Consider the following 144179-nt stretch of genomic DNA (forward strand, 5'->3'; position numbering starts at 1 on the left):
TTTCTTCCACTTATGTATCAAGGTTGGTTTTCTCATTCAGAGAAGGCAGTAAAATAAATAAAATGAAGTTACCAACGTTTTTATGAAATAGGCATTTCCTCTCTTTTCACACACAATTATAGGAAGTTCATTTAGTAACGCTGGTTAAATTTTTGATTCCTGGAGAATTTCTAAGATGACATATATTGTGAATGTGAGGTGAGAACAGGTGAATGGTTTTAGCATGGCAAATTCGATCATATTGCTTATTATTTATAAGATACACTCAATCTTAAAGGATACTTCAAGGTTTTAAAATAGTAAGAGTATCAGTAGTACATTTTGTAAGATAAAGAGATATTAGAACATTTGAACAATAGTTGAAATCTATTTGTTCAAGTTTCTTCACTCCTTGAAATTGAGATAATATACTTTGGAAGTCAGATTTCAGAAATTTATATTTTGCATGTAAATAGTATACAAAATACTTTTTTAGTATAAGAGGAAAGACAAGTAATGATAGGGAAAATTTTCAAGGATTTACTTAGTATTTCACAAGCATGTACAGCATCAAAATCAGCTGATGAAATGTCTCAGCTCAAAGGCATCTTACAAAGACATTTTAAAGATGTCAAAAGAGAAAGATGTTATAAAGGGCAAATAAATTAAGAAGTAAATTAGCATTAATAACAAATTATAAGGAAATTAGAATATTTCCATATTGACCAAAAATCCCAAAATTATTTAACAATTTTAAAGGAAACAAAATAATTCATGGCGGGGTCTTCCCTGGTGGCGCAGTAGTTGAGAGTCCGCCTGCGATGCAGGGGACACGGGTTCGTGCCCTGGTCCGGGAAGATCCCACATGCCGCAGAGCGCCTGGGCCCGTGAGGCATGGCTGCTGGGCCTGCGCGTCCGGAGCCTGTGCTCCGCAACGGGAGAGGCCACAACAGTGAGAGGCCCACATACCGCAAAAAAATAAAAATAAAAAAAATAATAATTCATGGTGGAAAAAATAGTCAAATGATGTTTAGAGGGAAAAGGAGGACTACAATGTATTAATAATCTGAAGTTTATTGAAACCATAACTTTGTTTTTAATAGGAAGGTTTAGGAGAAATTTAGAGGTAGAACTAGGTAATTCATAAAATAACTATGGTTTCTTTAAATTTATCAGTCAATTTAAGACAGTTTAGAATAATTCAAAATATATTCTACTGAAATTATCCCATAACACAGCCTATTAGGTAATTTGACAAATGTGTCATGATGGAAGTTAGTAGGATATAATTTAATAAACTACTTCTTGCTGGAAAGAATTAATGCAGTTTAATAGAAAATGGTGATTCATCTTTTTGTTCATAAGTACTTAAATCTTACATTGATTTTACTTACAAAAATGATCATAAATATAAAAATATTGACAATTCAGGCAAACAAATAAATATTTAACAATTCATAATCTAGAAAGCAGAGACTTGCTTATTGTTTTATTATGCAGGGTAATAATGTGAATCCACTTAAAACTAGTTAATATCCTGTTAGTATATGCCTTTTTCCACTAGAAAATCTAACAAGACCAATTTTTGAGCTGCAAATACATTTCCTCATTTAATGGTCAGTAATAGCTATAATTAGTTCTGGAACCATAATTCAAGCAAACATTATACGATTATATGATTATAATTAAATATACAAATATATACACAAAGATATTTGTAAATCTGGCAATAGTAAATAAAGTTATCTTTTTTGAATATCATTACTACCTTTGACTGTAGGTAAAAATACAACTTTCAATCAGTAGTCTTTGTCACTCTTAGATTAGGTTGGAACATAAGTGGCAATTTGGCATAGCATATCCTAATGTGAAAGTTTGCTCAAAGACTTTTTTAAAGATAGGTGCACAGAACTAACATAAGTTAATATTAAATTTCAACAAGTGGGTTTGTTTAGTTTTTAGAGATATTAAATACAATATATTTATTGAAAGATGGGGAAGGAAAGGTAAGCATGAGAAAGGGAAAAGAGCCAAAGAGGAGTGGTAGATAGACAAATAGGCAGAAGAAAGAGTGGCAGTGGTGGAGTGGGGCAGGGCAGAGAAGCAGAAGGATAGTCATTGCAAAGATGAGAACGACAGAGAGGGATTTGAGGGGAATTCTCATTTTCTTAGTAGAGTATCATATAATCAGAAAGCCATACATGCATATATGCATGCCTTTTAATTTCAGTTTATATTTATTAGCAATTTTGGTTAGAATTGAGTTTTAATTGTGATTATTAGACATGAATCAATTGTGAATGAAATGTATATACAGATTTAATTGCACTTACCATTCAATATATCATTCACATTGCCTCAGTTTCATGGTTTAATTTTAAAGGACGTAGATTTAAATAATTAAAAATTAGTTACATACAGTTTCAGCCAGTTGAAAGAAACCTGTTGACATGACACCTGGTGGCAGTCATCTGTAACATGTAATTGGAGAGATGTTTATTTAGGTTCCACTAATTTCCACATGCTAGTTAACATGGTAGAAAAATTATTAAAATATCGAGTGATTATATTAGGCCTTTTTTGTTCTGTGTTCAATGTTAATTAAATACTACAGTGTACAAGACACTTTGCTAGGTATGTAATGGGTTTTATTACTGGTTTTGGGTAAATATCTGGGAGTGGAATTGCTGTCATAGGGTAAGCATGTAGTAGACATTCCTACTGTCAACCAAAATAAAATAATGCAGGAGGCTGCAGATAAGAAAAGAGTTTATTTGGGGTCTTAATGAAACCATATACAACTCCCTATGTCCCCATCTTTTGAAGTAAAAGGCTTTTGGTTTAGTCTCTCAGGTTTTCCCCGAGTCTCAAAAGCTGGTTCAAGAGTTAATGATCAGGAAATGTGAAGATGCAGAAACAAAGAATAGCTGTTGAGCTGGGAAACAGGTAACAATTTAGACGATAAATCAGCCACATAGCAGAGTCACCGAACTCCCAGTTCCCTCAAAGATATAAAGGTCTGACACACATTCCAAAGTTGTTTTTATATGAACTAGACCCCTACCAGATGAAAATTGCTGACCAAAAGCATGTAGACCCTAGACCAGTTGAAAGCAGAAGATTGATGATGCTGGAAACTTCACCTTGATGTCAACCAATACTGGAATTGAGCACAAGCTAATCAGGCACCCGCAGCCCTCTCCCTCACACTGCCTTTGAGAACCCTTCCCCAGAAGCCACTGGGGAGTTCGGGTCTTTTGAGCATGAGCTGCGCATTTTCCTTGCTTGGTGCCCTGCAAATAAACACTACTTTCCTTCACCACAACCCAGTGTCAGTATATTGGCTTTGCTGCGCTTAAGACCCAAGTCCAGATTCAGTAACATTAAGAACTGCGGTTCGGGAGACACAGATTCTGGTAACCCTGAAGGAGGGAAACTGGTGCAGTCACTATACTCAGTAATGACAATTACAATGACAATGACTCTGATCTCTGCTCTGGAAGCTTCATGGTTGCTTTCGGGATAACAATGAAGAAATAGAGTAAAAATGTATCAATTTTGCTGACAAAGATGGGTTCCTGTTTGAAACATGGTTTGCTGAGAGAGACGGAGGAGATCCTCACAGGCTGGCAGGATCTGAGAGAAGTCCACAGAAATCAGTAGCAGACATGTTGAAAGGACTGAGACATTTGCTGGCTGAGGACTGTGAGGTAGGATTGGAACGGGCAGTCTAAATGGTGCTTCTGGTTTTTGCTTTCTATTCCAGGCAAGGGAAGAAAGGGTCCAGGCATTCCCGAAATTGGGCTGTGGGTGGCAGAGAATGTTAGAAGCCTCTGTTGCTCTCTCCTCTATGCTAGATGAGAAAGAGCAGGAATTCCCAAAGGTAAGAAACAATAGAGAGAAAGCATTAATTAGATCCCCAAACTGAAGCAAGTCTTTGGGCTTTGCAGCTGTTGAGCTCTTTGAACCTGAAAGGAGATATAGCTCACTTATGCATGCACAAACACTTTATCTGCTTCCCCCAGTGGCCCACTCCCCTTCTACCTTGATCTTGGCTGACTTAAGTTTAGGGGTAGTGCTCAGGGCTTCTTGTCACCAGCAGATGGGGGTAGCTCTACACACCCACCTCTTTATTCCAGGGAACTTCAGGAGGGGAGGGATTTAAATGTTAATAATCTGTTGGACACAGGTGTCTATGTGCCTAGTTCTGGGGCAGGAAGGGGTGTGGGACTCAGAGATGGACAATAAAGGAACCAAGAATGTAAAATGTGAAGCCATGGTTCTATGTGAGAGGACATAAAGAAACAGTCCAGCCACAGCCCAGGTGCTGGGAAGTGCACAGGCATGGAGTCAAAGAAAAAAAGAAGGGAAGAACCTCTCCGCTTATCCCCCTCACTACACTGTCACTGCAGCCACTTGTCCCAGTAGGGAGATAATAGCTTACCCTGGCATCTGTGACTGTAATCTTTGAAATGCTAAGTTAACTCTTAGGGCTTTGAGCAAAACTTGAAGAAAGGAAAAACAAGTTTAATAAAAAGACTGTATATTTTATTTTTACATATGCATGGGCACCTTCACAGGAAAATGAAGACCCAAAGAAGCAATCAGAGCTGGATGCTTATGTTCTGGGTTGGACAAAGTATAGGAAACATTGAGGATGTGACAAGGCAAAGAGGTTTGGGCTAGGACAGTGAATTGTGGAAAAGTGACTAGAAAGATGAGGGTTAGTTTAACAAGTTCTTTTGTACAGATTTCTCTCAGCTTTGACCTCCCATCTCTGGTGATAAGAATGTCTTCTTTCCTCCTGATACAGAGAGGGCACCTTTCACTTGGGATTTTTATCTCCTCCTTTCAGGAAGAAAAAGGAAGGTCAAGGTGTCCTGATTGATCTGCTATTTTTAAGGTGCCTTTAACTCACTCAAAATAACCAATATTCCAAGGGGGCATATTTTGGGATGACACGCTCTGAACCCCTGCATTTTGTTGCTGTTAAGTCTGAATGTGTAGTAGAAATTATGTGGTGTTATATGCTTATAATTCCCTACCTTCTTGATGCTAGAGACAGTTGATTATTCCAATCAGGGAAACCTTAAAATAGAGAAATGTTAGTGGGACATGTATTAGAGACAGAATGAGTCTCCATGACTGATGAGTTATGCTATCACTTTTGTTGAAAAGGAGCCTCTGGAAGTTCTGGTGATGGTGATATAAGAAGATACAGTTTCAGATTATTAAGTAAAATCAAGGTTTTACTTTTTTAACCTTTGTTATGAAAATATTCTTTCTCACAGTTGTTTAGAATTTAGATGTTCAGTCGAAAGTAATCCCCAGTCATTCACAACTCTTAAGGCTGAAGAAACTTTAATTATTAAAGTATTGTTTCCAGAGCATTAATATGTCATATTGGGCTTCCCTGGTGGCGCAGTGGTTAAGAATCCGCCTGCCAGTGCAGGGGACACGGGTTCGAGCCCTGGTCCGGGAAGATCCCACATGCTGTGGAGCAACTAAGCCCATGTGCCACAGCTACTGAGCCTGCATTCTAGAGCCTGCAAGCCACAACTACTGAGCCCATGCGTCTAGAGCCCGTGCTCTACAACAAGAGAAGGCACCGCAGTGAGAAGCCCGCCCACTGCAACAGAGTAGCCCCTGCTTGCCGCAACTAGAGAAAGCCCGCGCCCAGCAACGAAGACCCAACGCAGCCAAAAATAAATAAATTTATAAAAAAATGTCATATTAAAAATTGTTTTTGGATATTTATTCTGAAAGATAAATTTTACTTTTATTTGATTCATTAGATAAGATGCCCTCCATTTATAATTAACAGCTAAAGAATTTCTGCAAAGAATGAATACACATTTTTAATGAGCGTATGTTATTTTCTTGGACCTTTTAAGTTGGTGGGATTGATTTTATCCAAAACTGCAAAACCCAATTGACAAAGAATATTATAGGATTGTAGTACATTTGAGAGGAAGGAAATTTCAAATCATAGATATGAAATGGAAAGTTAAGTAAATATGTTCAAGTCTACCTAACTCCCACGGACAACATTTTCATGTCGTGTGTTTTATAATGTCATATCTAATCAATGAATCAATGGACTTCACAGAGATGCTACGACCAATAAAATACTTAAGAAAAACTTACCTTTAAAGAAACAGATTTCTTTCTTTGCCAGTTTGGAGAGCTTCGTAATAAGATACCCAAGGATGTGGGATATAGTCCATTTGGCTTCATAATTCTGTGAAGACACAGAGGTTTATTTGCTATTTATATTTTTCCCTTCTATGGCTTGCTACAAAAATTATTCACAATTTAATCCCCATTTCTCCTTTCTGGAAACTCTCATTTATACTGTATTCTGTTACATTCAAAGTAGTGTTAGAATAATTATGTTGTACTCTGTTAGGTAATAAAGATAAAATTTGCTATCAGAATTGTATGATTTTTGCTTGGTTTTTGCTGTTAACACTCTGTTCCTATAACTATACATTACTCAAGTTAGTTTTTTCTAATGCTAGAAATTTCTTCATTTCACAACAATGCTATTATTATGAGGAATGGTATTAGGGATGATTAGTTCTATTTTTCAACAGTGAAATTCCTATACAACCGTGGAAAGTGGAAACCCAAGCAAATGTAGCTGAACATATGAATATTTGTGATTATCTTACCTATTCATGCAAAAAATAAATATATATTGAACACTGACTAGGAGCCAGGCATTGTTTTACATACTGGCAATACAGATGTAGATAGAGCAGATATAAAACTATTTTTGTTAAGAAGCTTACACTCTAGTGGGAAGAGCCAGAGAATAAATAAAATATGTAAGTAAAATATGAAATATATTAAAGGGTGATAAGTCTATGGAGAAAGATCAAGTAGGGGAAGAGAGTGGAGAAGAGGAGGGTGTTTGGTTATTTGACTAATGGCTGTGTCTCCCAGGAGCATGCAGACTACCTGAAAACAGGGACTCTGTCTCATGTTGCTAGTCACCATATCACAGCGTTTATCATATGTGGCACTTACCAAGTGCTGAACAAATGGATGGGTAAACTTGGTGTTGAATGAGTCCTCCCCTTATCCTGATCTACTCTTTCTTTTCCACACTACTTTATATAGTATATAATTTATTTATTTATGTTTATTACTTATTGTTTGCATCACTTGGCTAGAATGTCACCTGCACAAGGAATAAGAATTTTAATAAGAATTTTTATTTTGTTCACTGATGGATTTCAAGCACCGAGAACATTGCCTGCCAAGCAGGCAGTAGGATTTAACAAACATTTGTAGAACGAATGAATTTTAATAAGTAATTTCGCTAAGAGGAAACAATGAAATTACTAACTTCTGACACAAGAATTTTGTTTGCTGCTTCTGGCAAGCCAGTTTATTCCTGCCAACAACTCACATTCTGATGGCTACTGACAAATTCACAGTGTATGTACTCAAGAATCCCAGGAATAAAATGCTTAAGAAGCTAATCCTGCTGCCAAATTCATGTACCTTGGAATATCAAATGTTACAATGTATTAACTATCTACTCATTCAGCTATCAAAGGGACAGTTTCTCCTGTATTCTTAAGATTCTTAAAAGGGAAAAGTGAGGGAAAAGTGTGTAAATACAGATGAAACAAGACTTGACAGCCATGGTGTGGATGTTTTTCACTGATTGAAAGGTACCACAGTTTTGTTTGTTTTGTCGTTTGAATAAAATGATTTAGATTCTTTCCCATCCAAGACACATAAGTCACATCCACAATTTATTTTCTGACAAAGCTAGGGGGATACTTATATTTCATTCCAGGGGTTTCCTTTGGTGTCCTAATAAAAGGATCAGAGGTTTTAAAGTAGTGCTATTTACACTTGAAAAAGCCACGGGCAACTCTCAGGTTGCAAAAGAAATGCAACCTGAGAATCACAGTTCAGGAAAATGAACTGTGAATAAAGGCCCCACGTGAACATAGTTTTAATGGTTAAGGCATAAAAGTCAAGTGCAGAGTATTTTCCTCCCTGGACATCTTGAAACACCTAGTGATTTGTTGACAGCATTTTGGAAACATTTCTGTTCATTATTTATATATGACTATTGTATTAGATTTTAGTTTCTTAAGGGCAAGACACAGACTTCTCCTAAATCGCCTACCCAGAGTCATGGTGGGGAGGGCAGGTACTCTCCTAAAAATAGTAAATAACGTCCTTGAAGTCATTTCCAGGTAGAAAACTGTGGGCTAATTTATTTTCATTGAGAAAGTTATGGTCATTTACAGAGAATTTAAAATCACACCTTATTACATAATATCTACTGCCCTCAAATGTGAGTTAATTTTCATGATCCTAATTTGCCTCTTTTCTCCTTTTTGTTTTGCTAGGGATTTCTAGAAGATTCTATGTTTACACTAAAAATTTCTGAGGTCTGTTCCATGCTTTGCCTAGTCCTGTGTAAATGCTATAGACAAGGGTTTTATGGTGAAATAAATTAGAAAACACTATATAAAAATTTCCTTCTGTTAGAGATTTACAAGGCAAGCTAAGATTTTAAAAACTGTAAGAAAGTCTGCATAAATTGAACCCTTTAACCTTGTTTAACTCCACATATCCTGAACTCATTTTTCCTCAGAACTCTTTTTTAATGTAATAATAACTATCTTTTGAATTATAAGATACTATCTATTTTATGACACCTCATTAATTTATGTGCCACTAAGAGAGGAAAACACTGACAGTATGCCTTTGATTTTTAAGACCCATTTAAATATACAGTTGACAAAAAACAAACTCAGGAAATAGTACTTAATCCTATATAATGAAACGGAGATATATATTCTAGAACTGAAATATTAAAATTTTTAAATATTAAATTATTTTTGTCCATTTTAGTAATTTTGGTAACAGTCTATCAATTCTTTTATAGATTTCCATGAACTGTGAGAAGCTATCCTCTGAATTCTGATATAAATGTATTTAATAGTATGCTGCCATACTGCCACGTACATTTCTTTTATCACAATTGTAACTTCACATATCACAGTTCTAGCCCTCTGTGATTTTTTGAGTGCAAACTATGAGATTTACAGGTAATATTAGGAGAGGGCACCTTAAAGAAAACTCCAGGGCCCATGGGAACCACATCAACCTGTCCTCACTGATCACCCATGATAAACTTCATTACAGATCACGTTCCTTTAATCCTCCTCATGGCATTCGCATGCGTGAGTTTCAAATTTGATTTTTAACAACGCCAGATAGGACCCATATATTCATTTCTCTGTATCTCCCCACCAAGTCCACTTTGTATAAGAGTAGGGTCATTACAAATCTTATTTATTAACAAGAGAACACTTTTCTCCATGCAGTGGCCAAGTGGAAATATCTCTTATTTGCAAAATCCATATTATATTACTATGGTTGTTAGCAAATCATACCTTCATTTGCCTATTTGCCTATTTGTAAAGATTTGTTAAAATGAATAATATAATTCTATATAGATGTTAAATCAGAAAAGCCACACAATCTGCTGGTGCTATAAAATATGTCATTTTAATAATTAAGATACATAAATAAAGTGTTTATGACAGAAACAATAAAGTTGTCTCTCAATTCTGTACAAACGCTGAATTTCCAAGTAATTGGTGAGGAATATATTCATCTTATTACATTCAAAATAATGGTTGAACAATGATGATTATCATTTTTTTCTTTTTATATTCTATAAATTCACACACTAATAATTTATAGTATTACAGTGCTTGATAATCTTGATAATATGAAATAAAATTCTTCTAATGGTATGTAGAAAATAAAATAATTAAAAGTTATTTGTATAACTATTTATGAAAACAAAATAATTAATATTTTTTCTGTAAAAATAAATTATGTACTTTATTCTGAAACATCATTCTATTAAAGTGTTTAGAAAATAGTTACATTCACGTTTTGGCAGTGTGCTCAAACTTTCTTATTTGCCATTCCCTTATGCATGATAAAGTGAGGTGCAAGCTGTTCACATGTGAGAAAAACAGCTTATTTTCACAGGAAAGGAAATGATATATGAAATAGAATTAATTAAAAAAACCCAAGTGTCCTATGATAGACATACAAAAATTCTCTAAGAAAAAAATGTTCTTCAAGGCCTTTGAGGTGATGCAACCTTTGACTACACTTCATCAAAGGTGGTTTTTAATCATGCTGCTCTGTAACTTCCATCAAAGTAGCATGTCCATCAATTGCAGGTTACAGTCCAATGTTATAATTTAAAGCATAGTGTTTGGTCAATTGACTGAAGCACAACAGCTGGACTCGTCACTGACCACCTTTTATAAACGAGCAAGAGAAACAAACATCTCCTTTCTGCTCTAAGCATGGCTTCCAAGAGTAGCACCTTTGGCACTGAGCACAAGCTTTCCAGGTGGCAGAAGTCTCTGGAGTAGCACAACACGAAAACAGCGAGGCTGATGGCAGGAATCCTACTGAGCCAAAAACATGCTGGTTCACCTAGAAAACTGGTGAAAGACTAAGTACTGATTTAAGTTTAACCAGACAGGAAAAAATTTGTACCTATCCACGAGGAACACCCAATCGGCAATTTGTAAACGAACCCACTTTCTGCTGTTTCTTCTTTGTCTTACTTTTCTTCTGCTTCTTCTCAGTCTTATTTTTGCGTAACTTCTGCTTCTTGTTTTCCTCTTTATACCATGGTCCCCAGACTCCTCCATTGAGCCGAGGGTTACTTCTGGGGTCTTTGGGGGGGTATCTGACAGGCACCGCGGTCTTGTTGAACTGTGAGAGCCTCCGGAGGAGCTGCTTCACAACTCCGGGATACCTGTTAGAAAGGTCCACTCTCTCGTAGGGGTCGGCTGTGATGTTGAACAGCCATACACTTTTGCCAGTTGACAACGTAATCCGTTCGTTGTGCCACCGGTTCGGCCCTAGGTTGCTGAACGACTGAGGTGGCACCCAGTCACTGTACCCGGGGTTCCCTGTGAGCAGTTTCCAGTGCTGCACTCTGATGGCCGACTGGATGGCAGTGTTCCAGATCCCATAGCCTGCCGCCCAGGAGCCATTTTTTGCCTTGGTATAAATGGGGTCGATGTTGTGCAAAATATCTATTCGGGGAGAACGAAGGCCTTCACTTATGGTCTCCCAGATGTCATAGCCATCCAGTTGAATGTCCTCATCAATTTGTCCTTCAGCCAGTGAAATCAGAGTGGGGTACCAGTCAGTGATGTGCACAAGCTCCTTACACACCGTTCCCTTGTTTTTCAGAAGTGGACTGTGCACGAAGCCAACAGCCCGGATCCCCCCTTCCCAGTAGGTTCCTTTGCTACCTCTGAGGGGCCAGTTACTTCCTCCTGCTGTGGGCTGGCCGCCGTTATCTGAAGAGTATATGATAATGCTGTTGTTATAGAAACCATATGTCTTTAGAGCCAGGGTCACATTGTTGATTGCTTCGTCTAAGCAGGAAAGCATGGCAGCATACCTGCGCCTATTTATGTTGATAATGGACCTGTAGTGTTCAAAATACCTGCCAGGGGCTTGCAGTGGAGAGTGCACAGCTTGGTAGGCAATATATAAAAATAGAGGCTTTCTGGGGTCACGAGAAGCTAAGATTTGCTGCACTCTCTGAGTGTACATCTGTGTGGAGTATATGCCATTGTCGTAGTCCCAGGCAGCATTGTCATTTTCGTACAAGTCATAGCCACACATCCCGGGACTGTCACATTTGTAGTGTGTATAGTAATCGCCACTTCCCAAGAGGGAACCAAAAAAGGTATCAAATCCTCTCTTGGTGGGCATACATTCTTTTCTATAAAAACCCAAATGCCATTTTCCAACCATATGTGTTGAATATCCAACCTCTTTCAGCTTCTGAGGTAGGGTTGCATTGTCCAGAGGTAAGCAGTTGGGCTGTGTAGGTCTTATGATAGAATGTTGAAGTCCGGTATGTATCTGATACCTTGACAAAAGAGTAAAAATTGTGTCAGTGCAGGATAAAAGATAGATTCCACACAAAACAATGATTCTTAAATTAAACAATGTTTCTATGAAGAGAAATGTTACCCCAAATAAAATATGACCAATTCAGTATTCTACTGTTGCTCAAAAGTCCCTCCCTAATTAGCTACATGTTTAACATTTGAAATGCATTTAAATCAGTACTTTTAAAACTAAGGTTTCACTACCTATCTCAAAATCTTTTTAAAGCTCTTATAACAGAATTAATCTGAATAAACTTTAACCTTTTAATTAATTACATGACATAACAAACTACCATGAGAAAGGAAAGTATATAAATTTCAGAGTGTTTGTAACCGAGCAGGATCCTGTGGAGCCTTCTCAGGATAGACCCCACCTCCCAGCCCCCTCCCACCATGCCATGTCCTCTGCCTGCTTCTTGTTCTCAGAAAAACTTTAGCCTCCTAGGCCTTCCCCAAGTTCCAAAGAATAAATTTAATCAGAGAAGTGAGAAAATGTAGAAACAAAGGAAAACAGTCAAGCAAGACAAAATAGTAATAGTTTAGCCATTAAACAAAGTCAAGGACCTTTAGTTCCTCCTCAAGGGCTAGAGATAATATTCTGAGCCATATCTTTGAACTATTTTGTCAATTCTGAAACCCCACCAGGTGGGAGAAGTTAACTGAATGCTGCCCACAAGCACATAGACTCCAGGCTGGTTGGAACCAGAAGGTTGAAGATGTTGACTCCTGGTTACCTCACCACCAACCAATCAGAAGAATGTCTATGAGCTGATCACACACCCCATAACCGTCTCCCTCACTGTGTCTTTAAAAACCTTTCCCTGAAAGCCATTTCAGGGTCTTTTGAGGACTAGCTGCCTAGACTCCTTGCTTGGGGACTGCAATAAATGCTGCACTTTCCTTCACCACAACCCGGTGGCAGTAGACTGGCTTTACTGGGCACTGCGCACAGGTGAGTGGACTCAAGTTTGCTTTGGTAACATGCTGTTGTTATTGTTGTTGTTGTTTTTGGTCTAAGGACCTCACATTAGTTCCTAAATCATTTTCTGAAATAATTTCCAGCTGAGTAGGAAGAACTAAACATTCATGCAAAAATTATACAAAAATCTCCTGTTTGATTGTCAAAACCTGTTAAATCTCTGTAACGAGAAAGAAAATATTTCTGACTCACAATACACTATTGTTGAAAAGCCATTTTAGGTAAATCTTTTAGCTAATGCTACAGAAGAATTACATTTTTCCAAAAACAGCAGGAAATGAATCCTTTCATATGTTTCCCACAGTGTCTCCTTTTTAAGAAAATTATATTCACTTACAATGTAGTCTAAGAAAACAAGGTAACTCTTTCTATACATTAAAATTAAGCAGTTGTTAATTTCTGGTATTGTTCTCTTCCCAAGGATATTTTGCCAAGGGACTTTTTTCCAGAGAATGGTATGAATTTTCAATTGGGTCAAGATGTACCCATTAGTTCATGCCATTTTAAAAGTGATTAATATCTATAGTTATTACATAAGTTTAAAAAGACTTTTTAAATAGGAACTATAGAGATTCTGAGAAAATGAAGTTTTTAGAGAGTGTTAGTGTAAAAGTAAAAGTATTCTTGGAATCAAATTACAAAGAGTAATATTGAGATCAAAAAGAATTTTTTTTTCCAAATCGATTGAACCTGAAAGGTCAACGTATCACACATGTCTTTGGTGAATAGTTCAATTTATTTTCAAATGTTCAAATGATGGTATAATGCAACTGTGACCTCTTTCAAAGTGTCAACAGCAGTAACAGTCTGATGGTTTCATAGAAGTTGTAGGGATGTCCGGTCACTAACACAAGGCAGCATTCATATGGGTCCTGTCTACACAGCTGATCATTTAGCTGTCAAAGTTCACAATTAACACACTTGTGGTAATTTAAGTAATAAATTGCCAAAGAAATAAGCTTTTCATATGTATTATTTAGCACTAAATTCATAAAGTGTTATTGCTCTTGATAATTATTGATTCAGTTCAGGATCATTCACTTCTGAAACCACTAATTTTTGTATAAGCACATGACAAATTGGTAACACCTATCAATATAAACATTGAGGATATTTAAAAAGGAGAAATCTGTATGATGTAAGAATTTGAGGGAGGATTTGTGGGCATGGGTTACTAACTAATTACCTTATGCAGAAAATGTACTTGGCCAGAAATCTATTCAAGTAATTGAACAGGTAACCAACTAAAGTCTTTCTAATTAAGTTGGGCATTTTTGCACCTAGTACTAAAGGCAAAGGGAATTGAGGGTTTTGAAACTGTAAAATAGAGAAAGTGTTCGTACAAAAAGAGTACGAAAGAAGAGGGCTGCTGCTTTCAGAAGATGGTACAGTGTTAGCAGATAAATAAGAGAGTTCAGCGCTATTAATCAACTATGTGGTTTCTGTCTTCTCCAGAATAGAATGGTTTTCATATTGCAAAGTTTAGAATCAACAATATAAAGGTTGGCAGCAGTTCCTAACAGAAGAGAGCTTTTCAGGGCAGCTCCTGCTTAAATGAGTTCAACCCTGTAGGGCCAAATAGGAGGGAGCATGAGGTAAAATTGGAGGCAAGGGTTAAGAGTATAGGTTTTGGGGCCAGACATAACTGGGTTTGAATTTGCTCGACTGCGAATTAGCTGTGTGACTTTGGGCAGTACTTATCCCCTCTGATCCTCAGCTTCCTCATTTGTAAAATAGGGATAATAATACATATTGGGTTGTTGTAGCATCAAAGAGAGCACAGAGTCTGGTAAGGAGAGTACATTCAGTAAATGATAGCTTTTATTATTATTATCCCAGAGTTCTGAATCATATGTTACTAACACATTTCTTTAAAGTTTTATCATTTATAGGCCTTATTTCACATGCATTATTGCATTTAGTCCTCATTACAACAGTGAGAAGTAGGATTCTTTACGTTCATTTTATAGATGGAAGATAGAGACATAGAGATGTCCCCCAAATCCCCAACCTGCCCCAGGCTGTGAAACATGTTCCTGAACAACAAGGGCTAAGCCTGATGCTTTCTCTAGTCTCTTTAAGAGTTAATTCCACTACTTCTTGAAAAATCAAGGAGCAGAGGAAAGATGCCACGTCAGTCTTGAGAAGTGAATCTGTTCTAACTTTCTAATTAAAGATAGGAAGAATTTATAAACCAAATAGTGAGGCTTATGCTGATCTCCCCAAATTTTGAGAACTTTTTAAGTAGATAATTTGTGAGCATTAAACAAACAAACACACAAATTAGGTAGGATCAAAAGAAAAGTCCTGCCAAGTTAGCTTCATTTTCTTTTTTAAAAAAGGATCAGAATTAGGAAAATAGCTTAGGAAAATGATAGGCATTTGAAAAGGCTGCCCATGATTCTTTTCTTATAAAATAACAGAAAAGCAACTGTATGACAGTACTATATATTTGTGATAAGAATGATAATCTTACACTTTCATACCAGTTAATTGCATACAGAAACTTTTCATTTACATGATATTCTCTGGCTTCTACAACAGTGAGGAGCAGGCAGGCGGGCTCCATTTATTAGTTCCATCTAACAACAACAATAACAACAATAAAAGGACACTGAAACTCAGAGTAATTTAGTGGCTTTCCCAAGTTTTACAGCTGTAAGTCTTGGGTCTATACTGGAATCCAGATTTTTGGCTTTGGAGACTCACATTATACACTCACAGCTAACTGAACAGTTAGACCCATGTAAAGTCTGGGTTAATTTATTTGCATTAATCTTCAGTATTTATTCATTTCCGTAGTTAAGTTATATTACTGCGTTTATAACATGTGCTAAGAATTAAGTTTTTGTTTTGTTCTGTTTCTCCCCCTGCCCCCAGAGCTGTTATATTACAAAGTGGGTTGTAAGTAAAGATCCTACTGGCAATGAGGGTGACATGAAGCTAAGAGTTCTCTGAACCCTGGGATCAGATGGAGATGGTGCTGTCAGTCATGAAGAGCAGCATGCTAAAAATGCTAAGAAAATTTTTTCTTTCAGGAAGGAGATGGTTGGGCTCTAGGGAAGATCTTGATAGAGTTTTTGGCTTGTCAGTGACATTGACTTGGCAGCAGCAACTAGCTGGAAGACTAATCAGATAATTCTTCAAAATAAACTAAAAAATAGTATATTAATTAATATTAACTGATTAACTGGTTGAGAATCCCCGATCTGGAAAGAAGTTTCTGGAGCAGCACAACTGGGCCCTTTCTTTGGCTTCAACTCATTGATTATTATTATCCACAACTTGAATAAAGAAATAGAAGACATGCTTATTATGTAAGAGGAATAGTTAAAAGCGGCATAATGAAGATTCAAAGTAATCTAAATGACCCGAAATGTTGTTGAAACAGATGATAAAATGTCCATAGAAAGTTAAAGAAGGGCTTAAAGACTGAAAGGGAATATGTCAAAAAGACGTAGAAACCTGAATTAAGGGGCTCTTAACTGGCCAAATCTGGGACAAGGCAAGCATCAAAATAAACAGTAATAAATTACACCCGCTGAATAAAATAGGAGACCCTGAGTCCATACTAATATAAGTAAATAAGTAAATGGGAAAAGTTTGGTATGCAATGGGATATTGATAGAGTCTCAAAGTACCTCCCCACAAAACACTTATTAATTATATATATGGAAAAGAGTAACCACACACTGGAAGTGCTTGATAAACACCATATTAATCAAGTGATCAAAGTTAACATCATCAGTAATCAGGATAAATCGATATCATGTGCCACCAGATAGGATGCAATGAGAATATAGCATTGTTTCTACAGTGTTCCACCCTAAGGTACACAATCTGAACCTAATTCTCAGTAAATATCAGGCAAAACTAAACTGAGGGACATTCTACAAAATAACTGGTTATATATCAAGGTTATATAAGTCAAAGAAGGACTGAGGAACTCTTCCAATTTGAAAGAGACTAAGGAGACATGAATAAATGTAATAACGCGATTCTGAATTGGAATGGTTACAATAAAGGACATACTTTGAGGACTAAATAGGAAAAATAATGTTCTCCTGTTTTTGATAGTTCTTTTGTGGCTAATGTAGGAAAATATCTTTGTAGGACATACACACTAAAGTATTGGAGATGATGGGGCATCAGGTTGGCAACTAACTCTCAAATGGTTCAGGAAAAAATGTTATTTGTGTTGTACTTGAATTTTTTCTGTAGGTATAAGATAGTTTCAAAAATTTAAAAAAATGTGTAAGAAAATCTAAATGGGTTAAACGAAAGGCACTACATGTTATTTAAAAAAATCAACTGTTTACATGTTAGTTATATAAGACTATGTAAATAGCTGTGGGAAGTTGGATCTATCAGACTATGAATTTAATAAAAAGCAAAAAAGAAAAATAAGAGCTAAAATATATACACTGTACTAATTTATAAACATTATAGAAACTTATACAAAAATAGAAATTAAGACAGATGAGATAAATATAAATAGAACTTCTGGTATTTCTTCTTGCATTCTAATGAATCATCTTGTGTTGTCCTAGGGTGTCAGGACTAAAATTTGTAGATCGTTGGTATAGGAAGGAGATTGTAGGGAGATGAAAATCGAAGCACAGAGGTTTTTTTTTTAAGGCTATTAAAGTAGTTTGGGTCAAAGATGATGGTGGCTTGGACTACCATCTAGTGGCAGTAAAAATGGAAGTAAGTGGATGGATCAAATATATACTTTGGACTTAGAACAGATAGGACAATTTCAATGAGGGGAGGGAGGATAATGAGAGAGGAAAGGGAAGAAAATAATGACTTCTAGATTTGTGGCTTTCATCATTCGGTGAATAGCAGATGGACCAGCTGGTCTCTGTTTTATTCCAAAGTATATAATTGGGACTAATGGGTAACATTACAAGGAGGCAGATTTCAATTCAATGCAAAAAAAAAAAAAAAAAAAATTCTAAAAAAGAAAACAAACAAAGACCACAAAAAAATAGGTTAGATGATCATCTACCAAAGATTCTGTAAAAGACATACCTGAATTGGAAAAGAAGTACTAAATGACCTCTAAGGTTCCGTCTATAAAAATTCATGTGTCAAGGACTATAGCTTGGTGTTTCCATAAAGAACTCCATACGACCTCAGAGCAGCTTTACAAAACCAAGTTTATAATATTTATGTACAAGTATTTGATAAACAGGTTTCCACAATGCATCAACATATATTTAACTTCTTTCTTTGATAATGTAAAGTTAGATTAAAAAATAGTTTTTCACATAATGCATTCTGAATACATACTGTAATCATGTTTGCTAAAAAATAAACTAATTTTGAAATTAGGTGGATTTTTTTGGTCTCCATCTGGCTACCATGTGAAGAAAATTCCATATGAACAACAGTAAAACTAGAGTTGATGCCAAATCTGCTTAAAACAATAGCTATCATTCTCACTTTCCGGCCAACTTACAAGAAAAAAGCTAAGTGAGCCTTTCAGCTTGGCATTAGAACATGTGAAGAGTTTTGTAATCTTTTAAAATATTAATTTATACTACTGAGTGCTGGCAGTGGCGGTAGTTTTTGAATTCTCCTTTTTCTAATAATATCTAATACAATATTATTATTTTAATCCAATTACATATTTAATGTATCCCTGTAAGTACAAACACTTACAAGGATAAAAAATGAATCCTAATAGTTTCATTCAGGCTCTAAAATCCAGGATGGTTAGAGGGTACAAAAGCAGCCAATAGTGCAGTAGAAACTGATAGTTTGAAGGGAAGGAAACAGGTATAACTGACTATAGTTTACGAATCAAATGTCATACAGATATTTATAAGTTAGAAATATATAACTTACTTTCCATATGCTGAAAGGAGTTCCTTTATTACTTTCTTCCAAAGACTTTTTTTTATCTCAAAGACTATAATTCTATTTGTAGGCCTTAATTTCATTATTTAGTACTTATATATGCTGGTGGGAGGTGGAGGTTGTGGAGGGTTGTCATACCAAGTCTATGCCAAGTTTTTCATCTCATGAACAAATATCCACTCATTTATGAGGTGCAAACTAGGCATAGTTTAGAATGAATTACTTATTTAACACTCTTTCATCCACCACGAGTCAGACACTGCTAGCTTTGGGGGGTCACAAAGTTGAATAAGATGGGTTCTGCTCTCAAGGAACTCAGTCTATGTGAGATGCAGACGACAATCAGAGGATTATCACGACAGGAGTAAATGCTACAGCAAAGACAACCACAGCCTTCTCTGAGTGCTCATAGCAGGATCAGGAAATGCTCTCAGAAGGGACCATGTTAGATGTGAATGCATTCACAGGAGTATCTGGGTGAATCTGGGAAAAGGACAGACATTTCAAACACTTGCAACAACATGGACAAAAGCAAAGTCACAGGGGAACACGAATCAGAGATGATTCTTGAGGGAGGAGGAGCCATCCAGGTAAAGGGCTGAAAGGAAGGCAAAGAGCATTTCAGTAAGGAGTGGAATGTTCAAATACAGAAAGGGAGAGAGAGTTTGGCCCTCTGTGGATCAACAGTTCAGAACACAGATTCAGACATATCTTGACGAGAGATGAGAGTATATAGACAAGTAGGTGCCAAATTACAGAGAGCTGTATTACAGCCTACAGCTGTACTAAAGTTTTTGTACTTAATGTAGAGCTCATAGGAAGCCACAGAAATGCTTTTGAAAAAAGAATAACATAATAAATTTTGCATTAGAGAAAGCACTCTGGCTGTAGTGTGAAGAATGCATTGGAGTGGAACAGGACTTAGGCAAGGGGATTTGCCCTAATCTAAGAGATAAATGTTGATAGTCAAAACTGAGATGGGTGACAGTAAGGATGAGAGAAGGGGATTAGAGATTATAAAGAGGGGCATTTAATAGGGTTACAGACTGTAGGTGAAGAGCATGGGACAGAGAAATGTTGAGAATGAGGCCAGAATGTCTGGTCTGGGTGGCTGAGTAAAAGGAGGCTTCTTGCACTAAGAAATTCAGGAAGAGGAAAAGGGATGAGTGGGAAGACAATGAATCCTGCTCTGCATTAAGCTGGAGGCACCTGTGAGATACCCATCAGGAGGTGTACAGGATGACATAACATAAAGATCTGAGACTACTTAGCATATAGGTGGTATGTGAATTCACGGGAGCACATGACACTATCTACAGACAGAATGGAGACTGAGGGCCAAGGAAATAATACCATCATCTAGAAGAAAAGCAAGGAGCACCAGCGAAAGAGTCTGAGATGAAACAGCTATTGTGTGAACTAGAGCAGTGGAGGGGAGTTATACAGAGTGGCCTGTATCCCATACTGTGAAGGAGCCAAAGAAGGTGAGAACTGAACAGTGTCAACTGGATTTCACAACAAGCACATGGGAACTGATAAACAATATTTTAGTAGAACAGTGTGGGAAGAAGCCCAGACTTTTGTAAGTTGAGACATGATTGGAAAGTGAAAATGTATAGATGGTGAGCATAGACTACTTCAAGACTATAAATGGAAAAAGAAAATAAAAAAGGAGTATAGTGGGGCTCTAAGCGCTGATGTGGAAAAGTGCTTATGATGTATTGCTGACTGGAAGGACATCTGGCTATGGCAGAATATATTATTTATTATTAGCTCTTTATAATAAAAAATGTAAAGTTCCATAAGGGCAGGGACTAGTCACTGCTGTATCCACACCACCTAAAACAATATTTGGCTCATTATAGGACATCAATAAATATTTTTTAAATGAATGAACGAATAAATGTGAGTGTGCATGTATTCGCTGAGAAAGAGAAAGAAAAAAATGTAAAGATATACACCAAACCCTTGGACATGATTCTTTTCAGGGGAATAACAATTGTGGGAGAAGAGGAAGCTTTCACTTTCTGTTATATAAATTTATATATAGATGAAATTCAGATGAATGGGTTTCAAAATAACTAGCTTATTCTACTCAGACTAATTGTTAATATGGGATTAATTTTACCAAGGCAATTTGTTAGCAGTTTAAAATAAAAAAACAAATCTAAATGCCAACTGAATGAAAAAACTCATTCATCTTATCAAGGAACGTTCTTTCTAGTAAGGACGTCTACTCGGAAGATTACGTTTAGACCAGAAGAAAGGGGATGGAATGTGCTAAATTAATTCTGTAATTATCCCCTAAAAGCCAGAGAAAATGTCTCCTTTCACTAAATAAACAAAAGCATAGATAACTTGTCACATAATTTTAAAAATTCCTACCTTTGAATGGTCTTTGCTGGTCATCGGAGGCTGCTGTTTATCCTTGCAATTGCCTTTGTCATCCACAAAGATTTTGCTACACTGATTACAGTTTTCCTGGTCTCATAAGAAACATGGCTGCAAATCGCACGGTAAGTGGTTTCTTTCTGAAAACATTCTTTTTACTCTCATCTATAGTGTGTGTAAATTCCTGGTAGTTTCCATCAAAAAATAAGTTTAGTCCCTAACCAGAGGGACTTTGCCATGACCCCCTTTTTCCATGTTATCTTTTGGAAGTATTCCTTTTAAAGACCCGGACTTTCTACACTCCATTATTTAAACAAAATAAAGTTTAATACATAAATTAAAGACTACCAAACATCTATCTAAATGAACATTCACTTATATAGTTAACTGATTCCTCATCTATAAAATTATTTACAGAGTAAAATTTAAGAGGGAACTCCAGAGGTGCATTTAAAATGATTTAACTTAGACTTTTTCAAGGACACATGTATTCCAAAAAGCAAAGTGTACCCATACTGCCAAAATAAAATTTCTACTTTTCTTGCTATTTTTACTACTACCACAGAGTATTATTAAATCAATTTAGAAAAATTTTGATTTATCTCTTCTATTCTAAACAGAAAATGTGCTTTGAGGTGTAGAACAGAGAGCAGCTTAAATATTAAACCACATTTCACATTACCAACTTTGCCCTGAGACAGGATGTGTTACGAAAAATATTCTTAGCTAATATTCTATTGATATTAGTTAAAATTATCAATGTAAAGTGCAGATTCCTTAGGAAAAAATTCTTTAAATTTTTTTGAAAATACGATCTATTCATTTTCCTCTGTATGCATCAGTCCATCATTTATTTAATTCCCCTAGAAATAGGACTGCCATATTTTCAAATGGTGGAAAAGTCCAATGTTTTCTTTGTAGTTCTGACTTTGAAGAAAAAAAAATTATGAAGAGCTTGACGTTCACCAGGTGTCTTCTCTAGAAATTAGCCCAACAAAAAAGTGGTAACATTCTTGCATTCTTGAGCAGGATTATCTCCTCCTACCTGTCCTTAGGAATTCTCTTTCAAATAACTGAGTATCTTTGCACCTGAAATTAGCCACACATAAGTGAAAGTACTTTATGTCAAACTCATGTGGAAGGCATCAGTGTCTTAGCTGCAAGCTATGTGAAAAGAAACTGAAACTCAACGGCTTAGTAGGGAAAATGATGGCAGTCTCCAGAAAAATTTACAAATTCAATTTAATAAAAATTACATTTATTAAGAACCTACAATATTCCAGGCACTGTACTGGGTGGGGAACACAAAAGATAGTAAGAATTTATGATAAATAAATCTATGGGGCATATTGTGATATACTAAGTATCAAAAGTAGAGAATAATTTTTATGTTTTAGGGAAAGTTGCAAAAAGAATATACTTGCTTATTCCTCAAGGCAGATGGCTATTACACTTTCAGTTAATTAGCATTACTTGTAAAGGAACTTTATAATTCTATGCTATAAAGCAATTTCAATTAAAGATAATTATTGTGTAAAACTGTATTAATTGGTATGACTAAATTCTCAAGGCTAGAGCCATGCCTTTTCATGTAGGCATCATTAGAAATAGAACATAGGCACCAATTGACATGTATTAAATAATTTCTTTCCCAAAAGATAAATTCATGGCCTTCTAATCTATCTGTGACTTTGCCCTTCTATTGGTATCTTTTCTAAATTCTAATAGCGATGACAATTGATTCTGTCCTAAATACAGATATTGAACTATTTTAAATAGCTTAGAACTTATTATTAAAATGACAGTATTAATAAGCAACTAATGCTGGCAGATAAGAATGTGGAATTGATATTTTATATTCTGAGCTGTTGAACTATATAAGTAGTTAAATGAAAGAAATTTAAACGGATCCTTGTCCAAATCATTATCATAGATCATCTTTCTTCTACCCCATGTACAATAGCATAGTTACAACTGCCTTAATTTTTTTTTGCGGTAGGTACGCGGGCCTCTCACTGTTGTGGCCTCTCCCGTTGCGGAGCACAGGCTCTGGCCGTGCAGGCTCAGCGACCATGGCTCACGGGCCCAGCCGCTCCACGGCATGTGGGATCTTCCCGGACCGGGGCACGAACCTGTGTCCCCTGCATTGGCAGGTGGACTCTCAACCACTGCGCCACCAGGGAAGCTCACAACTGCCTTAATTTTACATAATAATTCTTTTCATTCAACTTTCTCCTTTATGTAGAAAAATACCCAGAGTATTTGTTAAATTATTCTTAAGAAGCTTTCGTATGTTTGAAATATTTCACAGTGATAATAATAATTTAAAAAATTGGAAATAAAAAGAGAACTAAATATGCCCTGAAGATCCCTCCACAGGACTTTTTTTTTCTTTTTTAGTTGGGGTTATATGAAATAAAATACAGAAGACATATTGTAAATTGTAAAATTCTACACAAATGCTAGTTTTAACTATTTATTACTACATCTTCTCTCTTCTGTGCCCTTCCCATCCATCACCTCTTTAACTCCATGTCTTTCTCCTACTGCTCTGTTGTGTGCAAGTGATGAAACCAAAACCAAAGCGAAACAAAACATAATGCCATCACTTGGGACTAGTGAATTAGTGTCTTGCCCATTGTCTTTCTTCCTGGCAGTCAGATTGGAATTTCCAGTTGTCAAACTGAAGCTTATGCCATGCAATTGCTTTTTTCCCCTTTTACGTGTCAGTTTACTTAAATGTCTATGGAGGAATGCAAAGAAATAACACATTGATCTATAGGGAGACCCATGCCAAGTACTCAGCTTTATTTAAAACAAATAAATGTTCTGAATGAAGACGGTTTGTAAAAAGAAGGATAGGCATTGAATCTATACGAATATTTATGGTATGCTGAGCTGTAATGACATATTAGCAGAACCCACCTGATCTCTTTGTTGCCTGAGTCATACTTTCCAGTATTAATATATGGATCTTGTTATATTTCAGACATGGAAATAAACTTGTTCCCCAAAACTTTCTTTGGAGTGCTTTAATATTATTAAGTGATGCTTATTTTGTCTACCAGAGGGAAGATTTGACAAATAAATCTCAGCTGTGCTATTCCATCCAATTTTTTCTTATTCTTTACTCATACCATAACAGGTAGGTTTCCAAAATATCACACAGATACTGCACCTATGACCCTGGGAAAGCATACTCACTGCTGATCATAGGTTTCTCAGCTGAATGTATCCTGGAAAGCTCCCAGAAAGTACCATTAAAAATTCATGGCAGTAAAATTTGTTCTTGAAGCTGCTGCTTCTCTTACTGCCCATTGCCCACTTTCCTGTACCATCAGAAGGAATCATGTGTCCTATTAAGCTATACCTGCCAACTCCTCTAAAAATTTGTGTTGCAACAGCCAAAACTGTCACTCCCATGTTCTTGAATTTCTGTAATCCTGAAAAGCTGTTAAGTGTTGTTTTAGCTGTATTTCTACTAGGATCCAAAATACAGATTCTCAAAATTAGTTTAATGGTATTTTTATAGTAACATAAGGGAAAGTGCATGCAAACATGTATCGATTTGCTAAAAATTATATTCAGAAGCTGAATTAATGTGGTTCTTAGAAGTCATATTCAGAAAAAATTATATTAGAAACAAGTTAAACATAGATCATTAATGACAATATAACTGGAGGCATACTAAGGGAATAATAAGTGATTTTGGCCTACTAACGGAGGACTGTGTGATCTCCCTTGGTAATTTACCAATTTATTATTAGAATGTTCAATATGTCATTGGATTATCAATAACTTTGCAATTCTATTACTTGTCCATGTTATTAGGGTTATTTTACTTTGAATTTACTATCTTGTAAAACAACAGAGCTGAAAACTAAAATGGCAAATTCACTTCAGAGAATCTCTGTGCATCAGTTTCCTCATTTCCATTTTTATGCCTCAGTTTACTCAGTTGCTTCAGTAACCTCAAAATGAAGTTAATATTAGCACCTTTCTCACTGAGTTATTATGAGGGTTAAATGAGCTAATATATGCGAAGTGCTTAGAACAGTGTCCAGAACATAGAAACACAATAGAAAAAATTACAGAGTTCAATGGGGTTACTAGAGTTTTGGCAGACAACACATTTTCCAACCTTTGGTTGTTGTCTGGCCTCACCTAACAATGAGTAAGAATCTCTAAATAACTACCACTTGACAACTTTTGGTATAGTAATCAAGAAGAGTATCACATGTATCTGAAAACACGACTCAAACACATCTCCCTTTTCCAGCTATATACCTTTATGAAGCTAAGTTTTCTTCACATACTTCAAACATAACAACAATGAAAATCCAATTATCTTCTATTAAGCTAGCCATTAAAGAGATAGTGAAATTAAAAATAATGCTAACCTTCTCACTATTTTTTAAAAAGAATATCGTTATAGTCATAAAAAGATCTTATTTATGTTAACATGTAATTTGTTTGTCATTTTTAAATAAATATTTTAAGAAATTCTCAAGTTTTAATGTCTATTATGGTAAAAACCAATAGTATTAACTCATATAAGCAAAAGTGCTTTGGAGTCCTCAGTGATTTTTAAGAGTGCAAAAGGGCCCTGAGGCCAAAATGTTTGAGAACCACTGATGTCTTAATATTCTCTGAATTACTCTATGATTAAAATTTTCTGAATAGATATATAAATAATTACCAAACCTAAATAACAAATACTTCTATGAAATAGTATTTTGTGGTAAAAAGAATATGAGATTAGGAGTAAAAATTCCAATACTGAATCCATTGTTAACTCTCCAGCAAAATGAAAAAATTATTTTTTAAAGTCAAAATAGTATGCCAATTCTGGCAAAATTCATGTCAGTGGTGAGAAATTTCTGTATTGCTTTCTTCAACTTCTGGAGTAGCCAGCTTTGGTTTTTACAAGAAGTAAAATAAATAAATAAAAGACTATTTTTCATATCTGGGTTGCACTGAAGCTGAAAGGTATATTGTCCTAGGGAAAGGTGAGATTTAGCTGAGAGCAAGGGCTCAGCTGTAGGAAGAGATGACCATGAGACTAGTAATTAACAGAAATCCTTGGGAAACTATGGGACTTGCCACAAAGAGATGAAATCAATTTTAGGTAAATGAAATCTCAAAGGAAAGGGTAAAGTCGAGCATTAACAAACAGGCATTGCCTAAGGTAAGTCAATTCTCTATGTAACCATATATGCTTCTTCAAAATGGAACAATAATACTTACCTCACAGCATTATTAAAGACATTAAAATGAGTTAACGTAAGTAAAATGTCTATGTAAATTGTAAAGTGCTAAACAAACGGTTAATGTTGGTATTTTTAAAGTAACAAGTGGAGCCCTGGATCTGTCATCAGAACACATGGCTTTCAGGTCATGTTCTATCATTTGGATCCATCACTAACCCTTCCTAAACCTAACTTTCCCCTCCTGTATGAGGGGCAGGGACATGTTTGATTCTTGTGGGTTTGGGGAAGGGGTAGTTAGTGAGGGCGAGAGCCAGAGAGATGGTAGAAACCCGTTGCTATGCAACATGACCCCACGTTTTCAGAAAAGTCAGTAATGCCTCAGAAAATTATTGGGAATCTTGTGGCAAAAGGAGGGGGCAGAGGTTCATAGCTCAGTGTGACTAGAGGAGGAAGCTGAAGGATGGGCAGATGCAGGAATGCAGCCCGGAAAGCCAAAGAAATGATGGGAATGGCCTTGGCCAGCCCTGACTATGGAAGAGGGCTGTGAATCATGGTTAACTAAATCACTGTTCCAAATGATATCCGACTTTCACTTAATATGGTCAGAATTGTAACACATGCCTTTCTCTTCAGGTTGCTGTGAAAGTTCAATGAGATAATATGTATAGAGGCCCTTTAATACAAGTTTAGTAATCATTATTAAGTAAGATAAGAGCAAAACAGAGTCCTGTAGATCCCGCTCATAGATACAATCTGGGTGTTGAAATAGTTTTGTATCTAACAGGATTCATGCTCTGTAAAGTGAATATTGTGATGCTTTACTAAAGATTTCTAGTAGGAACTAGAAACATACTGTTCTATGGAAAGGAAGCACTTCCTTCTGTGTACTGAACACTTTGTTCCACACCCCTTTGAATTTTAAAAAAGAGGAAGTAACTTGATATTCCCTTGTATAAAAGCCAACAGCTAGTTTCTGAGAGTTAGAAAAAAATGATACCACTATTCTGCCAAAGATCATAATTATTCTCTAGCTCTCATAACAGGGCAGTTTCAGTATGAACGAAAAGACTCCCATAGAATGTTCATGTTTACCTGAATGTCCAAATCTCATAAAACATTCTCTAGAAAAGTGTTCAGTAGCCATTAGGTACAGGTGAACAGACTTAAAGTACACATTTATAAAACAAGGCAGCAAGAATAAAAATTATCCAGGATCACTTCACAAAACCTCTGTACACTGTAGACTACTGATACATTTGCAGAAATGGGTTAGAATAACAATTGGTGATACACTTTAAGAACTATACTAGCCAACATCAGGAAAACCCTTCCACAAAACTGTAAAACTTCTTATATGAAATAAGGAGTCTAGAATTACGAAGTCTCCAGGGCCTTTCTGTTCTAGCAGTCTATGAATCAGTAACTTTTACTAGTAGTTAGAAGCTGGAAGATGAACTGAATTCTCCTAAAATGAAAACTTTAAGGAGAAAAATCATAAAGTATCTAGAGGTCTCTATGTCTCTTCAGAGGCACAGACTTAGGATCAAAGTCCACATCAAATGTAAGTCCATGTGGGACATGAGTTATGACGATGGCCTGTTTTTTTTTTTTTGTTTGTTTGTTTTTGCGGTATGCGGGCCTCTCACTGCTGTGGCCTCTCCCGTTGCGGAGCACAGGCTCCGGACGCGCAGGCTCAGTGGCCATGGCTCACGGGCCTAGCCGCTCCGCGGCATGTGGGATCTTCCCGGACCGGGGCACGAACCCGTGTCCCCTGCATCAGCAGGCGGACTCTCAACCACTGCACCACCAGGGAAGCCCCAATGGCCTGTTTTGAATGCCTATTATGAGAAAGTCAATCTGTACTTAATGTACCTTAATCACCTTTCAGAATAAGAATGAAGTTAAACATTTTTTGAATAGTCCTGAGGTCCAGGATAACCACAAATGTCACATTCTCATTCTTGAACAATTTAATCTGGGCCACTGACAAGCTTAAGAAGGTATTCGATAAAAAGCAATGGCACCAATAATGACATCCTAGAGCATTAAACCTAGGGTTACTGCATGAAATGGGACGACTGGACTGTGTGGGCATTGTATGGAGTTGAATTCGACTCATCAAACAAAGAGAAAGAGCAGAATATTGTTTAAAATTCTCTGAAATAGGGACTTCCCTGGCAGTCCAGCAGTTAACACTCAGTGATCCCAATGCAGGGGGCACAGGTTTGATCCCTGGTCCGGGAACTAAGATCTCACATGCTGCATGGTGCAGCCAAAAAAAAATGATCTGAAATAGATGTACAGATACACACTTTTAAAGATCATAACTGTGAAACCACTGGGAAACCTGAGCGTAGAAAGAAAAATTATAAGCTTTAAACTTTGAGTTATCTTTGGTTAAAATGAAAAGAAACTATAGAAAACCACGGTATTTGATGACAAGCCTTGAGAGAAAAGAATCTTGTTGACACAATTGCTTTGCAACTTCCATAAATGGTGCTGAGTATTACTCATTCCAGTAACAGAAGGAAGAGCACAAAGAACCAGGCTGTTAGGAGACTGGGGGTTGGGACGTGTGTGCAAAGGATTTAAGAAAGATTCTTTTAGTTTATAACACACTCTTCTTCTTCTTATCTTGAATGACAGTTCCTGTGTTTAATTTTTTTGTTTGTTTTAATTTATTTATTTATCTTTGGCTGTGTTGCTTCCCAGGCTTCCTCTAGTAGCGGAAAGCAGGGGCTGCTCTTCGTTGCAGAGCGCCGCCTTCTCATTGCTGTGGCTTCTCTTGTTGCAGGGCACAGGCTCTAGGCATGTGGGTTTCAGTAGTTGTGGCTTACCGGCTCTAGAGCGCAGGCTCAGTAGTTGTGGTTTAGTTGCTTAGTTGCTCTGTGGAATGTGGGATCTTCCCGGACCAGGGCTTGAACCTGTGTCCCCTGCATTGGCAGGCGGATTCTCAACCACTGCACCACCAGGGGAGCCCTCCCGTGCTTAATGTTTATTGAGGGGGGCAAAGGTTCTCAGAGTTATTCACTTGAAGCTACAAAATCTGTTTAATCTACCAGAAATGTAACTTCTAACCCAGAGGCGAGGTCAACCACAAAGCTTATTAAAAAGGCTTGCTCTGGGCTTCCCTGTTGGCGCAGGGGTTGAGAGTCCGCCTGCCGATGCAGGGGACACGGGTTCGTGCCCCAGTCCGGGAGGATCCCACATGCTGCGGAGCAGCTAGACCCGTGAGCCATGGCCGCAGGGCCTGCGCGTCTGGAGCCTTTGCTCCGCAACGGGAGAGGCCACAGCAGTGAGAGGCCCGCGTACCGCAGAAAGAAAAAAAAAAAAAAAAAAAGGCTTGCTCATCTAGGCTGTAAACAAAGCCACCAGCTAAGTGATTATTAACCCATCATTCTAGGAATAATCTCACCAGCCTTGTGTTAATTAAACTCACCACATGGCATAGCTTCTCTTCGTAGTCAGAAAGCTACAGTCACTTTGAGTTCAGCTTTCCATTTCGCAAATCACTAAAATAAAGGCTGCCTCCAGCCACTTTTAATCCAAATGCAACATAAAATTTCATCTTCACAATAGCCACATGCAGATAGCCTGGTGGACAACAACCAAAAATGAGGTACCTTGGTGAAAAATTCAGGTGGACAACGAGTCTAAATATCAATGAATTCTCGGGCTTCCCTGGTGGCGCAGTGGTTGAGAGTCCGCCTGCCGATGCAGGGGACGCGGGTTTGTGTCCCGCTCTGGGAGGATTCCCGCATGCCGTGGAGCGGCTGGGCCCGTGGGCCATGGCTGCTGAGCCTGTGCGTCCGGAGCCTGTGCTCCGCAACAGGAGAGTCCACAACAGTGGGAGGCCCGCGTACCGCAAGAAAAAAAAAAATCAATGAATTCTCATATAGTTCTAAGAAAAAACCAAATAACAATCACTATGCTGTACAACGTGAACAGGGCAGATGTTTTCTTCCCTGTGATCCATGTTCCTCATTCAAATATGAAAGAGAGCAATGTAAAATTATAGTTTGTGAAGGAAGTAATGTCTACTACAGGGAAGAACACTTAAAAATGCAGGAAATATCTCTGTGTCTACTTCTCTTCCCAAGGCAGCCCTTTGCTTAAGTAAAATCTCATGACTTAGTCAAAGATGCTATGTTAGGAGAGTACTGAGCTGAAATCCTTGGTATGAAATTAAAAACCAGACCAAATCAAGTATTGTTATTCGTTTTAAATAGTTCCAATTACTAAGAGTTTGTAATCAATGAAGAAATGTAATTTAACACTTATTTTCATATTTGAAATGTAAATAGAAGGATTATTAACAAGTATTTTAATTATTCTTTTAGGATTAGCTATTGGTCCATGTTTAATTACGGCATGTGTTACATAGTATCATCCCATTAGCTCTATCGTTATGCTTTTTTTTCAAATATATTAGATATGTTCTATAGTTGTGTGATGGAAGTAATGGTAGATTCAACTCCCCTCAATCACTGTGATATTTTCACTATGGGAAAATGATAATATTAGAGCAGTCTTCATACTTTTACTCAGATACTCTAGAAAACAAGAAAGTAGTATTGATAATAATTAGATAGCATCAAAGAATTTTAGAATACTCTGAAACAAGTAACATTAAATTAGAATGCTTTATCTGATGATTTATTAAACATGTTAGTTTTGTTTGATTTTATGAAAGCAATTCAATTTAGTACTGGTTAAATTCCTTTCCAGTGTACTCCATAGAATGATGTAATTTGTTGAACTGCGTACAAAAATGTTACGTGAACTATGTGATGATTAATTTTTGTGTCAACTTGACTAGGCCGTGCTACCCTGATATTTGGTCAAACATTTTAAATATTTCTGTGAAAATATTTTTAGATGAGATTAACATTTAAATCACCAGACTGAGTGAAGCAGATTATCCTCCATAGTGGGTGGCATATTCCAATCAGTTGAAGGCCTTAATAGAAGAAGACTGACATCCTCTGAAGAAAGGGGAATTCTCCCAGTATACTGCCTTCAGACTTGAACTGGAGGGTCTATAGCCTGCTGGCTTATCCTGCAGATTTTTGGACTTGCCAATATCCACAATCATATGAGCCCATTCCTTAAAATAAATCTCTGTCTCTGCAATTATTTATATTAAAAGTAATTAAGTTAAACTAAATAAAAATTCACTTTCTCATTTATATTAGCCACATTTCAAGTTTTCAATAGTCACACATGGCTAGTGGCCACTATACTGGATAGCACAGATATAGAAAATTTCTATCATTGAATAAAAGTTCCATTGGACCACATTTCTCCAGAGTAAGGCTGTCTAGATTCAAATTTTACTTCCAGGGCTTATTACCAATGTGATAAGCCCTGCACAAACTAAACTTTGTGCATTTAGTTTCCTCATATGTAATATAATAGTAGTAGAATTTACCACCTAGGGTTGTTTTGAGAATTAAGTATTATAACTTATGTAAAGTACTTGGTTTTTTGTAAGTATTCAATAATTGTTAGATTTTACTGTTAGTAATAGTACCATAGTCCCCAATTCTAATAAAATGTACATTTTTCATAACTTAATTAAAAAATTGTTTAGTATTATATAATTAACTTACATATTTAATATGATTTTATTTAATATATTGGATTCTCTACTATAATGTCATCTTATAATCAATAAAATATGAAATATATTCCCAGAGCAATGTATATATTTGAAATTTGCATATCAAAGTGATATAAAATTCTAAAAGCACCATAAGATATAAATTAGGCAGGAACACTGAGATGAATAGCTTGGAAGAAAGATAAATTGTTTTTATTTTATGTCATAACTATAAAACTTCAAATTTATGTCCCTATCCTTCATATTATGAAAGATTTCCAGCAAATATTTACTTGTCTGTTTAAAGATGGAAGACCCAGAGCTCTTTAGGTTTCTTCAGTTCTATAATTAACTTTCTCCTTCTCTCCCCTCTCCTTCCTCCCTTCCCTCCCTCCCTTCCATCCCAAACAGTGTGCTGCTAAACAAAGGTGAACAAGATGTAGTGGCTTATCTCAAGGAGTTTACAGCCAAATAATAAAGGATAAGGTAAAGATCTAGGTAGTTTCAATTCAGCGTGTTAAGTGCTTATATAGGAGTGATGACAGTGTGATATGGAAACTCAAAGATTGGCATTTCAAGAAAGTTCAAAGAAATATTCCCTGGGGAAATATTTAAGCTGAGTTTCGAATATAGAATAGAAAGGTGAAGAGGGTAGGAAAAAAACCTTTCTAGCAGAGGCTAAGTGATGTAAACAGGCACAATGGTGGAATTTTAAGTAGCTCAACATAGCAGGCAAGAGCCAGGGTTGAGGATGTTGGGAAGGGTTTTGTGTGGTTAAAGGATAGCTAAAACTAGCTAACTGGAATGTCACCTGATAGGACTTTGCCAGTAGAACTCTATAGTTTTCAAGATATTCTAGCTCTCAAGTTATAGCAAGAGAAAGTTCCTCTACTAAGGAATGCAGAACCATAAAGTTTCAAAATATTGAATGTGGGAGAGACAGGCAGAGAACCCAGGTGCTGTCCACAAAGGTCAGGACTAGGCAATGAGGGCACTGTACAATGGGGAAATGAAGCCCAGCTATAAGAGAGGGAAGTCCTGAAATAAAAGGTAAGAATGGCTTCCATTCAACAGGAGAATGAATGCAGTGGTTATGCCAACACAATAACATTCTATACCATATGAAAATTTGTATTTTAGGATAATAAATAATTTACTTGGTCTATGTACTTATGATGCCAGCTACTAAGTATATATTTCTTTTCTTTTTTTTTCTTTGCAGTACGCGGGCCTCTCACTGTTGTGGCCTCTCCCGTTGCAGAGCACAGGCTCCGGACGCGCAGGCTCAGCGGCCATGGCTCACGGGCCTAGCCGCTCCGCGGCATGTGGGATCCTCCCGGACCGGGGCACGAACCCGTGTCCCCTGCATCGGCAGGCAGACTCTCAACCACTGCGCCACCAGGGAAGCCCCTAAGTATATATTCCTAAGAAAAAGATCCATTTTCAATGCAGTGGCTGAAAACTCAAATACCACACTCTGAATCATGAAAACTTAAAAGTTAAATATCACCCAATTAAGTACCAACAATTAAATACTGCTCTTTAATGTAATTTTTCAACATGGTCCACACATGTTTCTGAATCTACTAACTGTAGGCAGTAGAAGTATAAATAAATATGCATAAAAATAAAGACTGTCAATGGCTCAGCTTCCTTTGCTTTGGCCCAAATTCAATATATTTTGAGCAAGAGGAAAAATAATGAGTGAATTTTTCCTATTCATTAACAACTTTACTCTCCTCTTGGACCTAGCATGATCCAAGATTAAATGAAAAGAGGAGGCAAAAGCAATTAATGAGATAACCAAAGCAAAGAAGGGTAGAGAAGAAGGAGGCCAATTGAGCTATAAATGGAGTAGCCACTTGTTCCTCGTGCTCAGAAGAGAAGAAAGCCACCTGAAAGAAAGAATAGTTGTATTCTCCCCTATTCCATTCCTCATTTTATTTTGTTACTGAAATTAATTTAAAGTAAATGTATCCAATCAACTATTTTTCCCTGGTCATGATTAAAAATAATTTTTGGATTATTTTGGAATGGAAGAAGTTAAATATCTTTCTCCTTTGAGGAAGCTTTACATGTAAGCAAGAACTCATGTGAAGGGGTTCAGAATACCTGCAAGAAAAAAGTAATAACTGTAAGAACAAATAAACAAATAAAAATTAGAATTGAATTGAAAAGCAGGAAACATCTTGATCCAGGAGAAATTAAAATACAGTTTAATTGCTGAATCAAAATACACTGAAATGTAAACATAGGGGCAATGAGATTATTAATCTCAATCAGGAAAGAATGATGAGAATTAATAACAAACCAACAAACAAACCAAGACTGGAACTAAACAACACAGCCTCAAAAGCGGCAATGAGGAGAATCCACTTGAAGGTCAGAAGAAAAGGAAAGGATGCAAGAAATGAGAGAAAAAGAAAATAGCTCAGAGACGTCAACAATTTGCTATTACTTAGATAGCTGGCAATTATCTAATTTTCATTTTTAAGCAGGGGATTTAAGAGTGTAAATGTATCTTTAAATAATTAAAGCTGATGCATGGACCAGAAAATTGGTTCACTCAGCATACTAAGTCCCTGTCATAACCATGATAAAGCTAAATATTATTAGTGAAGCTTAGACTCTGGGCAACTGAAGGGAAATATGGGGAAAAGGATGTTATTAATAAATCATATTATGTGAAAGTCCAGATTTTCCCCAAGAAGTTAATGACCAAACATATATGAATTCCTGGAACCACCGTATCAGCCTAGATCTGGCAAAACCTATAAAAATCATTCCCTAAACAATTTTTTTCTTTTATAAGCTAAGAATTAGCTTAGGCTAAATTTCTACAGAATATCATCAACTTATAAACGGCCCAAAGCAGAATTTTCTAGCAAAAGTTAAGACTCTACTCTTACTCACATTCTACCTTTCCACTCATGAACATCAAAACTACAGTCTTATTTGTCAAACACACTTGCTTTCCGATAGCATATTCTCAGCTCTGCAGACCATCGGCAAGACCCTCCCCCATAACACGGACAGGTTCCCACCACACTCTGGATCAGCCCCCATCCCATTTGGTCTTTTATTCCTATTTAAGTCACACCCCAGGTGAAACCTGGGTTTCCTCAAATCTGTGTCTCCAGTTGCACAAAGGCTCTGTATATTCATTCCTCCTTTTGCTCCCCCATCTCCAACTCCTCCCTAACACACTGTGTCCTCTTGGAGCAGTTAGAAGAGAAGTTAATTCACTCTTCAATCTCTTCTTGAACGTGATCTTTATCTTCTTGTTGCCACTGAAAACTGGCTTTCTTCTGACAACACTCCATCCCCCGTAGCTCTCTCAAGAGGTGGCTCTTCTTTCTTCCACACCTCCCATAATGCTGGGCCTGGAAGTGGGCTAAATACCCTACTTGCACTTCATAACTACTTCCAAACTTGCACTACATAACTACTTCCAATTCTCTTTCTCCTCCGTGTAAACCTGAACTTTGAATCCCATGTTATCAGACTACAGAAGATACTGCATCTCATTTTTTCATACCACTCTTCTTCAGTTTTTGAAGATTTTGGCTCTTAGTTTACTGTAAAACACTCTTCAACTCAACTTCAATATCCAGATGAATGATTCTCCAATGCCTTGAACTCAGTTCCTTGACATCCTCTCCTCCCATGATCTTGTCTCCCCAGCTACCAACTCCTGTGATCACATCCTAGAAGATCTTATCATTACCATTTATGGAAACCCCACTCTAATCACAATTTTAAGCACCTCATTCTCTAGTCACCGACTCTCCTTTATTCCCTGCTCATTCCTTCAAGTACCTAATTAAAAAAAAAAATCTGTGCCCACTGAGACTAGCAATCAATTTATTCTTTTCACTATCCTTATACCCATTGCCTAATTTAAATCCCATGTGCATTCTTTGTAATTACTTCCTTGTATATGTATGCAACTCTCTTTCCTTCCCTCTAACTTTATCACATTCTTTTGGTAAAAGTTTAATTTTGCCTAAATCCAACTCTCTGCCTAAGCCATTCCATGAAAAAAGAAAAACCTAAAATGACGTGTACTAGTCTCACTTTAAAATCACGATCATGAATCGCAAGTGGGCCCTTAGTGCTGGCCATCAATCCTACTTTATTTTCCTTGTTCCTAGACAAACTTTTCATACCATACTCCTCTCCTCAACTCTCTAACAGCTCCACTGTCATCCTCACTCTCAGCACATAAAGTTACTTCTTAATTCACAAAGGAAACAGAATGACTCAGATTCTAACTTCCACAAAGGACCCACCCCAATCTACCACTTCCTTGCCTCTGTGCTTATACGCTGTGCCTTCCTTCTTAATTCATGGATAAGGCCAATCCTCCACCTTACACATTAGAGTTCATCCTCTGTTGTCTACTCTGGAACATCTTTCCAGATATTCTGCCACTCTAACTTCAGCATCAGCAAATTCTTCCTTTCTACTGAACCAATCCCATCAGCTTAATAATGCTGTTGCTGTTATTTACTCCATCTTATGAACTACCTTTTCTTGACCCTACTTCCCTTTCCAGGTACTGCCCCATTTTTTTAACTTCATTTTTACATCAAAACCCCTTGAAATATTTGTTGACACTTGTCTCCACCTAGCTTTCTCCCATTCTCTCTCTCTTTTTTTTTTTTTTCAGTACGCGGGGCTCTCACTGTTGTGGCCTCTCCCGTTGCGGAGCACAGGCTCCGGACGCGCAGGCTCAGCGGCCATGGCTCACGGGCCTAGCCGCTCCGCGGCATGTGGGATCTTCCCGGACCAGGGCATGAACCCGTGTCCCATGCATCGGCAGGTGGACTCTCAACCACTGCGCCACGAGGGAAGCCCTCCCATTCCCTTTTGAACATATTTCTAATAGGTTTCTCTACCCACAACTCCACTAAAAGATCACCATTGACCTCCATGTTGTTAAATCCAATGGCCAATATTCAGTCTTCCTCCCACTTGGTCCATGAGTAGCTTCTGGCAACTTGATCATTTGATTCTCCTTTACACACTTTCTTCGCCTGGCTTCCAGAACACTCTCTTGGTTTTCCTCCTACTTCGCTGGCTGCTTCTTTTTAAATAGTACCTTTTTGATTCCCTTAATCTAATAGACATCTTAACTCTGGAGTGCCCAGGTTCAACTTTGGATCCCATATAATCTCATGGCTCTCAATGTCTTTCACTTATACCTTCAGATATATAATCTCTCTTCCAAATCCCAGTTTCTTGTATTTAATTGCTTTCCTGAAAACTCCATTTTAATCTCTAATATGTGCCTCATACTTACCGAATCAAACTTTTTATTTACCTCCCTCCTCAAAAGACATAACTGATTTAAAACAATAAACAATTTAAATAAAGCTGCAGTGAACATTGTGGTGCATGACTCTTTTTGAATTATGGTTTTCTCAGGATATATGCCCAGTAGTGGGATTGCTGGGTCGTATGGTAGTTCTACTTTTAGTTTTTTAAGGAACCTCCATGCTGTTCTCCATAGTGGTTGTATCAATTTACATTCCCACCAACAGTGCAAGAGGGTCCCCTTTTATCCAAACCCTCTCCAGCATTTATTGTTTGTAGATTTTTTGATGATGGCCATTCTGACTGGTGTGAGGTGATACCTCATTGTAGTTTTGATTTGCATTTCTCTAATAATTAGTGATGTTGAGCATCCTTTCATGTGTTTGTTGGCAATCTGTAAATCTTCTTTGGAGAAATGTCTATTTACAATAGCCAGGACACGGAAGCAACCTAAGTGTCCATCGACAGATGAATGAATAAAGAAGATGTGGCACATATATACAATGGAATATTACTCAACCATAAAAAGAAACGAAATTGAGTTATTTGTAGTGAGATGGATGGACCTAGAGACTGTCATACAGAGTGAAGTAAGTCAGAAAGAGAAAAACAAATACCGTATGCTAACACATATATATGGAATCTTAAAAAAAAAAAAAAGGTTCTGAAGAACCTAAGGGCAGGACAGGAATAAAGATGCAGATGTAGAGAATGGACTTGAGGACACAGAGGGGGGAAGGGTAAGCTGGGACAAAGTGAGAGAGTGGCATGGACATATATACACTACCAAATGTAAAATAGATAGCTAGTGGGAAGCAGCCACATAGCACAGGGAGATCAGCTTGGTGCTTTGTGACCATCTAGAGGGGTGGGATAGGGAGGGTGGGAGGGAGATGCAAGAGGGAGAATATATGGGGATATATGTATATGTATAGCTGATTCACTCTGTTATAAAGCAGAAACTAATACACCATTGTAAAGCAATTATACTCCAATAAAGATGTTAAAAAATAAAAACAAAACAATTTAAAATTGTGTATTCTAAACCTTGGAGTTTATCTTTTATTAAACCAGAATATGAATTGATCCAAGGAAGTAAGAGCAAACAAAACCAGTTTTCTGGTGCAAACTCAATTCAGGGATTCTCTATGTCCTTGTTTTGAGTGCATGCTCAACCCTTTTTCTGCCTTCCCATTTATCCTAAGTATATAACATGATTCTCAAACTTCCCCTAAAATAGCAATTAATAGTGTCTGGGTTTCATATTACTTTTCTTCTGAAAGTCAGTACCTCTGAAAACTTAAAATGAATTTTAAACATTCTTTCTAACCTTATGTAATTAATTAAGGATACCAACCGAGGGAATTAAATGTCAGATAAAACCAAATAATTAGGGAACGTGCTGCCCATTATATCCTCACCATAATTCACAATGTAAATAAATGCAAAATATGATGCTTTAACCTAGAAAACACATACTGATCATACAGGTAACAACTCTGACTTAGTCTGACCTTTTTCTCATTCATGTAATAAACAGGTACTGAGCAATTTCTGTGGATAAGGCACAACTTCTGATGTCATGAATAATGCCAAAATATATAAGAAATAAAGAGCTAAGTAAGGAGGACAAGACATATATAGAAATAAATGCAAGACAAAAAATTCTTTGTGTGCTCTAAAGAGGAGGAAATTAATTCTGGCTGGATAGACAGAAAGAATGTCACATGGTTTACAATTTACTGGAGGGTAGAGTCTGAGTACTGGTTTTCTACTTCATACAAGAACACTGAAATAAAGGTTTTACTTTACAGGTTATTGAATGAATGAGTGAATGAATAAATGAATGAATTTTGTGTACTTGAATCAGATTGACATTCAAAAGAAAGAGAATGTATCTGCTACCTTCTGAAAAAGAGGACATTTGCATGTAGAGGTAGATAACAGTGGGCAGATGTATTCCAAAGGGCAATCTGGTTTGGTCAGCAAAAAAAAATTTGAAGAACATTCAGAAAACACACCTACAACTTTCATTAGGTAGCTGCTTTTCACACTTCACACTTCACACACAGGCACCTGAGTTCGTAATTTCTGGTGCACATAATAGCTACTTAAGAACTAAATAGGGCTTCCCTGGCGGCGCAGTGGTTGAGAATCTGCCTGCCAATGCAGGGGACACGGGTTCGAGCCCTGGTCTGGGAAGATCCCACATGCCGCGGAGCAGCTAAGCCCATGAGCCACAACTACTGAGCCTGCGCATCTGGAGCCTGTGCTCCGCAACAAGAGAGGCCGCGATAGTGAGAGGCCCACGCACCACGATGAAGAGTGGCCCCTGCTTGCCGCAACTAGAGAAAGCCCTCGCACAGAAACGAAGACCCAACACAGACAAAAAAAAAAAAAAAAAAAAAAAAGAACTAAATATATTGAATGAATACATGCATGAGTGAAGGCTGAATGTTAAATAGTATTCTCTATCAAGTCAACCTGTATATTTTCTATGTAGCATAATCTGAAGTTATCTTACTCATTGGGTTATTTGTTCCCTATATACTGCACACTGGAACTAGAATATAAGTTCTATGCAGGTGAGGGCCTTTTCTGACTTCTTCACCATTGTATTTTTGGTGCACTACAAAGTGCCAGATACATAATATGACTGAAATTGTACAGCATGGGTGTTTTAGCATAGGGGTGTGGCAGAGTGAAGAAGGCAATAAAGTTAACTATTACAAATGAGGAAAGTTGACTTGAAAAATGGACACATAGCTAACAACTGATACTTTTTGAATATTCACAACTTGTGTGACATTGGGCAGGATGCTATATGGGATTTATACACTAAAAATCAAGCAAGGAATATAAAAATTTATAGTGTCTTTACCCTCTGTTCATAAAATGAAGACAGTAATATGATCTTACCCACTATAACCCATAAACACAGAAAAATATATTTTTCATTAGACATAGAGAATTGTTCAGAGAATGTTACTACATAAAGAAGAGAAAATTTTAATAGCTAGAATTAAAAATAATGTTCTAATTAAAAAAATAATTTGGTTTCTACTTTTTATACTATGCTGAAATAATCTAACCACAAAAAAAACTAGTACATATTCTTTCAGAATTAGAATCAGATTCACTGTAGGCTTTAACCTAAAAATAATTAGAAGGGCACTTTCATTAATCATAGAAGTGAAGATATTTTATTAGAGCTCAAATACCAAAACATTTTTGTTTTGCAGCTCATAAAAGCAGAATAATAATGAAACAAAATAAATTTTAAAAATACCTCTAAGGGGCTTCCCTGGTGGCGCAGTGGTTGGGAATCTGCCTGCCAATGCAGGGGACATGGGTTCGAGCCCTGATCTGGGAAGATCCCACATGCCGCGGAGCAACTAGGCCCGTGAGCCACAACTACTGAGCCTGCGCGTCTGGAGCTTGTGCTCCGCAACGGGAGAGGCCACAACAGTGAGAGGCCCGCGCACCGCGATGAAGAGTGGCTTCCGCTCACCGCAACTGGAGAAAGCCCTCGCACAGAAACGAAGACCCAACACAGCCAAAAATAAATAAATAAATTTATATATATTAAAAAAAATATCTCTAAGAATGCAATAAGTATTTGGTTGTTTCAAATGAAATATTAATGTGTCTTTAATATCTTCTGTTCATATGTTCACATCCCCACTTTTAGTTATATCGCATCAAAGTCTGTGAACACAAGAATATTAAGGCATCTAAAGGACACGGAAAACTTAGTGAGAATTAGGTCCTGCTGGGTTAAGCAACAGAGTAATACTGAATGCCTAGAAAGCAGGGGTAAAGAAAGAGAACTCAGAGAAGGAGGTGTAGTTAACAAAGATGGATTTTATCCACTTTAAAACTTGGCCTAGAATTGGTTCTAAGAAAAAGTTACATTAAAGAGTAAATTCAAAATGGATTACAAATTTAAAATAAGAGAAAAAATTTTTTCATGTTTTCAAATATTTTGACAGGCTGTATACATACTTCTTGAATTTAAGTATATATGTTTAAAGCAGACTATTCTTGGGGTAAGGTTCTTAGGGACCCCTTACACAATTGATTTTCTTTTCCAGTTTCTACAAGGCCGTCCTGAAGTAAACCTCCAGGTTTCAGAGAAAAAGGAGATAGCCTTCCACTAAGTAGCCTTTGAAGGTTTATTAATAGATAAACAGATCTTTCCGTTTGGTTCTACATCTGAATTTCTTTGCTCTTCACAGAGTTGGGAACACTGTAGAGGCTCATAAATATTTCTAGAAAGAATGAATGCCATCTTTCCAGATGTAAATGTGATGTACACAGCAACATGAGAACACCCTCTATATTCTGAAAATAAGATGCACTAATCAGAGTTTCTAAGGACTTTGAAAGCTGTAAAACAAAAAAGCCACTTTTCAGTTACATAAATAAGCAAGTCAACGTGTAGTTCTTTGGCATCTCAGAGAATTTAAAATGACACAAGCGTCGCTTCTTCTGTGTTCATGTTTTGGTTCATCAAGTATTTATTTAGTTCCTACCATTTGGAAGAAAACCTAGGACTTTAAAAGATGGGAAGACATGGCCTATCTGCCCTCAAATGATTTACAATGAAATAAAGTATCTGATATTTGTGTGTTCCCCAGAAGCCCCCAAATAATCACAATTCAAAACAGATGTGCTGTTAAAAGTTATAAATTGTCACTTAATTCAAGTTAAAAACATGAATTAAATACCTAATATATAAGGCAGTACATGAAACTCTATGGTGGAAACAAAAATAATATACAATTTATACTTTAAATTATAATCTAGATGAAGCAATAACTCATATACATGAATTACTGAAAGCAAGACAAAATGTTAAATTAATATTGCCAAGTTAAACCTGCAATTCAAAAACAAGAACACTCAAAATATTACCATTCATTATCGACTGTAGCACAATTCTGAGATAGACATTATTATTATAATTACAGATTATAAATTAGAGGTTTACAGAGGTAAGAAATGTATGAAAGGTCATGTTTCCAGAACATGGATTTGCAGGGATGATGGTGGGAGCAGGATAGAGAAAGTGTCAGGGACCTGACTTCCCTGAAATACGATTAAACTGTTGAGATGCTAAAGGAGGAAGACGGGATACCAGTTACAAGGAATCTTGTTAGGTAAATGTGGGATGAGTAGTGAGTAATAAAGGCAAAGAAAGATTAGATCCTGGGGAGACTTGAAGACCTAGTAAAATGATGGTAACAGCCTCTGAATTCATGCTTCCACCCCTTCTTCTCACTTTCCATATTGTTCTACTCAGACTAATTTATTAAGCAGCTTCAGGATCAATATTTTACAAAATAAAGCCCAATGACATAATCCTGCTGTTAAAAAAAACCCAGTTACCTACAAAGTACACATAGTATAGACACTGCAGAATATAAGCCCACTTTGTCACTGTTTGAAATAAACCCCAAACAACATCACTCCTGTGACTTTATTCAAAATGAATCATTGTTCTGGAACCACTTCCATATTTAAAGGCCCATTTCAAATACCACCTCTGCCATGGAGTTTCCCTCTCTACTTCAAACACAAAGTAGAATACAATCAACAATGACTAGGGAATGTTCTTAGATTTGTCAAGGAGTGGATATGAGTGATCTTTTTACAGTATTTTTATTTTTGTGAGTGATCTTTTTAGATCTTTAAGTTGATATATACACAATGGGCAGTTCTGCTAGAACTTGAGTTTTTTCTTAAAATGGAAAAGTCATAAAACTATGAAAAAAATATTTACTACATGTTTATTTAAATAGCACCCAAGATATATGTTCCATCATAGCCTAGAATAGGTAACTTTTGGGTACAGCTAATATATATATGATATGTGAAGAAAATATTTGGCCTAGTCAACATCACCAATTAACAAATAAGAAATTTCAGGTAGTGATAACTGTTATGGAAAAAACCCAAAAATGGTAGAAGAGAATGTTTCCTTCCCTACAGAAGTAATATGCTTGTGAGTTATTTATGACTTCATTCTAAAATACTATCTTATCTATAAGAGCCTGAATAGGAAATTACTTGTTGAGATTTATATTCATTCATAACTATAAATCAGCAAATCCAAATGGTTTATAATCACCAAGAAATTTGAACCAGGAAAAAATTAAAAATTATTACTTTTTACTTTGGAATCTTCTTTACAATTAACATTGTAGATTTGAACATTCCCTGGAACCCTAAAGCTATACAAAATGTCATATTTTATAATGTCTAGGCAGCTTTACTTATTTTAAAACCAACCACTTAAAACTTTCTATGCCCTGATAATAGTTGCAAGCATGCTGTATTCTAGGATTTTTTCCAAGCATATCATTAGTGCTAACCTTATAGCCTTGAATTTTATTGTGCTTCACTGATATATATATTCCAGGAAACATAACAATTACATTACTGCAGGAGCACAAAGGGAGGAGTGCAGCCCAGTGCTGTTCCACATCCTCTTCCAGGCTTTTTGGATAATATCTGTCTTTGTTCTTAGAATTTTCTGTATCTCTTCATTTGGCTTTGCTCTTATAATTTTTTTGTATTTCTTCACTGCAACAGATGTTCAACAAGTTTCTTAAAGTCCACCTTTAAGAAATGTGTGATCTCATCTATGACACCATTTTTTTTCTGGCTAGAAGTGAAGATACAGTGAATACCAGAGACCATCTCTTTCCTTTATGCTTGACTTTCATCAGAGGAGGGAAAAAAGGCATATGGACAAAAGATGAGGAAGCACACGCTAGAATCTGCCATTTCTCAACAAAGTTCATGATCTGCACACAGTGAACTAGGACTGGTATTCAATGACCCACTGTCATTCCACAGATACTCACTGATGGCCCCTTCAATGTCCAACTTAGACAGGAATGATGTACAGCCGAGTGTTAGTGAGGTTTGACTCTAGGCCTGTCCCTGTGCTAAGGGCTTTACCACCTTCTTCCTATGTATTTCTCATAATGACCCCATGGATTAGGTATGTTACTGTCATTTTAAATATGAAGAAATGAAGGCATAAAGAGATGAAGCAGATGTTCTCATCACTAATAAAGCACTTTTGAAATGTATAGAGTTACCCTACTCTATACATATCATATTAGTTCCTTATGCCTCCCAACAAGCCTGCAGAGCAGATGAAGATCATTGTTATTATGGCTCAAAGCCTCTCCTCCACTTCATATTTAAAGGCTCTTTGGAGGAAAAAAAAGTATGGAGGGATTTTCTTTCCTAGGTTTTTCCTACTTTTAACCTGGGAATGTCTGGGAATCAGACATTGTAAATGCCAAGACACTAGGGGTCCACAGAAATGCGTGCTACACAGATGCAAACTACATGGTTTCTCAGGAAATAAAAAGAAGTTCTAATAAAACGTACTGAAAAGTGATTACACAGGAATAATAATATGGGGCTGTCTGAAAGGAGAAACCTGCTTCTGAAAGAACAGCTTCTCTATTTCCCTCCCTTTGAAGGGATTTCAGCTGTCCAGAGCTGTCCTGAAGGAAATCCATCACAGAGAGGAAAGGACATTTCTATTCTACATCCTCCCCATTCTTTTTATGCTCCCCCTAAACCTGCCTCCTCTTGCACCCTCATGGTTGCTTTGCTGCCAGCTGGTGAAGGGAAAGCTATTCCTAGTACAGCAGATGTAGGAAGCACCAGCCAGATGAGCCCTGGACCTGGCAGTCGGTTTGGTTTGGTAATAAGGAAACAGCTTATTCCTAAGAGAAACATAGGAACGGGACACTGAATCATTCTGAGAAACGTTATGCAACAGCTGTGAGATAAATCTTGAAAGAAAGAGGGGGAAAAAAGGTAGGAAGGGAAGAAAAGAAAGAGAAAGAGAGAGAGAGGTTGGTTTTGTTTCAAAAGGCCTACAAATTCTGGAGTTATGTAAATTCTATTTGGTTCTGTAATATGAATATCAAAATGCTGCTCACCAGCTCCTTAGGCTTCGGTGAAAGTGATTGTGTTCTCTTTATTTTTTTTTATTTTTTGTTGTTGCAGTACGCAGGCCTCTCACCGCTGTGGCCTCTCCCGTTGCAGAGCACAGGCTCCGGATGCGCAGGCTCAGCGGCCATGGCTCATGGGCCCAGCCGCTCCGCGGCATGTGGGATCTTCGCGGACCGGGGCACGAATCCGTGTCCCCTGCATCGGCAGGCGGACTCTCAACCACTGCGCCACCAGGGAAGCCCTGTTCTCTTTATTTTTATAGTCACTGATTATAAAGGCTTGCGTATTAAGAGGCTATGCTTTTCTGATTATCCATAACTAGGCATAGGAATAAGAATTATTTTTTTCTGGAGTCTGTTCTGGGATGGCATCCTATTCTTAAAGAAATCTGCATACAGTTGAGCACTGGCATACTGGTTTGGCCAGGATACTATGTAATTCTGTTTATGGCACTCTCTTGTCCAACTCTGCACAAGTCTGGGGGAAGGAATCGAGGAATAAAAGAAAATAAATGAAGGTTTCCATGTTTGAAGAAACAAATGTAAAAAAGGGAAAGGAACCAGAATCACAGAAGTTAAAGATATATGAGAAAGGCATTAAAAGCCCAAACGGTAAAGCTGTAAAGAGCCAGACAGCTCATTTTATTTCTGAAGAGTTTGCTAATAGAAGGTTCTTATTTGGATTGATCTAGGCTCTACTTGTCTGGAGTCTTAATAAATGCAGACTCTCTTCTACATTATAGTTCTTCAAATATGTGAAGACAGTTACCATGTTTCTGAGTTGTCTCAGCTATTTCAGCCAATCCTCACGCTCTGCGGTTGTCAGAGCTCCCCTTGGCCCGCAATCCAGTTTGTTGGTGTCCTTCTGAAAAGCTGGCATGTGAATTGAACCTAATACTCCAGATGTAGTCTGAACAGTGCAAAGTTCAAGTGGGACTATTACCTTCCTTGATGTGCGATCCACACTTTGTGAGGATTCACATCAGTTTATTTGGAAGTTCACGTGGGTGGCATATGATGAGTTCACAGGCAGCTAAAACCCTAAGTTATTTTTTTTCATGTATAATTGTCTTAAGCCAGGTTTCCTGCATTTTGCAGAAGAACAGTTTAATTGGTGAATCTACACAGAGAATTTCCCATTTCCTGATTTTTTTTCTCATTCTTCCTGCCATTTAATGACCCAGAAGATACTTGATTTTGTCATCCAGTATGTTAGCTATTCCTCCTCTGTTAATTTTGGTAAATATGTCTTCACTTGAATCATGTGTTAAAGACTTTGAGCGGACAGCACTAACTCAGAGCAAAGTCTTATAAAATGTTACTGGAGACCTGCCCTCAGATTAACTTTGATTTATCACTCAATTCACTTTGAATGGCTCATTCAACTTTTTACTTACCATTAAGTCTATTTTTTTTTTTTACTTAAAAGGATTGACTTTTCTATAAACTTTGTTGAAACTGAGCTATTGTATACCTATAACTTCCCCTGATGTTGGCATGCCAAAAGAAAATTAAGTGATATTTGGGGGGCATGATTTCTTCTCCATGAATCTGAGGTAGATTCTAATGATCACTGATTACTAACTTAATAATAATCAATTGCCTAGTCAAGTAGAATTTTTATTCAGGGCACCATAATCAATTAAACAGTCTTGTTCCTAAAATCCAGACTTTTCTCTTTTTGACATTGGGATACTACACATCTTCAATATTCTGATACATTTACTTTTCAGGAGTCTTCAATAGATGCTTTTCAATTTTTTCACACACGTATTAATGTTCAAAATATGGCAGGTAATTTAATCCACTGTGGATTTTCAATTCAGCTAACTGTTCTTAAAATCTCTTAACCCCCTGGATGAGGTAGTGCTGAAAGCAGTCACTAGAGGGCAATAGAGGGCTGAGAAATAGGTACCAGACTGAGTGACAGCTGGTAGGGCCAAGACACCTGTAGGCTAGAGAAGACCAGCACTTGGTAGGAGAGGCATATCTTTTAGGCTTATCCAAAAATTCCAGTTTAGATACATGGTTCACATAAAAACTGGGACATGATCAAGATGGATCTGCCAGTCAGCACTCAGATGGAGAATACAGCAATGACACACATTTTTAGAAGTTTGATATCAATGTCAGAAAATATCCTTGACAACAGGAATCTTGGTGTCATGGTTGAAGTCTGTATTCAAAGCTAAGATCAAAATAGCACAGACTCAGCCATAACAGCTACAATTTATTGAGTGTCTACCCATATATCTAGCAATAAACCAACAATATCTCTCATTCTTGGAACAGCCTTTGGAAAGTAATAGCATCCTCATTTCATAAAAAGGAAAGTGGGGTTTAAGAAATTTAAGTGGAAGAACTGGAATCTGGATGGAGGTCTGTTGAGCTCCAAAGCATGTGTTCTCTATGCTGAAAGATTGTAGAGTATCCTGATTCAATAATTAGAACTCTGGGAAGAGAGTATGGCAAAAACTTATGACAATCTGCTTCAAAGACCTGCCCTTCTCTCTTAGAACTTGTGGAGAGTGGACACATCTTCTCATTTATCTTGGGCTTCTATTTGCCAGTAATTGTAATCATATTTCATCAATCTTTTACAGTTTGAAGTTCATTCTGCTTTCCAAGGAGACTGTAAACAAAATACATTCTATTTTCTTTAAAGTCTTGAGGCATATGTATACTTTGTAAACATAATATACCATTTTTTTTAGTTCTATGGATTTAATACAAACTTAATGCAATATTCTCAGTAATAGTTTGAATTTCAAATAGGACCTGTACCTTTTGGCCCCAAATATTATCCACATAAATGCAGCACCAGATGGACCTAGTGAAAATGCATACTAATTAATTAAGGGAGGAAATATTTAAAGAGGTAAAAAAGTATTTCCAATTTTAGTATCTGTAAAAAAAATTATTAATGATAGCATAAGAAATGATTTTAAAACTGCTGAATGTTAAATAACTTAGATGGAAGTGAAGATTAAGTGCTCTGGGGAGAAAATAAGATTCAAAAAGTAGCAGAAGTGATGATAAGGTCACTGATGTCAAAGATGCGGGACATGTTTAAATAAAATAAAATTGTTTCAAGAAATGTGAGATTCAAAAAGGCAATGTTTTTAAATATATTGAAAGCATTCTACAACAAGCTTTAGGACTAAGTAAATGAGTATGGTTCTTTATAACTTTACTGTTCTGGGTTTCTAATGGCTTTCTCAGCAAAGAAGTAATTAAAATAATATATTAAAACCAAAATCTATTTTAGACTTTCTGAAAGGATGTCCTCTGGTTTCCTAGAGTCACTGACATCTCATTAGATAGCTGAACATATCCATTACATATCTGAATATACAGAAATCTATTAACAGTGGTCTCCCTTCTCTTTGCCTCCCTCCTTCCCAGCAAATAAAAAATATTCCTTGCAATCAATACAGATTTTTCCTTGAAATTAATATATAAGTTTTCCACAGTAGCTTTCTCTGATCTTAAAAAGTATAATCTGAAAGGAGTATGAAATAGAACAAAATTTCAAGCTTATGTAAATAAACCCATATTTCATATTATTTGCTTGTTTTCATCCTTAATGAGGATATAGATTTCAAATACTTATAAAAGAAAATAAATAAAATGTTTATTTCAAATTCTGCCTCAAACAAAATACTTAGGAAGCTCTATGTTTCAAAAAACCAAAATATCTTCATTCACTTAAAATTCAACATAGATTATACTTTAGAAGCCCACATCTATCTCTTTTATCTCTCACTGCACTAACTGTCCCAAGGACAAAGATTTCCATAGTTACAGGCATTTTTTGATGTACAGGTATTACCAATAGGTGGGAATTTATCTCACAGTAGCGAGAGAGATGAAGCCAGTTCATACTGGCCAGCAATCCACCAATGGCCCACTTACTGAAAATAGAGCCATGCCTTTTAAATTTGTGCTGTTTCTGAAAGGTCCATGGACATTCAACACCTACACCCCAGGAGCCAGATGTCCGGAAGCTCTTAAAAATAATTTCCAATTTGTTCTAATGCAGTAATGCTTCCTCTTTATTATTCTCTGTGCACTTATCTGTCTTATGTTATTTCTGGTCTCCTTCTTTTCCCCTACAAACAGAGCTATGTTCTTTTTTATCCCCCCTCTCAGTTTCTTGACTGTTTTCTTTAGCATATCTGAGCACACAGCATCTGTTTCTGAGTCTATGCCAGATGGATGCAATTAATTATTGGATAAATCTGAGGAAAGGGAGATCAAGGTACTTTTAACATAGGCAGGGGATAATGGAAGGGTAGAACAGGAACTGAAAAACGGAGACACTCATTATCAGGAACACACTAAAGCCACTTCTCAGAGTTTTGTCAGATCCAGTGGCACTTATGTCTAGTTTGAGAAAGTCCTTGAGCAGTTATGGCAGATGTATTACACTTACCTCCCCCTCCCCTCCCCCAAATTCTCATTAAAATCTATTAAAATAAGTGGACACACTGGTTATTAGTTACATGTTAACTCAACCGATTAACCAACTTCTTTTAGGTCCTAAATCTACGTGGACTCATGGTAATCTAAGTGATTATGTAATTAAAAAGAAAATTTGGAAAAAAGAATCAACAGAAATACTCAGAAGCCCAGGTTCCACGCCATCTTGCAGGGGCTGTGCCAGAGTTTTTATTATAAGAGAAACTACTAGGCTGCAATCTGTTTGGTTTTTCCAAGCACCAAATTCATATGACTAGACCTCAGTAAATACCATGAAAATAATAATGACATGTGCAGAGTGCTTTCCAGTCTACATATTGCTTTATTTAAACTTCATAATTGTTATAATCCTCATTTATGGTTAAGGGAACTGAATCTTAGGGAGGTAAAATGAATTAGTTAGGATCACATAGTGAAAGACAGTGTTTTAAACCACAACTTTCAAAGTCCAAAATGAGACTTTCTGATCCCAAATCTTGTGTTATTTCTACAATGTCGTGCTGCCTTTCTTCAAAATCCTTTAACAGATTCTACATTGTAGGAACAATAATGTTGCTATTTTTTAATATTTTTTAATGTGATTTTTAAAGAAAATGTTGCCTTTTAGTATCTTCCAGCAACAGGGGCTATGGTTTAACATTTTATGAAGATAATGTTTCTAAGCCATTTGTAGTATGGTAACTGAGTCTTTTTAAACCAAAAGTTTAGAAATGTTATTGAAATCTACTTAAACATGCTTACTCGGTTCCACTTTATTTTATTTGGTCAGAATTTTTTTTTCTGTGTATTGAAACTTGCAGTTTCTGTAGACTGTAGCCTTAGCAAACCTAAAACCTCACCCAGGGATCCTCATGGTTACTGACAAGTACTTACCTAAATGTGCCAACAACTCATGAATAATGTAATGCCTCAGGATAAAGAGCACTGATTTAACCAAAATGTGTTAAGAAAATAAAGTTTCAAAGCACACTAATTTTGATTACCTTTGATTAAAGTGCTGTTACAATTATACAGGTTTCTGAACTAAAGATAAAGGACATATATTCATTGAGATGAGGGAAAAATAGATAACCATGTCTTTAATTAGACAATATAATCTCTAAGTTAATGTGTTTTCACATTAAGCATGTTTGAGCTCACACTTTTTATAAAAAGGCCTGAAATATCTCTATAGCTGAAATATTCAAAAAAAAGTTAAAGGCAATTGCTCAAATTTTAAAGCAAGTATGTTCACTCTGCTTGGGGCAAAACATAAAAATATTTAGCTGAATAGGGAATAGTTTATGAAGTTCTGAGCAGCTAAAACAAGAGTGTTTTTTATAAAAACATTGCAAATGACAATTTTGTAATTTTAATAGAAACAAAGAATACCATGAACAAGTCTCTTTCTTAGAGATTTTGATCTTGTCCAGAGGCCAAAATAAATGGACTCTTTGATCCTCACTGATCCTCTGATAGTACTGTACAGTTGCTTCAGTGAAAGGACTGGAAATGACCTGTGAGCTGCCTATTTATGATGCTGCCCTAACTCCACCAAACTCTTCCACTAGTGGCCTGGGATGAAGGACAAGGCCCTACACTTGCCAGATGGCCAGCATTAGATAAATAAGCTATGGAGGCTCCTGGAAACTACAGTGAGGTGTGGTGGTGTTCCCTGCTTCTGAACACTTGGGTAGGGTTTGGGGTAGGAGTGGGGAAGCTTGCCTTGGAAGCCTGGGGAGTCAGGCTACATTTGTGCAGGTGGGAGAGCGCATATTTTGTAGTAGAGGCTTGTTTGTGGATGAACGTTTACTTCTGTGGACCAGCTTCTCTTGACTTAGCCCAGTATTCAAGTGGCTATGAGAAGAGAAAGCAAATTCCACCCTATCCTGGGAGACACACTAACCTTATTTTGTGAATTTGGAGTCCTCTGCCTCATACAGTCCGGCTGAGGTACTGAAAGCAAGAAAAACCATTTTGAAATATAAATTAGATCATGGCACATCTGCTCAAAACCTTTTCTGTGGCATCTCATCACTCGGGTTAAGGACCATACATGGTCTGGTCCCTGATTTTGCCTCTGTTCTCATTTCTTACCATGTTCTGCTCATTCACTCCACACCAGCGTCCTGACCATTTCTCAACAACACCAAGCCGGCTCCAATCCCAGGCCCTTTGTCCCTGTTGTTCCCTCAGCCTGGACCAACTGTGGGCTTACCTTATTCCTCATTTCATTCAAATTGCAAATGTTTCCTCTTCACAGACACCTACACTGTGTGCCCTATAGAAATAGGGCAATTCCTCTCACTCACTTTTTCCTTAAGTTGCTTTATTTTTTTAATAGTATTTACGACTTCTTAACATTGTATCATCTTTTTATTAATATACCTATTAGGTATAAAGTGCCATTTTTATAGGTTAAAAAGTCCCAATATCAGAAACTTAAATGATACTGCCTAGTAGATATACATGCAACCTGTTTATCTTCATTGATGTATTTTTTTATGTGAAAAAATTTCATGTAAATTAACTTCTATTAGGAAGAATGCAAGTTGGTTGGATTATTCTATTCTATTTTATCTAGTCTATATTATTTTATAAGTTTTGTTTATTTTGTAAGGAAATTAGCTATTGTCACAAAATGTTCTTTTTGAATCACATACATTTATTATATATAAATTAGAGTATATCTATATAAACCATTATATAGTTTATGAAAACTAAGTGCTTTGCTAACATTTACTTCACATTGAGTTCTTATTACATGTGTAACCCAATCATGATGAAACAGAAAAACACTCCACAAAACAAAAGCTCAAGGAAATAAGGCTAAGGAATGAATTAAGGTATTTATAAGTTATGAAAATGATAGCTTATGGTAAGTATTCTAATCCCACTGAATATAAGTAAGGACAGAAGAAGCTTAACTGGAATTTAAAATTGGTAAGGAAGGGGAACTTTCTTGCTTATGCGGTTGAAAATAACCATCATTTTTTTAAATCAGAGAAGTATTTGGATTTTCTTCTCTGGATTTTTTTTTTTAATGAAAATTACCTTTTGGAAATTGTTTAGCTATCATGTAACTCCAACTTAAGCAAACTGACTATGTCCAAAGCTGCTACAGAAAGAAACAAAACTCATTCCCAAGTTGTTCTGGGATAATAACACATCATCTTACTTATGAGAAGACAAATTACATAATTCAGCCTCTCCCTATTGTATCTTGATTTTAATCAGAAAATTAATATATTAAGAAATGTAAAAAATAAAAAATCTTTTCACTTATAATAAGTAAAATTAAATTATTCAGTAAGGATAAAACAGTCTTGTAACTTTAAAAGTTTTGATTTGAAATTTATAGTAGAGATATAAGATAACTGTTTATCCACAGGATATACTGATATTAGTGATAAAATACAAGTGGATATAAAATATCTGGAAAATGCACGATATATATTTATGCTTCTTTGCCAGTTATATCCAAATGGTAGCTCTTTGGATTATAGTCTGATGATAATTTCTCTTTTTCCCTTTCTCTTTTCGTTGTCTTTATATTTCCAACTGACTTAGGCCTCTCTCTAATTATCTGGAACAAGATATAATTTAAATTATAACCAAGTATTCATTGAACCCCATCTCTTAAACAAGACTAAATGGGTAGATGAGACAAGTTAACGAAACAGACTTGAATTGAAATATAATAATTTTTCAAGTCAACACTGGAGAAGTTGAATATTCATTGAGCTATATGCCCAAGCTTAAAAAAAATTAAAATATCTTTTAAAATTTCTTTGTCTAAAAATATGAGAATAATATTGGGGAGGATAGTGATTTTGCAAGAAAGTGAGATAAAGCCGACTCCATAAAAAAAAACACTTAGAATAAAAAAAAATTAGGATCCAAATTATTCATAATAATAAAGGAGCCTCCTTTTTTTTACAGGGTGTTGTTAATATATTGTTCCCTTAGAACATAAAGAGTTAAGAAAAAAAGAGGATCTAAGCTATGAAAAGCAAAAATATTAAGAAATATTACAAATATACTAGAAACAATTAAGACACATATTCACTTGATAAATAGTGACAGTTTACTATATGCCATGTAATGTCAGATACAAGGCAAATTAAAAATTTTAAGACAAGGCCTGTGCCTTTGAAGATCTGTAGTACTGGTAAGTGTCAATAAAATGTGTGAATAAAAAAGGAGAAACCCGTCTGCAGGAATAAACAAAGGAAGTAAAATTTGACTTGAGTTTTGAAGGATAAATCACAGGATGAGAAAGGGGTAAAAGGCATTACAAAAGGAACAGCATGAAAAGGCATAAAAGTATGAAAAAGAGATAAGTTCATGAAATGGTGACACGATCAGATGTAAGTAGGTACTTGGGTACTTGGAGGAGTGATGAGAAAGGAGTCTTGGAGGAGTGATGAGAAAGGAGTCTGGGAGGATAGCAAGAGGCTGGTTTGTGAGGGGTCTTTTGTGCCAAGCAAGACGTAGGTGCCCCATTGTCGAGAGTACCATCCAATATGCAATTTAGTAAGGTAATTTCAGTGGCTTAATGAAAAAAAATGGCAGAACGAAGAGAATGGTGGCCATGGACCATTTCATAAGCTGTTGCAACTGTACAGGTAAGACGAACCTACATAATTATGTATTTTGTCGTACATAGAGAATACATTTTACTTTAGAATAATTAGTGTTTTAAATAACTGTGGGCTGCTCATAATTATGAAATGTTTTTAGGCAAGGCTAGGTTTATGGAGGCAGCCTGAGGAGGACTCATTACATAGCAAGTTAATAGCATTAAGGCTTCAATGTGATGTCTGATGCTTTGGGATGATGACAGTTCTTTTATATTCAGCTCTGCCTAAGGTATTTTTTAATTTACATAGCTTTTATTTACATATCTTATTTCCATCTTCTTTATGTATCTTTATTACCATCTCTAAACATCTTCTTTTTTAAAAAATTAATTTCAGAAACCTCTCCTGAGAAAAGTGAATACAAAAATAAATCCTGTATGACTGCAAAGCTAATAAGCAATACATTTTATTGGAAAATAAAATGTAAAATTAAGTCAGCTAGCCATTTATTTGAGAATGGCAATGGGTCTTTAAAGTTCTTCTGCAACAAATGTGCCTTTTAATTCCATCGAGTAGGAAAATTTTAAATCCATCTTTCCAGTATACAACATTGAAAAACAAAACCTAACAACTCCAAGTTCTCTCTCTATTGTTGAGCACAAAACCATACGCACAAATGCACAACATATGTTCTCATAGTTCATGCCCACTGATTTGTCTGTATATTGAACACAATGGTTTTCTTCTTTTACGTTTCTTTAAAAAAAAAAAAAAGTAACATTAACTTGCAAGAAAGACTCCAAATTGCCTATGTGAGGAAAAACCTTAAAAGTCAGACAGAATTTCATCTACATGGCTTAAATACATCTTTTAATCTCATGATGTAATGGCAGTTGTAAAACTTTTATGCATAAATAACAAATCGGTCAAGCACACAGACCTTCTAAGACATCCTCTCTGGACAACATCCCCTAAGTTAGGAGTCAGTGATTACCATTCTATGTTCCATGCTAAGGTGCTCAAGAAAACAGCTTTGTATTGTGTGACATATACAAGTGCAGCAAATATTTTTAAATTTTCATGTTGTTTTGGGAACCTTTTTAAAAGAAACTGTAAGCCAGCATACGGAAAATTATAAACATGGCCCAAGTCTGCCTGGAATCTAATTAGGGATGCCTTCCAGCTGTTGCCAATGCCTGGAGCCTCTATTTCATCTTACTCTCTCCTTCCAAACTACCATGGAAAAGAAAGTTGAACAGCAGTTCTACTGATGCAACTTGAACTGAATGAGGCGGCCCAGTAAAAAAGGAGATGAAAAATCAGCCACCTTACTTAGTGTTCCTGTACATAAAGCACTGCACTATGAAAATCCAGTCTAACTGGGGAGAGTTACAGAAGCAAAATTAGTCCTAAATAAAAAATTATATGCTTAACCAGTAGCCAAGAACAGTGTTATCAAGGTTATGATTAAAGACAGAATTCAGTCTCATGTTTCCCCATGTGTAGAGAGGTTAAGGAATCCATTAATTATTTTCCTATTTGTACTACATTCCCCAAACCAGACACCTATGATAATTAAAGAAGGTCTGTAAACCATTAGCTTTGATAAATGTCAGGTCTCTGCATCACAGATTTGCTCTTTTTTCCCTCAATATATTAACCTGAATATTTTGTCTTTAGCTGTTATATATATATATATATATATATACACACACATATATATATACTAATGTATATATAACAGGGCTTAAGGCATAGCATATTTGGAAAACACTGATCTGGATCTTTAAGGATAAATAAGATTTCAAATAGGCTAAGAAGAGGGCAACTGTGGCACGATTTTACCTCTCTCTTTTGTTTAATCACTTACTTTCCGCTAAATTCCCCTCTATTTTCTGCTATGCCTTCACCCACCTCTTCAAGTGTTTGTCTGTATCTTGAAAATACGCTGTCTTTGAACCTGCTACTTTTTAAATTACCACACTATTTCTCTCCTGCTTTTCTTTCAAGACCAAAGCCGTCACACAGGTTGCACACACTCTTTTTATTTTTATACTCCACTTACTCTTTTAATAATTTCTGCAGAATCAAAACTATTTGAGTTTTGGGAGGGGGATAAAATGATGACTTTCTTCTTAAAATAATGACTTTAAAGCACTATAAAAATTGTAATAATAACTAGAACTGTCTGAAAAGAATGTTTCCTTGCAGGCAAATGTTGTTAAATTAAGTAATCTGCCTCAAATTGCTGCAGACATATTTTTGAATGGCTCACCCAGAACATATACCTCATAAACCAATAGCATACTGTGGGGTTGGGGTGATGGAGAAATGATTTCTGTTTACCCTCAGTGCAGTGTTCCGTCCCATTAACAGCTTTACCTCTAAATATGCATGACATTTCCTTCAAAAAAAATCTTCTGTTTAATGTTTCAAATGCACAGACCAGTCCTGACCTAGTGAATTAATTCCCTAATATTGAATCATTCTGGCCAAACATGAGTCAGAGTAATAAAGTTCCCCAAGACACTTAGCTGTTAGAACATCAGGGACATATGTGAACTTGTGAACAATTTCACAGTCTCAAGGGAGACAGAATATTTAACTTTTATGAAAGGCCAGGGTAAGAGAGAAACAGCATTTCATTTGTTTCTTATCTTTTTTAAAAAATTGAAGTATAGTTGATGTTATATATGTTATAATACAATATTATATATGTTACAGATGTACAATATAGTGATTCACAATTTTTATGTTTCATGTTTTATCTTTTATGAATTTCAACATTTATTAGAGGAACCTCAGTTTGCTATCTTTTTTTATTTATATAGGTACAACGATCAGGTATAGCATTTAAACACAAATTTTACAGACACTCGCTAATGTTTCACTTTCTATTTATTTAGCTTAATTTTTTTTAGACCATTTGGCAACTACAATCAACATAGGATTAACTATTTCATCAGAATGTTGTATATGGTTGCATAGTACCAAATAGTATTTTGTTTCTGAAAAATGGAGTACAAATATGAAGCCAAATAGCGTGGCTTAAAGTCAGAATATTCTCCACTTTGAATTTTGATTAATGCCTATTTTGGTTAATGTTACTATGATCTACCAATCACCTGAATAGAACTTTTCTGAAAACCATCTAGTTTCTCCTCTACTTCAAGCTATGTTCATTCAGGTATTAAGTAATGTCCATTCTATCACTAACTGTCTCTTAAATTTTTGTTCTCTTTTCCTCTCTTACTATTTGACTTATCAACTTCTCATTTCTCATCTGAACAACTGATTCTCCTGCTGTAGAATTAGAGAAATAATAATGAGTCATTTGAAGTATAGTAGGCATTTTATAAAGTCTACAAAGGAGAACAAATTCTAAATGTTAGTTCCCAATAACTGTTCTACAACATGTTAACTACAACTTAGTTATTGAATAGCAATTTCCTCCTACTCTTTTCTCTCTACTGGGATATTGAAATGGTATTTGATGACAAGAGAAAATCTTGAAAGTCTGACACCTGAAAAGCCTTTTCCGCTGTATAGGCATTGTGGTTTCATTATTATTTTCCACGTACCTCCATGTCCCCTCCTTTGGGTGTTAAAGTCTTGCATGCCCCCTCCACTGTAGTATTATAATACCTCAAGATTATTACTGAATTGCCTCATCTTTAAAAGCTATTATCGATTCTTTAAAAGCATCAAAATGAACATCATAATTTGTAAAAAAAAATATATGCTGTAATCAAAGCATTTTCTTTAAGAAATGTGTTTAAGAGATTGGTGGCTTTTTGTTGCTGCTCCTTCTGTGTCATTATTTTTACATTTTATACACTGATGCCTGTATTCTATATTCTTGAGAGAGATTATTGAAAAGGTACTCATTTGTAGCATTCAGTCAGTAATTCATCTTCCTTGACATGTTGGAAAATTACTCCCAGAGTAGATTAAATAGGCCTGAGTATCTCAAACAATGACCCAGGAGCCCTGGAGACTGGGCAGAGGGGCCCTGAGTCTACCTTAGAAGGAAGGGGTTGAGGGTGGGAACCCCTGCCAGCAGCTCTGCTTTATATGTTTTGTATACTGGGCTATTCCATCAAAGAAATTCACTTGAATAAAAAGTTCCACAGTTAAAAAAAAAAAAAATGGAGTTTGTAAATCACAGAACAAGTTTTAAGTCCAACAAGGAAATAAACAAATTTACCTATGGCAGGCAAACATGTGTGAACTGGCCAGCTCCTTGAGATCAAAAATAAGTAATGGAGAAAGAGACAGCAGTGTGGTTCCTGTGTAGACAGCCAGGGATGTGATACTAAAATCCTGCTTCAGAGACCAGGGGAAGGCCTTCAGCACTTGGGAAGTGAAATAACACTTATGTGACAAGAGAATGTGGCTTGACTACAGTTTCACACAAAGATTTAAAACTAAGAGACTTACAGGAGGGATCTGAAATTGCAAAAGGTTCTTTTAGATTCAGCATTCTTTAAGAAATAAATCATTGAAAAATATCTTTTGCATCAGTAAGAGATTTTTTGCAGTGCTTGTCCTTAAAATCCAAGAAAAGGAAAATGTGGGTTTGCCGTTACATCAGACAAGGTTGGACCTTTTGATCTCAATAGGAGGGTAACTAAGGTGAATGAATGGAAGCAAACATTCCTCTCAATAAACCTTTTCTCAGGGTCTGCACAGCTGTTGACTGACTCTTTGGTCCAGAAAACAACAGCAGTAATACAACTTATTCAGGGCGGTTCATAAGCTATTTAGGAAGTGCTTTACTAACTTGAAGAACAAAAAGAAGAGATCACCAAAGGGGGACGTTTTATTAAAAAATGCCTGTTTTTCTAAAAATAAAAGCAGATATTCTATTTTTAGTCATTTTAAACTGAGAAAAAAAATGGGTGTGCCTTAAATTAAAAACAATGTAATATAAGAAGTAAAGCATTAATATCATAACTCTAAAATTACAGGTGCAGGGCCAACCACAAAGCACTGTCCAGACTCTTTGGCACTGACATTAATCCAAGAGAAAGGGAGATATGTGTAGGTGTGTGCATGTTTGTTTGCAGACACTTGGTATTTGATCTGTCTGAAGGAGCAGCATTTTCAGCATGGTGGAAATAGAGGGAAATGTTGAGTTCATACTTCGGCTCTTCTTGTTGGTTTCTTTTTTCATCAACCATCTAAGAAACTCTGGATGTGCAGAGTTTGTGCCTGTAAATCCAATCCGGTAAAGTGATGGGAATGGTGAATTCACCCAGTCAATGCCATCCTGGGACAGCCTTGGGGCCCATGGACAGCCATCCTTGCCCTAAAAAGCCTCTTCCTCCACAATTACCTGTGCTGCTTTGTCTTTGTTTTTAAATATTAGTAAGTGGCTGAGCCAGAATCAAATGCTCAAATGCAGATCTTCTGACCCCCATCTACTACTCTTTCCCCAAACTATACTGTGAAATGAAATATATATATATTATATATATAATGAAAAAAAATATTACTGCAATCCTTCAAACCTCAGGGAGTCAGGCAAAGGAGAATGGAGAAGCAAAGGCTAGTTTTCATTGATGGGCTTTGAAGTGTACAATGTAATTGTCAAAGAAGTTCCTAGAATTTGTGATCAGTAGTAACTTTACCTGTTTGAGTGAGCACTTTTATTTTATTTTTTTTGATTTGTTTTTTTTTGCTTATAGCAGAATGAATGACCTTGAAGTTGTACTTGATTCCTCTTTTTCTTTCCAACCATCCAACCCATTTGTAGTCCATCCAAAAATTCTGTCTGCTCTACCTGTGGAATGTACTTAGAATTGACCCCTCTCCATCACTCCTCTCCACACCCCATCACTTCTCACACAGGTTAGTGCGATGGTCTCTTTACTAGGTCTCCCTGCTGCAAACCTTACCTCCAGGATCTATCCTCAATAATCTGCCAAAGCAATTCTGTTAACACCAAAGTTGGGTCATGTCACCCCTCCGCTCCAAGCCTTCCAATGGCTCCCATTTCACTCAGAGTGGAAGTCAAGATTCCCTGCCTTGGCCTTCATTGCACTACAGGATCTGGCTCCCTTAACCGCCTTGACCTCACCTCCTCCTACTCTCCCCTACCCCCTCTCTGATCCAGCCTAGCTGGACTGGCCTCTTGATGGTACTTGAGCACACCAGGGGTGCCCCTGTCACAGGGCCTGTGTGGTTACTGTCTGCCTGGAGCAGCAACATACGAGACTCCCTCCTTCACCTCCTTTCTTAGTGAAGCCTTCCCTGACCTCCATGATATTGCTCTCTTCACCCTTAACTCTTAACCTCTTAATTCCCATCCTGTTTCCTGCTATGTTTTCCTTCTCAGGGCATATTGCCCTCTAGCACACTATATATTTTATTTATTTGTGTCTCCTTGCACTAGAATAAATCCCACGAGAACAGGGATTTTTGGAGGTTGTGTCAACTGATATGTTTCCCAGTGCCTAGAACAGTTTCTGGCAGAGTAGGTGCTCAGTATTGAATGAATGAATGAATACTGAATGAATTTCAAGGAAACAAAAACAAGAAGCCCAATTAAATCAAGGGTCATTACCTCATGAACCATCAAATGGTAATGGGAAGCTTCATGAAGGCTTACACTGAGTTTGACAAATTAGTCAATGCATAGTTTTCTTCCCTATAGAATATCTAAGGATATGCATTTAACTTTGGGAATCTCCTTTACAAGAATGAGAAATAGTAACATTCACCTACCTCACAGATTTGTGGTGAGGATTAAGTGACAATATAAACATTTGCCTCAACAAAACTCTAAGTTACTTATGTTTTTTGTTTTGTTATTTTGACATCTGAGATCATTCAGAGCCGTATCAGAAAACAGAACTGAAAAGTTCTATTGTTGGAACCAAATCACTAAATTATTCTAGCAATTCTCAGACTACTGATCCAAATGGCCCAATTTTCTTTTAAAGGCAAACAATTACAATGAATTCCTCAGCTAATTCAGACTATGTACAACACTATAGAAAATTAGGATATACATGTATTCATCAGGAGACTGATGCAAATTAGATCAAATCCATAGTTTAATTTAAACAAGACCCTGAAATAAATGTCCACTTTCTTCAAGTTGTCATTGTAGTAGAAAAGTTCTAAAAGAAAAGAGTAGTGTGCCAAAATGTCTATCTCCTAGCATCTTTAATTTTAGGATTTAGTCCTTAGAAATTCAGTTGCTTTTTGCTCTTGAGTCAACTGCTTTGCCCAAAATAGGAATCTTTTTATCATTCATTCTATGGGAGAGCAGAAACACATTAATAGAGAAGGTGTCTCTTCAAAAGTTAGACCTTTGAGACCTGAAACAAGCTTTCAATTGTAGAACATAGGAGGAAAAATGCACTTGCAGCTTGGATAGTACTTAATTAAATAGTCATATGCACAGAGTAGGTTTTAAATAAATGGTGAAAAAAAGAGAGATAAAGATGGTAATAAATAGTCTTGGAACATTAAAGGCTAAAAGTATATTGCAGTGTTAATCAGTATGGTTTCTGACGAGCAACTTCACTATCACCAAGCAGCCTGTTAGTGATCTGGCATCTCAGGCCTCACCCTAGACCTTCTGAAACAAATTTCTGGGGAAGAGCCCAGAGGAATAAATGCTCTAACAAATTCTCCAGGTGGTTGATAATTTTATTAATAATTTAAGTATTCTTACAAATTCTAAAAGGTAAACTAATAACATTATCCTTAATTTATATGTGAAACAAATGAACAGCAAGAACAGATTCCAGTTTTCCCAAATTGAATGGGAAAGCCAGTTTGAAATGAGTTTCTGGTTCTTAGAATAACTATATTTAGGTTTTTGTTGTTTTACTTAAATAAGATATTCATTTATTTCTACTCTAAAGATAAGCTATGCAGCTATACCTAACCCCTCCTGTCAACCATCTGAATAATGTAGTGGAAAATCATAATTTTGGGGGTTGGAATTCTAGTCTCATTACTTACTATGGGATTTTGGCCAAGACACTTTACTTCTGTGAGCTTGATTTCTTCTTATGTAAAATGTGGATATTAATAATTATCCCCAAGTTATGAGGCTTAGAGAATATATTGAGATATATATATATAATACATATATAGATAAATAGATTAGATAAAATATATTAGAGAATAGTATACGTATACAAAATATATTCCTTAAGTGTCACATAAATGGTACATCTCCACTCCCAATATTTTATCTTCAACTAAATGCTTTAGCTAGAAAATGTACAATTAAATTAATTTTATAGCATTACAAAGACAACCAAACAAGGATCAAAGAAAAAACTGATTTCAAGTATTTGAGCTTATATTTTTAAGTGTGTTAAAAAATCTAAACTAAATTAAACTTTAATTTGATGAGTATGAATTACTCAGTTTACATACATTTATTATACATTTATTATGGCCTTATCTATGCAAGAACCTGATGTGTTCAAAGGATATAACACTGTCTTTAACCTCATGATGTTCAATCTCAAAGATAATTTTTAAGTCTAATAAAACAATTAAAAAATTCTTGAGCTCTTCAGATTCAAGAATATGGCACAATCTTTTTATAAATTTGTAATAAATTACAGATTTATTAAAAATCTTAAAATTAATGATCATTTATGGTATACATTTATAGTATAATATACTATATTATAATATAGTATATGTTTAGTATATTATAATATAGTATAATATATGTTTAGTATACATTATGGCATACATAATACAATTAATATAGCATCATATTATACTATCAAAATTACACTATAGATTGATAATTATAGTATAGACTAATATAGTATAAATTAATAATTAGAGCGGAGCTCGCAAGTACAGATAACTCATGAATTTTTGCTAGATAGGAGAGCAGAGAAATTGGGTCAATTAACTTTTTTGCTTTGCTTTTGTTTGTAGACAGAAGGAACTTAAATTCATTTACATGCTGATGGAAATGATTTTGTAGAGACATAAAAATTAATAACGAAGGAGAGAAATGGTAAAACTGTAGGACTCAGGTGCGTGAGGAGGGGAGAAGGAGCTCTGGGAGCCACGTGTCTTTGACGGGTTCGAACACTTCAATGCCCTACTGGAGGAAGGAAGGCAGAGACATGGCTGTCGATGCCCGTAGGTCAGGAAATGTTACACTGGTGATAGGAAAGAGATAATTCACTATTGCTTCTTTCCTCTCAGTGGAATTGTGAAGAAAAGTAATGAGCTGATGAGGGGATATTGGCAATCTGAGGAGATGAGAAATCTTGAAATAGTAGTTCTGAAGAATTGGACATATACTAGAGGAAGGTTAGAGGATCACTGGGGCATTTATGCGTGCCTATTTCCGATTTGTGGTCATGAATTTAATTTAATCGAGTATTGGTTGCCACTCAGGTTCCTGCTACTGTGTCCACCTATTGGTTGGACCTTCTCAGACTCTGAACGTTGCCAAACCATGCTTATCCAGCTTGTATGGACACTGTGCATGGAATAACCCAGTACTCTCACAGGGTCCTGTTAGTTTCCCCAGCCTTTTTCTCATCCAGATCTGGTTCCCTTACTCTCTCCAGCAAGCTGGAGAACGACCAAGTATTGAGAAAGCGTATCAATGTATCTCCTCAGCAAGGGTACAATGACCTAGCAATTATTTTCTGGCTTTTCTCCTGCCAGGTGTAGGTGGTTAGTAGACTGGTGTTGGTGATATGATGGATACATGACACTGATTCTGTCTGGTCAGTGGAGAGAAGAGTCCCATTTATTGCTTTAAAATGATCAATAATGTTCTTTGTTGGAAAAAATCATGTGCAACATGCCTTTGAATTCTAAGAATTCTATCACTTTTTTGGCTGCCACATTTTATTATACCCAAGAAAATGTGTATAAAGGTGTAAAATGATCAGGGAAGTACTGAAGGGGAGATGAGGGACATAGAAGGTCTGCAAGGATGCAATGGTGTTTCCCAGAGGAGAATGAAGAACATTCTAGCAAAGGGAATTCTGCTTAGAAGGGAACAGGGGGGTTAAGGAGCATAGCCCTTGTGGGAAAGTATAAGTACCCTGGCAGTGATAATCCACAAAGGGTATAAATGGAAAAGTGTTGGGAGATTGTACCCGAATCTTGTCAGAGGGCAGATTTTGAAGGTCCTTATATGGAATGCTTAGGAACTGGGCTTTAGTCTACAGGTAATGGCAGTTTCTAAAAGATTTTAAAGCAGGGAGTGGCATGATTTTGACTGTGCTGCAGAGATTTCACTCAGGTCTTAGGGTGGAGTGTGGATTCAAATGCTGCAGGCAATATAATCATTTAGGAAGTTAATGAAATAGTGATCATAAAGTACGTGAAATTTCAATCACCATGAAGCCTAGAACAATGTCTTATTTTAAAACTCTTTATTGCACACCTACTGAGTGGTAGTCCCTGGGGTGAGCAGCATTCAAAGCTGAATAAGATGTAGTAATGATATTCAAGAAAATGTTTTAAAATGATTGTTGATTGAAGGAATTTGAAGTAATTAATCACTGGCCTTTCCATTACCCAATTTTTAATTCTTCTCATTTAGTGTGGTACTCTTAATGTCACTGTTTAAACATACATCTACTTTTGCTTGTCACAGCCTTAGCAGGCTTCCAGCAGATTTGGCCAAGCATGACGACAGCAGAATGCCAAGTGTGACAACCAGCAACAACACACACAATCTCCAAGTGTAGAAACTTAAAAAATATACCCCTAATCACCTTCCTGGACATTTCAGAACAAAAATATACGAGAAATCCTGGTGGGTAAAATATATTAAAATTGAAACATGGAATTTAACTTTTTGTGCTTACAGATTGAAACTGGAAAAGAGATATGAGTATACCCACAGCTTTTATAAAGAACAAGTAGTCAGTTCTTTTAAAGTTAGTATGTGATTAAACATTATGGAGCTATAGCTCTAAATGTAGAAGAATGTTTACTTAAAAACTATGTAATACTTAAACGTTTTCAAACTATTTTCATATATGTTATCTCAAGTGCTATAACCTTTGAGATTATCATTATTCCTATCCTACAGATGAAAACATAGAGTCTCCGAAAGATTAAATTACTCATTCAAGGGTCATAGAAATTTGCTGAATCAGTACTGTAATTCGGATTTCCTCACTACATATTTTATGTCTTTTCTGCTCTGTCACATTGCCTGCCAGACGGAAATATTTAAATGATTGTTTGTTCATTTTTTCATTCATTCATTCGTTCCTTACATTTATTCTTTGTGCCTATTAGTACAAAGCACTAGATTGGCTGCTGCGTGATTTATGGAGGTAATAAATCAGTCTTGCTACTCAGGGGGCCAGTGTGTGAACCAGGTGGAAAATCATGCCTAATATGACAGTAATAGAAATAATTATGTAAGGTCATCATTGGAATAAGTATTTCTGGCTAAGGAATCATGGAAACCTGTATAGGGAAGGTGGTATTTTAGCTGAGTCTTAATGACTTAATGAGTGGCTGGCATTTGGGCCAAGTGAGATAGGGTGTGAATTCCAAGGAGTGGAAACGGTATGTGCAGAAGGAGGGAGAAAGTCAAGTATAAGCCGTGCTCGAGAAACAGTGAATCATTCTTTTCTCTGGAGTAGAGAGTTTGAAGACAGAAAAAGATAAGGCTAAAAATTTTTTTGAAGACAGGACTAAGGTACTTACAAATTTCATGGCAGATGGAATGGGGTGATGAAAACAACAAGGGTTTTGTTGAAGCCACACGAGTTTAGGTTCCAATATAGGTTCTGCTGCTGTATGACCACCCACAACTTGTATAACTTGTATAATTTCTCTAAAACATTCATATATCATCCATAAAATGAGGATATTTGTTAAATATGTGATACATATTTTTTGAAATAATAAAAATATTTTACCTTCAGGGTGGATGTGAAGATCAAATATCAGGATGTTTGAAAAGCAACTAGCACAAGAAGGCCCTCAGTTAAAATCACTTTCTTTCCCCATTCTGTGGTAGTCAGTGGGAACTAGGAATTCCCTAGTTTGCCGAGGGTGGTGATGTAGTGATAGTCATGTTTGAGTAAAGCCAATGTGTTGGGTGAATTAGAAGACAGAGGGAATAAGGGAAAAGACACAAAAAGTGTTTTTTGCAATACAGCACACAGGGAAATGAATGTCTCAATGAAGTTACACTCCTGGGAATATTTAATATCTGGAATGAGAAAAGAACATTGCAACACACTCTAATTATATCAAAGTAAAGTACGGAAAAAGATTACATAAAAACTAATTCCATAATATTGCTATAGGAAAAAGTCCAAATGAAACTAAATTTGAAATATAAGACGTTTTCATGCTGAGCTCCTATTAGAAGCAGGGGCTCCAAGCCTTTTTGGTCCTCCCTTCTTTGATCTCTGGGAGAGGCCATACGGATGAAACAAAATGATCCGAAACCTCGGCACCTGGATATATTTCCACCTTTCAGGACAGCTATTCAGGAAACTCACCAGAATTACCTGAATAGGGATTCACTTCAAAGGGTGTCTTTTTAAAAAGACTCATTTAAAAGTAGGGATTTTGATCATAAGGGTGTGCCAATAGCTTACTTGACCATGATTCTACTGTCAGAAAAATCCATATGTTCAAATAGGAAAAGGCAGCTATTTGTTGAATGGTGGTGTATTTTGAGCCACTCTCTTTGAAATGGATATGTGAAGTTTTAAAGCCACCCTCCCCATTTGCTCTTACATTCATTTTCTAAAGCCGAAGTGAGGCTTGGGAAAAACTCCTGTTTCTTCCAAACTTCTAACCATAAACATTTTTCTAAATATTTATGTATTAACTAAATATTTATGAATGTAATAAGTGAACTCTTAGTAACTGATCTTTATTGTGTACTCTTAAGTGGTAGAACACTACTTAAAACTAGGTCTTGGATAACAGAAGTGGATGGAAGAGGAAGCATGCATGACCCTTGATGTTTATGATCTAAGTGGGGGTGGGGGGGTAATATTTCTGAATGTACCACATGCCTATGAATTGGAATGATCAAACCCTACTCCCCTTTGCTTTCTTGAATCCTTCTCCTGTGAAAGTGACTGAAAGAATTCAATTACTTTTTCAGGGTTTTCAACACTAGGGTAATTGTTAATTGATAATTTCATATCTAAAAAGAATACTTTATAAACTACTGGGAGACACATTCCTTTGCTTCTATAGCCCACTGCAGTCCATAGAGGAGGTCTACATAGACCTTGCCTTCCTGGACCAAACCCCCAGACTTCCTGACTATGTGCCTGACTGTACACAGTGTGGCTGCAGTGGTTGGCTATGGACAAGCAGGAGGCCCAGCTCAATCAATCTCTAGAAAGAAGCTATAATTAAAACTTGACACTTAACATTTCCCAAGAGATCATCTGGAAAAAATCCCACCATACTTTTCAGGACTTTTTATTTGAATCTTCATCCTAACTCCAATCTTTCCAATGTATCTGCTTTCATTCATATTCTAATCTCTATATATCTCTGTACATTCTCTGCTCTAATTAAATCCTTCTCCCCTTCTAACTCCCTAACTCCTTCCAAGGAGCCTTCTGTTACTGAAAGTCTGTAATTAGCAAAATCCTCTATGATCTCATTTCTTTCCTGGACATTTCTTCCACCTTCTTGCTCTAGCTGATTGCTGGCTATCCTCTCAACTTAGCGCTGGTCTTCTACCCATACCCCAATTATCGAAGAGTCTGAAGCAGGGACTGGGTATCTTCTTAGTTCCTCACTGGCACTTCTACACAGTTTGGCTCCTGTTTCTTTCTTTTTTTTTGCATTATGCGGGCCTCTCACTGTTGTGGCCTCTCCCGTTGCGGAGCACAGGCTCCGGATGCGCAGGCTCAGCGGCCATGGCTCACGGGCCCAGCCGCTCCGCGCCATGCGGGATCTTCCGGGACTGGGGCACGAACCCCTGTCCCCTGCATCGGCAGGCGGACTCTCAACCACTGCGCCACCAGGGTAGCCCTCCTGTTTCTTTTTAAAGGTGCAACTTTTTTGAAAAGTCAGGCAACAGATTAGAGACTCACTATCTTTCCTGTTAGAGTCCTTTATCCAATTCCAGGCCCTGCCCTCCCACCGCTCAGTCATAGATGATTCCAGCAACTGGCTCACTCTATGCTCTTTAATACAATTTCTCCCATTATTCTTAATGGTCTAAATATCCACCCAAGTGATCCATCCAACTTCCTGCCCTTCCAATACCTTGCCTTCCTCACTTCCAAAGATGTTTTCCTCCAACTCACTTTAGCACCATTCCCCTATCATTTCTAAAAACTGCACTACTTATGAAATTTTGATTCCAAGCATGCACTTCTCCAACTACCATTATCTATCTTTTCAGCTTTCCAAGTATACTGTGGTATCCTCACTTCAACCCTAGTCAGACAGTCAATCCATTGACCCTGGCACTTTTTTAGAGAACATAAACCCCTTATAGTTTTCCCCTTTTTCTTGCCAAGTTTAGAGTCCACAATCCCACTCTATTCATTTGGCAAAGGTCCAAATCTAGTTAAATCCACCTTTTCAACAGCGCTTCTTCTGCACACAAGTACCTGAACATGGCGCAAGAAAAACAAGCGATGACTCGTCTCTGTTTAAATTTATGACCACAAATCTCAGATGGGCTCTCATTGCTGCCCAATATTTTTACAGTACTGCCCTACTTAATTCACTTTCTCCCTTTCCTAGAATATTTTCTATCTCTGTCTTTAAACCTTAAGATCCTCATTCTCATCTAATGACCTCATTTGTTATTTCACTTAGAAAGTAGAATAATTCAGAAGAGAACTACCTCATATTCTCCAAAACCAAATCTTTCAATCTCTTTGAATCTGTACATCCATACCCTCCCTTCTTTCATATTAAAGTGAGTGAACTGGTAAAGAATAGCTAAAGCATTTTGGAAGAAGAAAAAGTAAAAGGACTTACATTCCAGATATCAATATTTATTATAGAGCTATAGTAGTTAAGAGAATGTAGGATTGGCACAAGAAGAGACAAAGAGACTAATGGTGCAGAATACAGTCCAGAAACAGACCCAAACATGTATATTTATCTGATTTATGAAAAAGATGACACTGTAGTGAGGTAGAGAAAGTATGACATTGTTAATAAATAGTGTGGATCAAATGGATTTACATATGGAAAAAATATGCTTGAATCCTAACTTATACCATATTAGAAATTAATTCCAGATGAATTATAGATGTAAATAGAAAAATAAAGCTATAAAACTTAAAAAAAGGCCACTGTCATGATCATGATTTCATCAAAGATATCTCAAATAGGACATAAAGAAAAAGATTATAAATAAGCCTACAATAAAGTTAAAACCCTCTGTTCATCAAAAAACTTAATTAAGAGAGCGACGAAGCAAGCCGCAGAATGGGAGAAGTCATTTGCAATACAAATATCTGACAAAGGAATAGAATATAAAAATAACTGCCACAAATCAATAAGGAAAAGCCAGCATCTGATGAAAAAACAGGCAAAAAAATTGAATAGATACAATGAGATATCCAAACAGTCCACAAAAATATGAAAAGATGCTCAATTTCTTTAGTAACCAAGGAAACACAAATCAAACCATTATGGTATACCAGTGCATAACAACCAGAATGACTAAAATGAAGAAGACAATGCCAAATGTCAGCAATGATGTGAAGCAAATAGAACTTTCCATACATTGCTAATGAGAGTGTATAATGCTGGAACCACTTTGGGTAACTGCTGGACAGTATCTACAAAAACTGAACATACACATCCTGATAATCCAGTAATCCCACTTTTTGATAGATACCCAAGAGAAACGTACCCCTGTATTCACCAAAAAACATTTGCAAATATGTTTACGGCAGCACTATTAATAATGGTCCAACACTGGAAACAACCCATGTCTTTCAACAGAATGGATGAATAAATTACAGTATATTTATATAAAAGAACACTATTCAGTAATTGGAATAAATGAATTATATCTACAGGCAACAACATGGATAAATTTTACAAACATAGGGTTAAGAGAAAGAAGCCAGACGTGAAAAAATACCTTCTTTACAATTCCATTTATATGATGTTTGAAAACAGGCAAAATTAATCTAAGGTGTTAGAAATTGGGAGTGTGATTACCCTTGGCAAGGGTCAGGGGTTGTTTGTAAAAAGAAATTGATTTATCAAATATTCTATTACAAATACACATTATTTGAGTTACCTTTGCATTTGTTAAAAATGATCATCATGGTATTTCAAGTGGGAAAAATGAATAACAAAATAGTAAAAACACAAAATTATTGCCCAAGATATGAATTCAGCTCAGACTGCCAATCTTTCCAACTCTAAAGTCTGCATAAAACACATCTAAATTTTGCAAAACTCATAATTCTCTTTCTGAGGCCTTCACTATATTCTCTTTTAAGAAGAAATGATGTCATGTCTACATGTCTTTATTTGAAAAACTATTTTTAAAAAAAGGTGAAAAAATTACTTTGAAATAAACCAAATGTAGGCAGCTGCTTTCTCAATCAACCTTTATATTACCAGTCTAACTTTGAACACCTACACTGTTGTTTCTCAAAGTCCAGTGTACAGAACTTCTGCATCACTACCTCTCTTGGAATCTACTGCCACAACTATTTAAAACGGGGTAACAATAGTTACTACCTCATAGAATGGTTATAAAGATTAAATGAGATAAAAATGCATTATCTTGGAACACAGTAACTGCTCAGTAGATGCTAGCATTTAATACTAACACTCAATTTATATTAGTACCATTATTAGAATAACCTGGTATGTTTGTTAAATTACTATTAATTTCTGAGCTCACCCCCAGACCACTGAAGCTGAGTCATTGGTTGGGCCTGGAAATCTGCACTTTAGCTACTACCATTTGGCTAATTCCTTCTGTGCAAATTTGAGAATCACTGTCCAGAGATTAGGGCTTACTTATTTGTTCCTCACAGTTCCAATACAGGGATCTGCACACAATGAATGCTTATTGACAGGCTGGCTTATGTTCAATATTGCCAGACTGATATGACATAAATTATTAAAGAATCTGGAATTTATTAAGATTTGTGCAGTATAAGGGAATAGATTTTTACATTTTTGACTCCAGCAAAATATAAAGGGAGGATTGTTTTGTTAATAGTATCAAAAGTAGCTCCAGCTTCAATCACTTAAAACTCTTTCTTTATAAATGTGAAGATATTTGAATTCTATCATATTCCACATAACTTATTCTTTCCCTTAATATAACTCAGTCCATTTACATTTTTATTGCTTTTTTTAACTTTAGAGGATCCAGAAATCATAGATATGTACTCATGGAGAGGACAAATGACCACATTCTCTGGGCTTGCATTATGAATATTAGACCCAGAACTAGGCTTCTATAACCACTTTCTTTCTTACATCTGTGTTCATTTAAGGAAGGTTCCAGCAATTTGTCTAAAAGGAGAACTGAAAGTGCAAATGTCTTCAACTGTTTAATTCAAACAGAAATTTAAGTCAAATCACAGTAGTTATTTGAAATTTTTGTCTATAAGACAGTTATACAACTTATTACACTGAACAGAAAATTTTAATAAGGAGAATAAATCTTCTCATGAGATGTTTGCATTGAAAAGACAGGAGAGTCAACCTTTGACAGCAAAGAAAATGGAGGATTTATTTCCACCCTCATGTCTGCTTCATGTATTAACATAAAGATTAAAGGATAAAACCTAGATATTTTATCAGTGCAAGATAATGTTTAGGAACTAAAGAAGAACTTCTTTAGTGAAAAGTCTTAAACGAATGTTCTATTGTGAAAGATAAATTCATACAATTTAGTTACACGTTTTTCAATTACTCTTGGTTATCTGAATAAATCTAAATTCTATAAATTTAGTTTAAGAGGTTCAGGGAGACTTTATGACTCATTTATTTCATAAACCAAATATAAGAGTGTTTGGATTAGACATGAAGAACTTGACCCACAGGCCATCAAATGGACTTGTTATTTTCCAGCCAACAATCTTCTCCTTTATAAATACCAAATGCCCTTGACTTTCTGATGCCACAGTTAACCTTTAAAATGACTCTGAAGTACAGTGAGTCTTCTTTACTCTCCCACTAAAGAGAGGAAAGGACTGTTTTTTTTCTTTTCTGGCAGTGACGCTAACTTGTGACAGTTTGCTAAGCAGTAGAAATCGTATATTAAGCAAAAGTCTCTGCAAGACAGAGATTACTACAAAATAGTCTTTATTTTTCCAATGGATACTGGCTACTCTTATAGGATCCAATTCCAAGAACAACTTCACTGAAGCAAGGGTCCCCTGGAACTGAAATCACAAGACTCATACACTGAAACCACTAAGGCTTTTCTTCCACCTCTGTCCAGTGGCAGCTGGACCTCTGCGTCTCCTAGTTTATCTCAGTTCCACAGGCTGAATTTGGACATGCAAATCAGTTATAGTAACCTACATTCTGACAGGATAGAGTAAAAATATGAAAATGAGTGAACACCCTAAGTAGAATATTTAGCTGTTTAGCAAAGCAATGATAATACTAAAAACACTTACTTAAGCATCCTAATAATCTGCTTTTTCTTAGAGTTAATCAGAAAATTCCCAGATGTGTGAGGAGCAGCAGAAAACTTCAGATGACGTTTAACTCATGCTGAGCATTTACAACTGTTATCTTCTCCCATTTTGAGAACTACCCTGGTAATTACACATTGCCTTCCTTAGTGATCCTGTCAGAGAAAATTACTTATCAAAGACCCAAATAGAGTCACATGTACACTGGTCAGATTTTACACTGCCTTCCATACGTTTCTTTGGCCCCTCTTCTCTCTGTGATTACCTGTGGCTTTGATTATTCAGTCCCAGATTTAGGAATAAACCAAGAGGGACTTCCCTGGTGGCACAGTGGTTAAGAATCCGCCTGCCAACGCAGGGGACACAGGTTTGAGCCCTGGCCCGGGAAGATCCACATGCCACGGAGCAACTAAGCCCATGCGCCACAACTACTGAGCCTGCGCTCTACAGCCTACAAGCCACAACTACTGAAGCTCATGTGCCACAACTAATGAAGCTCACGCGCTTAGAGCCCATGCTCTGCAACAAGAGAAGCCACCCCAATGAGAAGCCCGCGCACTGCAACCAAGAGTAGCCCCTGCTCACTGCAACTAGAGAAAGCCCATGCACAGCAACAAAGACCCAACGCAGCCAAAAATAAATAAATTTATTAAAAAAAAAAAAAAAAGAAGAAATCAAGAGTCCAGAAAAAATTTGGTCTGTTTTTCTTATCAATGATGGTGACTGTGAATTCTATTGTGACACCTGAAACAAAATCTGAACATGCTCAAAAGCCAAAATAGATTTAGAAAAGGAGAACACTTCTGGAGACCTCTGGTTGGTAGGTGGGAGTTTACAAGTTCTGATCTCATTTTAAAACTCTGAAGGCCCTTCACAGCAGGCTCTGAGAGTAAGAAAAATGAGACTAAACTAGTGATGAGACTTTCAAGATCATCAACAGGACATCCATTTTAATTCCCACCACAACTAAATGCATTTGATCCATTCATTCATTCACTCATTCATACATTTAGTTCTCCATATCTTCTGCAACTCCAGTAAGTTAGGAGCTGGATCATAATTAAGTGCTTAATATATCTCCGAGGAATAAATATATGAAGCAGTAACACTTACTTTCCAGTAATAAACTGACTCCTGGACGGTGTGCAAATAGGCTGGACATAGTAGTTCTCCAGTTTAACTCCTTCGGCAGCAAGCTTGTCAAGAGTGGGAGTCTTTATCTCCGATCCGTGGTAACCCACATCTCTAAATCCCTGATCATCCGCTAGGATGAAAATGAGATGGGGCTGGGAGATGGTAGTTATGCTGGGCTCTGGTCTCTCTCCAGTTTGAGGTCGCATAGCCCCTTCCTCTTCCTCCTCCAAGCCCTGGCCCCAGGACAGGTAACCGTAGGTGAGGAGGCTGAGGACCCAGAAGCCTGCCAGCACCCCCATGGCTAGCATCTTTCCGGGCCAGACCCAGGCCTGCGGAGGAAGTGGCGGCGGCGGAGGTCCCGCGCAGCCCCTGGGGGCCATTCACTCTGGTCCCGGCTGAAACTCCAAGGCAGAACAACGCACCGCGCGCCGCCGCTGGCGCACACATGCACGCAGGAGGGGTAGAACCAACAGGCGGTGGAGGTGGAGGGGTCTCCGCCTGGAAAGAAGTCCGTGCTCCTCTCAGCTGTCAACACGTCCAACAACTTTAATCTTCTACACGTGGTGGCTTAGGGGATGGGACGTGTCAGAGACCAAGGAGTCGCTTTTCTCCATCAGATCGCACTTTTTCCTCCTCCTCCTCGCTCCCCAAAGTAGCTTCTACACAAAAAGTTAATGCCTCCACCCAAAAGTTCTCAAGAGAAAAAAAAAAAAATCAAGTAAGGAATTGATAATCACCTTGGGCAGGAACTTTTCGTAGCCATAACTTTTCGCCCTCGAGGTGGAGGAGTGAGGTTCTCCCGGGGGCGCGCGCACCGTTGGTTGCGGGGTCGACCGTAGGTCCGGCAGTCCGGTCACCTGGAAAGTACTGGGAAGTGGAACCGCCGAAAAAGAGCTCTTACCCATGCAGATAACAAGCAGCATGCAGTGAACCGGCCTCCGGATCACTCTCTCCACTTTTCCAGAGCTATTTCTCTCGGTCTTCTCCGAGGCGTTTGCCAATCTCCCCGACACTCACCAGGCGGCGAAATGACAAAAACAGCCCGCTTTACTGATCTCCCTCCACCGCTGACCACCTCTTCTCCGCAGGAACTTCGAGCAGCGGTTCCTTCTCTCCGCTGCTGGAGCGCACGGGGACCGAAGTGGGTCCCTGACCCCGTGCACGCTCCACGCCAAGCCCACTTGGTCTCCGCGGGGTTGGTGGCCCGGCGGAGGCGCCGCAAGCTGCGTGCGTTTTGTCAGAGAACTTACTTAGTTTTGGCACTCGGAGTTCTCTGCTGCCTCCACCCTCTTTTCTCTCCAGTGAATCACAGAACTGTACTCTCTGCTTTAGCTCCCCCAGGAAGAGGGGGAGGGGTAAAGCCGGTTTAGAGGTTTGATCTTTTTCCTTTTCGGGAGGAGGAGGGAGGAGGGAGGGGAGGTTTTGCCGGAGAGAGAGCTGCCCGCTGCTTGAGCCCTGCTGGATCCAGGGGGATCCGCCTGGGCTACCGCTTCCCTGGGTCTCGAGGACTGCCCTCCATCCTCCGGAGAGGGGGAAAACGGCGGCGGGAACGGGGAAGGGTGAAGTGGGCGCTTCTCCTCACGGGTCTGCAAATCAAGAGACCGCTCTCCCATTCCGAATGCTGTGCATGCAAACTTTTTCTAGCTTCTGGAGGGAGTGAGAGAGGAAGAGCAGGAGAAACAACAAATTGCGTAGATAACACTCCTTCCTTCCTCTTCTGGTTTTCCTTTTCTAGTCTCTCTCCTCCCCCCAATTTTTCCTACTTCTTTTATTCCCGCCTCCTTTTTTTTTTAACAGTCCCGACTACAAGTTAAGTTGAATTCCCTTTCCCTATTGCTGGCCTTTACAGCCTGACTTCCTCATTAGCGTCTCTCTACCCGAAGATACTGAAATCGCCTTCTCCTTACATTTCCACAAACTGACCCTTAGCGTGTCTCAGCCAAGAACATGGGGAGGAAGAGGAGTTACACATCTCCCCCTCAGGAACCACGAGGCCGGTCTGCACTCCTGCAGTACAGAAACCACCATTTCCCATCTAGAAATTCGGGAAACTTTGTCCCCCCCGCGTTTTTTTATAACTATGTGTAGTAAAGCAAAAGCTTGTCCTGATTATGAAGATATGCCTGCTTTTACTAGAGTCCTGTTTTTAAATCCCTGCTCAAAGACAGGAATGGGATTTATAGTATCTGTAGGGGGAGGCAATTAATGCCAAGAGCCACTGAGACATGCTTTCTCCCCTCCCCAAATTCATTCAGTAGTTATTTATTGAGCACCTACTATATGCTGGCACATAAAATGTCAGATTCTCCCAATTGCCTAGGTATAAATCTAAGTTTCATTTAGCCATTTACTTATTTTTATTTATCTACTTATTTTATTGAAGTATAGTCGATTTACAATGTTATATTCTGTCCTGCTGCTAAAGTTCCTGTTAAGTTTCTAAGCAAAACATTAGTCAAATGGAAATTTAACACCGTTGAAACTTGTAGTGTGCACTATGCAGTTATTTTTGCTAACATGTGTAGCCTTCTACTAGTCTGTTCTCTTCCCTGAGGCCATTCTGGTTAGTCTGTGGAGAGATGGGCAGTTTTAGAAGACCAGCTTGGAAATGTGATCTTGTCAATTCTGTGAGTTAAATCACCAAATGTGTAATGAGTGAACTGAGTATTGGGAGATTGAAAGCACTGTGAGGTAATGCTCCCTGCTCTGTGGGTCTAGCCAGGTGCTTGAGTAGAAAAGATGAAAATAAACATTCAGCTCAATCCAGGTACTTTTAGTTGGGGAGGGTCAATGACATAATACAAGAAGTGTCCGTGTTGCTATACAAGAAAGAGGGCCATTTTCAGTTCAGATTTCAAGCAAGAGTAAAAAAATAAACGTTAACATTTACCAAATACTTACCATGTGCTAACCATAACACTCTATGTACTGATAAACACACACACACACACATATCTGTAAGTATTTATACACTGTTTTATACACTTTGCCTCCTTTCCTTCTCCACCAACCTTATAAGATATCCACCCATTCAACAAATATTTGAGGAGCTGGGCCAGTGCTGGAAGCTGGAAATATAACCGTGAACTACGTCAGGTATAGCCTCTGCTCTAGTGGAACTTACATTGTGGTAGGGAAGAAATATACTGATAAACTAATCATTCCTAAACTCTAATACCTACTATTCTGTGGTATTCTGTATAAGTATCCAGATAAGTATTCAAAAGAGAAGGAACAAAATTCCAAGACACTTTAAAACAAAGTAAGCTGACTTAGTGTGGTTAGTGGGTAAGGTGGTACAAGGAAGTAACCTTAAAACTGAGGGAGATGTTATATTGTTTATTATCCTCTTTTGCAGGAAATTTAGACTTAGAAATCTGTCTGACTTTAAAACCCATATTTTTCAAAAGCTGTTCTTCCCACAAGTGGCTTTAAGATGTTTTCCAGCCATACAGCACAGAAAGAACACAGCTGCCAGAGTCAGAGAATTCTAATCCCCACACAAGGCATGCAGACTATCCACACACAGGATGGAAAGGCAGAACTCAGCCCTAAAAAAGCCATTTCTGGAGTAACACTAAAGGAGACTAAGAACTACTTACAGTTAGTAATAAGAGCCAAGAAACAAGAATGGTCATGCCATGGTAGACCAAAGGAGATGTGACTCAAAGGGGAAAATCCATCAGCTGAGTGCCCCACCCACGGTAGGATATAGGTAAGGATTCTTTCCACATACATAAGACTTGAGAATGAAATCATAGGCTGTTGAATGGCCTATGCTTTATTGTACCTATATTGATATTTTAAATACATAAACTTTGCATTTCTAATTATAGGATTGGTTTCATGCACTCTAAGCAATAGTTTTAACATCCTCATTAAATCCCAAGTTAAAGACCCTCAATAACTTATGGTTCTTTCCTGAGCTGGCATCTTGGTGTTCAGGCATCAGGTTCCCTTGTGGAATCACATCTTAGGTTTATTTTGGCTTGGATGTGGTCACATTGCAAATACACTACTCTAGTTATGGAATGATTATATAAAAATTAAAGATACTATTTGATTCAGTTAAAAAGATGAGAAAAGCAGAATTGCTTAGAGGTGAAATTAGTGTGAACCAATTATTCAGGTAAAGCTTAATCAGGAGATGGGATTGAAGCTATGCCTTAAAGTATGATGGAAATTTGGAAAGGAGGAGAAGTTAAAGGAAGGACATTTCAGATAAAAGGAAAGAGAATACCAACTGGCCAAGACACAGTTGGACTGGGAGAGTTTGGGAAATAATGTTAGAATGTTCAAGTGACACCAGATATTGAAGGACTCTGAAAAGCTATGAAGGGATGGACCTTGATTCTGAGGGCATTAGGAGTGATGAGGTCCTTTAAACAGGACATAATATGATAAAATATTCTACTAAATCTTATTTAGGTTATTTCTGGGATTTGTAGAGATAGAAGCTACAAATGAATTGCTTCAGTCCATAAAAGTTTGAAGAGTTGTAGTTTTACCCTGAGAAGACTAAGTCTATTGAAGTTTTTTGTTTTAGAGCAAGACGTGATGAAAAATATAAGAAATCACAGGATATTTTTAGGGAGAGATTTGAGGGAGTAAAGACTAGACTCACACAACTGCCACAATGTGTAAAATTTCTACAGCAATATATATTTTAGGATAAAGAACTATGCTATGGCTACGCCATCTGATGGGAGATGGGCATTCACTGAAAGTTTAGAAAGAAGTAAGTAATCAACTAAGAGGAACACATGGGACAAAGGAATAAGGGACACAAGATAGGACCTCCTTTGATTGGATAATGTTAAAGGAAAAAAAGGAGTAGGGTAAATTGGCAGGATGGTCACTACTAGAGAGGGGAGATCAGAATAAGGCACCACAGTGTGGCCTGGGGCTCCCCAGGGGACAGACCAAGGGTAGTAGATGGCTAGGAGTGGAGGGTGGAATGAAGGAGTGGATATGAGGAGCCTATCAGTAAATAGAGAAGCTAAGAAAAATCACAGATAAGCAGTAAAATGTGTAGTTGCACAGAATTTCTTTGAAACATTTATGTTAAGCCTCACCATAAAGATGACATTTCCTGTAGCACAGTATGCATGGACAGAATTGCCCTAGCTTACAAATTGCATACATATAAACAAGTTTTGTTTTTTGGTGTTTTTTCCCTAGTAGGATAGCATGCCTACTACACTGTTTCCTTTTCTTCTGTAGGTTATTTATTTTCAACTAAACATGTACTCAGATGCTTAAAAGATACAGCTAATTTTTAAATGCAGCTTTAAAAAAATGTGAAAATGGTCAATCTAGGGATCTACAGACTATTAAAAGATTTAAAATCCTAATTGGTGCTTGTTTGGGTTTATAAGTATATTAAGTTCTTAAAAATGAAGGCTATTACTAAGTTTAAGTTCATACACAAATTGTCTAAAACAAGTTTGTCCTAATATAGTCATCTTCACATGAATTCCATATAATAAACTTATTAATCATTATTAACTCTTTTTGAGGCTATGGATCTAAGGCTACTTTGAGCCATTGTCACAAGAAACAACAGCTCGCTGAATAAGACCAAGTAGGATGGTTAAATGCCTGGTTTAGTAATTGAGATCACTTCCCCTTTTATGGAAAGTCTCTGTTGAAATAAGCTATAATAATTTATAAAGAAAACATGAGACACCAAAGTTTCAACTGTGTAAAACTGTGGTTACCCAAAAGTAGCAAGGTTTTTTACATGAGAAATTCAGAAAATCTGAAGTCTCAAAGAAGAGATCTTTCTTCCATTCTATAAACATCTTTATGTGAAAGCAGACTTTTAAACAAAATGTTTATTATGGGAAAGCATGGTAATTTCTATAATTTTAAAATCTGTTTTATTGATTAAATTGTAAATAAAATTCTATATCATTTATATAGCAATTTTCTGTTTACAGTATCAATTCCTAAGCCTGGCTGCTCAACAGAATCCTTTAGTGATTTTTTTAAAAAGGAAATTCCCAGCTCCACCCAAAACCTAAATCAAAATACCCAAAGTCTGAAAATATCTATATTAGAAAAAACTTTCCGGGTGATTCTCATGTGTGTTGAGTTTTGAGCACCACTGATTTAGAACCTAAAGCATCAAGAAGCTTTAATGCGATTGCTTAATGGATAAGGTTGGTGCCATCTACCAAATATAATATGGGAAACACAGCGGAAAAATAGGTGGATAAGTCTAGAGTCAGCACATCTGAGGACTGAGCACCTAGTTCCTGTAAGATGGCAGGAAGAAGCACAGTTGGGATATGGCTAAACCACCAGGATCTAGAAAAGAAGGGAGAGGCATTAAAGTCTACGGGGGTGATTATGTGGGACAGCAGTCTGTGCAGGCATTGGTGGATTCAGAAACACTCAAAGGGAAGACCAGCAGGAAGAGCTAAGTTTGGAATCCAGCTCCTCCATAGATGTCTTTGGGTAAAATTCCTGTTACTATCCCTGTGGCATGGACCAAAGGTGTAGGGTGCTGACCTCCTGATATTGATGTGGTGTGGTGTCTGGTCTCAATGGGGCTAGACAGATGTGAAATCCAAAGTCAAGGCTCACCAGTAAGAGTAAGTGCTTGATCAGATATCCAGGGAAGTAGCATATTCCTGATTATGGACTTTATGAATCTATAACAATCATATGAATTTAAGAATATAAGAATCAATTGAATCAAAGAATAAAAATTGTATGAAATTTATAAGATATTCAGTAGTAAAATAAATAGAAGTTAGTGACTGGAGAAAAAGAATGAGGGAGGAATGAATGATTATACCTAGTTTCTGGCCTGGAGAAATTGAATGAATAGTGGTACCATTTATAATGGTAGGAGTCATGAAAGCACTAGCAGGTTTGGGAGTAGACAGCAAATAATTACTTTAATGTTGTTGAATTTGAGGTCTGTGAGCCATCTCAATGAAGGAGTGCAATAGTTAGGTGGATATATGGGTCTGGACCTCAGGGAATAGGGCAGAACAGAAAATTTCATCCACACCTAGAGTGGGTAAAATTTCCCAGAGAAAGGTGGAAAATGGGAGTGAGAAAGGGCCTAGGACAGAACTATTTAAGGATAGGGAAGATAAAATGGGGCCCACAAGGAGACTAAGAAGTAGCAAGAGAAATATAACGGCAAAGGGGGCGACATTTATTGAACATTACTTAATAATGGCATGGTGCCAGCACTATATGAAGCGGTTTTTCATGAACCGTCTCAGTGCTCTTCACAACCATACTTTACTTATACAGGTGTTATTATTTTATAACAAAGTGGGGAGCAAGAGAAGGACATCAGAGAGAATAGTATATCAAATAGCCAAGAACCAGAGAACCAGCACACCAGGAAGTGGGAGAGGTCAATAGAGTCAAGAGTAAAGAGGACAGTGAGATAAAGAACACAGTAGGTGTTAGTTCATTGGGATAAGTTCTCTGCGAATAGCTTACTAAAGCTTATTTCTCATCTGTGTTTACCAACATTGACAATGATAAAGCTCTAAAGTTTTGAAGTATTGATAACAAAGTAGGTTGAAAAATAAAACAAGGTTTTAGTCCAAAATCTATAAAGAAAAACCCTAATAATCATCAAATAATATAAATGTTAGAATAAACTAGATGAGACGTGTGGAGTCCTTACAAAGAAAAGTATATATTTATATTGGAAGATGAAAAAATTTGAATAAATGGTTTTGAATAAACTTTCTTCAAAACGAAGTACCAAATATTGTAAAGATAGTTAAAAGCATGCATCTAGCGCCATTCTGCCCATTTGCTAGCTAATAAGTTACTTATCTTCTCTTTGCCTCATTTTTCTCATTTGTAAAATGGGGATAGTAACAGTACCTAATGGATAGTGTGGCATATTACTTAGCTGTTGCCAAACAGTGCTGCTTAACAAACCACTCCAAAACTCAATGGCTAAAAACAACAATAATTTAGTCTTACAGGTCTGTGCATCTGCTGGACCAGCTCTGCTCCAAGTGTTTCCCATCTCCTGCGTTCAGTGGGATAGACGCAGGTTCTTCTCATGGCAATGGCTGAAGCACAGAGAGCAAGCCCAGCCAAGCAAGCACATACCAACACTCAGCTTATCTCCTCATGTGCCATTGGCCAATGCAAATCTTATGACCAAGCCCAGAGTCAAGGGGTAGAAAATACACCCTTCCCAGGATTAGGCCAGGACAAAGCTGTGGATACAGGAAGAGTTGAAGAAATAGGGCCAATAATTAAATAGACCAAAGTTGTTTTTTTTTTTTTTCAAAGTTGTTTTGAGAATTAAATGAGTTAATATTTGAAAAGCACATAGAACAATGCTTGGTCCATTGTAAGCATTATTAATGTTTGTTTTAATTTGCTATTACTATGATAATTATTCCTAAATTATAAATTATTCCTAAGTTTAATGAGTTTAATGTCATTGAGTCAAAACCTCTATCTGATGATAATTCAGAACTCAACATAAGGTAATCTCAAGAAGAAGAGTTATAGGAAGGCCCCAGCCTTACCAGGTAGTAGAACATATTATTGTACAACAATAATTAAACACTGATTAATTAAAGAAAGAAGAGGCCAAAAATGGATTTGATTTTATAGGAAAACATATACGAAAATAAACTTTTCAAAATGAAAGGTTAAAGACAGAGTGATGAACATAATACTTGGATAATTATGTAACCATACTAAAAAAAATGAAAAATTAGCACACACCAAGAGAAAAACATATCTAGTTGAAGTTGGAGAGCTTAAAAAAATTTAAATGAAGGAAACTCCAACAGAAAATTTAATTGACTATATGTCAGGTATATGGGGAAACTTTTATTTTCAGTTTTTAAATGATACAGAAATTTCAATGGTAAATGACTGATTATGAAATACTTTTAACAGACTATTACATCAGAAGTTTTAATAAAGGTGCCAAGATTCAAGCTGTGATTTTCCAAAGAGGTATGCCAGAACAAGATACCAGTTTTCAAAGGAGATTATTAAAAACAAGTTTGACAACTCTTAAAATTCTCACCCATGCCAAGGCAACAAAGGGTCAGAGTGTGTGGAGATTAGAAAGGATTTGTGAAGACATATTTTTATAAAGTTGCTGGTGTGCCCTGAGAACACCTAAACCTGCCTCTAAACCTGCCTACATGGGTCCAAGGTGGGAGATACTGACTCTGAGGTCCTGTGGTCTGGTACCTGGTTGTTGCTTGAGACACATCAGGACAGGGTGTCAATGAACCAAAGGAAAAGAGGGGTTTACAGGGGCTGGCCAGCTCTCCCAGAGTTTGGTGGGGCAAAGGATGCTTGAGTGTTCCCTGGAAACCAGATGTGGGCCACATGTGAAAGGAAGCAGGCCTGGAATTGTCTCAGGTCCTGTTCAGGAAGGTCTCCTGCAGGCTCAGGCAGACTTCCATAAAGAGAATCAAGGGGTAGCTCTCCATTCTGAGGGGCTGACTCTTTAGAATATGCCTAGAGACGCCTGTTCCCATGTCAAGGGAATTGCAGATAAGACACTGTGGGGGGCCCACATGAAGAAAAGTCACCCTGAGCACCTGCTAGGCCCAGATGCATCAGAGGCATCATTCAAGAACCTACTTGACTCACCTACCTGTTCTCCCTCCCTGCACACCGATCCTAGAGGAGTAGAAGTTGAAGTTAACAAGCTAGAGAAGGAGAAGTGGAAATACAAGGCAGGGAACAGGGAACTGGAAAAATACTCTAGGTTTCCAGGCTGAAGTAGTACTGATCTGGGGAACAGACAGAAGATTTGCTTTAAATGAAGCTCAGAGTTTTCCTAATTATATATGACTGGGGATCCTAATTCTGAATTAAGATCAGGTTCTGTGATGTACCACGACCACAGATTATTTGTTACTTGTGAGTGAGTCTAGAAGTCTGAGGGCAAGAGACATTAGGCCCACAGAATTTAAAGAAACACTGAGAAATAAAAACAAAGTTGTTAGAATCTGCTGGTTGTGCTTGTTCAACGTAATAGATATACAATTTTAACTGTGTGAAAATTAATTTACAAAGCTAAACCCTAAAAGGAAAATAAGCTGGTAAAATACTTCTAGTACTATAGCAAGAAAAGAGATCATATGTTTTCCATATAAAGAGTTCATTCGAATTTATAAGAAAAATATCCTGACCACCAATAATTAGTATGTAAAGAAGTTGGGCAATTAATGCAAATAGAAATGGATCAAAAGAAAGTAAAAACATTTATCTTATTTGTAATGAAAGGAATATAAAGTGAAGCAAATTATCATACTCTTTTTTTTTTTTTTTTTTTTTGCGGTACGCGGGCCTCTCACTGTTGTGGCCTCTCCCGTTGCAGAGCACAGGCTCCGGACGCACAGGCTCAGCGGCCATGGCTCATGGGCCCAGCCGCTCCGCGGCATGTGGGATCTTCCCGTACCGGGGCACAAACCTGTGTCCCCTGCATTGGCAGGCGGACTCTCAACCACTGCGCCACCAGGGAAGCCCTATCATACATTTTTATACCTATTAAGTTAGTAAAAAGAATGGTATATGATATATAATATTAGTAAGATTGGCGTGAAATTGGTACTCCTCTGAGAGCATTGGTTTGATATATCCTTTAAGCATAATACGTATCACAATATCGTATCACAAACGATACAGATATCTCAACATATTAGCTCAGTAACAGCATTCTTTGATACTATCCTAAGGAAATAATTCAGTGGAATAAAAAAGGTATATTGATGCAAACGGTCATGGGAGTACTATTTATATATAATGCAAGGGAGTGAAAACAGTTTAACGGGACACAGTGAGAAGGAAAGCCTCAGAGTTGTGAATCAGATGTGGTTTCATGGTCATATTCTTCCTTCTGTCTCTTTGTGATTTGGGGCAATTCACTTAACTTTTCTGAGCCTCAGTGACATCAGGTAAAAATAAAGAGTGAGAAGAATTCTAGCCCTAAAATTATACCCTCTGTTTCTTTTTTTTATTCCTTTTCTCTCTCCTTAATAAAAGTACAGGCTTTCTAGGCCTTAAGCCTGTTAGATACCAGCTAAATTGATAAGGTCAGAGAGGTTTCAAAACAGAAGCCAGCGAAGAATTTATGTATTTTCAAAAAATACTATATCATCTTCTCACAGTGAAATTACATATAGGTATTCACTGTAGGTTCACATATCTTGTTTTATTAAAAAATATCCTCAAATTTTGTAAATATGGTACTTCTTTCCTTACTTGAAAAATAAAGTACATTTGAAGACTAGATTCAAGTTTAGTTCTGTTGTCCACCATGGTGCTATCTCTTTGAGTTTCAGTTTTCAGCTGTGAAGAAAGAAAATAATAACTTCCCCATCCACTTTTACAGCGTGGTTCTAAGAACCAAATTGAGATGATAAACATAAAAGTGTTTTGAAACTATCAAGCACCATATTGGTCTTTCATCTCTCCCCAGTTTCCTTAATTTTTCTGACTTCAGAAAACGCTTTGCCTCTGGGGTTTCCTGAACAAATGAATGACTCTGTGCCCATCTGAAAAGAGTGGGTGGAACTCTAAACCTAAGCCAGTGGTTGTGGAAAGAGTCTGGTTAACTTTCCACATAAAAATAAGAGTTATGGATACTAAGAAGTCCACAACCAGCCAAGATCAACCCATAGTGAAAGATCATTACAGAATCACAGCTTTCTAGTATAAGGTAAACATCCTGGCTAGGCCCACCCCTAACATTACAGAGCTGGTGTCAAGATTGAAAATGGAGGCCTATGTGCCATATATCTAAATATTTAATAGTTATGTCAAGCTAATAAATTGTTAAACAAAATAGGTTCTACCCTCCTATCTACAATGAATTCCTCTGGTTGGCTTCCGTTTGAAATCTCTGACTTCATCAATTTAGCTCATATCTAACTTGTTTCTGCCCTAGAAATCCTGCATTCTCCTATTATAGGACGAGCAAAGGAATATACATGGGAAACAAAGATATCATTTGAGAGCTGGAATGTATATTTACCTTCAAAATGATCTGGAAGTCTATCAAGATTAGAATTCCTGGACTTGTCAGAGTTCCCTGTCATTAGTTGGTGGTTTGAGTGGTCCTAAGTTCATGTTCATGCCTTTCTTTTCCTGTCCCTGCTCCTGCACCAGAAGGCCTTTAGATACTTAGTGTGCAGACACTCCAGACCACAGGACCAAACTGTCCATATCCCCATAAACGGTTGTGTTCTCTCCTTGATCCAGGGAGCATACTATAGGTGTGTGGTCCACCCTCAGGAGAACAGACCTGCAAAAGGGACTTCGCATGGAATTTTTGGTCCCAAATGTGATCTAAAAGGGGGTATGTGGACTCTGTGTAGGCTTCCTGCCCTCTGGGAAGGAACAGAACTGAAGGAGGGCTGGAGAGTAGGCCCTTTACAGGGCAGGTGCTCCTCTTGCCCAGGTCTACAGTACTCTTTCTGGCTTTTTGATTTATCAGCCTCTTTAACTGCCCAATCTCTTTCTTACTTCCACTTTAACCACCCTTAGGCTCAGTTTCACTTTGGGCCTCCTAATCCCTCAAAGTGGGAAATCTTTGCTCATGCCCTACTTCTACTTTCATTCCTACCAAATATATTTTTGTTATAGTTCTTTCAGTGGATGATCATTTCCTTTCTTAACATGTGTAGGCAGGCCCCTCTCCTATTTATTCCTTCACTCAGCTCACATCCTCTCAATCAATTCAAATCAATTTCAAAAATATGCTTGTTTTATGTCTTTGTTTTTTCCTTCCTCCTGCTTTGCCATTTGTTAAACTATCCCCTATCAAGGGTCCACTATAATTGTCAGTCATTGGAGATACATACAACAGAGCATAAGACAGGCACGGTCCATGCTTTCATGGAGATTGCAGTTTACTGGTAGAATAAATAATGGCTGATTAGCTACAATTGTGATAAGTGCTTTGAAGGTGATATATCTAGTTCTATGAGAGTCTAAAACAGGGGTCCTAATCTATATGGGAGAAACCATATGCCAACTTTAGGTAAACAGCTCTATTTATTTTCTTTACTTTGGCTTCCGTGCTGCTGAGTATTGCTTGATTTCATGCTATTCAGTCTCAGGGGAGTTTTTCTTGCTGTTTAGTTATCCTTTTAATGATTTTGAAGGTTCTCTCCCACAGCTTTTGAAGGCTAAAATGTAATCAATGTAAAGTAGGCTGTGATGTAATTGTCACCTACATGTGGTAATCTCATGCCAGAAGGATACAGCCAAATTTAACAGAGAAAAGGTGACAGCTTCATATTGGAGCCTAGATACTCTCAGCTTCTATCTACACCTGCATAAAATATCTCTTAAGAATCATCATATCTATATACCTTGATTCATTTCTCACTGCTTGACCTTTTATTACTACGCACATTATAAGGAAAAGAGAAAGCAGTTACCTTCACTAGCAAATGCAGCCTGTCTGGCTATTGAAAATATAATAATAAATTCAAAATAATAAACTAGCATTCTTATTTTTTTGATCATTTTCTTATAGTTTTGGTTAGTGTAAACTACTCACACATAAATTGCTAATCTGCTCATGCTTGGATGAAATAACACAATAGAGCTAGAGTTTCTGAACCTAGAATGCTGAGAATGTATCCTGAAGCCATGTTAATATTACTGACACCATAAAACTAGGATGAGCTGTTAAGTTTTAGGTTTACCTCTGAAACTGCTTCTTCTAAAACTGTATCAACTATGGATGCTAACAGAGAAGAGGACGACTGGAAGAAGACCCCTAGGGTTTCTAAATGCTATGATCTGAATGAATTACCCCAAAATGCATTTGTTGAAATCCTAACCTCTCAAAGGTGATGGTAGTAGTAGGTGGGGCTTTTGGGAGGTGCTTAAGCCATGAGGGTGGAAATTTCACGGGGAGTAGTACCTTATAAAAGAGGCTCCAGAGAGATCCCTAGCTGCTTCCACCATGTAAGGACATAGCAAGGAGGCACTGGATAGGAACCAAGAAGAGAGACTTCACCAGAACACAACTATGCTGGCACTTTGATCTTGGACTCTTGGCCATCAGAACTGTGAGGAATAAATTTATGTTACTTTTAAGCTACCCAGTCTGTGTTATTTCGTTATGGCAGCCCAAATGGACTAAGACACTAAGTAGAAAATGAGTTGGTGTCCATTTTTGTTCCACATATAATTTAAAACATCAAGATCCTATGTCATTATAAGGAAATCCAACTTAGTACTGATCTTTCCATTATAACCACTTTAATGCCTTCTTGAATTTTAAATATCAAAAATTTCATTTTCCCCTAACATTTGTGATGTCGTGAGTTTTTTTTTAGGCTCACCCTCCTGTGCAGACTGGTCATAAATTCTTCCCTTCTCTGTATGCTGCCCTTTGCAAAGCTTCTCCTATCAAGAGGAGGAATCAATATTCCCCTCCTTGAATCTGAGCTTGACTATGTGACTTCCTTTGTCCAATGGGACCCAAGTACACTTAAGGTAAACAGAGGCTTAAAAAGTGTTTGTACCTGGGGACTTGCCTTTCCTCTTTCTGTTTTTCAGAACCTTGAGATCTCTGTGATAGAAACCAGAACTAGCCTACTGGAGGATGGGAAACTGCATGAAGCAGAGACGAATTCTCTCTTGTTCCAGAGATGAAGCCCAGTAGACCTAACTAGTTATGAATGACGCCATCCAAAATCATCATCCCCAGCTGAGTTACCTTCTGACCACAGCGAAGAACTGCCCAGCTTACTCAGAGAATCATGAGCAAATAAAGTGGCTGTTACTTTAAGCTATTCAGTTTGGGTGTTGTTTGCTATATAGCAACTCACACTGCCAAACAACCCTGTAGTTAATTTGCCTCTGCCTGTACCCAGGCCATGATACAAGGCCTGACAATAAAGGGCCATATTCGATGGATGCTCTTCCTAAAACAGCAGCATGAAGTGAGAGTGGAAAGACCAACAAGGACTGATTCCAGGGACCAAAGTGAGGAGGAAATGAATTGAATGGCTTCTTAGAAAAGAGATGCAAACTAGCGGGAAAAAGTCACCTGGGAATAAAAGTTATGAACATAATGGACATGGTAGAAAGTCTATTCTGACCTTAACTTTTGTCATATAATAAAAAGGCCTTTTTTGAAAGCAATTCCTTCAATATTATGCATACAGAGTTTCAACATATTTCAGGCACATATCAGTAAATATTTGTGGAAGAGAAGTAAATTCAATGGATATGTTTCCATTAGGATATTTCAAGATTAATAATAGCATACTGTCCAGTGCTATCCACTTTTAAAAAATACTTGATGTCAAATTTTTGGGGCTTAAGAAACATAATGATATCCTAGTGATATCTTTCTTTAAGAGAATACAAATTATTATTATTTTTTTTTTTCCCCCCAGAGAACATTAATTGGGCATCAAGAATGAGATGATTTTGTGAAAGCATCGTGCACAGTACCTGGCAGGATGTGATGTTTTCACCATAACTCTCTTACTGAATGGCTTACTAGTCCTAGGCACTTTCTTCACACTGTGTGTGTATTAACATATTTAATCCTTGCATCAGCCTTATGAATGGGTAGTGTCTTTACCTCCATTTTAGAATTAAGGAAACTGAGACAGAGGTAAGTTAAGTAACTAGCTACACAGCTAATATATTGGAACAGAGATTCGATTTGGTCTCCCAACCCACCTCTCTAAAACTAACAATTTTGTTTAGTACTTTTATATTTCAGGAATTTCACTAAGGTTTTTCCAGTGAGTCAAGTTTTTTAACGGTCATAACATCCTCTGAGGTACTGTCGCCATTTGCATTTTATAGTAGGTGCTCAAAATGTGCTAGTTTTGTGTCCCTCTTTTTCTCCCCTTTTCCCATTTCTGCCCTCTCAGCTCCTGGTTCTACAGTGACTGGAAGAGGACCTGTCTCCCAAAGCACCCAACTTTCTCTGCATAGTCTCACCTGAGGTTCCAGGTGCCATTCTTTCTTCTGCTTCATTTAGTCTGCTGTTGAACCCTGGTAGTGTATTTTTCGGTTCAGTTATTGTATGCTTCAGCTCTGTAACTTCTGTTTGGTACTTTCTTATATTTTCTGTCTCTTTGTTGAAGTTCCCACAGTTCATCCATTTTTCTACCAAGTTCAGGGAGCATCTTTATGACCATTATGTTGAACTCTTTATCAGGTAAATTACGTACCTCATTTCATAAGGTTTTACCGAGGTTTTTATCTGTTCTTTCATTTGGAACACATTCCTCTGTTTCCTCATTTTGCTCAACTCTCTGTTTCTATGTATCAGATGAAAGAGCTACCTCTCCCAGTTTTGAAGGAGTAGCCTTGTGTGGAAGATGAAACTTACTGTTCAACCTTGCCCCAGCTCTTGGTTGTCTCTGGAACCTTTGTGATTGTCCAAGCAGGCTATTTTATTTTTAATAGCTCCCAGTTGTTGAGGGTGTGCCCAGACCTGTCAGTTTCCCAAGGGGAAGAAGCTTAGCACATAATTTCAGGCTAACTGGAAGCCAGATTCTCAGGCAGCAGCTTTTAAAGTATGAAAATATATATAGTAATGTGGGACCACAATGGTAAATCCTGCTGACCTCCAGAGCAGGGGATCTGGAGGTACCTCTTGGGTGACAGTTGCAAAAATTGACGTTCCACGATTGTGTAAGCTCCCATCTGGGAGATACCAGCCAGCTGGAGTGAGGTAGAGGAACAGCACAAACTGAGAACATCTTCCTAGCCTCTAGATGTGTGGCAAACCTAAAGCCTGCCCCTCAGGCTGAAGCTCCAGGATGAGTAAATAGGCCTCTTTCACAGAAAGGCTGTGGAGGAGTTTCAGTCTGTGGTCCGTGCAGTGCCCTGGAGGTGGTAGCCTGGCAAGAACTGTTTCTCCAATTGTTACAGTCCCCTGGGACCCAGGAATTCAAGTCCCACTGGCCCCCAGAGCCGGGCGATGAAGGGGCATCCCCTGGGCAGCAGCTGCAAAAACTGCGGCACCAGACACGTGTAAGAGTTTCCTCCAGAAGATCCTGACGCTCTGGGGCAGAGGAAGAGTGTGAAGACAGCGCCCACCCTCTGAGTCTCAGGGGAGGTTGACCATCAGCCCTTAGAGGTGTGTTGAATTAGGAGCGTGCCCTTCAGGCTGCAGCTCTGATGGAAAGCCGATAGGCTCCTTTCACGGAAAAACTGAGCTCCCGGCTCTGTTGCCTCTTGCTGTGCCCTGAGAGTGGTAGCAGTTTAAGGGCTCTTTCTCCCTTGGTTATAGTCCCGTGGGACCCACCAGCATAAACCCGCCTGGTCACCTGAGACAAGTGATGTAGAGGTGTCCCCTGGCAGCAGCTGCAAAAATCAGGGTACCAGACAGGGGGATGAACTCCTTCCCGAAAAGGCCGGTGAGCTGGAGGGGGGTGGGGGGAGCACAGCTATGGTGGCGGCCGGCCTCCGTTCCCCAAGAGGACCTTCAGAGCCTCTAGAAGAGTGCCAGTCAGAAGCCTGCCCCTCAGACCAAAGCTCCAGGACAAGAAAACAGGCCTCCTTCTCAGAAAAGCTGTAAGTTTGCTTCAGTCCGTGGTCCTCTGTGCAGCACCCTGAGGATGGTAGTCAGCTGAGAACTATCTCACGGATCGTTACTGTCTTGTGGGTCCCAGGGACGCAAGGCCCCCTGGACGCCAGAGCCAGGTGATGAAGCGGTGTCCCCTAAACTGCAGCCGCAAAATCCAGGGCACCAGACGTGTGTAAAAGCTCCCCTTCGGGAGCTACTGGCGCTGTGGAGGGCGGTAGAGTGAAGATGGCGCCCACCGACAGGAAAAATGGCGCCAGGCGGCGTAGGTAAGGTGGAGGGGGAACACGAAAAGGTCACCTGCCAGCGCCTCTGTCCCCGGAGAGTAACCTGACAGGCCCTGCCCCTCTTGCAGAAGCTTTAAGTGTAGCAACTAAATTTCCTTCATCCATAGTCTCAGCACTTTTCAAACTGCTGCTTCTGCGCTGGGACCTGGGGCGAGTGGGTCTGTGCGTGCGCCTTTAAGAACAGTTTCTGGTTCGCCACAGCTCCTCGGATTTCTGGATGTGACCCCGCTGGTTTTCAAAGACGTTTTAGGGGCTCCCTCTCTCAAGTTCAGGTCTTTAAAAGCTGGGGGGCCCGATGTGGGGTGTGAACCCTTCACCCCTCAGAGAGAAGTTCTGAATTCCGCTCTGTGGTCGAGGCGTGGTCAGGGCATGTTTATCGCGAGACTGTGTCTCAGCCTCTCCTACTGTACCTGTACCTCGAAGTGGCCCTTTTCTCATTTCCTGAGGCGAGGGAGCTGTTTGGCTAGTTTTAGGGTCTTCTCCAGAGGGAACGGTTCCATATGTAGCTGCAGACTCAGTGTGTCTGTGGGAGGAACGGTGCCGTCCTGTGTGGTGTCCGCTGGGCCTGAGGCGCTGTGATGGAGCCCCCATCCCTTTTGGTCACAGACAGGCTCGGCCAGACCCAGATGAGATGCATTCATGTATTATAACACGGGAAGATCCCACCCAGACTCATGGACCCTGGAAACAGCTGGTAACTATTACTTTGTGTTTGCTTCACAGACACGTAAAGGGAGGCTTTGAGTTGTTAGTTGCCTACTCAAGGTCACATAGAAAATCCTTGACTAAAAAGGCAATGAAAGGACAAGCCTTCTATTGCTTCTGCTTTCGTGCTTTCCTTTTTCATGACATCACGCCCTTTATTATTTATTAAAGTGTCTTCCTTCTTGTTTATAAATTAAATGCTAGAAGATTTTAGCTTAAAGTTAAAAAACATAGTCCTCTGTAAAATATTATTAATGAAGTCAGTTCTTACGCTCAATTATTCGGAAGGAATTTGATTTTAAGAAAATAAGTGGAGGAGAGACCTTCAAGATGGCGGAAGAGTAAGACGCGGAGATCACCTTACTCCCCACAAATACATCAGACATACATCTACATGTGGAACAACTCCTACAGAACACCTACTGAACGCTGGCAGAAGACCTCAGACCTCCCAAAAGGCAAGAAACTCCCTACGTACCTGGGTAGGGCAAAAGAAAAACAGAGACAAAAGAATAGGGACGGGACCTGCACCAGTGGGAGGGAGCTGTGAAGGAGGAAAGCTTTCCACATACTAGGAAGCCGCTTCGCGGGCGGAGACTGCGGGTGACGGAGGGGTAACTTCGGGGCCACGGAGGAGAGCACAGCAACAGGGGTGCGGAGAGCAAAGCAGCGAGATTCCCGCACAGAGGATCGGTGCCGACCAGCACTCACCAGCCCGAGATGCTTGTCTGCTCACCCGCCGGGGCGGGCGGGGCTGGGAGCTGAGGCTCGGGCTTCGGTCGGAGCGCAGGGAGAGGACTGGGGTTGGCGGCGTGAACACAGCCTGAACGGGGTTAGTGCACCACGGCTAGCCGGGAGGGAGTCCGGGAAAAGGTCTGGAGCTGCCGAAGAGGCAAGAGACCATTGTTTCAGGGTGCGTGAGGAGAGGGGATTCAGAGCACCGCCTAAACAAGCTCCAGAGACGGGCGCGAGCCTCGGCTATCAGCGCGGACCCCAGAGACGGGCATAGGACGCTAAAGCTGCTGCTGCCGCCACCAAGAAGCCTGTGTGCAAGCACAGGTCACTCTCCACACCGCCCCTCCCGGGAGTCTGTGCAGCCCGCCACTGCCAGGGTCCCGTGATGCAGGGACAACTTCCCCGAGAGAACGCACGGCGCGCCTCAGGCTGGTGCAACGTCACACCGGCCTCTGCCGCTGCAGGCCCGCCCCGCGCTCCGTGCCCCTCCCTCCCCCCCGGCCTGAGTGAGCCAGAGCCCTGCATCAGCTGCTCCTTTAACCCCGTCTTGTCTGAGCGAAGAACAGACGCCCTCAGGCGACCTACACGCAGAGGCGGGTCCAAATCCAAAGCTGAACCCTGGGAGCTGTGAGAACAAAGAAGAGAAAGGGAAACCTCTCCCAGCAGCCTCAGGAGCAGCGGAGTAAATCTCCACAATCAACTTGATGTACCCTGCATGTGTGGAATACATGAATAGACAGGAATCATTCCAAAATTGAGGCAGTGGACTTTGAGAGCAACTGTAGACTTGGGGTTTGCTTTCTGCATCTAATTTGTTTCTGGTTTTATGTTTATCTTAGTTTAGTATTTAGAGTTTATCATCATTGGTAGATTTGTTTACTGATTTGGTTGCTCTCTTCCAGATATAAATATATATGTGTATATATATATTTCCTTTTTCTCTTTTTGTGAGTGTGCATGTGTATGCTTCTGTGTGTGATTTTGTCTGTATAGGTTTGCTTTTACCGTTGGTCCTAGGGTTCTGTCTGTCCATTTTTTTTTCCACTAATGTGAACCAATTCATTTGATTTTAATTACAGAAAAACATGGCCACACTTTGTCTAAATACATAGCCAGCTATTGAATAAAAAGTAGTTTGAAACATTTCACAGTCAAAGCAGTTTTTGTACAAATGACCTAAAATATTAGGTGTCTTTTGTAGCATAGCTCTATCATCCAGTCAAATTAAAGTAACTTGAACCCTCTGTTTTCCTTAGTGTCATCACTTCTTTGCTAGCCAGTTTTCCATCGTTCTCTAAAATAATATAGCTCTTTTATAACCCCATAACTATAATATCCCTCCGCCCAAAAGTCTCTTTTTACTCCTTATTTACTACATATTTACGTTAACTAGCATAAATGTTATGGCTTCTATTAACCTCCCAACTCACTAAAGAAGTGTTATCTACCCTATTGTTGATGTCACAGCCTAAATTCATCATCTGTTATAGCACATTAGAGATTATATTATTAGTTATAACAATTTGATTGTTTCCCCTGTCAAACACGGATGATATCTTCCCCAGAGCAAAGCTCCTGGAATAGAATTAATTCCTTAATAAACATTTAATAAATAGATGACAGTGTCATATCTCCTCTATTTGAAGGCCAGAATTAGGGAAACTGCTATCAGGTTTTCACTTCTGGGTCAGGCAGCATAAGACACAGCAGCTGAAAGTGTGTGAAACCAGAGAATATTGAGGAGTTTGTTTTAATTTGTGACTTTCAGGTCACAAGGAAAAATAGGTATACTCAAGTTTTCTCCAGTGATGTAGATAAAGACAAAATGTATGGAAGGAAACAAAGAAAGCTATCAAGAGCCAGGCAGTCCTCATGAAGATTCAAAGCAATAGCCACTGCTGTTTTGGATTCAACAGCAATTGTAGTGGATCAGCAGTAATTTCACTAACTCAGCCATGGCTCTGGTGACCCAACCCATTTGTCTAGTGGACACCCAGTGCTTACTACTCTAGTGACTTTGTGACCCAGCTCCTCTTACCTCTGATTTTTCTAAATTTGCTACTCTATATACTTCCTTTGCTTCAACTCTGGGTTTTTCTCTAATCTACTTCTGCATCATCTGTCCGCTTTTTGTGTACTTACATTCTACATTTTTCAAGATTGTAATTTACTGAATTTTTTCTAATATGTAGAATACTTAATATCAGGTCTCCTTATATGTTACTGGACTTCCCTCACCTAGCCTGAAGATGGTTCTCTTTACAGCATTATCATTGCTAATTAAATCAGTTTTGGTCAATATAGCAAGATCATGAAGCACTAAGTAGACAAAATAAGGCATAATTTCTGTATGTATGATAATGAAAGTGTGGTTATGTTAAATACTCTTATTCTGGAGATACATGTGCTGAAATACTGGGGGGGATGCAAGGTTTAGATTTCTGCAACTACTTTTCACTGGATCAGCAAAGATATATGTGAGAGAGATAATGTTAATTACTGGGTGATAGGCAGAGAGGTGTGTATTATTCTATTCAGCTTTTTTTTCTTGTATGTTTGAAATTTTGCATAATAAAGTTGAAAGAAAAAAATTAAGGAAAAATGACTAAACTGGATGCTTTTCATGCCAGGATTTTTTAAAGGTTGTTCTCTGTGTTTTAAGACATACATGGGAAGAAATTAAAAATGTAAGGTTATTGCTGTGGTTTTATCATGTCTTATATGAGTTTGGATCATTCCATTATTCTAGGTAAATATTGAACATTTTTTCCTGTTCAGGATGTTGCCAGAATTAAGGTGTTAATATCTTCATAATTCTCTGAACTCCTTAGATGAGAAGTGCTATGCAATTGAAACATATTGCTGAAATGGTGATCATCACTATTAACCTTGCATGGCACCTTGTATTTGAAAGTGCTTGGTAACCATTTTTTTTTTATTTTAAGTAACATGCCCAAGATGACACATATATATATATTTTTTTTCTATGTCATAATATTGACATTCAGTCCAGTAATCCTCCACTGTAACAGCTCCTTTACTTTACAGTGAAAATTGATTTGTATATTTTTTGCCTCTGAGTCCTTGTGGAATTTTTTTTTTTAATTCAAACAGAAAGTCACAAAAATTATAATCATCCTCATCAGTTCACTCAGTCCCATGTAATTTTTTTTCATCTTGATCTTTTTTAGCACTTTTATGAATTCATCAGTTTTCCATTAGAGTTCTGAAAATGCTTATTGATTCAGTTCAGCAGTATAGTCAGTTACCAGAAACCTGTACTTGTCAGTCTTTTCCATGAATTCCTTGAAGATGAAACCCTTTTATAGGAACATTTCTGCAAAAACATCAGAGTACACCCAGAACTGTCTGTAAATGACAAGAGACTTAAAAATGACCATGGATAAAGATTTGATGAAAGTTCATAATAATGCAATTGACAAGGAAATTTAGTTATTTCTGAGATATACATTTTAAAGTAGTAATTAGAATTATGACGTAACATTATACCAGAACATATAAGATTTTTAGAAATTTCATGTAATGTCTGAAACATTTATATTAACATATTTCCATACATATAACCCAAAGAAAGTTTAGTATTTGTTGTTTTCTTGGTTTGTTTTTTTATACTGCATGTTCTTATTAGTCATCAATTTTATACACATCAGTGTATACATGTCAGTCCCAATCGCCCAATTCAGCACACCACCATCCCCACCCCACTGCTGTTTTCTCCCCTTGGTGTCCATACGTTTGTTCTCTACATCTGTGTCTCAACTTCTTCCCTGCAAACCAGTTCATCTGTACCATTTTTCGAGGTTCCACATACATGTGTTAATATACGATATTTATTTTTCTCTTTCTGACTTACTTCACTCTGTATGACAGTCTTTAGATCCATCCACAACTCAACAAATGACTCAATTTCGTTCCTTTTAATGGCTGAGTAATATTCCATTGTATACATGTACCACAACTTCTTTATCCATTCATCTGTTGATGGGCATTTAGGTTGCTTCCATGACCTGGCTATTGTAAATAGTGCTGCAATGAACATTGGGGTGCATGTGTCTTTTTGAATTATGGTTTTCTCTGGGTATATGCCCAGCAGTGGGATTGCTGGATCATATGGTAATTCTACTTTTAGTTTTTTAAGGAACCTCCATACTGTTCTCCATAGTGGCTGTATCAATTTACATTCCCACCAACAGTGCAAGAGTGTTCCCTTTTCTCCACACCCTCTCCAGCATTTGTTGTTTGTAGATTTTCTGATGATGCCCATTCTAACTGGTGTGAGGTGATACCTCATTGTAGTTTTGATTTGCATTTCTCTCATAATTAGTGATGTTGAGCAGCTTTTCATGTGCTTCTTGGCCATCTGTATGTCTTCTTTGGAGAAATGTCTATTTAGGTCTTCTGCCCATTTTTGGATTGGGTTGTTTGTTTCTTTAATATTGAGCTGCATGAGCTGTTTATATATTTTGGAGATTAATCCTTGGTCTGTTGATTGATTTGCAAATATTTTCTCCCATTCTGAGGGTTGTCTTTTGGTCTTGTTTATGGTTTCCTTTGCTGTGCAAAAGCTTTGAAGTTTCATTAGGTCCCATTTGTTTATTTTTGTTTTTATTTCCATTTCTCTAGGAGGTGGGTCAAAAAGGATCACGCTGTGATTTATGTCGTAGAGTGTTCTGCCTAGGTTTTCCTCTAAGAGTTTTATAGTGTCCGGTCTTACATTTAAGTCTCGAATCCATTTTGAGTTTATTTTTCTCTATGGTGTTAGGGAGTGTTCTAATTTCATTCTTTTACATGTAGCTGTCCAGTTTTCCCGGCACCACTTATTGAAGAGACTGTCTTTTCTCCATTGTATATCTTTGCCTCTTTTGTCATAGATTAGTTGACTATAGGTGTGTGGGTTTATCTCTGGGCTTTCTATCTTGTTCCATTGATCTATGTTTCTGATTTTGTGCCAGTACCATATTGTCTTGATTACTGTAGCTTTGTACTATAGTCTGAAGTCAGGGAGCCTGATTCCTCCAGCTCTGTTTTTCTTTCTCAAGATTATTTTGGCTATTTGGGGTCTTTTGTGTTTCCATACAAATTGTGAAAAATTTTTTTCTATTTCTGTGAAAAATGCCAGCAGTAGTTTGATAGGGATTTCATTGACTCTGTAGATTGCTTTGGGTAGTATAGTCATTTTCACAATGTTGATTTTTCCAATCCAAGAGCATGGTATATCTCTCCATCTGTTTGTATCATCTTTAATTTCTTTCATCAGTGTCTTATAGTTTTCTGCATACAGGTCTTTTGTCTCCCTAGATAGGTTTATTCTTAGGTATTTTATTCTTTTTGTTGCAATGGTAAATGGGAGTGTTTCCAAAATTACTCTTTCAGATTTTTCATCATTAGTTTATAGGAATGCAAGAGATTTCTGTGCATTAATTTTGTATCCTGCAACTTTACCAAATTCATTGATTAGCTCTAGTAGTTTTCTTGTGGCATCTTTAGGATTCTCTATGTATAGTATCATGTCATCTGCAAACAGGGACAGTTTTACTTCTTCTTTTCCAATTTGTATCCCTTTTATTTCTTTTTCTTCTCTGATTGCCGTGGCTAGGACTTCCAAAACTATGTTGCATAATAGTGGTGAGAGTGGACATGCTTGTCTCATTCCTGATCTTAGAGGAAATGCTTTCAGTTTTTCACCGTTGAGAATGATGTTTGCTGTGGGTTTTTCGTATATGGCCTTTATTATGTTGAGGTAGGTTCCCTCTCTGCCCGCTTTCTGGAGAGTTTTTATCATAAATGGGTGTTGAATTTTGTCAAAAGCTTTTTCTGAATCTATTGAGATGATCATATGGTTTTTATTCTTCAATTTGTTATTATGATGTATCACATTAATTGATTTACATATATTGAAGAATCCTTGCATCTCTGGGATAAATCCCACTTGATCATGGTGTATGATCCTTTCAATGTGCTGCTGGATTTAGTTTGCTAGTATTTTGTTGAGGATTTTTGCATCTATATTCATCAGTGATATTGGTCTGTATACTTTTTTTGTAGTATCTTTGTCTGGTTCGGGTGTCAGGGTGATGGTGGCCTCAAAGAATGAGTTTGGGAGTGTTCTTTCCTCTGCAATTGTTGGAAGAGTTTGAGAAGGATGGGTGTTAGCTCTTCTCTAAATGTTTGATAGAATTCACCTCTGAAGCCATCTGGTACTGGACTTTTGTTTGTTGGAAGATTTTTAATTACAGTGTCAATTTCAGTGCTTGTGATTGGTCTGCTCATATTTTCTATTTCTTCCTGTTTCAGTCTTGGAATATTATACCTTTCTAAGAATTTGTCCATTTCTTCCAGGTTGTCCATTTTACTGGCATAGAGTTGCTTGTAGTAGTCTCTTAGGTTGCTTTGTATTTCTGCGGGGTGTGTTGTGACTTCTCCTTTTTCATTTCTAATTTTAATTATTTGAGTCCTGTCCCTCTTTTCCTTGATGAGTCTGGCTAATGGTTTATCAATTTTGTTTACTTTCTCAAAGAACCAGCTTTTAGTTTTATTGATCTTTGCTATTGTTTTCTTTGTTTCTATTTCATTTATTTCTGCTCTGATCTTGATGATTTCTTTCCTTCTGCTAACTTTGGGTTTTGTTTCTTCTTCTTTATCTAGCTCCCTTAGGTGTAAGGTTAGATTGTTTACTTGAGATTTTTCTTGTTTCTTGAGGTAGGCTTGTATAGCTATAAACTTCCCTCTTAGAACGGCTTTTGCTGCATCCCATAGGTTTTGGATCGTCGTGTTTTCCTTGTCATTTGTCTCTAGGTACTTTTTGATTTTCTCTTTGATTTCTTCAGTGATCTCTTGCTTATTTAGTGACGTATTGTTTAGCCTCCATGTGTTTGTTTTTTTACCTTTTTACCCTGTAATTCATTTCTAATCTTATAGTGTTGTGGTCAGAAAAGATGCTTGATGTGATTTCAGTTTTCTTAAATTTACTGAGGCTTGATTTGTGACCCAAGATGTGATCTATCCTGGAGAATCTTCTGTGTGCACTTGAGAAGAAAGTGTAATCTGCTGTTTTTGGATTTAATGTCCTATAACAGTCAATTAAATCTATCTTGTCTATTGTGTCATTTAAAGCTTCTGTTTATTTATTTATTTTCATTTTGGATGAACTGTCCATTGGTGTCAGTGAGGTGTTAAAGTTCCCCACTATTATTGTGTTACTGTCGATTTCCTCTTTTATAGCTGTTAGCAGTTGCCTTATGTATTGAGTTGCTACTATGTTGGGTGCATATATATTTATAATTGTTATATCTTCTTCTTGGATTTATCCCTTGACCATTATGTAATGTCCTTCATTGTCTCTTGTAACAGTCTTTATTTTAAAGTTTATTTTATCTGATATGAGTATTGCTACTCCAGCTTTCTTTTGATTTCCATTTGCATGGAATATCTTTTTCCATCCCCTCACTTTCAGTCTGTATGTGGCCCTAGGTCTGAAGTGGGTCTCTTGTAGACAGCATATAGATGGGTCTTGTTTTTGTATCCATTCAGCAAGCCTGTGTCTTTTGGTTGGAGCATTTAATCCATTCACGTTTAAGGTAATTATCGATATGTATGTTCCTGTGACCATTTTCTTAAATGTTTTTGTATATCCTTTTCTTCTCTCCTGTTTCCCACTTAGAGAATTTCCTTTAGCATTTTTTGTAGAGCTGGTCTGGTGGTGCTGAATTCTCTTAGCTTTTGCTTGTCTGTAAAGCTTTTGATTTCTCCGGCGAATGTGAGTGAGATCCATGCTGGGTAGAGTAATCTTGGTTGTAGGTTCTTCTCTTTCATCACCTTAAGTATATCATGCCACTCCTTCTGGCTTGTAGAGTTTCTGCTGAGAAATCAGCTGTTAACCTTATGGGAGTTCCCTTGTATGTTATTTGTCATTTTTCTCTTGCTGTTTTCAATTAATTTTCTTTGTCTTTAATTTTTGCCAGTTTGATTACTATGTGTCTTGGCATGTTTCTCCTTGGGTTTATCCTGTATGGGACTCTATGTGCTTCCTGGACTTTGGTGGCTATTTCCTTTCCCATGTTAGGGAAGTTTTTGACTATAATCTCTTCAAATACTTTCTCTGGTCCTTTCTCCCTCTCTTCTCCTTCTGGGACCCCTATAATGCGAATGTTGTTGCGTTTAATGTTGTCCCAGAGGTCTCTTAGGCTGTCTTCAGTTCTTTTCATTCTTTTTTCTTTTTTCTGTTCTGCAGCAGTGAATTCCACTTTTCTGTCTTGCAGGTCACTTATCCGTTCTTCTGCTTCAGTTATTCTGCTATTGATTCCTTCTAGTGTAGTTTTCATTTCAGTTATTGTATTGTTCATTTCTGTTTGTTCTTTAATTCTTCTAGGTGTTTGTTAAACATTTCTTGCATCTTCTCCATCTTTGCCTCCATTATTTTTCTGAGGTCCTGGATGATCTTCACTATCATTATTCTGAATTCTTTTTCTGGAAGGTTGCCTATCTCCACTTCATTTAGTTGTTTTTCTGGGCTTTTATCTTTTTCATTCATCTAGTACATAGCCCTCTGCCTTTTCATCTTGTCTATCTTTCTGTGAATGTGGTTTTTGTTCCACAGGCTGCAGGATTGTAGTTCTTGCTTCTGCTGTCTGCCCTCTGGTGGATGGGACTATCTAAGAGGCTAAATGGGCAGGACTGGTGGTGGGTAGAGCTGACTGTTGCTCTGGTGGGCAGAGCTCAGTAAAACTCTAATCTACTTGAATGCTGATGGGTGGGGCTGGGTTCCCTCCCTGTTGGTTGTTTGGCCTGAGGCAAACCCAATAGTGGATGCAGCGTGGGCTCTTTGCTGGGGCTAATGTCAGACTCTAGGAGGGCTCACAGCAAGGAGTACTTCCCAGAACTTCTGCTGCCTGTGTCCTTGTCCCCACGGTGAGCCACAGCCACCCCCGGCTTCTGCAGGAGACCCTCCAACACTAGGAGGTAAGTCTGGTTGAGTCTCCCCTGGGGTCACTGCTCCTTCCCCTGGGTCCCGATGCACACACTAGTTTGTGTGTGCCCTCCAAGAGTGGAGTCTCTGTTTTCCCCAGTCCTGTCAAAGTCCTGCAATCAATTCCCACTAGGCTTCAAAGTCTGATCCTCTAGGAATTCCTGCTCCCATTGCCGGACCCCCAGGTTGGGAAGCCTGATGTGGGGCTCAGTACCTTCACTGCAGTGGGTGGACTTCTGTGGTATAAGTGTTCTCCAGTCTGTGATTCACCCACCCACTAGTTATGGGATTTGATTTTACTGTGATTGGCCCCTCCTACTGTCTAATTGTGGTTTCTCCTTTGCCTTTGGATGTGGGGTATCTTTTTTAGTGAGTTACAGTGTCTTCCTGTCGATAATTGTCTAGCAGCTAGTTGTGATTCTGGTGTTCTCGCAAGAGGGAGTGAGAGCACATCCTTCTACTCCGCCATCTTGGTTCCTCTCTCTCTGTCCATTTTTTTTTAGAATAGTTTTTAGCAGTTTTTTCCACTTGCTCTCATTGGTGAATTTGTTTTGTGGTTTGGATGCTCTCTTCTTTCTTTTTTTAAATTACTTTTTAATTTCTTTATTTTTCACAATTTTTTTATTTTAATAACTTTATTTTATTCTATTTTCTTTTCTTTCTTTCTTTCTTTCTTTTTTTTCCTCACTTTTTTTCAGAGCCGTGTGAGGCTGATAGTGTCTTGGTGCTCTCGCCTGGTGTCAGGCTTGTGCCTTTGAGGTGGAAGAGCCGAGTTCAGGATATTGACCCACCAGAGAAATCACAGCTCCATCTAATATTAAACGGTGAAAGCTCTCCCAGAGATCTCCATCTCAACGCTAAAACCCAGCTCCACTCAACAACCAGCAAACTAAAGTGCTGGACACTCAATGCCAAGCAACGAGCAAGACAGGAACACAACCCCACCCATTAGCACAGAGGTGGCCTAAAATAATAATAAGGTCAAAGACACCCCAAAGTGCAACGGACACGGTCCTGCCGACCAGAAAGCCAAGATCCACCTCATCCACCAGAACACAGGCACCAGTACACTCCACCAGGAAGCCTGCACAACCCACTGAACCAAACTTAGCCACTAGGGGAAGACACCAAAAACAACGGGAACTACGAACCTGCAGCCTGCATAAAGGAGACCCCAAACACAGTAAGTGAAGCAAAATGAGAAGACAGAGAAACACACAGTAGATGAAGGAGCAAGGTAAAAACCCACCAGACCAAACAAATGAAGAGGAAATAGCAGTCTACCTGAAAAGTAATTCATAGTAATGATAGTAAAGATGATCCAAAATCTTGGAAATAAAATGGAGAAAATACAAGAAACTTTTAACAAGGACCTGGAAGAACTAAAGGGCAGACATACAATGATGAACAACACAAGAAATGAAATTAAAATATCTGTAGAAGGAATCAACAGCAGAATAACTGAGGCAGAAGAACAGATAAGTGACCTGGAAGATAAAATAGTAAAAATAAATACCTCAGAGCAGAATAAAGAAAACGGAATGAAAAGAATTGAGAACAGTCTCAAAGACTTCTGGGACAACATTAAACACACCAACATTCAAATTATAGGGGTCCCAGAAGAGGAAGAGAAAAAGAAAGGGTCTGAGAAAATATTTGATGAGATTATTATAGTTGAAAACTTCCCTAATATGTGAAATGAAATAGTTAATCAAGTCCAGGAAGTGCAGGGAGTCCCATACAGCATAAATCCAAGGAGAAACATGCCAAGACACATATTAATCCAACTACCAAAATTTAAATACAAGAAAAAATATTAAAAGCAGCAAGGGGAAAACAACAAATAACACTCAAGGGAATCCCCATAAGGGTAGCAGCTGATCTTTCAGCAGAATCTCTGCAAGCCAGAAGGAAGTGGCAGGACATTTAAAGTGATGAAAGGGAAAAACCTACAACCAAGCTTACTCTACCCAGCAAGGATCTCATTCAGATTCGATGGAGAAATTAAAACATTTAGAGACAAGCAAAAGCTAAGAGAATTCAGCACCACGAAACTAGCTTTACAACAAATGCTGAAGGAACTTCTCTAGGCAGGAAACACAAGAGAAGTCAAAGACCTACAGTAACAAACCCAAAATAATTAAGAAAAAGGTAACAGGAACATACATATCAATAACTACCTTAAATGTAAGTGGATTAAATGCTCCAACCAAAAGACAAAGACTGGCTGAATGGATACAAAAACAAGACCTATATATATGCTGTCTAAAAGAGACCCACTTCAGACCTAGGGACACATACAGACTGAAAGTTAGGGGATGGAAAAGATATTCCATGCAAGTGGAAATCAAAAGAAAGCTGGAGTAGACAGCCTTTCGTATCAGACAAAATAGACTTTAAAACAAAGACTATTACAAGAGACAAAGAAGAACACTACATAATGATCAAGGTATCGATCCAAGAAGAAGATACAGCAATTGAAAATATTTATGCACCCAACATAGGAGCACCACAATACATAAGGCAAAGGCTAACAGCCATAAAAGGGGAAATACACAGTAACACAATCATAGTAGGGGACTTTAACACACCACTTTCACCAATAGACAGATCATCCAAAATGAAAATAAATAATGAAACACAAGCTTTAAATGATACATTAAACAAGATGGACTTGATTGATATTTATAGGACATTCCAACCAAAAACAACAGAATACACTTTCTTCTCAAGCGCTCATGGAACATTCTCCAGGATAGATCAAATCTTGGGTCACAAATCAAGCCTTGGTAAAATTAAGAAAATTGAAATCGTATCAAGTATCTTTTCTGACCACAGCACTATGAGAATAGATATCAATTCCAGGAAAAGATCTGAATAAAATACAAACACATGGAGGCTGAACAATACACTACTTAATAATCAAGAGATCACTGGATAAATCAAAGAGGAAATCAAAAAATACCTAGAAAAAAATGACAATGAAAACACGACAGCCCAAAACCTATGGGTTGCGGCAAAAGCAGTTCTAAGAGGGAAGTTTATAGCAATAAAATCCTACCTCAAGAAACAAGAAATATCTGAAATAAACAACCTAACCTTACACCTAAAGCATTTAGAGAAAAAAGAACAAAAAATCCCCAAAGTTAGCAGAAGGAAAGAAATCATTAGGATCATATCAGAATAAATGAAAAAGAAATGAAGGAAACAATAGCATAGATGAATAAAACTAAAAGCTGGTTCTTTGAGAAGATAAACAAAATTGATAAACCATTAGCCAGACTCATCAAGAAAAAAGGGAGAAGACTCAAATCAGTAGAGTTAGAAATGAAAAAGGGAAGTAACAACTGACACTGAAGAAATACAGAAGATCATGAGATTACTACAAGCAACTATACGCCTATAAAATGGACAACCTGGAAGAAATGGACAGTTTCTTAGAAAAGCAGAAGCCTCTGAGACTGAACCAGGAAGAAATAGAAAATATAAACAGCCAATCACAAGCACTGAAATTGAGATTGTGATTAAAAATATTCCAAGAAACAAAAGTCCAGGACCAGATGGCTTCACAGAAGAACTGTATCAAACATTGAGCGAAGAGCTCACACCTATCCTTCTCAAACTCTTCTGAAATATAGCAGAGGGAGGAACTCCCAGTCCCAAACTCATTCTATGAGGCCACCATCACCCTGATACCAAAACCAGAGAAAGATGTCACAAGGAAAGAAAACTACAGGCCATTATCACTGATGAACATAGATGCAAAACTCCTCAACAAAATAAAAACAAAGAGGATCCAGCAGCACATTAAAAGGATCATACACCATGATCAAGTGCGGTTTATCCCAGGAATGCAAGGATTCTTCAATATACTCAAATCAATCAATGTGATACACCATATTAACAGATTGAAGGAGAAAAACCATACGATCATCTCAATAGATGCAGAAAAAGCTTTCAACAAAATTCAACACTGTTTTATGATAAAAACCTTCCAGAAAATAGGCATAGAGGGAAGTTACTGCAACATAATAAAGGCAATATATGACAGTCCCACAGCCAACATCGTTCTCAGTGGTGAAAAACTGAAACCATTTCCACTAAGATCAGGAACAAGACAAGGTTGTCCACTCTCTCCAGTATTATTCAACATAGTTTTGGAAGTTTTAGCCACAGCAATCAGAGAAGAAAAAGCAATCAAAGGAATCCAAATCAGAAAAGAAGAAGTAAAGCTGTCACTGTTTGCAGACGACATGATGCTATACATAGAGAATCCTAAAGATGCCACAAGAAAACTACTAGAGCTAATCAATGAATTTGGTAAATTAGCAGGATAGAAAATTAATGCACAGAAATCTCTTGCATTCCTATTAACTAATGATGAAAAATCTGAAACAGAAATTAAGGAAACACTCCCATTTACCACTGCAGCAAAAAGAATAAAATACCTTGGAATAAACCTACCTAAAGAGACAAAAGACCTGTATGCAGAAAGCTATAAGAGACTGATGAAAGAAATTAAAGGTGATACAAACAGATGGAGAGATATACCATGTTCTTGGATTGGAAAAATCAACATTGTGATAATGACCATATTACCCAAAGCAATCTACAGATTCGATGAAATCCCTATCAAACTACCACTGGTATTTTTTACAGAAATAGAAAAAATTTTTTCACAATTTGTATGGAAACACAAAAGACCCTGAATAGCCAAGGCAATCTTGAGAAAGAAAAACGGAGCTGGAGGAATCAGGCTCCCTGACTTCAGACTATACTACAAAGCTACAGTAATGAAGATAGTATGGTACTGACACAAAAACAGAAATATAAATCAATGGAACAGATAGAAAGCCCAGAGATAAACCGACACACATATGGCCATGTTATCTTTTTTTTTTTTTTTTTTTTTTTTGTGGTACGCGGGCCTCTCACTGTTGTGGCCTCTCCTGTTGCGGAGCACAGGCTCCGGATGTGCAGGCTCAGTGGCCATGGCTCAGGGGCCCAGCTGCTCTGTGGCATGTGGGATCTTCCCGGACCGGGGCACAAACCCGTGTACCCTGCATCGGCAGGTGGACTCTCAACCACTGAGCCACCAGGGAAGCCCATGGCCACCTTATCTTTGATAAAGGAGTCAAGAATATACAATGGAGAAAAGACAGCCTCTTTAATAAGTGTTGCTGGGAAAAGTGGACAGCTACATGTAATAGAATGAAATTAGAACTCTCCCTAACACCATACACAAAAATAAACTCAAAATGGGTTAATGACCTAAATGTAAGGACAGACACTATAAAACTTTTATAGGAAAACATAAGCAGAACACTCTATGACATAAATCACAGCAAGTTCCTTTTTGACCCACCTCCCAGAGAAATGGAAATAAAAACAAAAATAAACAAATGGGACCTAATGAAACTTCAAAGCTTTTGCACAGCAAAGGAAACCATAAACAAGACCAAAAGACAACCCTCAGAATGGGAAAAAATATTTGCAAATGAAGCAATTGACAAAGGATTAATCTCTAAAGTTGACAAGCAGCTCATGCAGCTCAACATCAAAAAAAAAACAACCCAATCCAAAAATGGGTAGAAGACCTAAATAGGCATTTCTCCAAAGAAGATGTACAGGTTGCCAACAAACACATGAAAGAATGCTCAACAGGGCTTCCCTGGTGGCGCAGTGGTTGAGAGTCCGCCTGCTGATGCAGGGGACACGGGTTCGTGCCCCGGTCCAGGAAGATCCCAGATGCCGCCAAGCGGCTGTGCCCCTGAGCCATGGCCACTGAGCCTGCGTGTCCGGAGCCTGGGCTCCGTAATGGGAGAGGCCACAACAGTGAGAGGCCTGCGTACCGCAAAAAGACAAAAAAACAAAACAAACAAACAAATAGAATGCTCAATATCATTAATCATTAGAGAAATGCAAATCAAAACTACAGTGAGGTATCACCTCACACCAGTCAGAATGGCCATCATCAAAAAATCTACAAACAATAAATGCTGGAGAGGGTGTGGAGAAAAGGGAACCCTCTTGTACCGTTGGTGGGAATGTAAACTGGTGCAGCCACTATGGAGAACAGTACGGAGGTTCCTCAAAAAACTAAAAGTAGAACTACCGTACGACCCAGCAATCCCACTACTGGGCATATACCCTGAGAAAACGATAATTCAAAAAGAGTCATGTACCACAATGTTCACTGCATCACTATTTACAATAGCCAGGACATGTTAGCAACCTAAGTGTCCACTCACAGATGAATGGATAAAAATGTGGCACATATGTAAAATGGAATATTAATCAGTCATAAAAAGAAACGAAATTGAGTTATTTGTAGTGAGGTGGATGGACCTAGAGTCTGTCATACAGAGTGAAGTAAGTCAGAAAGAGAAAAACAAATACTGTATGCTAACACATATATATGGAATGTATAAAATAAAAAATGGTTCTAAAGAACCTAGGGGCCGGACAGGAATAAAGATGCAGCCATAGAGAATGGACTTGAGAACAAAGAGAGGGGGAAGGGTAAGCTGGGACGAAATGAGAGAGTGGCATGGACATATATACCTACCAAATGTAAAATAGATAACTAGTGGGAAGCAGCCACATAGCACAAGGAGAGCAGCTTGGTGCTTTGTAACCACCTAGAGGGGTGAGATAGGGAGGGTGGGAGGGAGACGCAAGAGGGTTGAGATAAGGAGATATATGTATATGTATAGCTGATTCACTTTGTTATAAAGCAGAAACTAACACACCTTTGTAAAGTAATTATACTCCAGTAAAGATGTTCAAAAAAAAAAAAAGGAAAATAAGTGGAATGGGCATTACATATGCTTTTATATTTTGATGGAATATGACGCTTAGCCCCCCACCCCCTTCCAGTCTCTTAGGAAGCTTCTGATTTTAAGTTGCTGGGTCAACTGTAGCAATAATAACGTATTTTGGCAACAGTAAAACATATGCAGATGTTTTACATTATTCCCTGTCCACAGTGGAGGAAACGAATATTGCTGATAAGAGTTTTTTTTAAATGTCTTTTAAAATTACATTCCATATTTAAAATGTTGTTTGTCAGATTTTCATATTAAAATAATACCATGGGAAAGGCATTTCATTGCTTTAAACTATTGTAATTTATATAATTTCCTGTTGATATCAAAGATTTGGCTCATAAAAATAAGATTTTATAGGTCGTGTTTCCCCTTGTGGCCCTTTGTGTTTACTTGGCATTATAAATAAAAATATAGATTATCTGCAGATGTTTCTATTAGCATATTGAAAATTCTGAGCCATAAATTCTGGTTATAAAGTAGCGTCTGACTCTGGTTTACAATAAATATCTGCCTTAAAAATTTTTGGAGACAAAATGAAAGTATTCTGTTTCTTTCAGTTTAATACCACATGGAAACTGGTTTTGCAACATTCATAAATTTCTTTTCGTATGAATGAATTTAAGGAACCTGCATTTCCTTTGTGATGATATGTTAATAGTTTTAGTTAAAAAAGTACATGTAAATATACATTTAATCATATAGTATCATTTTTGTGGAAATATCCAATTAACCTATCTGAATTGAACATAAAATAACCAATAATTATGGGTGTACAGCTATTATGGGAGCTTTTAAAATTTATAAATTGATAGGTGGAAAATAATTCTGATTTGGTTAAGTATTCTTTCCCTCACTGCTATAAACTTTAATGACATTTGTAACAAGAGAATTTCTACTTCCTATCTTGTGAAGTAGAAAAAGTCAAAATTCAAAGGAAGGAAGTAAATACTTTGCAATGTTAGAAACTTTCTGAATATACTTTAGACTATATAAGGAGTGGTAAGCAAATAGTGGTGTTTCAAATAATTTGAGATTAAATGGGAAAAGACTGTAGAGGAATAATGGAAGAATAATTGAATTTTTAGAGAAAATCAATATACAAATATATATTACATAAAAATGGAAAGATAAAAATGGGAGTATTGTCTCATTATAGATTTAAAATATATTTTATTTAAGTCACTTTCAATAAAAAGGTATCATTTTCCCACACTATTCTAATTTTAACATTTTTGATGTTATATGTATTAGTTGAATTTCTTAAGTCAATGTTATTTTCTGGAAATAACTAGAGGAATCTGTTATGACAAGGTATATTTTGTGTTGTGATTCCTTTTAAAGATCCATGTTGTTGACCTAATACATTGATTCAGAAATAACAAACAACTAGTTGAATCTAGTTCCACTGTTAACCATATCTTGAAGCTTTATAGAGCAAACAATTAGAGCAAGTTTTAACAAAGGGTACTTGCCTGCCACCCACTCACACCCTAATCCAATTAAAACATGCATGAACAACCCTCAGAATGGGAGAAAATATTTGCAAATAAAACAAAGGACAAATAAAGACAAAGGATTAATCTCCAAAATATACAAACAGCTCATATAGCTCAATATCAGAAAAACAAACAATCCCATTAAAAAATGGGTGGAAGACCTAAATAGACATTTCACCAAGGAAGACATACAGATGGCCAAGAGGCACATGAAAAGATGCTCAGCGTCACTAATTATTAGAGAAATGCAAATCAAAACTACAATGAGGTATCACCTCATGCCAGTCAGAATGGCCATTATCAAAAAATCTAGAAACAATAAATGCTGGCAAAGGTGTGGTGAAAAGGGAACCCTCCTGTGCTGTTGGTGGGAATGTAAATTGATACAGCCACTATGGAGAACAGTATGGAGGTTCCTAAAAAACTAAAAATAGAACTACCGTATGACACAGCAATCCCACTACTGGGCATATACCCTGAGAAAACCATAATTCAATAAGAGTCATGTACCACAATGTTCATTGCAGCTCTATTTACAATAGCCAGGGCATGGAAGCACCCTAAGTGTTCATCAACAGATGAATGGATGAAGAAGATGTGGCACATATATACAATGGAATATTACTCAGCCATAAAAGAAATGAAACTGAGTTATTTGTAGTGAGGTGGGTGGACCTAGAGTCTGTCATACAGAATGAAGTAAGTCAGGAAGAGAAAAACAAATACCGTATGCTAATGAATATATATGGAATCTAAAAAAAAGAATGGTACTGATGAACCTAGTTGCAGAGCAGTAATAAAGATGTAGACATAGAGAATGGACCTGGGGACATGGGGTGGGAGGGGGAAGCTGGGGCACAGTGAGAGTAAAATCTACATATATACCCTACTGAACATAAAATAGTTAGCTAATAGGAAGCAGCAGCATAGCACAGAGAGATCAGCTCGGTGCTTTGCGATGACCTAGAGTGGTGTGATGGGGAGGATGGGAGGGAGGCTTAAGAGGGTGGGGATATGGGGACATATGTATGCATGTGGCTGATTCACTTTGGTGTACAACAGAAACCAACACAGTACTGTGAAGCAATTATACTCCAATAAAGATCTATTTAAAAAATTTTTTAAATGTAATTGTGAATCACTATATTGTACATCTGTAACATAGAATATTGTACATCACTATACTTCAATTAAAAAATAAATTTAAAAAAATGCATGAAAAGAATACACAACAAAACATCAAAAGTATCTTGAATGTAGAGTTACTTTGCCTAGATGTTGCTCAGCTTATATGTTTTCCCACGTGGAGTATAAAATTTAGTTTTCAAAGTTCCAGAGAAGTGCACATAAGATGAGGTTTCCTCTATGTATATTTTATTAACCTAATATTAAAAATAGGTTACTTTGCAAAGTGATGAATTACTTGGGTTTCCTCCAATTGATTTTCTACATTCAGCAATTATATTAAAAAAAAAAATACAGATCTGATCATGCACCAGTCCTGCCCTCCATCTACCTTATATTCCTTTTGTCCAGAATGTTTATTTTAGCTTATAATTATTTTATATATATATATATATATATATATTTTTTTTACACTGTACGCGGGCCTCTCACTGTTGTGGCCTCTCCCATTGCGGAGCACAGGCTCCGGACGCGCAGGCTCAGCGGCCATGGCTCGCGGGCCCAGCCGCTCCGTGGCATGTGGGATCCTCCCGGACCGGGGCACGAACCCGTGTCCCCTGCAACAGCAGGCGTACCCCCAACCACTGTGCCACCAGAGAAGCCCTAATTATAATATATTTGATGAATACCTGCCCCCGCCGCCACTGGAGTAGGAACTAGGTCAGGTTTTGCTAGGCTTAAGGCTTAGCGCCATGTCTGTTCTATAGCAATACTTAATGAATATCAGCTGAAGGAAGAGGGGTCATGGAAATTGATGTTGCATGGAACCGGGGTCCTTTCTATCATGCTGGCCAAAAGGCTCGTTCGGTTTTTTTCTGCAAGATGGCTCTAGTAGCACTTAGATGTCTTTAACTTCATTTGAAACAATTTTGTTAGATTGTATGTGACAATTGTTATATCAGCGTGCATTTAAGAAAAGATTTGTCAAAATTGGTGAATTTTTATGTAGCCATTTTAATACTGAAGATGGAAGAAAACAGCAACATTTTTGGTATATTATGCTTTATTATTTCAAGAAAGGTAAAAACGCAACTGAAACACACACACAAAAAAGATTTGTGCAGTGTATGGAGAAGGTGCTGTGACTGATTGAAAATGTCAAAAGTGGTTTGTGAAGTTTTGCGTTGGAGATTTCTTACTGGATGATTCTCCATGGTCGGGTAGACCAGTTGAAGTTGATAGCGATCAAATGGAGACATTAACTGAGAACAATTAAAGTTATACCATGCGGGAGATAGCCGACATACTCAAAATATCCAAATCAAGGGTTGAAAATCATTTGCACTTGTTTATGTGAATCGATTTGATGTTTGGGTTCCACATAAATTAAGCGAAAAAACCTTCTTGACTATATTTTCGCATGCGATTCTCTACTTAAACGTAAACGAAAACGTTCTGTTTTTAAGACAAATTGTGACAGGTGATGAAAAGTGGATACTGTACAATAATGTGGAACGGAAGAGATCATGGGGCAAGTGAAATGAACCACCACCAACCACACCAAAGGCCAGTCTTCATCCAAAGACGATGGCGTTGTGTACACGGTGGGATTGGAAGGGAGTCCTGTATTATGAGCTCCTTCCTGAAAACCAAATGATTAATTCCAAGTATTGCTCCCAATTAGACCAACTGAAAGCAGCATTCGACGAAAAGCATCCAGAATTAGTCAATAGAAAACGCATAATCTTCCATCAGGATAACGCAAGACTGCATGTTTCTTTGATGACCAAGTAAAAACTGTTACAGTTTGGCTGGGAAGTTCTGATTCATCTGCCATATTCACCAGACATTGCACCTTCGGATTTCCATTTATTTCGGTCTTTACAAAGTTCTCTTAGTGGGAAAAAATTCAATTCCCTGGAAGACTGTAAAAGGCACCTGGAACAGTTCTTTGCTCAAAAAGATAAAAACCTTTAGGAAGATGGAATTATGAAGTTGCCTGAAAAATGGCAGAGGTAGTGGAACAAAAGGGTGAATATGTTGTTCAATAAAATTCTTGGTGAAAATGAAAAATGTGTCTTTTATTTTTACTCAAAAACCGAAGGCACTTTTTGTCCAACAAAATACATTGTGTCTAATTATCTTCAGTGGGTATGAAGGTCCTGGGATCTTTGGTATTGTTTGTTCACTTTGAAAAATGCCTCAGTTAACTCCACCCCTCCATCAGTGCCCCCCATCCTCTTGCCCCCTTGGAAGTGAGAGACTGATTGGGAAGTTTTGGGGGCTGCTAAAGTCCATTTAATGTCTGGCTGAAAAAATGCTTTTGTCTTTCTTAGGCACACTGAGATAACTCTTGTATTCATTAATTTGCTCTTCTATCCTCACTCAACAAATATTTAAGAAGTATGTTACAACAAACACTAGAATAAAGAGTAATGAAGGTTTGACTGTGTAGCCAAGTCCACTTTTACAGTTGGCAATATGGCAGCAAAAAAGCAAAGGTACACTGGCTCACAGACCAATTTCCTTGCTTGAGACTCACTCACCTGAGAGGACTGTGTTACCTTTTCAGAAAGGATGGGTTGAAGAATTAAAGTGCAGTTTAACAGGCTGAGCAGAGACTCTTTCCTCTTTAGGAATATGGAGCCCAAATTGAAAAATAACCCTGCCAACCCTACCCCTTCATCCCCCTGTGGAGAGGGAAAGGAAGAAAGAGAGAGAGAATATGAGAGAGAGAGAGAGAGAATAAGAGAGAGAGAAAATAAGAGAGAGAGAAGAAATGGACAGAGATACAAAGAAAAACCATTCTGTACCACTGGAGACATTCTTTGAAGGTTCTCTCTCTCTCTCTCTCTCTCTCTCTCTCTCTCTTTTTTTCAGAGAATTCCAAAACAATAGGAAACATCCCCGACTCTGAAAGATGCAAAGAAATCTGCTACTGGTTCTGTGAGGAAACAAGGATTTATGACAGCTTTTGACATTGAATATAGTCTCTTTGGGCAGTTGGGTTCTGCTTCTTCAAGCATGTCTTCAAGAGGTGGGAATAGGGCCATGAAAAAAGGACAGAATCAGAATCAGATGTATTGAGGCTCTGCTCTATCAGTTGCTAGATAAGACCTTTAAAAATGTGCTTAGCTTGTCTAAATATTCTAGGTTCTTTGTGGATGGGCTAATGTCCTTTATAAAGTTATTGTGAGGATTATATGAAACAATTGGCATATCACACTATCTTCAAAGTGTGCTTTCCATGTTAGCGTGTTATTTCTACTCTCCTAAGATTTTTCAAAGTTCAGGTAGAGATACGTAATTGATGTGGGGGTGAGTGATAATCTCATGAAAAAACATGGAGGTATATTTAGGGTGTACAATTATTCTTGTGTAGGAAATTAGAAGTTTGAGGTCATAATTGAAGTTTGCATTGCTTCTTCCTACTGACAGTTGAATCTTTCAAACAGAGACAGTAAAAAGTGAAAGATCTGCTATGCATATGGTATAAGTGAGTAATAGTTTTCTGATGTATTCTTGGCTTTTAGTTAGGTATGGGGTTAGGGATGAAGTGCAATCCAGAAAAAACAGCTTTCATTCACGGGTGTGAATGCCAGGAAGTGGGGATCATTGGAGGCCATCTTAGAGGTTGCCTTTCACAGTAACCGAATTCCTACTTCTAACAAGAGCATGAAGATAATTGGAATTACTACCATTTTCAGGAAGGACCCTGCATTACCACTGCAAATGTAGTGTTGTTTTGAGCTAATTATAATTTATACTTGCTGAAATGTATGCACTAGTTAATGCATTTGTAGACTTGACCTTAAAACTTAACTTTTACGACCTTTTATTTTTTGTGTATTTACTGCCTTTCTACATTTTTAATGGCATTCTGTTTTTATCGGTTCTTTGTTACCACTGCCCCATCCTCCCCTGATGGAAAAGAGAAATGTAAATATGTTTCAGAACTGGCATAGGGAATTGGATGCTGTATTCAGTTTAAGGCCAAGAATGATAAACTGTAGTTGACAGCTTGAACCCCAAAGATCATTTCCTCTGAAATATACTTTGAAAATACAAGTAGTCAAGATTAGGATAAAGTTGTTTTTTTTTCCCAATTCTAAAATTTTCTTATTATAATTAGCAACTTACTGGGACAAGGACATTCAAGTTTTCAGTTTCTCCTATAGATAAGATTTAAAGGAGACAATAAAATCAAAGTATATAGCTGGAAGTGAATCTTAGAGATGACTTACTCATTCTCTCACTTTACAGATACAAAAAGTGAGCCCCTACAAGCCTCAGGTTCAAAGATACCTCAAGCACAGTAATGTAAAACCAGACTCATGACCTTCCCTGCAAACATGGTCCATTTCAGTCAACGGTATATGCAAGCCCCAAACCTGTAGGTCCCTGTGGACACCCTCATCCACTATATCCAATTCATCATGAAGTTCTATTCATTTCACTCCTCAAATAAAGTATATTTGAATCCATTTACTTTTTTCCTATGAAACATGTACTTGGTCTAAATGACCATAAACTACATTCTGGATTCCTGTAATGGTCTCTTCCCTGATTCTACTCTTGTACCGTTGTAATCGATTCTCCCCAGATTAGCACAATAATTCTTTTAAATGCAAATCTGATGCCATCACTTCCATTTCTTTACATTGCTGTTAACTTCAAGACCAAAATTGTTAAGAAGCCCTCCCAATATCCTGCAGGATCTGGCCTCTTCTGTCATATCTGATGATTCTCTCTTCCCCTTACCTAGGGACCTAAAGTTCCTTTTTAAACTACTCTGCTGCTTCAGGGCCTTCCTTTAAAGACTTTCCTCACCTGGACCAGTGTTCTTTGCTCCCTGTGTCCAAACTATTCATATCTTGGGTCAGATATAACTTCCTCTAAGAAGCACTCTTGAACCTTTCTGATGCAGTCAAGTTTCCCTTATATTCTAATGTCACATTTGTAATTATATTTTTAATTTGTGTGATTATTTGATTACTTCTTATTTTCCTCACCAGATTGTGTTAGGAGGACAGAGGAAATGAATGTTTTGTGCACCATATTATTTCACTATTGGGCACAGAATTTGAGATCTAGAAACACTTTTGTGAACAATGTCTGAATGAATGAGTTGCGTCTTGAACTCAGGTCCCTTAACTCAGGTCCGGTGTGATTTCTACCACATTTTGCTGCCTTTTCCTCTCTTGTTAAATAAATAATTCTATCTTTTAATTGAAAGTGGAAGAAGCATAGGAGTTTTAACTTGATAGTGAATTTAAAAATGGGAGGTGAATAATCACTGAAATGAAAAACCAAGGTCAATTGTTCATAATGGAATTGCCTAAATAAAAAAACGAAGCACACACAAGACAGTGCTAAAAAATACAGACGGATATGGGGCAACAGGTAAAAATTAGTTATTTTAGCATTATCATGATAAAATAAAAGCAGGGACTATATGTGTATGTTATAAGTGGGCCCAGTGTAGAAAGTAAGTTAGAAGGACACAGGAGCGGAGAAAAAGCATCTGTCACACAACCATTGCTAGCATACCTAAGAGAGATACGCAAAGCAATGGCTTCTTTTTAAGCTCTAAAATGTAATATCCCAGACTATTCACTTTTCTCTAGTTAGTCCTGAAAAACTGTAAAAACACTGATCCTATTGATTTTGGTTATAGCATTCTCCTCTACCCTCACCCTCTGGAAAGATTAGCTTAAAGTAAGGAAAAAGAATTTTGATGACCTACTAAACTAGTTAGATTATTAGAGTCAGACTTTGGCCACAAAATGATTCCCTGTGATTCACACTGGGCCTTGAATAAATATCCTAAAACTTTTGGCAAAAGCTTTAAAACATTTTTTTGCACAATATTTTTTCCCAAACAATGAGAAGATCTACCTTGAAAGTTATGACTGAGGTGCTTGGAATTCTGCTCTCTCCTGTGTAGGAGGCAAATAGAAAAGACTGCCAAAAAAACTAAACCCCTGGAAAGGATGGGCTTTAAGCCCTCTCTCAGGAAATGATCATACTCTACATCTCACACCTGGGTAGAGGTATGCATTCTTACTAACATCCTGAGTAGGACTGTGTTATTTTAAAACTGACAAATGAAAGACTTGCCTAGACCATATCTGACTGTGTAATTGTTATTAAGAATGATCACTCTAACAAGAAATTGCTTTTGCACAAGTATTCACAGGTACCAATTCAATATTTTTGAATTCTATGCAACAGTAAAGTAATAAATATAATTTTAAAAGTACTTATGTTTGGAAAAAGGAAAAATTAGTGTCTAGAGAGAAAAGAAGAAAGAAGAAGTAAGATATCTGTATCTTTTTTACTTCATACAAACATCTTTGCTATTTATATATAGTAGGTCAAAAATTTTCAAATAATGACTTATATGAAAATCTTAATTTCTAAAGAAAGTGCCGAACTTGGATTTGATCCTGAACACATAGGCACATCGTGTCTGGTTGTTCAACCCCAAGGAAGCAGAATATATTAAATGAGGAATTGTATTTTCAACTTAAAAAAATCAATAATTGGGGATAGAATTTTCCTTTGCTATTTATTTTATATTACATGAAAACCCTTCAAGAAATACTTTACTTGTGATATTTGAACAGCGAATATCAGTGGCATTGTCGAAACTTAAGGCAATAATGCAAGTTATTTGCATTTTGGGGGCTTTAGTTTCTTAATCCATAAAATAAGGATAATTGTTCATTCCGTATATATATGCCTATTCTAACCACTTTATATAACAGTATTAAAATAAGCAGCAAAATTAAACTATAAAGGAAAACTAGAGAAGTAGGAAATTAAACACACCCCAAACATACACATACACACAGAAAGTAACTCACTTTCCAGGTCTCCCCACCTTTTTGTTAAAGGAAAAGTAAACACATTTTTGGTTTTCAAAGGTCTATCTTAGAAATGTTACTGTATCAATGACTACATTTACTAAGTAAAAAGAAACAATAATAAACTTCCCGATGCCATGGCTTAATTTAGTATGGGTTTCATACGTATCTCAATGGAATGTTTTTCTGCCTATAGACCCCGTTTCCTAAGGTTCTATGAAGTAGAGTTAGGCATCCTCTGTCCTTACTCCCCCAGCACCAATAAAAGTGTTAAAGCCTGTAGCCTGCAGTAGAGAAGCCACAACAGATAAAACAATAAGTGTACCTTTTGTAACTGGAAAAGTTTCATGGTGTAAGAAGATAGTACCGTTTAAGTAAAATGAGGATTTGATTATTTTAACTATGATTTGCAGTCACTAAATACTAATTTTATGATCTATAAAATAATTGATGAGAATCCTGAAATGCCTTATTCCAATTTCAAATTATAAATGGAGGATTTATAAAGCCATCTACCAAGTTTTTATGCAAAGAGGGCAATATTTTGAAAAGTTATAAAGCCCATGGGGTTTATCAAAGCAAAACAAATTAGAAGCATTCTCACTTTGCTTAGCTCTACAAGGCATAAACAGATTAACTGGTCTTCCTTTTATTTCTGAGATTTATATCTGATAGCTTGCTCTGAGCAATATGATTATGAGTGGAGAACTAGAGAATTTCTTATTCCTTTTAAATTCACGTTACTAAATCTCAGGGCTGCAGCCATTTGCTAAAATGCTCAGAGTTTTAGCGCTTAACACCATCCTGCTTTGTGTAGATTAAAAATACACTCATTGACTACATGAATGAATAATTGTCAGAAATTGAATAGCTTATATGTTAAATTTCCATCCTTGAAAAAATATGCTGTTTTTGTTAAATCTTGAGATCTTTCTCTTAACCTATTTTTTGGAGTTCACAAGAGGCACAATATCAGACAATAGGTCAGAATTTAGAAAACATGGTTTCTCTGTTAAAGGAACATAACAACATAAAGAGAGTAGATATGTCTTACTTTATAGAAATTAACCTGCCCAGCATGTGTTATAGATAAAAAGAACAATGGGGTGGATGAATAAACCAATACGTCAGCTTATCTGGCCTAAATCAGATTTGTAATGGGCATTTTCCAAAGTGGGTGTGTTTTTCTGGTTTCCCGTCTGCCTGGTCCTCCTGATTTAGTGATGTGTTGTGGACTCCGTCCATTTGCAATCATTCTGATTCATTTCCTGGCTTTTAAAGTTCTTTCCTGGAATATTTTCTTCTTGGGCTGCCATCTCAGAAGCAGACCTCTCTTCCTTCTTTGGACTTATTCCAAAATCAACTATGTGCAACTCAGGCCTTTGTGTGAAGACTTGACAAACCAAGGCCCAGATCCATTTACTTTTAGCTGTAAAAGATAAAATAACCAGATGGAAGCAAAATACCTCCTTTGGTCTTTTTTACCTTGGTCTTTTAAACAAAAGTTTTAAAATAATTTTATTGACTTGTAGGAAAAACACAATTGATAGTGTTGACTAAGAGGATCTGTAACAATGAGAAAGCATGGTAGGCACATTATTTTTATTTTTTTATTTATTTTATACATCTTTATTGGAGTATAATTGCTTTACAATGGTGTGTTAGTTTCTGCTTTATAACAAAGTGAATCAGTTATACATATACATATGTTCCCATATCTCTTCCCTCTTGCGTCTCCCTTGCTCCCACCCTCCCTATCCCACCCCTCTAGGTGGTCACAAAGCACCAAGCTGATCTCCCTGTGCTATGCGGCTGCTTCCCACTAGGTATCTATTTTACGTTTGGTAGTGTATATATGTCCATGCCACTCTCTCGCTTTGTCACAGCTTACCCTTCCCCCTCCCCATATCCTCAAGTCCATTCTCTAGTAGGTCTGTGTCTTTATTCCTATCTTACCTCTAGGTTCTTCATGACATTTTTTTCCTTAAATTCCATATATATGTGTTAGCATACGGTATTTTTCTTTCTCTTTCTGACTTACTTCACTCTGTATGACAGACTCTAGGTCCATCCACCTCATTATAAATAGCTCAATTTCATTTCTTTTTATGGCTGAGTAATATTCCATTGTATATATGTGCCATATCTTCTTTATCCATTCATCCAAAGATGGACACTTAGGTTGTTTCCATCTCTGGGCTATTGTAAATAGAGCTGCAATGAACATTTTGGTACATGACTCTTTTTGAATTATGGTTTTCTCAGGGTATATGCCCAGTAGTGGGATTGCTGGGTCATATTGTAGTTCTATTTGCAGTTTTTTAAGGAACCTCCATACTGTTCTCCATAGTGGCTGTATCAATTTACATTCCCACCAGCAGTTCAAGAGGGTTCCCTTTCCTCTGCACCCTCTCCAGCATTTATTGTTTATAGATTTTTTGATGATGGCTGTTCTGACTGGTGTGAGATGATATCTCATTGTAGTTTTGATTTGCATTTCTCTAATGATTAATGATGTTGAGCATCCTTTCATGTGTTTGTTGGCAGTCTGTATATCTTCTTTGGAGAAATGTCTATTTAGGTCTTCTGCACATTTTTGGATTGGGTTGTTTGTTTTTTGTTATTGAGCTGCATGAGCCCCTTATAAATTTTGGAGATTAATCCTTTGTCAGTTGCTTCATTTGCAAATATTATCTCCCATTCTGAGAGTTCTCTTTATGTCTTGTTTATGGTTTCCTTTGCTGTGCAAAAGCTTTGAAGTTTCATTAGGTCCCATTTTTAAATTTTTGTTTTTATTTCCATTTCTCTAGGAGGTGGGTCAAAAAGGATCTTGCTGTGATTTATGTCATAGAGTGTTCTGACTATGTTTTCCTCTAAGAGTTTGATAGTTTCTGGCCTTACATTTAGGTCTTTAATCCATTTTGAGCCTATTTTTGTGTATGGTGTTAGGAAGTGATCTAATCTCATACTTTTACATGTAGCTGTCCAGTTTTCCCAGCACCACTTATTGAAGAGGCTGTCCTTTCTCCACTGTACATTCCTTCCTCCTTTATCAAAGATAAGGTGACCATATGTGCATGGGTTTATCTCTGGGCTTTCTATCCTGTTCCATTTGTCTATCTTTTTGTTTTTGTGCCAGTACCATACTGTCTTGATTACTGTAGCTTTGCAGTATATTCTGAAGTCAGGGAGCCTGATTCCTCCAGCTCCATTTTTCTTTCTCAAGATTGCTTCGGCTATTTGTGGTCTTATGGTAGGCATATTAATTCAGCATTACGAGGCACTTCTGTGTCAAGTGCACAGTCTCCAGTCATACATCCTGGGTCTTCTCCCTGTATCTTCCAGTAAATCCTTAATTGATTCAGAGGCTTACTGGATATCTCCATACCTCATTTCCATCCCTTGTATAAATGAGGAAAAAATTATGGTCACTACCGTCTTTTGGAAAATAGCTATTTAAATGTTTTGTTCTCTTTTTTTTTTTTTTTTTTTTTTGTGGTATGAGGGCCTCTCACTGTCGTGGCCTCTCCCGTTGTGGAGCACAGTCTCCAGACACTCAGGCTCAGCGGCCATGGCTCACGGGCCCAGCCGCTCCGCGGCATGTGGGATCCTCCCGGACCGGGACACAAACCTGTGTCCCCTGCATCGGCAGGCGGACTCTCAACCACTGCGCCACCAGGGAAGCCCTGTTCTCATTTTTTAAATCCATCAGTCTGAAGATTCACTCACTACTCCTCTAAAACTTTTGAATGTTTTAACAATCCATTTGTTGTAGAGTATAAGTAGCAAAAATAATTGCAGCTGTCCTTCGTATCTCAGTCTTCACTAAAACAAATTAATACTTGACTTCAAGCTGGTAAGCACCTAGAAGGTCTCAGAGGAAAGAATTAATGATTTTGTTTGCATCTTGTTTTCAGTTGGAATATAGTGGTACAAAAAGTATATTCTCAAGTTATGAAAAATATTCATGGTTTTCTTTTAGTAGAAATATTTATTTTAGAATAACTAAAGTTCGATCTATTTATTTGTGCAATACAATTGCATATACTTATTTTTGTGTTAGTGACTGTAGAAGAGCATGCTTGCATCTTATTATTATTTTTTCCCAGCACATAATGGAAATTTGGAGATGTCCGTATGGTTTTGACTTCATGGTAATGATTTTTGTGCTTATGTAGGTCTTCCAAGTGAACAGAGAAAAATTCTCATTCCAAGACTACTGGTGTTAACCAACTGCCATTCAGATTTGAGGTCTGGGTAAAAAGAGAAGGAGAGAGAATGAGTATAGCACATAATCCAGAATGTGTAACATATCCTTCATATAAGCAGTCTGGTACATGGAACTCCTCCAAGCAAAATTATGCATCATGAATCTGTAAGAACACACTGCAGATTTAAAAAATGATTTCAGTTTCATTTCAAGGGTGGAGTGCCCCACAATAGAGATTATAGTAGGCTAGTGGCAACATGTACAGTAGATTGGCTCCCAAACCTAGTTCATTGCTGGAATCTCCTGGTGTGACCCCAGCAATGCTAAAATCAGAAGTTCTAGCATATGTCCTGAGAAATCTATTATTTTAAATATTCAATATTTTAAAAATCTCTCTAGTATGGGAGTTATCCTTGTAGTGGTCAGAGAGTAGACATGAAGTCAGAGAAGCCAGGGTCTAATTTTGCCAAGTCTCACTTTTCTTGTGATTAAATGGAGGGAAATGATACCTGTTCTGTAAAGTGCTGCAATATGAGAGTAAACCATATGCAAAACACCTGCTAAAAAATTGTCTCTCAGAGGATAACCACTATTTTAAAAATTGATAATAAATGTTATAATGCAAGGTGAAGAACTTCAACCAGGAGAACAAGATTTGTTAAGTGGGACTAGAGAAGAGTTCAGAAGCTGAGGGTTAAGAAATAATGTAATAAACAAGAAAAATGGTACATGAGGAAGTGGATGAGCAATTCATAGTGATGACAGAGATGCTGATGTGGGAGGTGTGAATAGTATAGGTCAGAACCATGGAGAAAGTGAGAACCAAGTTGTCAAATATTGTTGAAGGATCATCCTGGAGAGAGAAGCAACTCAGAACTCAGGGAGAAAGTCCCTGAAACCTAAATCAAGAACCAATGCAAAGAGCCTGGACAGCAGAGATCAGAACCTTCCACGTGTGAGAATGTGGCATATAGTCCAGCACTAGGTTACTGTTGGTACAGTCTTCCTAGATTTAGGGGATGGGAGCAGGGAATGGGGAGCACATAATTATGGATCATGGGTGAGCACAGGCAGTGCTGGACCATAGTGTCTGAGGTGATGGTACAATTCTCTCCATTTGCTTTTCTGTGGATATTAAGAAACTGATCAAAAGACCAAGGCAGTTGATATTGTTCTCACATTTGAGCAGAACATGAGGAAATAGATGTGTCTTTCATGACAATAATATGACACCATATTTTTATTAATTAGTGTAGAAGATTTTCTCTCAACATAAAGGTAGAAAAAAATGGGTGGCTTTGGATTTGAGAAAGGCAAAGACTTTCCTTGTGAGGAAAATATAAACAGACTTAGAGGTAAAAGTAACAGCATCATTTCAGAGGAGAAAGTGGTCAATCAACAGAGTTACTAGTAGATTGGAAGTGGATGCAATGATTGAAAATAGAACAATTAGAATATTACTGCTACATTTATTTGGGTGTTGCACTTACTGAAATTTTACTATCTAGTCCAGATCATAGGATAATATTAGATTTTAAAAAACCATTTTTTATATTATTTTTTCCTATTTGATTTTGGTAAAGACATTTTATTCCTTTGAGGTTCATAAAATTATTCACATGGTTTTAATCTTACTATTTAATTGTGTAAGTACCAGACAGAACTAGATTAATTTCTTGTTTGAATGTTGTTTACTCAAAATGTTTAACGATGTCATTTGAATACTTTGACTGAGGCATGACCATTTAAAAGCCTTCACAGAATCTAGGAAATTTTAGAGATCTGACTTTCTCTTATAACAAATATATTAAGATGTTACCATTCCACATTAAATATTTATACATAATTAAATAAGTTGAGTTTCAGTGCAGTTGAAATAACGTACAATTTTGTACATATGTTATTATCAGTTAATAATAATTTCAATTTATAATTTTCTTTTCATATTTTTGAGCCCATAAAAATTTTAGAGTCTTGAAAATCTGACAAGCACAAGATGCAGTGCTTTTAAAGATTTATGGAAAAACAATTGGTCTAGGAGTAGGGAGTATTTTACATATGTAGGATAACCTCTTAGAAAAAGTATATCTTAAGACTCATTACAAAGGAGTAGAGAGAATGTTTGTTGATCCATTAAATATCCCATTTCTCAAAATAATAGGATTTAGTGATTAGTTTGGGGGTTTGATATATTTACATTTATGTGGTTTCTTTCCTGAAGTATCTTGTAAACTACTTAAGACATAGCTTTCTTTTTAGGCCTTGTTTTATCCTCAGGATCAGTCTAGCAACTTCTACTTAGTAAGAGTTTATAGATTAATTATTCCTTCAAATCTAACCACCTCCTTTATTTGTTTTTTTCGTTTTGCTTTAACATTGTGAGTATAGTTCCTATGTTGGTGCCAACTTGCAGAAATCATGAAAACGTGTCACTAATAGATTGTGCAATATTTAAGGATTCACTGTGACTTCCTATGTTTAACCAACAGAAAAATATTTTAACAGGTCAGCATATGGGTCTTTGTATTAAAAATAACCTTCTCAAAGTTTACGTCTTTGCATATTATTGAGTCTAATGCCAGCGCTGAGCTAATATATAAGTAGAAAAAAACATCTGCCATTTCACAGACTTGCTAATAAAATTCTGTTACAAATTAACTGATCCCTTTGCTAAGAATTTTCTAGTATGAAGAAAATTTGTCTTATAAACATAGTAAAATCCAATATGTATAATATTTATGCCAGATCTAATTTCATCTACTTTTCCTTTTCAACTGGCTGTTTAAAATCAAGTGGTGTTGAAAGGCATTGTGCCACATCTAAGCCTGAGATGCCTTAGAATTGTAACTTGGGTGGAGGTGCAAAAACAAACTAGTTCACAGGAAATTTGTTGTAAAAAGGCCACAGGGACCACTAATTTCATGGTACAGAGCAGATTCAGAAAGTCACCTAAGCCTACAAGGTTGCTGTCTTCGTATAGTCAAATAAAAAGATACAGTCGATATAATGGTGGAAGAATGAAATGGGTAAAATGGGAATAAATGTCCTAAATTACTATTAAATAGTGGAATTGACTTTTATTTTGAAGTTAAGTTTGTTTTTCTCTATTTTTTGATATCTTATTTTAAAAGAAAATGATATTACCTGTTAAAATGTCACTCATTTGGAAAAATATAAAAAATGTACCACAGATATTATCTCTATATACAAGTAAGGGGATTAAATGAAAAATGTTATTCTACTATATGACATTTGGGAGAAAGAGAACAATGAAATCATTTAGCAGTTTTTGAATTTGTAAAAACATAATGTGAAAAAAGTAGCCAGCATATCTAGCCAGCCTACATCATTACAGATTCTTACATGTCTATATTACTAAGAAAGAAACAAAAACAAATGAAAATTATAGAGGATGACATATACCATCTTAGTCATAGCTTTCCGTATGTTTCCTTAACAAGTTTTGGTTACATCTAAATGCTTCTAAATAGGAACAAAACAACTCATTAGATTTTTGCCTGAGCATGTGCAAGAAAGTATTTACTCCTTAGAGAAAAGCAAAGGGAATGATATAAAGAGTGCAAAGAGAAGCAAGGAAAAAGACATCTGTGTGGTCTGATAGAATAACGGGTGCAGAGTCTTGTAGAGAGATCCTTATGTATTTGAGAATGTGCTGGAACCCATGACAAGAACTTGGTCTAAGTAAAATAAAAACATTGCCAAATATAGAGGACCACAGAGTAGGGTCCCAAAGTATATTTGCTGAACCTAATTGGATAGCTTTCAATGTATTTGAATATCTGGTTCATGTTTAAAAAAAAAAACGCACTGTTGAAAAAATCGGTAGCTGCTGCTCTCCTTCCCCAAAGCTGTTACCGTGGAAACCACACTCCACTTTTAAACAAGTATGAGTGTTTTGGTCTCACGTACTTAGTGATACTCTTTTGGCCATTTTCAAGATGGTGGTTTTTCTTTCCCAAACATTAAAGCCCAAATCCTGATATAAGAAGCCCTGTGAAGACAAAACAAGCTCTCAAAACCATTTGTTAAATGGAGATGAAATACCTACCTTTCAGTATAGCTATGAAGATTAAGTAAAATGATGTTTTAAAACAGACTAGTATAATAATTGTGATAATAACACTAATAACAACTGTTATGGCTGAATTGTGTCTTCCTCAAAATTCATATTTTGAAGCCCTAATTTCTAGTACCTTAGAATGTGAATCTATTTGGAAATAGGGCCTTTAAAGGGATGATTAAGTTAAAATGAAGTCATTAGGGTGGGCCCTAATTCAATCTGACTAGTGTCCTTATAAGAATAAACTTGGACACAACAGAGAGACACTATGAATGCTCCAGCACAGAGGAAAGACCATGTGAGGATAGTGAGAGAAGGTGGCCATCTGCAAGCAAAGGAGAGAGGCCTTGGAAGAAACCAAGCCTGCCAACACCTTAATCTTGAAAATCTAGCTTCCTGAAATGTGAGAAAATACGTTTCTGTTGTTTAAGCCACCCAGTCTGTGGTATTTTGTTACTGCAGCCCTAGAAAACTAATATAATAACAGGGATTGAAAACTTACCATAGTTTTTACAAATACTACTGTTCCTTGGTACAGTCGCTGAATCAAATTAGAGGATGGGTGAGGATGTGAAGGGAGCACTCCTCCACCTTTGCCTTTAACATCCTGGTAGACCAGCTGTAGTTCAGGCAATTAATTGTGTCTTAGTATTGCAAGAACAGAGAGAAACAATCTCTGACAGTAACTGACAGGGTCCTTCACAGTTTATCTTTGGTGTGTTACTTAGCTCTGGATGGAAGCTACCTAATTATCAAATAATAATTATTATTTATTATCAAATTATCAAATAAAATCTGCATTATCAAATAAAATCTGCATATTATCAAATAAAATTATCAAATAAAATCTGCATATTTTATTAAAGTTTTATTCACCATTCTTCCTATGGAAATTTAAATACACAATAATGACTCAGATTTTACTTTTCTTTCAAATTTTCTTTCTTTCAAATTTTGAGCGTGGAGTGAATGGAAAGGAAAATCCATTCCATACAATGTATTTGTTTACTGTATTCTTGCAAGGCATCCTTCATATTGGTTCAACTTGGAAGATCTACCACTGTTTTCTAAGTAAGGCCAGTTTTACATTCTCACATTTTAATACAGATTTATTTATTCTGGTGAATATGGTATGTTTATTCTTTCTTTCTTAGCAAGCAGGAAGAAGTCTGAACCCCAATTAAAAATGCAAATTTGGGCTTCCCTGGTGGCGCAGTGGTTGAGAGTCCGCCTGCCGATGCAGGGGACACGGGTTCGTGCCCCGGTCCGGGAAGATCCCACATGCCGTGGAGCGGCTGGGCCCGTGAACCATGGCCGCTGAGCCTGCGCGTCCGGAGCCTGTGCTCCGCAACGGGAGAGGCCACAACAGTAAGAGGCCCGCATACCGCAAAAAAAAAAAAAAAAAGCAAACTTATTCTAAGTCCAAAATTGGGGGAACCACTAAATAAATGGGCAAAAGTATTATGATGCTTTAAGAATGCCAGTAAAATTTCTGTTGGTTAAGATTTCTGTACGTGTGTATATATTATATATGCATATATATGTGTATTATCAATTACATATTAAAAGTCACCTATACTGTATGTTTACCTATCCATCTGTCTGTTATCTTCTATCAAATCCATTTTAACTTAGGACGTATGTATAGATTAGGTGATGACTAAACCTTAGAAAATTAATTAAAATGATAATTCTTTCTATGAGATTAAACATATCTCAAGCTATAGATACCAACCCACATGTTAATTTCAGTGTTGATCTTTTCCTTTAAAGAAACAAGTCTGATTACCATTTGTAAATTATTTTTAAGTCAGTTAAATGACTAATATCTTGGCTCATTTACCTGAGAGAGAAAGCAAAATTGAGAAGACTCATTCAAAGGCATATTGACTACAAACTGTGGTAATTCTAGAGTTTCTAATAAAAATCAAATATGTAAGGTTTAGTTATACACATTACTAATGCCTTGGGACATCTTAAATTTGCAGTATGTGTACACTAGTTTTTCTGCAATTTAATTGAATAAGGCATACTTTGTAACCTGCTTGTTTTGGTTACTGTTAGTTTCTTCCTGACTCTTCTAGTTTTTCTTCCCATGGTCAGTTAGTTTTTTATGTTTGTTAAAACACACGTTTAATCACAAAATGACATCCTTTAAACCAAGGAATAGATGTCTTTCATAGACTATCGTAGTATTACTAAAATTGTGCAAATTTTGTATTTTCTTTGCTGTGTATTTTTAAAATAAGCTTTGACAAACCCTTACATTTATTTTTTCTCTAACCCTGCATATTTGTTATTTTGAAATCAGATACTGTTGCTTTTATACTCGGGTAAGAGAATAATTTTGCGTGTTAAAGAGCAGGTGAAACATTTAAATATTTTTGTTTTTGCATTGGAATAACTTACTTGGAAAAATAAATCAGTATAAACTAATATTTTAAGATTTTCTAGGGGTTTCCCTGGTGGCGCAGTGGTTGAGAGTCCACCTGCCGATGCAGGGGATGCGGGTTCGTGCCCCGGTCCGGGAAGATCCCACATGCCACGGAGCAGCTAGGCACGTGAGCCATGGCTGCTGAGCCTGTGCGTCTGGAGCCTGTGCTCCGCAACGGGAGAGGCCACAACAGTGAGTGCGAGGCCCGCGTACCGCAAAAAAAAAAGATTTTCTAGGTGCTTAATGCATAGTAGAATTGTAGTAGTTTTTGTTGGATGCATAAATGAACAATAATAATTTAAAATGTAACTACCATAATTTGGAAAAAACTTAAATTTTTAGTTTATCATTTTTTAAAGGAAAATATACGAGGCCTACCACTTTTATAGATATTTTGACTGACAGATTCTTTTCTCAAAAAGTAGCTCATTTGTAATATCATGAAGGTAGTAGTTTATTGAGAGTAAGTTTTGATAACCTGTCAATAGTAGTTGACTTCCACACTGTGACTTGTACTCACATTCCATTTGAAAACTGATCACCTTCACTGTTACTGAGAGTATCTGCCTATAGAGCATAAGAATACTAGATCACTCATTCTTGATTTGTTCATTATGAGTTTGGCCATTAGCTGATGACAGTGGCTGTGGTGGTCATATGGGAGGTTTTTTAAACATCTTTATTGGAGTATAATTGCTTTATAATGGTGTGTTAGTTTCTACTTTATAACAAAGTGAATCAGCTATACATATACATATATCCCCACATCTCCTCCCTCTTACATCTCCCTCCCTCCCACCCTCCCTATCCCACCCCTCTAGGTGGTCACAAAGCACCAAGCTGACTCCCTCTGCTATGCGGCTGCTTCCCACTAGCTATCGGTTTTACATTTGGTAGTGTATGTATGCCCATGCCACTCTCCACTTTGTCCCAGCTTACCCTTCTCCCTTCCCATGTCAAGTCAATTCTCTAGTAGGTGTGCGTCCTTATTCCCATCCTGCCCCTAGATTCTTCATGACATTTTTTTTCCCTAAGATTCCATATATATGTGTTAGCCTATGGTATTTGTTTTTCTCTTTCTGACTTACTTCACTCTGTATGACAGACTCTAGGTCCATCAACCTCACTACAAATAACTCAATTTCGTTTCTTTTTATGGCTAATATTCCATTGTATATATGTGCCACATCTTCTTTATCCATTCTTCTGTCAACAGAAACTTAGGTTGCTTCCATGTCTTGGCTTTGAAAATAGAGCTGCAATGAACATTGTGGTATGTGACTCTTTTTGAATTATGGTTTTCTCAGGGTATATGCCCAGTAGTGGGATTGCTGGGTTGTATGGTAGTTCTATTTTTAGTTTTTTCAGGAACCTCCATACTGTTCTCCATAGTGGCTGTATCAATTTACATTCCCACCAACAGTGCAAGAGGGTTCCCTTTTCTCCACACCCTCTCCAGCATTTATTGTTTATAGATTTTTTTAAGGATGTCCATTCTGACTGGTGTGAGATGATATCTCATTGTAATTTTGATTAGCATTTCTCTAATGATTAATGATGTTGAGCATTCTTTCATGTGTTTGTTGGCAAGCTGTATATCTTCTTTGGAGAATGTCTATTTAGGTTTTCTGCCTATTTTTGGATTGGGTTTTTTTTTTTTTTTTTTTTTTTTTTGATGTTGAGCTGCATGAGCTGCTCGTAAATTTTGGAGATTAATCCTTTGTCAGTTACTTCATTTGCAAATATTTTCTCCCATTCTGAGGGTTGTCTTTTCGTCTTGTTTATGGTTTCCTTTGCTGTGCAAAAGCTTTGAAGTTTCATTAGGTCCCATTTGTTTATTTGTGTTTTTATTTCCATTTCTCTAGGAGGTGGGTCAAAAAGGAACTTGCTGTGATTTATGTCATAGAATGTTCTGCCTATGTTTTCCTCTAAGAGTTTTATAGTGTCTGACCTTACCTTTAGGTCTTTAATCATTTTGAGTTTATATTTGTGTATGGTGTTAGGGAGTGTTCTAAATTCATTCTTTTACGTGTACCTGTCCAGTTTTCCTAGAATCACTTATTGAAGAGTCTGCCTTTACTCCATTGTATATTCTTGCCTCCTTTATCAAAAATAAGGTGACCACGTGTGCGTGGGTTTATCTCTGGGCTTCCTATCTCGTTCCATTGATCTATATTTCTGTTTTTGTGCCAGTACCATACTGTCTTGATTACTTTGTAGTATAGTTTGAAGTCCAGAAGCCTGATTTCTCCAGCTCCACTTTTCTTTCTCAAGATTAATTTGGCTATTTGGGGTCCTTTGTGTTTCCATACAAACTGTGAAGTTTTTGTTCTAGTTCTCTGAAAAATGCCAGTGGTAGTTTGATAGGGATTGCATTGAATCAGTAGATTGCTTTGGGTAGTATAGTCATTTTCACAATGTTGATTCTTACAATCCAAAAACATGGTATATCTCTCCATCTATTTGTATCATCTTTAATTTCTTTCATCAGTTTCATATAGTTTTCTGCATACAGGTCTTTTGTTTCCTTAGGTAGGTTTATTCCCAGGTATTTTATTCTTTTTGTTGCAGTGGTAAATGGGAGTGTTTCCTTAATTTCACTTTCAGATTTTTCATCATTAGTGTAGAGAAATGCCAGAGATTTCTGTGCATTAATTTTGTATCCTGCTACTTTACCAAATTCATTGATTAGCTCTAGTAGCTTTCTGGTAGCATCTTTAGGATTCTCTATGTATAGTATCATATCATCTGCAAACAATGACAGCTTTACTTCTTCTTTTCTGATATGGATTCATTGATTTCTTTTTCTTCTCTGAGTGCTGTGGCTAAAACTTCCAAAACAATGTTGAATAATAGTGGTGAGAGTGGAAAACCTTGTTTTGTTCCTGATCTTAGTGGAAATGCTTTCAGTTTTTCACCACTGAGGATGATGTTGGCTGTGGGTTTGTCATATATGGCCTTTAGTATGTTGAGATAAGTTCCCTCTATGCCTACTTTCTGCAGGGTTTTTATCATAAATTGGTGTTGAATTTTGTCAAAAGCTTTTTCTGCATCTATTGAGATGATGATATGGTTTTTATTCTTCAATTAGTTAATATGGTGTATCACATTGATTGATTTGCGTATATTGAAGAATCCTTGAATTCTTGGGATAAACCCCACTTGATCATGGTCTGTGATTCTTTTAATGTGCTGTTGGATTCTGTTTGGTAGTATTTAATTGAGGATTTTTGCATCTAAGTTCATCAGTGATATTGGCCTGTAGTTTTCTTTCTTTGTGACATCTTTTTCTGGTTTCGGTATCAGGGTGATGATGGCCTTGTAGAATGAGTTTGGGAGTGCTCCTCCCTCTCCTATATTTTAGAAGAGTTTGAGAAGGATAGGTGTTAACTCTTCTCTAAATGTTTGGTAGAATTCGCCTGTGAAGCCATCTGGTCCTGGGTTTTTGTTTGTTGGAAGATTTTTAATCACAGTTTCAATTTCAGTGCTTGTGATTGGTCTGTTCATATTTTCTATTTCTTCCTGGTTCAGTCTTGGAAGGCTGTGTTTTTCCAAGAAATTGTCCATTTCCTCCAGGTTGTCCATTTTATTGGCATATAGTTGCTTGTAGTAATCTCTCATGATCCTTTGTATTTTTGCAGTGTCAGTTGTTACTTCTCCTTTTTCATTTCTAACTCTATTGATTTGAGTCTTCACCCTTTTTTTCTTGATGAGTCTGGCTAATGGTTTATCAATTTTGTTTATCTTCTCAAAGAACCAGCTTTTAGTTTTATTCATCTTTGCTATTGTTTCCTTCATTTCTTTTTCATTTATTTCTGATCTGATCTTTATGATTTCTTTCCTTCTGCTAACTTCGGGGTTTTTTTGTTCTTCTTTCTCGAATTGCTTTAGGTGTAAGGTTAGGTTGTTTATTTGAGGTGTTTCTTGTTTCTTGAGATAGGATTGTACTGCTGTAAACTTCGCTCTTAGAAGTGCTTTTGCCGCATCCCATAGGTTTTGGGTCGTTGTTATTTCATTGTCATTTTTTTCTAGGTATTTTTTGATCTCCTCTTTGATTCCTGCAGTGTTTTCTTGGTTATTAAGTAGTGTATTGTTTAGCCTCCATGTGTTTGTATTTTATACAGATTTTTTCCTGTAATTGATATCTAGTCTCATAGTGTTGCGGTCGGAAAAGATACTTGAAAGAATTTCAATTTTCTTATATTTACCAAGGCTTGATTTGTGACCCGAGATATGATCTATCCTGGAGAATGTTCCATGAGCACTTGAGAAGAAAGTGTATTCTGTTGTTTTTGGATGGAATGTCCTATAAATATCAATTAAGTCCATCTTGTTTAATGTATCATTTAAAGCTTGTGTTTCCGTATTCATTTTCATTTTGGATGATCTGTCCATTGTTGAAAGTGGGGTGTTAAATTCCTCTACTATGATTGTGTTACTGTCTATTTCACCTCTTATTGGTGTTAGCCTTTGCCTTATGTATTGAGGTGCTCCTATGTTGGGTGCATAATATTTACAATTCTTATATATCCTTCTTGGATTGATCCCTTGATCATTATGTAGTGTCCTTCTGAGTCTTTTGTAATAGTCTTTGTTTTAAAGTCTATTTTGTCTGATATGAGAATTGCTACTCCAGCTTTCTTTTGGTTTCCATTTGCATGGAATATCTTTTTCCATCCCCTCACTTTCGGTCTGTATGTGTCTCTAGGTCTGAAGTTTGTCTCTTGTAGACAGCATATTTATGGGTCTTGTTTTTGTATCCCTCAGCCAGTCTATGTCTTTTGGTTGGAACATTTAATCCACTGACATTTAAGGTAATTATCGATATGTATGTTCCTGTTACCTTTTTCTTAATTGTTTTGGGTTTGTTACTGTAGGTCGTTTCCTTCTCTTGTGTTTCCTGACTAGAGAAGTTTCTTTACCATTTGTTGTAAAGCTGGTTTGGTGGTGCTGAATTCTCTTAGGTTTTGCTAGTCTCTAAATGTTTTAATTTCTCCATCGAACCTGAATGATATCCTTGCTGGATAGAGTAATCTTGGTTGTAGGTTTTTCCCTTTCATCACTTTAAATATGTCCTGCCACTCCCTTCTGGCTTGCAGAGTTTCTGCTGAAAGATCACCTGCTAACCTTATGGGGATTCCCTTGTATGTGTTTTGTTGTTTTTCCCTTGTTTCTTTTAATATTTTTTCTATGTATTTAATTTTTGGTAGTTGGATTAATATGTGTCTTGGCATGTTTCTCCTTGGGTTTATCCTGTATGGGACTCTCTGTGCTTCCTGGACTTGATTAACTATTTCCTTTCCCATATTTGGGGAATTTTCAACTATAGTGTCTTCAAATAGTTTCTCAGCCCCTTTCTTTTTCTCTTCTTCTTCTGGGACCCCTATAATTCGAATGTTGGTGTGTTTAATGTTGTCTCAGAGTCTCTGAAACTGTACTCAATTCTTTTCATTCTTCTTTCTTTTTCTGCTTTGTGGTAGTTATTTCCACTATTTTATCTTCCAGGTCACTTATCCGTTCTTCTGCCTCAGTTATTCTGCTATTGATTCCTTCTAGAGAATTTTTAATTTCATTTATTCTGTTGTTCATCATTGTTTGTTTGCTCTTTAGTTCTTCTAGATCCTTGTTAAACGTTTTTTGTATTTTCTCCATTCTATTTCCAAGATTTTGGATCATGTTTTCTATCATTATTCTGAATTCTTTTTCAGGTAGACTGCCTATTTCCTCTTCATTTGTTTGGTCTGGTGGGTTTTTACCTTGCTCCTTCATCTGCTGTGTGTTTCTCTGTCTTTTCATTGTGCTTCACTTTCTGTGTTTGTGGTCTCCTTTCTGCAGGCTGCAGGTTCGTAGTTCCCATTGTTTTTGTTGTCCTCCCACCAGTGGCTAAGGTTGGTTCAGTGGGTTGTGTATGCTTCCTGGTGGAGGGAATAGTGCCTGTGTTCTTGTGGATGAGGCTGGATCTTGTCTTTCTGGTGGGCATGCCCATGTGTCGTGTTGTGTTTTGGGGTGTCTCTGACGTTATTATGATTTTAGGCAGCCTCTCTGCTAATGGGTGGGGTTGTGTTCCTGTCTTGCTAGTTGTTTGGCATAGGGTGTCCAGCACTGTAGCTTGCCGGTTGTTGAGTGGAGCTGGGTCTTGGTGTTGAGATGGAGATCTCTGGGAGATTTTACCCATTTGATGTTACATGTAGCTGAGAGGTCTCTGGCGCACCAGTGTGTTGAACTCGAATCTCCCACCTCAGAGGCACAGGCCTGACGCCCGGCCGGGGCACAAGAGCCTGTTATCCACACGGCTCAGAATAAAAGGGAGGAAAAAAAAGAAATAAAGAGAGAAATACTAAAGTAAAATAAAGTTATTAAAATAAAAAATAATTATTAAAAATCAAAAAAATTAAGAAAGTAATAAAGAAAATAATGAAAGAAAGAAGAGAGCAACCAAACCGAAGAAGATATCCACCAATGATAACAAGCGCTGAAAAGTATACCAAAAAAAAAAAAAAAGACAGAGAAAATGACACAGAGAAGCATACACATACACACTCACAAAAAAGAGAAAAAGGGAAAACATATATATCTATATATCTATATATCTATATATATATCGTTGCTCCCAATGTCCACCGCCTCAATTTGGGATGATTCCACAGGCATTCCACAGATGCAGGGTACATGAAGTTGATTGTGGAGATTTAAGCCGCTGCTCCTGAGGCTGCTGAGAGAGATTTCCTTTCTCTTCTTTGTTCTCACAGCTCCCGCGGTTCGGTTTTGGATTTGGCCCCGCCTCTGCGTGTAGGTCGCCTGAGGGCGTCTGTTCTTCGCTCAGACAGGACGGGGTTAAAGGAGCCGCTCTGGCTCACTCAGGCCGAGGGGAGGGAGGGTTACGGAGTTCGGGGCGGGCCTGCGGCGGCAGGGGCCGCTGTGACGTTGCACCGGCGTGAGGTGAGCCATGCGTTCTTCCGGGAAGTGGTTCCTGGATCACGGGACCCTGGCAGTGGCGGGCTGCACAGGCTCCCGGGAGGGGAGGTGTGCAGAGTGACCTGTGCTCGCACACAGGCTTCTTGGTGGCGGCAGCAGCAGCCTTAGCATCTCATGCCCGTCTCTGGGGCCCGCGCTAATAGCCGCAGCTCGTGCCTGTCTCTGGAGCTTCTTTAAGCAGCGCTCTTAATCCCCTCTCCTCGCGCACCAGGAAACAAAGAGGGAAGAAAAAGTCTCTTGTCTCTTCTGCAGCTCCAGACCTTTTCCCGGACTCCCTCCCAGCTAGCCGTGGTGCACTAGGCCCTTCAGGCTGTGTTCCCGCCGCCAACCCGTCCTCTCCCTGGATCCTACCGAAGCCCGAGCCTCAGCTCCCAGCCCCGCCCGCCCCAGCAGGTGAGCAGAGAAGCCCCTCAGGCTGGTGAGTGCCGGTGGGCACCGATCCTCTGGGCGGGAATCTCTCCGCTTTGCCCTCCGCACCCCTGTGGCTGCGCTCTCCTACATGTTTCCGAAGCTTCCCCGCTCTGCCACCCGCAGTCTCCGCCCGCGAAGGGGCTTCCTAGTGTGTGGAACCCTTTCCTCCTTCACGGCTCCCTCCCACTGGTGCAGGTCCCGGCCCTATCCTTTTGTCTCTTTTTTTCTTTTGCCCTACACAAGTACGTGGGGGAGTTTCTTGCCTTTTGGGAGGTCTGAGTTGTGCCCTTGTTCAAGTAGGTGTTTTGTAGGGGTTGTTCCACATGTAGATGTATTTCTGATGTATTTGTGGGGAGGAAGGGAATTCCCACGTCTTATTCTTCCGCCATCTTGAAGCTCCTGAGGGTGTGTTTTTTCTTTCTTGACACCATCCTGAAAAGTTTAGGAGTTGCTTTAAATTTCCTCTTTCCTCGTCTTTCCTTCCCTTCTGGATTGTGTATATGAATATCATTTTATAGCTCCATCATTGTTATAAATATAAACAGGAAACATTTATAGGGTACATTTTGTATTTACATTAATATATTGAAAGCTTTCTGATCCAAGCAATTGTGTCTTATCAACTTATTTTCTCCTACTTATATCCATTATAGGCTTTGGAATCAATATCAGATATTGAATATCTGTTGAATTAATGATTGGCCTGAGTATCCTTCTGAGAAGAAGTGTTCCATTATTAGCTGTATGAGGTAATGCTTAATTTGTTTTAAATTATGCTTTCAAGTTTTAAAGCATAGTCCTTTAACCCAGTATTTCCAGATTGGTGAACATACCTTATAGATACCATTTATGTGTTTTTAGAAAACCCATAAATGTCTGAATATATCTGGAATTGATCAGATTAAAATTTTTCCATTAAGAGAAATGGGCAAAGACTGAGTGCTTGCTGAAAAATAGAGTTGCATGTGTAGACTTGAATTTGCAGTTTGAGAGATGTGCACCCTGTGGGTAAATCGTGGTATCTGCATTCTATGAACTTACTAAATACTTGAAACAATCAATTGCATGTGTATGAAACAATTCTTAGACTTAGCTGATATGTGGTTAAACAATCAGAAGAATGGTACAGATAGTCAGTTCCATAAGAGTTCAAACACTGTGGTCTGGAGGGGGTGAGAAAAATTTCACTGAAGGAAGTGGGACCTGAGAAAAGTTGTGAAAAATGCTTGGAAGCTGATGCAACATTGTATGGTTCAAAGTCCAGGGATACTGCTACCAGCCTGTGCTGGTATCACACTATCCCTAGCCTTGGGGAGCCGTTGACTATGTATGGTCTCATTAGTCCAAGACGTGTGGGACACCTATCTAATAAGCTTCCATACCATCAAGGGTAGTATTTTTGTACCAGATTAATAGTTCCGGTTGCTCTTCCTCCAAGAAATGGATCAGTGCTATCGTATGTCGTATCCCTGTTTAGCACCATCGTAACTAAAAATTTGATTTCAAGAGTACTCATCTTCACAGAAACTCTCATCCTTGTACTGTTCTGTCCAACCCTTAATCTGATTCTCCTACTCCCGTCCCATTTCCCTTTAGAGCCCTTGTTCTTGATCAGAAAACTACCCTATATGTTCCAGCTCTTCTAGGAACATTCTCTTAGATTTTCATCTTAACAAAAATTGCTTGTCCCTTTATAACTGTTAGCTTTAATGTGGCCTTCTCAAGTAAAAGCTGCTTGTTCTTTCTCACACTGACTAAATGAGGTATTAGATAATGAAATAAAAATTCAAATTTTAAGGCAAAACAAGAAAAACTTAAACATAAAATTTTTCTTTGCCCTTTGGACCTCCTCTCTCCTCTCCAGTGTGCATTGTGCAACTGCATTATGTGTTAACTACACCTCCCAGTGGCAGAAGTACCTGCTCAACCATAAAGATCAATTTTTCTTCTTCTGCTGCCAGCCATATAACGCCTTAGAATATAACATTCCTTTCTAAATCCTGTAAGGGGTCACGATGACCCACCACTCACCTTGTACATGCAGATATCTTTGGTGAACTTTATGGATAGTGCTAACATATCATTTCCTTTAAAGATAGTGACTGGTGCAGAGCAGGCTGGTCAGAAGACCTGGGGAGATACTGTGAAGCACCTAGTGGAAGTTCTTAGCTTAAATACTTATGACCTTATTAATGTTACTAGCTGTATTACTTGTATTCTGCCCATTTTACAAGATTATTGTCTCTTGCATTTACAAGATTATTGTCTCTTGCATTGTCTCTTGTATGTCGGACCTTCAGATAAAATTAATCATGATTAGGTGACTTGAAATGATTGACCAAATATATAGTGCTATAAGATCAATCAGTCACGAAATGCCTCCCAAACATTTGTTGAAATTAAGACTGAAAAGGGAAGGGATTGTAAAATGAAGAATGTTGCCAACCATCCAGTCCTACAAGAATCAAGCCATTAGCCACTATAGTCACTGACGTATGATACACCCTGAAACGAATTCAGGGTGAGGTCAGAATGAGGCACTTTGTGCTCTGGGAAAACTTGCAGAGCTGGCCCTCAGATAGTTAGAAATTTTTAGGAGCAAATTTTATGAACCCAGTTTCTTGCATCTTCCCATACTTAGAAAAGCGCTAAAACCATTAACTAAGGTGTCTATTCTTCATGACTAGCAGCAACCATCTACTGAGATGTGTGCTTGACTGCACATACCCCTTTTGCCAAAATCACATACATAACTAGCCTCCCCCCTTACCTCATCAAAACAGTTCTCAGAGCTCTCTGAGAGATTGTCTCCCAGGTTATAATCCTCAGGTTGGCTTGAATAAAATTTTCCATTTCTTTCTCAGATTGACTGTTGATTAATTTTTCATTGACAAAGAGGTTGGGTTGGTGTTTTCTTTGATTTTTATTTCCCCTACTAGCTCTTCATTCTTCTCCCTCCTGCAAATGCCTACTACTACTCTTGAGGTTCATGCCACCAAATTATATCCCTCTTCCATATTTTTTTGTCATTGTTGTCTATTTACCTACTTATTAAAGCCCTTTTATTTAAGAATATAGATTCCTAAATTCTGTGTATTTCTTTGTGACTTCAGAACCACATAAATAAATCATTCAAAATTATGGCTTTTTGGTGCTTTGGTCTTCTCATCTTCAGATTTCTTTTTATTTCTCTTGTCCAGCCACTTTCATACTGGGTTTTTTCAGAAAATATACCACTTCTGAAATCTTGGTTTTCAATAACCCATTCACCCATAACCACTATCTACTTTTCTGGAACATTTATTCAAGTATCTCTACTGCCAAAATTTTTCAAGTACATCAAGACTGTAATCCCTACTCACATCTTTTTGGTGGTCCACTCCAAGATTCATTTTTTTCTCCTATTCAGCCTACTTTGTCTTTATTCTAATTACTTTGTTGCAATTTTCTTCAATTCCTTCTGCCTCTGTTCTTCCATTTCATTTACCTTGCAAAATGCTGCCATTTGCTTTTGTGACTGAACTTCAGTTGAGAATATTTGTTAGAGAAAGACCACATGGCTCTGTAATTTAAAATATCAAACTTCCACTCAATACTATTCATTGACTGCCATTTTCTTCTAATGGGATCATGTTTCCACTTTCAAGATAAAACTTCCCTCTCCAAACCACCTATAACTTCTCTTTCACTGTTACTCTCAATGGATCATTGTGCTGTTTTATTTCTTCCCCTTTCATTTTCACCGAAACCCCGGTTACCGGATTTCCAGGCCCACCATTCTGTGCCCAGCATTCCACTGAAATCTTAGCTGGATCAACAGTAACCTTCCACTGTCTGCATCTTGCTCAATTTCCCATAGATGGATAATTCCTTTTTTTTTTTCCCCCTCACCTTTGTCCTTTGGCTTCTGCTTCACAACCTATTGATTTTCTTTAACTTAATGGTACCTTGTTTGTTTCCTCTGCTGGCTACTCCTCCTCTATTAGACCTTTAAATGGCCCAGGTTTCCTAATTCTGGGTCCTAGATCTTCTTTGTGTCTTCAACATACTTTTTCTAAGTGATCTCATCATTTGACATAGATATGAATTCAGTATTTATTCTGATGACTTTCTAATGTTTATATTTGTCCCTGAGCTCTTGACTTGTATTTCAAACGGCTTATCTGACATCACGATTGGATGCTTCACATACCTCTCAAGCATATCCTATTAGGAAGCAGAAACTCATGAGTTTCCATTCTAAATCTCCTCCTTAAACTCCTCTCTTTCTTTGACACCTTAGCAAATAACATCAAAATCCATCTAGTTGTCTCTTCTAGAAGCAAAAGAGTAATTTGTTATTTCTTTTCCTTGCTATACCAATCTATCAGTAAATTCTGTTGATTTTATCCCCAAATTATTCTCCAAATCTGTCTATCTATCTACTTCTCTTCATCTCCACTTACCTATCTCAGTTCAGATCACTATACTTTTTTTTTGCCTTAAATATAGCTTACTAACTTATTTTTTTATGTCTATTGTTGTTCCCTTCAAATCATTCCCTACAAAGAAGCGAGCATGATTTTTAATTAAATCTAATGATGCCATTCCTGTGCTTAACACCCATCAATGACTTCTAATTATACTTAGAATATAAAGCAGACTTCTTTCCATGACCTACAGAATCACACATGCTCTGGTCCCTGCCTACTCTTCAAATCCATTGCAAGCCACTCTCCTAATAGTTCACTATGTTATTGACACTCCAGTCTTTTAAAAATTTAATGAGCCCATCAAGGTTTTTCCCATCCAGACTTATTTGTAACTTGTTGCATCAGTATGAAAATCTTTCTGTAGGATTCAATTTCAATGCCATAAAAATTTCATTTTTGTCTTCCTCATTCTCTATTGATTTCCCAGCATCTAGAATGGTGCCTGTCACACAGTAGGTGTTCAATAAGCATTTACTGAATTAAATACATGAATACATTTCATCCCTAAGGTTTTAGCTGAAATTTCCGCTCCTCAGATGGGCCTTTGCTAAATACTATTTCTGAGGTAGCTCCTACTCCAGATTAAATTACATTTCATCCACCCCTTACCATTGTCATAGTATCCCATAACATTTTAATTTTCTTCCTAGCAGTTTTTATAATCTGCAATTATCTTGCTTATTTATTTACTTGCTCAATTATTATCTGTGTTCTCTAGTAGAATACAAAATCAGTGAGGGCATCTTCTGGCTTGTGTATCACTGAAACGTCAGTGCCAAGCACAGTATCTGCGCACAATAAGCCTGTACAAAACCCCCCAGGAAATATTATGAAACAAATTAAAAAATAAGGAACAAGCAAGAGCAATATGAAAAGATTTCTGAGGAAAAGATGAGGGAAGATGAAGGCAGACTATGATAAACACAGTTTAGTGAAAGTAAATATAAAGAATCTGTTGTTTACCCCATTAAGATTACTTATAAAAATGCCAAATTGCACAGGTTCTTTCATTACTCATCTGGAGAGTACAATTTGTTCTTCCCCTTTATTTTTCCTCCTTTTTCTGAGCCAATTTCTTATCCATGATAAATGTTCTCCCAACCCCTAGTCATGCTGGTTGAAATTTTTTTTTTCCAGTCTTTGATGTGGAAAATTTTCAGTGGCTTTGGAAATGTAAATAGATTAGTCAGACTTTTTTTTTTTTCCTCTGCTAAACCAGGAATGTATTCCTCTTCCGATAGGATTTTATCTAGATGTTTAGTAATCCTGCATTTTATGCATGCCTGAACTTAACTCATAGCTGTCCCTATGCTGTTTTATGGTTGTCTATCTTTTCTACAAAAAAATATTGTCTATCATGGTTTTGAGTTTTTTTTTTTAATTTATTTATGGCTGTGTTGGGTCTTCGTTTCTGTGCGAGGGCTTTCTCTAGTTGCGGCAAGTGGGGGCCACTCTTCATCGCGGTGCACGGGCCTCTCACTATCGCGGCCTCTCTTGTTGCAGAGCACAGGCTCCAGACGCGCAGACTCAGTAATTGTGGCTCACAGGCCTAGTTGCTCCGCGGCATGTGGGATCTTCCCAGACCAGGGCTCGAACCCGTGTCCCCTGCATTGGCAGGCAGATTCTCAACCACTGTGCCACCAGGGAAGCCCCATGGTTTTGAGTTTTTAATTTAAGATATCCGTTCATCGAAAAGTGTACAAAATATGAATATAGAGATCAATGATTAGCCACCTTTCAGATCAAGAAATTAAAAATTACCAGCACCACAAAAGACCTATTTTTAATGCACTCCCAATTGCTTTCATTTCCCTCCTCCACTATAGTTTGGTTTGATTTAAAATTCACACAAATAGAATCGTAAAATATGTATTTTTTTTAATGCCTGGCATCTTTCTTGCAACATTATGTCTCAAAGATTCATTCATGTTGTTATGAGTAGCAGTATTTCATTCTTTGTCATTGCTGTTTTTTGTTACACTGGACAAGGTTATCACAATTTATCTATCCATTTCATTATTGATGGCAATTGGGGTTGTTTCCAGTGTTTGGCTCTTATGAATAATGCTGAAAATTCTTCTACATGCCTCTTGAGATACTTGTGCAAGCATTTCTTTGGGGAACGTCCTGGTAATGGAATTGCTATCTTATAGGGTATGTACATGTTCAGTTTTAGAAGATACTGCTTAACAGATTTCCAAATTCTTTGTATTGATTTAACATTAACCAACAGAATATGAGAATTCCATTGTTTCATGTTCTTGCATCTCTTGATACAGAAAGTCCATTTGATTTTAGCCATTCTAGTGGGTATGCAGTAGTATTTTACTGTGCTATAATTTTCCGGGTGACTAGTTCTGTTCCACACTTTTTCATAGATTTATTGGTCATTTGGAGATGTCTCTTGCCCATTTTTCTTTTGGGTTGTGTGTTTTTTCCCTATTGATTTTTGTATGTATGTTTTATTTATCCTGCATATAAGCCCCTTCTCAGTCATATGTGTAGCAATATTTTGCTCATTTTTTTGACTTTTTTTTAACTTTCTTAATGCCATCTTTTGATGAACATAATTGCTACATATTAAAGTGGTTTAAATGATACCTCCCCCTTATTGTTAGAACTTTTTGCTTCTTTTGTAAGAAATGAGCTACCTAACTCAAGGTTGTGAATACATGATTTTGTATTATCTTATCAAACTGTATTGCTCTCCTTTTCATATCTAGGTCTACTCTCTATCTGGAATTGTCTTTGTTTGTGAGATATGGGTAACATTCATTTTTTTCCATGTGGGTATACAATTAAACCAACACCGTTTATGGTAAAGCCCATCCTTTATTCACTGTGTTTTAGGGCTACTTTGCCATAAATCCAGTGAGTATACTTATGGACTCTGTGTTCCATTACACTGGTCT

At 37.5% G+C, this 144179-nt stretch overlaps 1 protein-coding gene across 3 annotated transcripts; it reads right to left on the bottom strand.

The window, feature by feature from the left end:
- Positions 1–9511: 9511 nt before the first annotated feature.
- ARSJ (arylsulfatase family member J) lies at positions 9512–82193 on the bottom strand. 3 transcript variants are annotated; one of them, XM_033437754.2, is made up of 3 exons: positions 82072–82193; positions 74083–75750; positions 9512–11941 (listed from the first exon to the last, which is right to left on the bottom strand). In XM_033437754.2, the coding sequence occupies exons 2-3, from the start codon at positions 74481–74483 to the stop codon at positions 10543–10545; spliced, it is 1800 nt and encodes a 599-aa protein (XP_033293645.1). In that variant the 5' UTR covers positions 74484–75750; positions 82072–82193; the 3' UTR covers positions 9512–10542. The 3 variants fall into 3 exon arrangements, with proteins under 3 accessions (XP_033293645.1, XP_033293655.1, XP_049564820.1); XM_033437764.2 differs by lacking the exon at positions 82072–82193 and having other exon boundaries at positions 74083–74960; positions 75121–77913; XM_049708863.1 differs by lacking the exons at positions 74083–75750; positions 82072–82193 and adding exons at positions 12402–12410; positions 14628–15957.
- Positions 82194–144179: the final 61986 nt, after the last annotated feature.

This window comes from Orcinus orca, chromosome 4 (genome assembly GCF_937001465.1).
Source record: "Orcinus orca chromosome 4, mOrcOrc1.1, whole genome shotgun sequence".
Lineage (NCBI taxonomy): Eukaryota > Metazoa > Chordata > Mammalia > Artiodactyla > Delphinidae > Orcinus > Orcinus orca.

Bases quoted from the DNA above. Each gene is read 5' to 3' on its own strand.
- ARSJ (XM_033437754.2), bottom strand. From the start codon at position 74,483: ATGGCCCCCAGGGGCTGCGCGGGACCTCCGCCGCCGCCACTTCCTCCG. The intron at 11,942-74,082 runs GTAAGTGTTACT...TCTTTTGTCAAG, and splicing joins AGTCAGTTTATTACTGGAAA to GTATCAGATACATACCGGAC.